This window comes from Arvicola amphibius, chromosome 4, assembly GCF_903992535.2.
Source record: "Arvicola amphibius chromosome 4, mArvAmp1.2, whole genome shotgun sequence".
In the NCBI taxonomy this organism is placed as follows: domain Eukaryota; kingdom Metazoa; phylum Chordata; class Mammalia; order Rodentia; family Cricetidae; genus Arvicola; species Arvicola amphibius.
The window spans coordinates 4,982,501-5,122,240 of NC_052050.1; the positions used below are offsets into that span (position 1 = coordinate 4,982,501).

At 49.6% G+C, this 139,740-nt stretch overlaps 6 protein-coding genes and 1 non-coding gene across 28 annotated transcripts; 5 read left to right on the forward strand and 2 right to left on the reverse strand.

Moving 5' to 3' along the window:
* Window positions 1-9,559: 9,559 nt before the first annotated feature.
* LOC119811070 (ubiquitin-conjugating enzyme E2 K-like) lies at window positions 9,560-10,614 on the forward strand. The gene is made up of 3 exons (XM_042054851.1): window positions 9,560-9,707; window positions 10,065-10,453; window positions 10,513-10,614. Exons 1-3 carry the CDS (start codon window positions 9,560-9,562, stop codon window positions 10,612-10,614), a joined length of 639 nt encoding a protein of 212 aa, XP_041910785.1.
* Window positions 9,972-10,078, forward strand: LOC119813763. The gene has a single exon (XR_005285224.1). It is a non-coding gene; the product is annotated as a U6 spliceosomal RNA (small nuclear RNA).
* A 25,718-nt stretch (window positions 10,615-36,332) lies between the features above and the next one.
* Window positions 36,333-57,821, reverse strand: Mfsd11 (major facilitator superfamily domain containing 11). Of its 11 annotated transcripts, XM_038327173.2 has the most exons (15): window positions 57,335-57,476; window positions 57,208-57,239; window positions 57,062-57,114; window positions 56,587-56,642; window positions 52,818-52,925; window positions 52,024-52,103; window positions 51,818-51,914; window positions 50,245-50,303; window positions 49,596-49,740; window positions 46,680-46,720; window positions 44,107-44,172; window positions 42,858-42,983; window positions 39,314-39,488; window positions 38,068-38,203; window positions 36,333-37,525 (listed from the first exon to the last, which is right to left on the reverse strand). In XM_038327173.2, exons 3-15 carry the CDS (start codon window positions 57,101-57,103, stop codon window positions 37,361-37,363), a joined length of 1,296 nt encoding a protein of 431 aa, XP_038183101.1. In that variant the 5' UTR covers window positions 57,104-57,114; window positions 57,208-57,239; window positions 57,335-57,476; the 3' UTR covers window positions 36,333-37,360. The 11 variants fall into 11 exon arrangements, with proteins under 11 accessions (XP_038183101.1, XP_038183099.1, XP_038183098.1 ...); XM_038327171.2 differs by lacking the exon at window positions 57,335-57,476 and adding an exon at window positions 57,484-57,821 and having other exon boundaries at window positions 57,062-57,239; XM_038327170.2 differs by having other exon boundaries at window positions 57,062-57,239.
* Window positions 57,822-58,102: 281 nt separating this feature from the next.
* Srsf2 (serine and arginine rich splicing factor 2) lies at window positions 58,103-61,220 on the forward strand. 8 transcript variants are annotated; one of them, XR_005285132.2, is made up of 4 exons: window positions 58,103-58,630; window positions 58,890-59,200; window positions 59,465-59,568; window positions 60,198-61,220. XR_005285132.2 is itself a non-coding variant. In XM_038327952.2 (3 exons), exons 1-2 carry the CDS (start codon window positions 58,269-58,271, stop codon window positions 59,191-59,193), a joined length of 666 nt encoding a protein of 221 aa, XP_038183880.1. In that variant the 5' UTR covers window positions 58,103-58,268; the 3' UTR covers window positions 59,194-59,200; window positions 59,465-61,220. The 8 variants fall into 8 exon arrangements, 3 of the variants coding, with proteins under 3 accessions (XP_038183880.1, XP_038183881.1, XP_038183879.1); XR_005285133.2 differs by having other exon boundaries at window positions 58,107-58,630; window positions 58,890-59,568; window positions 60,198-60,303; window positions 60,801-61,220; XR_005285134.2 differs by lacking the exon at window positions 59,465-59,568 and having other exon boundaries at window positions 58,107-58,630; window positions 60,198-60,303; window positions 60,801-61,220.
* Window positions 61,221-61,434: 214 nt separating this feature from the next.
* Mettl23 (methyltransferase like 23) lies at window positions 61,435-67,918 on the reverse strand. 3 transcript variants are annotated; one of them, XM_038327954.1, is made up of 6 exons: window positions 67,638-67,690; window positions 67,208-67,304; window positions 63,125-63,229; window positions 61,998-62,234; window positions 61,841-61,926; window positions 61,435-61,737 (listed from the first exon to the last, which is right to left on the reverse strand). In XM_038327954.1, exons 2-6 carry the CDS (start codon window positions 67,235-67,237, stop codon window positions 61,572-61,574), a joined length of 624 nt encoding a protein of 207 aa, XP_038183882.1. In that variant the 5' UTR covers window positions 67,238-67,304; window positions 67,638-67,690; the 3' UTR covers window positions 61,435-61,571. The 3 variants fall into 3 exon arrangements, with proteins under 3 accessions (XP_038183882.1, XP_038183885.1, XP_038183883.1); XM_038327957.1 differs by lacking the exon at window positions 67,208-67,304 and having other exon boundaries at window positions 67,638-67,918; XM_038327955.1 differs by lacking the exons at window positions 63,125-63,229; window positions 67,208-67,304 and having other exon boundaries at window positions 67,638-67,871.
* Window positions 67,919-68,060: 142 nt separating this feature from the next.
* On the forward strand, window positions 68,061-74,577 carry Jmjd6 (jumonji domain containing 6, arginine demethylase and lysine hydroxylase). Of its 3 annotated transcripts, none has more exons than XM_038326681.2 (7): window positions 68,061-68,399; window positions 68,781-69,169; window positions 70,419-70,705; window positions 71,304-71,401; window positions 71,894-71,982; window positions 72,711-72,849; window positions 74,196-74,577. In XM_038326681.2, exons 1-7 carry the CDS (start codon window positions 68,271-68,273, stop codon window positions 74,325-74,327), a joined length of 1,263 nt encoding a protein of 420 aa, XP_038182609.1. In that variant the 5' UTR covers window positions 68,061-68,270; the 3' UTR covers window positions 74,328-74,577. The 3 variants fall into 3 exon arrangements, 2 of the variants coding, with proteins under 2 accessions (XP_038182609.1, XP_038182608.1); XR_005285054.1 differs by having other exon boundaries at window positions 68,068-68,399; window positions 71,304-71,439; window positions 71,889-71,982; window positions 74,196-74,331; XM_038326680.2 differs by lacking the exon at window positions 71,894-71,982 and having other exon boundaries at window positions 68,081-68,399; window positions 71,304-71,439.
* A 7,287-nt stretch (window positions 74,578-81,864) lies between these two features.
* Window positions 81,865-106,970, forward strand: Mxra7 (matrix remodeling associated 7). The gene is made up of 4 exons (XM_038327274.1): window positions 81,865-82,140; window positions 92,163-92,226; window positions 96,407-96,500; window positions 105,783-106,970. Exons 1-4 carry the CDS (start codon window positions 81,865-81,867, stop codon window positions 105,895-105,897), a joined length of 549 nt encoding a protein of 182 aa, XP_038183202.1. The 3' UTR covers window positions 105,898-106,970.
* The last annotated feature ends 32,770 nt before the right edge of the window (window positions 106,971-139,740 follow it).

Consider the following 139,740-nt stretch of genomic DNA (forward strand, 5'->3'; position numbering starts at 1 on the left):
GTGTGTGTGTGCACTTACATGAATGCATCCATGAGTGTGTGTGTGTGTGTGTGTGTGTGTGTGAGTGATGGGGAGGGGAAGAAGCAGCTCTCTCTCTCTCTCTCTCTCTCTCTCTCTCTGTGTGTGTGTGTGTGTGTGTGTGTGTGTGTGTGTGTGTGTGTGTGTGTGTGTGTGATGGAGGAGGGGAGACCAGGAAGCTAGGGGACCAACCAGACAGACAGCCCTTCCCAGCTGAACCCCAGCTGGACACTGCAAACATAAACAGGCACTTCATTTACTGTAATCTGAGGTCGCATTTATTTCCTACCTGCTACATGCCAGGAAATGACCAGGGACTCTAAATGTGTGTAGACACACTTTTACTGTGGTAGTTACATACACATCACCACGATGACTCTGAAAAAAACCAGACCTTTACTTCTGAGCAGTCCCCCAGTTGCCTCATAGGACACCCCCAGAGGGAGGGAAGGGGGTACTGTCAGCAGTGGGAGGGTTAGGCACCAATCTCCAGCTCCTGTGAGTGTGTTATCACACATGACAAGATCAGAGCAAGGTTGCCCATGGGATTTCAGTTGCTAATCAACTTTACTTAAAATACAGAGGCCTTGAGATAGTTCAGCAGTTAAGAGCATCCATCAGCTGCTCTTCCAGAGGACCCAGGTTCAATTCCCAGCACCTCCATAGTAGCTTACAAGCATCTGTAACCCTAGTTCCAGGGGATCTGACACCCTCTTCTGGCCTCCGTAGGCACCATGCACACAAGTGGTACACAGACATACATGCAAGCAAACACCCATAAACAAATTTTTTTTTAATTTTTTCAAATATTTATTTATTTATTTATTTATTTATTTATTATGCATACAATATTCTGTCTGTGTGTATGCCTGCAGGCCAGAAGAGGGCATCAGACCTCATTACAGATGGTTGTGAGCCACCATGTGGTTGCTGGGAATTGAACTCAGGACCTTTGGAAGAGCAGGCAATGCTCTTAACCTCTGAGCCATCTCTCCAGCCCTTTTTTAAAATTTTAATAGAGTATACTGAAGATGGCTCAACAGATAAACGCGTCAAGAAGCCTGATGACCTGAGTCTAATCCCTAAACCCACAAGTGGAAGAAATCTGACTCCAGAAAGTTGTCTTCTGACCTCCACACATGTATTGTGACACACACATATACATGTGGCGTGTGAACACACACAAATAAATGTAAAAGACAGAGGTAAAAGCAAAAGGATCAACCCTATCCTAACTCCAAGAATAAAAATAAAGAAATAAAAATAGGGCATGGTATTATAATCCAGCATTTGGGAGGCGAGGCAGAGGGGCCACTGAATGCCCAGACGAGCCTATACAGTCAGTTCTATGAAAATCAGGGCTACAAAGTAAGATCCCATCTCAAAAACAAACAATGAACACATAGATGATCGTGGACTATCGGGGTTCTGACATGGATTATCGGGGTTCTGATGGGACCTCAGGGTCCTCAAATGGAGAGAGGGAGCAGAAGAATGAAAGGCAGGGAAGGGGAGCAGAGAAAGACCCTGTCGGCCGTCGTGGGCTTTGCTGATGGAGATACCCAAAGCCCAGGAGAGCAGGTGACCTCTGAACTCTGGAAAATTCGGGGGACAGAGGACAGATGCTCCTGGAATCTTCCTGAAGGTCTCAGTCCTAGGGTTCCCTGCTGCAACCCCTGGCCACCTTCGGACCGCTAGAGAGCACACTCCCAAGCTTCAAGCTTCAGTGTCCACACAGCGTCCTGGGAGAGTGAGCATTGCCAGGCACCCCGTGTTGACTCATATTCACACTTGCAGACGAGGAAACTGAGGTTCTCAGGAGCGCAGGAGCACAGTGTTAAGCAGAAAGGCTCATACACACCAGGACTCTAAACTTGGGCCCCGCAGATCTCAGAGCCCATCTGCTCCACCACTGAGCTCAAACTCTGCTCAGGGGTCCTAGCACCAAACATAGGTAGGCATGGCCCTGCATGCCCATGGAGCTCAGGCCCCAGGATAAAGATTCTTTGTCTCCCACAGCTGCTGGAGAAGTTGATACCTCAGGCCACCAGGACAGGGACAGCCAATGAGTGGATACCCAGGATGTCAGGAGGCTCTGCTGTGGCCTAAGCCTTAGAAAAAAAGGAATTTCTGCTGGGCGTGTCATACATGCCTATGACCCAGCACTGAGGCAAGGCCCTGAGTGCCATCTCCAGCATAGCAGGGGCGGTAAGTGTGTGTGTGTGTGTGTGTGTGTGTGTGTGTGTGCACATGCATGTGTGCATGCATGCATGCTTATGCTCAAGTGCACACAAGGCTGGTGTGTATACAAGGGTAGGGCATGTGTAAGGGTGGTTACTGTGTGCAAGGATGGTGAGTGAGTGTGTGTGTGTGCATGCACGGGCATGCGTGCATATGCTCAAGTGCACACAAGGATGGTGTGTATGCAAGGGTAGGGTATGTGCAAGGGTAGTGAGTGTGTGCAAGTGTGGGATATATGTGTAAGGGTGGTTAGTGTGTGCAAGGATGGTGAGTGTGTGTGTGTGTGTGTGCGCGTGCACGTGCACGTGCACACAAGGGTGATGTGTATGTTTGGTGATGGAGGAGCTGCCCAGAGAAGGCACATGCCCAAAATCAGAAAGTGGACTGATGGATGGCTGCCAGGGGCTGGGGGAGGGGATTACTAAAGACCTTTGGGTTTCTTTAGTTTGTTGAGACCATTCTAAAACTATAAGGGATGTGACCTGCACATAATCAGAAATGAATTAAAAATGAGAGCATCCTAGAAATGATAGGCTCAAAGGCTGAGTGCTATCTCTCTGTTTTGTTCTGAGAGACGGCTCTCATGTAGCCCATGGTTCAGGCTGGCCTCCAGCTCAGTAAGGAGCCAAGCCTGACCTTCAGCTCTGGACCGTGCAGCTTCCATCTTCCGAGGGCTGCACCCCACATCTGGTTTATGTGGTGCTGGGGACGGAACTCAGGGCCTCAGCTTGAGCTCCCTCTTTCTTCCCCACCCCCTTAAATGTAGTAACTTGTCCCCAATTGCACAATGAGAAAGGTCACATTACCTCCAAGCCCAGGCTATTGGGACCCCAGGCCCCTAGCCCTCAGGCTCCCAGATTCCCGTGTTCCCAGGGCCCCTGGCCCCTAGGCACCCTGGGGTCCCAGGAACTTCTCTGCACACGTGTATTTGCACACGTGTGCAGAGGGATCCTTGAGGCACTAAAATTTGATAAAATCTCTGACAGTTCACAGGAAAGAAACAGCCACCTGCCCCACACCGGGCTCCTTCATCCTGCAGTGGCTTCACACCTACCTGAGCCCCAGGCTCCTTCATCCTGCAGTGGCTTCACACCCACCTGAGCCCCCAGGTGCCCTCATACTGCAGTGGCTTCTTCACACCAGCCTGAGCTCCTGGGGTGCCCTTTGAGGGACTAAGCACTTTCTCCCTGGAGGTGAGGCAGGAGCCCTTTCTTTCCCTTTCTTCTCATCTCTGGCTGATGAAGAAGAATCTTAATTAAGTGCTCCTCAGCTGCAGGTTTAATTTGATAAGTAAAAAACTGAAGCATGCTAATACAGCCATCCATCATCTGGAATCTCAACGGTTCTTTCAGCTCAGACTTTACTTTTTTTTTTCTAAATCAATTTTTAGGCTGATAATGAATTGGGTCTTGTTCCGGAATAGCAGAGAAGGTGACAGCCTTGCGAGATGACAATGAGATAGGGCTTTTGGGGATCTAAGGAAAGGGTATCAGTGGGACACATATCCCGGACCTCACTTACAGAACTCCAGGGTGCCCATCTTCCTTCCTTTGTTCCAACCTCCACTGAGAACCCTCCCTCACATCCAAACAACCCACTCCTTCCTGCTTCCTCCAGGCTCTGGTCTCTCCTTCCTCCTGGCAAAGACCCTAGACCCGGCCCACTGTCAGTTCATAGGGCAGAAGGGATTTTGCATAACTTGCCACTTTAAGAAGTCCTCCATTTGGGCCCCCCAGGTGGCACTTGACTCTCAGATGTGTCTACTCCGCCATGGGCAGCCCTCAATGGCCACGGATACCTTGGTTTTTCTACTATGTCTTGGCAGCTGCTGACCTGAAGGAGAGTTAAGTCTGTGTAGGTTGGGGCTACCGAGACACTTGGGGGCTACCCACACATGTGGGAGCTACCCACACACGTGGGGGCTACCCGGACACGTGGGGGCTACCCAGACACATGGGGGCTATCCCAGACACGTGGGGGCTACCTAGACACGTGGGGGCGATTCCCTAAGCTGCTCTTGTACTTTGTTCACGCTTCTGTCTGTCTCTTGCTGACAACTCCCCATGTGACTGGAAACCACACAGAAGGCCTGTCTGAAGGGGGTGAGAGATTGTTCAGAATTTAGGTCAGCTGCAGCCGCTCTGACAGACCACCAAAGGCCTGGAGGCTTCAGCGGTAGAAATGTGCTCCTCACCGCTGTAGAGGTCGAAACCAAAGACCAAGAGAGCATGCACACACACTCACGCATGCACGCACGCATGCACACACATGCACGCACACATACATACACACTAAACAAACAGCTAAAGTGATAAGCTGGACGCTGGCGCCCTGGGGGACCTGGTTCTCCCCTCAACACCATCCACCTGAAAAGCCTCACACCTTGAGACACCAATGCCAGAGGTTAATAGCAGGCCTCGCTGCTGGCTTCATGTTCTGAGAACACAGTTATTTGTCAGGCATTGTCTGGAGTTTGCCCCAAGTGCTCTTTTGGATGATTGCCGGGTAGGTGTGTGCCATCACATTTAATTTGCACAGTGGCACTGTGTGCTGTTGACGGTCCCCCTCCCAAGTCTCTGGAGTCCGGGAAGCCTAGGGGCTGGTGGGATAGAAGGGAGGCAGAGGTTCACGTGGGTGGCCAGGACAACCAGAGTCCTGTCCCTCTAGAGGAACACACTGAACCTGTGTGCTTTCTGCTGAGCTGAGACCCCTGGCAGACACTCTTCTCATTTCATTCTCTTCTATGGGATTTTGAACACTGACTTTGCCATGCATCTACCCCAACCCCTGTTTTCAAGTCAGTGCTGGGGATCAAACCCAGGGCTTTGTGCACAGTTAGGTAAGCACACCACAAACTCAGCGCATTCCCGACCCAAAATGCTTTTTTTCTGGGAGAGTTCTCCTGGACCGCTGCTTGGAATCCTGGGAAGCCAAGTCTCCGGTGAGTGGTTCTGGGCAGTCATACTGCACACAGTCCTGCATGCCATCTCTGGTGGCCCAAGAACACTGTTCCCACTCACAGAAGGAAGGGACAGCAAGAACCAATCAATTCATCCAGACCACATTAGTGAGCCACCAAAAAAGTGCAGGCTACATTAGAGCCCCCCTAAACCAGGGAAAGGTGAGGGCAATGACTGACGCGGGTTTGAGAGGTATGTGTGCTGCGTTCATGTATGAGCTGCTTTGAGTAGGAACAGTCCCAAAACTTGGGTCACCTCTGGGCCCAGAAGAACAGCCTGGAAGACTAGAAGGTGCTGGCCCAGGAGTATTGCCAAGGGACAGTGCACAGGTGGCCCAGAGGGGCACTGCTGGGGTCACAGAGACAGTGACAGGTGGCCCAGGGGGGTACTGCTGACCACATCTTCATCAATCTGTCCAACACACCAGATAGTGAGAGCCAGGCTTGGTGATGCCACCTGCAGGCAGGCGAGTGTGGGACACAGGGGGTCACCTAGCACTTCACCATCAGACTGAGAGTGGGACCTAACCAAGCCCCTCTCCAGACCCCTGTGGCTTGGTGACCCGACCTGTTTCCAAGCACATATCCCATCCTGCCCACCAGGCCTTTCTGGTGAGATATCTGCAGGCCACCTCACTGGCTCTCCGAAGAGCCAGGCCTTTGCTGTGCACTGTCAATGGGGTGTCCCCAGCTGGGACCCAGGAGCACTCAGGACATCACAATCTGACAGTGACCTCTGGGAGAATCCCTCTCCTGAGGACATGCAAACAACATCTACCCCACCCTCCTAAGGTCCCAAGCCAAAGTAGAATTCCACCGAAGTTCAACCTGGGAATGAATGGGTTCATTGGGCTCACGTCCAGTGCATGGGTGAGGGGTTGCTTACAGGACACGTGTTGGGGACCGCAGACCACCAGACCTTGAATTTCCTGTAAACAACTTGTTTTCCTCTGCTCTGAGCAGCCTCAGCTGCTCTGAGCGTGAGACCCTGATGGCAGGGCAGTGGTTTTTGGTGGGCCAGCTGCTGAAAGATCCTGAGAGCTGGGGCGTGTTCAGAGCACTATATAAGCTGCCCCTGAACACAATAAAGGGGCGTTCTTGGGGAATTCAAGGATGACCCGTGTCTCTGTCTCTGTGTGTTTAAATCCCCGGGCCCTTGCCCAGGGCTCGTGAACCGTCCTGTAGTGCAGGCGCCTCACCACAGGCGTAGTGCTGTAGTATGCATGGTAGTGTTAGCCCAAATTCGCGAAACCCCAAAATACCAACAAGGAGACCGAGTCCCGTATGTAAACGCAAAGAGCCTTTATTTTATGTAAGTTTGCAAACTCAGTCTCTCCATGTGTCCAACGTATTGGAATAAATGGAGAGCCCTGAACTCAGAGTTGGGTTTTTATAGTAGTAAAGGTAGGGGTGAGGGGTTTCTGAGGTTCAGGACCCCTGATTGGCTGACGTTTGTCTAGGGGTGTCCTGGTGAATGTGTGCTGGAAGGTGATCCTATCTACAACGGTTAGAACATTAGGCATTTCCTTTGGATCATCTGTTGGGTGGTAACTGGGTAGTCTCAGTTTGTGGTCCTTCCTGCAACCAGGTATTTCTTCAGGGTAAACTACTGAGACGCAGGCCTCTATTAAAATTATCGATGGCTGAGTCCTACACTGGCAGGTGATAATTGTTGGAAGTAAAGAACTTTATTTGGGTGGTCTGTTTATATTTAGCTTATCATGGCTGGCTTCTACAGTAGCACAGACGGTACAGACACGGGTGACCCCTAAGTGGCTGTTGCAATGGGAAAATCTTACTCAGCATGGATGATGGCTTCCCCATAGCTGCATGGTGGGGTTCCCCTTAGTTAACTATCCCTAGCCTATATCATGCCCTGAGAACCAAGGCTACCTGTAATTAGTACAGAATTAGATAGAAATGGCTCTGAGGAATGGCTGGAATCTAATGACCCTCTCTACCCCCTCCTTCTCTGAGGCAACAGTTAATAGGTCCAGTCTGCAAGCAGCCCGATGCAAGCAGGCCACTGCAAGCAGCCCAATGCAAGCAGGCCACTGCAAGCAGGCCACAGCAAGCAGGCCACGGCAAGCTGACCAGATGATGGTGGCCTCTGTTTTGCTTAGAGAATTACATCCTATGACAGGGCCCTTCAGAAGTTCTCCCATAGAGAGTGGCACAGGAGGATGGCAGCCCTGTAGTTCAGAGTCCTTCAGGCCTGGCCGGCTGGGGCTGAGTGTCCTGTGTAAGTTCCACTTCTCTTTCTCTGGCCACAGAGCAGATCATGTGGGTCAGTCACACTCAAGGAACACAAGCTGACTCCAACCAGTTTTCTGACACACTTACGGAGTGGGCACACTGTGCACTCCATGGAGTGGAGGTGGAGTCTGAGCTGGTTCCCGTTTGAACACACAGGGACACACGGATGCGTGCATGAACATACTCTCCTATACACCTTGAGCTGCTCATGAGCACATGCCAAAACGTGTACCGGGATCCAGCTGTGGTATACCAGAAAGTTCCACTTGCTCCAGCACCGTGCCAGCACAGAAGCCCTTCTCATGGGACAGGACTAACGCCCATTGGCTGGAGCTGAAGCAGAATCCTCTGGGAGGCTTCCTCCTGGCGCAGGTGTGCATGTGTGCAGGCCTCCTGCTGAGCTCCTGCGGCAGGTGTGCATGTGTGCAGGCCTCCTACTGTGCTCCTGCGGCAGGTGTGCATGTGTGCAGGCCTCCTCTGAGCTCCTGCGGCAGGTGTGCATGTGTGCAGGCCTCCTCTGAGCTCCTGCAGCAGGCGTGCATGTGTGCAGGCCTCCTCTGAGCTCCTGCAGCAGGTATGCACGGTACAGACCTCCTGCTGAGCTCCTGCACCATGTGTGCATGTGTGCAGGCCTCTGCTGAGCTCCTGCGGCAGGTGTGCATGTGTGCAGACCTCCTCTGAGCTCCTGTGGCAGGTGTGCATGTGTGCAGGCCTCCTCTGAGTTCCTGCGGCAGGTGTGCATGTGTGCAGGCCTCCTGCTGAGCTCCTGCGGCAGGTGTGCATGTGTGCAGGCCTCCTGTTGAGCTTCTGTGGCAGGTGTGCACAGTGCAGGCCTCCTGCTGAGCTCCTGCGGCAGGTGTTCAGGGTGCAGGCCTCCTGCTGAGTCGCAGGCTTTTCTCCCAAAGACATCGGTTGCCATCTCAGTTCCTGGCAGTGACATATCACAGGACTGTATACCGAGAGTCTTGAAGGACAGAAATTAATTTTTTTTCACAATTGCCAACACTGGGCTTCTGAGGTCATGCTGTGAGCAGAATCATTTTCTCTGAGGACATCCACATTAGCTTGTCTTTCCAAGACCTCTTGGGTCCTCTTTGCTTTCCCGTCCCCTTTTCTTTAAGATGAGGTCTCCTTCTGTGGTCCATAATGGCCTCAAACTTACAATCCTCCTTTCTCACCCTGCAGAGTGCTGGGGTTTAAAGCATGAACCACCACGCCCAGCCTCTCTACCCCTTCTTTTTATTTTGTAGTCTGTGGAGAGGAGAGTGTGCACATGCCATGGCACACATGCAGAGACCAGAGAACCATGTGGGTTCCGGGAATAGAACTCAGGTCATCGGGCTTGTTGACAGCCACCTGCAACCACCTCGCTGCTCTCCTTATTTTAAGGTCACAGTCACACAGGGGTGTCCTGCCTTAAAGACCTGGGGTTAACTTAATCACTTCTTTAAAGACCTTGTCTCCAAATAGGGTCACACTCGGGTCCTGGGAGGTAAGGCTTCAATGAACGCTATGAAAGGGGCCTATCAATCAAAGCAGGTACCCACACAGAAGCCCACGCCCCCGGCAGCAGGAGGGTGGGCAGGGCTGGACTGGGGGAGTGTCTGAATTAGGTAGATTATGGGGAAGTGCTGCTCCGGGCCTCAGCTATAATCAGTGGAATTAGACTCAGACTGAAAAGAGCAGCCGCTCCCCTGCCTCGCAATTAGAGAGGGACCCCGCTGATTCTCGCTACGCAGGGAGGTCTGGGTGCACACTACCAGGATCTATGTAGAGGGGCGGGGCAGCAGAAGTGGGGACTCTGGCCCAGGTGCTCAGTGGTTGACTAAGAATAGACCCGATGGGGGCCTGTGGGCACTCCTGGTGGGGGTGGGTCAGGCAGGTAAGGGATCTAGGTGGGAGCCCCTGCCAGGCTACAGCAGGAGCAGCCAGCCAGCTGGGGGACATGCCCGCATCATGCCATGATGCCAACCTCCTGCCTTCAGGAATTCTGCCTTTCACCTTCCTCTGCCCTTCCCCCACTCTCTGCAAAAGAAAAACCAGAAGATTAAAAAAAACAAGGGAGCTGTGAGAGTAGAGGAAAAGATGGAGGAGTCATGTCCTTCTCAGAAGAGCAGTAGGGAAGGGAAGGTAGGAACTGGAAGAAGGAAGAAGGACGGACCCAGAGAGAGGATGGGGAGGCACTTGACTCTGGGCCACCAGCAGATATTTTCTGGGAACACAGTGGTGATGTGTAAGACAAGGCCTGGAGTCAAGTGTGGGAACTCACACCTGTGATCCCTGCATACTGGAAGCTGAGGTAGGGTTGCTGTGAGTTTGGGGCCAGCCTGTGCTCCATGGTGAGGTCTAGGTCATCCTGGGCTATCGAATAAGACCCTGTCTCAAAAGACAGAATCAAATGAGAAAGACAGGATCCTGTCCTGGAGGGGCTCATCTTCCACATGGAGAGGGGGATTCTCCATCTTGGGGACTGCATGGCCCCCTAAAGAAAACTCTAGTGCTCACTTCGGCAGCACATATACTAAAATTGGAATGATACAGAGAAGATCAGCATGGCCCCTGCGCAAGGATGACACGCAAATTCATGAAGCGTTCCATATTTTTGAATTAAGAGTAGAAATAGCAGGACCTCCAGACTCACCATATGAAGGTGGACGATATCAACTAGAGATAAAAATACCAGAAACATATCCATTTAAACCTACTAAGGTCCGGTTTATCACTAAAATATGGCATCCTAATATTAGTTCCGTCACAGGGGCTATTTGTTTGGATATCCTGAAAGATCAATGGGCGGCAGCAATGACTCTCTGCACGGTATTATTGTCATTGCAAGCACTGTTGGCAGCTGCAGAACCAGATGACCCCCAGGATGCAGTAGTAGCAAATCAGTACAAACAAAATCCTGAAATGTTCAAGCAGGCAGCTCGACTTTGGGCACATGTGTATGCTGGAGCACCAGTTTCTAGTCCAGAATACATAAAAAGAAAGAAAGAAAGAAAGAAAGAAAGAAAGAAAGAAAGAAAGAAAGAAAGAAAGAAAGAAAGAAAGAAAACCTGTGTGCTATGGGCTTTGATAGGAATGCAGTAATAGTGGCCTTGTCTTCAAAATCATGGGCTGTAGAGACTGCTTCTGAGTAACTGAGGCACGGGAGCCGCTGCCAGCCAAGCTCACCTCTTCTTGAGGAGCACCAACATCTGTTATTTTTAGGATCCTGCATAAATTTCTTTTAAACTGGCATTCTTGCCTAATGGTGTTATCTAGGCACCATTGGAGACTGCAAAAAAGGAAAAAAAATCTCTGCTCTGTAAATAAAGCTAATTAAATGTCTGCGTAAATTTAAAAAGGGGAAATACTTTAATTTTTTTCTTAACAGTGTAAAAAATCTTTGAGCTAAGCTAAAACCATGGGAAAACATGCTATATTAGTGTTTAGCCATGTAACAAGAAAAAAAGAAAGAAAGAAAGAAAGAAAACTCTAGAGCCAGGTGCCGTGGTGTACACTTAACACAATTTTAGTGCTTGGGCAGTGGAGGCAAGAGGATCGGGAGGTTTAGATCACCATCACTAACAGAGAGTTGGAGGCTAACCTGAGCACAGGACACCCGTATTGGGTCAGGAGAGAAGATTGCTATGGGCTTGGGGATCGGTGGGAGAAAATCACCATGCAGGAGGGAGGAGGAGACCCCATGTAAAGATGGGGAGGGACCCACAGGAGCGGCCTAGGTAACTTGGAAATCTGCACTGGAGGGGTCAGAGTATGGGGAGCTCAGTGAACAAGAAGCAGGAGCAGAGGCTGGTGAGATGGCTCAGTTAGGGTTCTAGTTAGGAGCTAGTACTGCTCTTACAGAGGAACTGATTCTGGGTCCCAGAAGCCACATCCAGCAGCTTGGAACTATGAGTAATTCCAGCTCCAGGGAGATCCCATGCCTCTGTGGGCATCTACTCTCACAGACGAACACACATAATTAAAAATAAAATAAATCTTGGAGGTTTTCTTGCTTGAGTTGTTTGAGACAAGGGCTTGCTGTGTAGCCCTGAGCTGCCAAAACCCACAGCGATCCTCCTGCCTTTGCCTCCTGAGTGCTGGGATTAAAGGAGCGTACTGCCACACCTCACCAAAATAAATCTGTAAATTCAGGGCCAACCTGGTCTACTTAGCAAGCTTGAAATGAATGTCTGGGAGCTCCTGACTCCTCCCAAATTCTGGGATGATAAGCATGCACCACCATGCCTGGTTTATGTGGTGCTGGGGATCAAACCCAGGGCTTCTTAGATGCTAGGCAAGTGCTTAACCAACTGAGTCACACCCCAGCTCCTTGTACCTAAATTGCTTCTCCTGAGATAGACATGAGACAGCGCACCTATAGTCCTAGCTACTAGGAAGAATAGCCAGAGTGATGGGGGAGTTTAAGGCCCTCATCAACTCATTAAGACCCTGTCTTAAATATCAAAATTGTGGCCGGACGGTGGTGGCGCACGCCTTTAATCCCAGCACTCGGGAGGCAGAGGCAGGCGGATCTCTGTGAGTTCGAGACCAGCCTGGTCTACAAGAGCTAGCTCCAGGACAGGTTCTAAAGCTGCAGAGAAACCCTGTCTCGAAAAAAAAAAATCGAAATTGTGTTTCAAGAGCTGGGAATGCAGCTCAATGGTAGAATGCTTGTCTAACATCAAGTGTAGAATAAAAAGGACCAGCAAAAGAAAGAATACCCTGGCCCTGAGACCAGAGCCAAGGAAACAAACCCTGCCCCTAGCCAATTCAGAAATTGAAATCCAACCAATCTCTGAGCATAAAACCCAGCCAATCCCAGCAAAAAGACCCAACCAGTCCCTGGACATGAAACCAACCAATCCCAGAGCATGAAATCCAACGTTTGTCCCAAACTCAGGAACTGAAATCTTACCAATCCCTACCCTGAAAATCTCCACCTTGGAAAGCTCCACCCCTAAGAAACCTTATATAAGCCCTTCACCTGTTCAGTTTGGGGCTGCCCCATTTCCACACTAGCAGAAGCAGTCATTCTTCTTGGTTTCGCCCTCCCAATAACTCTCTTGAGGGAAGTTTGTTGCAATAACTGTCTTTTGCCAGAGCAGAAGGGAGGAGCAGAGATGTAACAACTTTCACCAGAGCAGAGCAGGACCTGAGCAGAACTCTAACACCCTGGCTGCAGAAACTTTCCCTTGCTGGGGTGGAGCTCTTACTCTAAGCAGACTGTCACAGCCTTGCTGAGGAAGCCCTCCCCCACTGGAGCAGAGTCATTACACTGGCATTAGGGAAACCTTTCCTGGAGCAAGGATGGTAACAGGGTAAAACAGTGTAAAACAGTATGCTGGGAAAACTGTCCCCAACCAGGACAGAGCTGTGGCACTTCTGAGCTGCAGGGATCCTTGGCTTCTGAATGCCAGGATACCTTTCTCTTCAGGGCTTTAACACTTACCTCAGGGAAACCCTGGGTTGCATTCCCCACACTCCAAATAAATTCCTCAGCCTCAGTAAGAACTGGACTGGAGCACACTTTCTCTTTAACGCTCTCGTAAAGGCTCGCCTCTGTATTCATTATAGATCTCTAGGGAATGAATCCAGTGTGGTGAATACCACGGACTAGGGTGGGTGCCACCCCCCAAGCCCTCATCGTCTCGGGTCCCTCCCTGACCTGGGTATGACAATAGGCTGTGGTGGTCCTGGTGATAACTCGGCAGCCCAGGGCAGGACTCCTCTCCAAAGCCAGAGACAAAGGCTTCAAGATCTGAGTGGCCATAGAAGACAGACTTGACCCAGAAAAACAAACGATGATCTGCCAAAAATAACCCCCAAGTTAGGGAAGGCTCTCCCAGCAGTGCCCCGCCCCCACTCAAATCCATGAAGAGCCAGATGTAGGGCGCCAAGCCAGGGCTGAGACCAGACAATTAGGCCATTTAAGACGTACTCTAAAGCTCAGAAAGAAAATGTGCACTTTATAGATATGAGATGAAAACATCCCCCAACCCCATCTCTCCTCTCCACCCCTGCTTTACAACAGGGAATAGAGGTAAGTAAACCTAATTCTGTGCACAGACAAGAGAAAAATTAATTCAACAAAAGGAAGTCTTGTGGCCACACGCCCCAGAGCGCAGCCTGTGGGTGTGCCTTGCCCGTGGATCCACAGGGCTCCTGGCTGGCAAGGACAAGGGCGCCACAGACCCTAGTCTGGGATACAGAGGGAGACTTGGAGGCAGTCTATTGGAATCAGAGGTCCAGCTCTGCAGGAGGCCTTGCCAGAGCTGCAGGGACCAGGGACAAGGACAGCAGCATCCCTTCTTCCATCAGAGAGAGGTGGCTGTTCTCCCAACAGACGATGGGCAGCAGGTGCTGCCAAGAAGACAGAAGCCTTAGCGGGGAAAGCTGTCCCAGTAAGTCGGCTCCAGCTGCTGTCACAAAATGCCACAGCTTGGGGCTCGAACAGCAGACTCATAGTTCAGGAAGCTGGCAGGCCCAATATTCGGGTTCATAGTGAGGCTTCTCGGTTTGTAGATGGCCACCTGGCTACTCATGTGGTAGAAAGAGTGGCAATAAAGTCACCAATCCCAGAATGTGGCCCAGCCTCAAGACTTCTAATCCTAACTGCCCCCCAAACGCCTGTTTCCTGAGACAGAGACAGTGTGTGTGTGTGTGTGTGTGTGTGTGTGTACATGCCATGATGCATGTGTGTAGGTGCCTTTCTCCTGACACTATCATATTGGTATGTGTGTGTGTGTGTACATGTCATGATGCATGTGTGAAGATCAGTAGACAACCAGTAGACATTGCTTCTCTCCAGCTACCATGTGGGTCCTGGCAATGAAGCCCATGTCATCAGCCTTGGCAGAAAGTACCTTTACACACTGAGCCATTTCATGGGTCCTTCTAACCTGGAGCTCACCAACTGGCAAGACCTGTCAGTGAGTCCCTGGAATCTGTCTGTATCTGCCTCCCAGCGTTGGGATTACAGGCGCACACCACCAGGCTTGGCTTAGTACCTGGCTGCTTGGATGTAAACTCGGGTCTTCAGATTTGCCCAGCATGCCGTTTACAGACTGAGCTCTCTCCCCTATCCCTGGAGTTGGATTTCTACTTATGAATTTGAAAAGGACGTGGTCTATGGCAGTCTCCAAGGCTCCTTCCCTATTATACACACACACATGCATGCACACACACACACACACACACACACACACACACACATACATACACGAAGCTGCTGGGCAGAGAAGCTCCCTGCAGAGGAATGGCTCAGAGCTGTTACTGGGGAAGGGTTGGATCAATGGGCAGCTGCTCCGCTGCAGCAGAATGCCCAGGCAGTCCATAGCACCATTGTTGCTGTTCCCAGAATGAGAAGTCAAGCAGATGACTTCCACAGGACCTTCTGCTCTCCTCTGAGCCTGCATCTCAGTCCTTGGCTTATATGCTCTTCCCTCTTCACACGCTTGGACAAGAACACCCATCTGCAAGGCCCACACGAAAAGACTGTCTTCACAAGAAAGGAAAGTTAGGTTCAGGCCTGAGGTGGGAAGGAGAGAGGGAGATACCATGCATTGTCTGCTACAATGCTAGGCTCTACAGGAGTTAGCCATCCTCACACAACCTCACAAGCAGGCAGCACAATCCCCGGTTGATAGAGGGAAACTGAGGGCTCAGGGCAGGGAAGAATACCTAACCTGCAATCCAACAGCCATGTTCTTTCAACCACAACACAGTCTCAGAAGTGCTGGAGTCTTTTCCCAGACTGAGTGGGGTTTCCCCAAGAGGGAGACTTATAGGTGGAAGAGGTAAAGACAAGAGGCAGAAACTTGTGGGGGGAAGAGGTAAAGACAGACGTACTAGCAGGCCAACGACAGACCTGACCAAAAGTGATCATTGTGAAGATGTTCGCAGGCAGATGGAGTAACAGGTCAAGGCACGCACTGGGGATCCTGGGGACCCTGGAGCTCAGAACCCCGGGATCAAAGTGTCATTTTTATTCATGTGTTTCCTTTTTTTTTTTTTTTTAACCTGGTTGAGACAGGGCTTCATGTAGCTCAGGCTAGCCTCAATCTCACTATGTGACTTGAACTTCTGGTCTCTTCCCTCCAGGCTCCCGGGTGCTGGATTGCAGGTTTGCACAACCACGGTCTCTGAAGAGCACAGAGCCTCATGAGCGTGAGTCCACGGTCTCTGCAGAGCACAGAGCCTCGTGAGCGTGAGTCCAGCACTCTGCCACCTGGGCTACAACCTCAACCCTGACCCCACTTAAAAAAAAAAAAATGACAGCAAAACAGGATCTTACTCTGTAGCCCAAGCTGGCCTTGACCTCATGGCAACCTTCCTGCATCAGCCTCCCCAGTGTGGGGAGTGCAGAGGTTAGCCACCATACACAATACAACGCATGATCTTGTTCAGGAAAGGACAGTGACCTGACCCCCGCTGACCCTCCACTTGTGCTCTGCCCCACGGGTTGTTGCTCTAGCCAGAACATCAGTTTGCTGTGTCATTCTCACACAGAGGTGCGCCCCCCACCTAAGGACATGGGTGTCTGCAGGGTGAGCAGGAAGGCGCACGTTCCTTAGTACACATCTGGCCCAGCTGTCGGGATGACAGCCTCACTCACCTTGAAGGCGGTGTCCCCGTAATTCAAACTTACAACCGCTGGCAAAACATCTTTGCATGCTGGCATTTTATAGCGGGCGTTTTCACATGTAGGCCGCCGCCTGCTGCTAAAGGAACCTATAATTTGCGGATTTCAACAGGATGCTCCATCAGACGAAGAAGCAAGTGTTTGCAAAATGTACAAGTCATGAAAATTAATGGACCACTAAAGGGGCCTCTCCCTTCCAGATAGCCAAAAGAACGTGCCTTGATGTACAAACCTATGTGTTCACAGCCCCACAAAACCCAGAATACATGCTCGCATAGACAGAAGATGGCAGCAGGCAGCTTCTGAGATGACCCAGAGTGCCTCACTCGCCTCCTGGTGCCCACACCCTTGCAGAATGCCCTTCCCTCCCTTCGTGTGGCTGGACTTAGAGATTTGCTTCTGACCGCAGACTACAGGAGTGGAGTGCTATTGCCCACAGGATTAAGCTTCTTAAAAACTGTGTGGAAGCTAGGCTTGTTGGCTCATACCGTAGTCTCAGAGATTGAGAGGCTGGGACCAGCCTGGTGCCCATAAAGAGGCACTGAAAAGAGGGTGTGAGTAATAGTGGGGAAACTGAGTCTTTGCCTATGAAACACCCTCTTTTCCATAAAAATACTTGTCTGGAAGACATTAGGTGACAACTGGGGGACAGTTCCATTCTGTTTCTTGTGGGGCACAAATGTCTCTACCTAAGGTGCTGGTTGGGTTGAATTGGGCAGCATGCAGCCCCAGTTGGCTTTATTTTTATTTTTACATTTTTTTTTAGTGTGCACATGCATCTACGCCACCACATGAGTGTGGAAGCCAGAGGACAACCTGTGGAAGCCCGTTCATTCTTCCTGTCATGTGGGTCCCCAGAAATCGAATTTGGGTCTTGGCTTAGTCAGGGTTTCTATTGCTGTGTAGAAACCACCATGACCGAAAAGCAAGTTGGGGAGGAAAGAGTTAATTTGGCTTACACTTATACATTGCTGTTTATCTCAAAGGAAGTCAAGACAGAAACTCAAGCAGGGCAGGAACCTGGAGGCAGGAGCGGATGCAGAGGCTGTGGAGGGGCCCTGCTTACTGGTTTGTTTCCCGTGGCTTGTTCAACCTGTTTTCTTACAGAACCCAGAACCACCAGCAGGGGGATGGCACCACCCACAATAGGCTGGGCCCTCTCCCATCAATCACTAAGAAAATGCCTACAGCAGGATCTTACGGAGACATCTTCTGAATTGAGGTTCCCTCCTCACAGATGACTCTAGCTTGTGTGTCAAGTTGACAAGAGACCAGTCAGCACAGGTCTTGGCAGCAAGAAACTTTACCCACTAAGCCATCCTGCTGGGCAACCAGCTCATTCCAAAAAGCTGGCTTGAACTCTGTAGCTGAGCATGACCTTGGACTCTCCCTTCCTCTAGCTCCCAAGTTCCGGGGTACAGGTGTGTGCAATCATGCCTCAGTCTATCTTTACTCAGTTGAGCTTTTAAGAATCTTGGTTTCAGAGGCAGGCAGATCTCTGTGAGTTCGAGACCAGCCTGGTCTACAAGAGCTAGCTCCAGGACAGGCTCTAAAGCTGCAGAGAAACCCTGTCGCGAAAAAAAAAAAAAAAAAGAAAAAAAAAAGAATCTTGGTTTGTCTTCTTTCTTTCCTTTTTCTTTTTTTTCTTTTCTTTCTTTTCTTTTTTGTTTGTTTTTGTTGTTGCTGCTGTTTTTGCTTTGTTTTTCAAGACAGGGTTTCTCTGTATAGCCCTAGCTGTCCTGGAACGCGCTCTGTAGACCAGGCTGGCCTCGAACTCACAGAAATTGGTTTGGTTTTTTTTTTTTTTAAAACAGGGGCGACTATCCCCCACCCGGTTCTTTTTTTTTTTTTTTAAATATTTATTTATTTATTTATTATGTATACAATATTCTGTCTGTGTCTATGCCTGCAGGCCAGAAGAGGGTACCAGACCCCATTACAGATGGTTGTGAGCCACCATGTGGTTGCTGGGAATTGAACTCAGGACCTTTGGTAGAGCAGGCAATGCTCTTAACCACTGAGCCATCTCTCCAGCCCTTGGTTTTTTTTTTTGTTTTTGTTTTTTGAGACAGGTTCTCAAAATTTCTGATCCTCCTGCCTTGGAGTGCTGGGATTATATGCATGCATCAACACACCTTATTTATTCAGGACTGGGGATAGAGTAAATCTTTATACGTGCTAGGCAGGCACTCTCACAACTAAACTACATCCAAGCCCCCTTAACAGGGTATGGGGGCACACACTTTTAATTCCAGCACTTGAGAGGCAGAGGCAGGTGGATCTCTGTGAGTTCCAAGCCAGCCAGGGCTCTATAGTGAGACCCTGTCAAAAATAAACAAAATATAGCATTAATCATTTCATTTGAATGTCTTAAATACATGTGAAGAATCTACCCACAGAAGGGATTGCCACAAACGTGTTTCATTAAAGTCAGCTCCCAGCCACATTACCCAGCATGGTGCCTACTTTCTCAGTTTCAGGGCACAAATGTCAGCAGGGAGACCTGGTAACATTTGCTCTTCCCCAGGTGGGAAGTGATTACTGCCGGCCCTAAGAACCAACCCCTCCCCGGGGTGAGACCTGCTGGCTGGTCTTCTCTCTGCAGGAAACAAATGAATATGTATTACCCTGAAAAAACGCTTTTTAAAAAGGAAGGCATGATCTCTGACTCGGCCTTGCAACTTGACTAAATGCACCACGAAGGTTTGGGATGTCGGCAAATTCAGGAAATGAAGAAAGTCAGCCAGCATACTTAAGTATACTGAGTCCCTCTTGGGCCAACCTAGATGAAAAGATGCGCTACTGCCCAAAATCAGGGGCTGGTGAACCCTGGACCGGCGACACCACTCACTCCCTTGCCACAGGCAGCTAAAGGGACTTGCCTGTAGACAAGGCTGGCCTTGAACTTGCAGAGGTCCTCCTGCCTCGGCTTCCTGAGTGCTGACAGTAAAGACACACCCAAACCCAGCTTACTACTGCCATTTCACAGATCCTTAGATTATAAAGAAGGGGTTAATTTATTTCCTAAGACTGGGGGAGGCGCGGGCAGACCATGGCCACACTCTGCCTTGGGAAGGGCACCGGCTCTGTAGGGAGAGCCTGCTGGTTACATTGTCACTTCGGCTGGGCCTGAAACTCAGGGGCAACTTGGAAGTTGTCTGGACTTGAGATAGATAAAAAAAAAAAAAAAAAAGGCATCCACGAGGACGTGGCTGAAGTAGCAGAATGTTTACCTACCATGTACACAAAGCCCTAAGTGTCCCCAGCACCGCAAAAACAGGGAGTGGTGTCACACACCTGTTATTCCAGTCCTCGGAAGTTCAAGGTCATCCTTGGCTTCATCAAGTTCAAGGGTAGCCTGGGCTACAATCATTGAAAAGAGGAATAAAGAGGGTGTGATACAGACACGTGAGGCTTTGGATTTTATGCCCAGAAATAGGGGACAGCAGGCTTTGAGAGGAAAAACTTGGGGTCTTTGTCCAAATGAAGGTGACACAAGAGCATGGGCCCAGGATGGATCTCCCTATACTGGAGGAAGAGCCCCTTGTCTAGGGAACCGGTAGGGAGGCTACAGGCTATCCTGACAATTCCGACCAGCATTCTTGCCCATTGCATTCATTATGGCACGAGGCTCCAGAAGACCTTGTCAAACCCCGTCTTCGTAGAAAACCACCGCAGAGACCAGCCTGCGTCCCAGATCTGCCACAGCAGGGCCCAGACAGGCCGCGGCCTGGAGCAAGGCTGGAATGGGAAGCAAGTCTCTCCTGGGGCCTTCTCTGCGATGGATCGGGAAGAAAAATTAAAGATGTGGTTCTGGCTTCTCTGTGGGTAGAACTTTCTAAAGTGTTCTTTAGAAAGTCATGCTGGCTTTCCGCATGACGGGCATCGCCGACTCCTGTGGCTTCCTGAAATGAAGTCATTCAAAACCCTGGAAGGAAGGCTCCCCTCCCTTCCCCAGCCCTAGCCTGGGAGCCTGCCTCACCCCCCACCCACACCAAGGAGAGGTACGTGCATTTGTAACTAGACTCCGTGGTAGTTGCTTGGTCTCCTCGAAGCTGTAAATAATTCAGGAAAAATGCTCTCCGCTGTTTTAATTAATCCACATAGAATTTTCGGCGGCAGAGATGTACAGCCTCTCCAGTCAGGCCTCAGCAGGTACGAGCACCTCGTTAACCAGTATCTCACGGCCCGGTGCGAACTGCCTGCTAATAGAGAGTTCAGAGGAAGCAGCCAGAATCCTAAAAAGATGAGGCCTGAGCTGAGCAAGCTAGACTAGGGCTGTGAAAGGCTCAAACCTCTGGCCCTGCTCAATGTCCCCTCCTCAGAGCAGGGCACAGAGAGAAGGAATGTCCCGCTCGCCTGCGAGATGAAAGATAGCGCAGCTCACCATATGCCTGAAAGGCCACAGGTTCAACTCCCAGCACTCACATGGTGGCTCACAACTGTCTGGAACTCAAAACTCAGGGGATCTGATGCCCTCTTCTGGCTTCTGTGAGCACCAGACACACATGCTGGCCTGTATTCATAGTAAAATTAAAAACAAACAAACAAAACCAGTCACACAAGCAGGTACCTGAGGCCTGGGGTAAGGAAGAAGAAATGGCCAACTGCAACTAAGTCCCAGGGGAGGCTCTGTGCTCACAGTCTTCCCTGCTCATAGGATGCCCTCAAAGTGGAGCAAAGGACCCAGAGAAGGAAAACCTGGCTCAGTCAGAGACACCTCCCTAGAGCTGTGCCTGTGTGCTCAGGCGGACATCTGTTCTGGGGCAGAAGTGGGGGACAGTTACTGATGACCAGAGTAAGGCTCCACAGCACCCAATGGCCAGGCCATCCTCAGGAAGACATGCTCAGTCTCCAGTGGCCCAGAGCGTGGGGGAGCCTCAGGGTGAATCAAGGGACAGCCTTGCTCTACCAGGCAGTCCTGGAGCATGGGGAGGGCCTGAGTCAGGCAGGAACAAGAAGCAGGTGAGCTGACCACGCCTTCTCAAGACTTGTCTCGGGACACTCACAGTTCAGTGGCAGTTACACATCCATAATGGGATTTTGTTGCAGGTAAATTTTGAAAATTGACTGTACTTTCTTTACATCTATAAAACTAGTATCTGTGAACAGTAAGAATCCGCTAAAGCCAACAACGTAGTGGTTTGGACCTGGAATTGACAGCAGTCCTGGGTCCCCTCAGAGAAGCCTGACCTCTCACCACTCCCCACGCACTCTGTGCAAATTCACTTTTCTTTGCCCTGGATGCCGCTGGGGAAAGTGGGGGTTGAGATCATGAGACCAGAAATGCTCCTGTCCTCCTAGGAAGGTCTTGCAGAGAGATTCAGCATGTCTGACCTGGTGGCTGGCTCCATCACGACTGCCCCAGAGAGGAGAGGCATGGCAACTGTCTGAGCCATTTACCTCACTTCCTTTTTCCTGTTCTGTCTACTCTATCCCCCTAAGGGATGGCCTATTAAATGGGCCAAGGCAGTTTCTTTATTAATGAATGAAATCAACACAAACAGAAGACTCTCTCACATCACCAGGGAAGCAAGACTGTGGTTCCATCCTCTTCTCCTTACCTCAGAGAGCCATCTATAGTCCCTGCAAGAGCTTGTACCCAGCACTTTCCTGTGGAATCAGAAGATAAAGCTGATGATTTCATCATGTTGCTTGGTCGGGTCCTGCAGAAATGCTTGAAGGAGGGCTGGAGAGATGGCTCAGCGGTTAAGAGCATTGCCTGTTCTTCCAAAGGTCCTGAGTTCAATTCCCAGCAACCACATGGTGGCTCACAACCATCTATAATGAGGTCTGGTGCCCTCTTCTGGCCTGCAGGCACACATGGGGACAGAATATTGTATACATAATAAATAAATAAATATTTTAAAAAAGAAATGCTTGAAGGATCAGGCATGCTGATGCAGAGGTTTGGAGCAGATGCCATAGGCCAGCTGATACCCCTCCCTCCGTTCCTGCATTGACCTCTAGCCCCTCCCAACACTCTCCTGGGACCCACTGCTGAGGAGAGACAGACCAAGGGCACTTCCATCAAGGTGAGTATTGGCCAACATTCTCCACCGAGGACAGTTTCCTCTCTGCCCATCTCTTTGGGGCCCCATGAAAAGATGATTTGAGCGCCCTGGATGAGGGACACGAGGACCCTATCACCAAGCCATTTCTCCCATGCTCTAGCTGGATGGAAGTGAGCCCCAGGGCAGTGGGAACTGTCATCCAGGATGACATCTGAGGAGTGGCAGGCTATAACGTGAAGCTGAGTTTGTTTGTCCTCAAGGACGGGAAGAACATCATCGTCTCTGTAGTTCTGAGTGTGTGCTGCCACCTTTGCTTCTGAATCAGAGACCAAAACCTCAGCTCCCAACAGCAACCGACGCCCAGGAGTGGTGAGTGGCTGCTCAGAGCACCTTAGGGTGAAGAACGAATGGTTTCAAACCGCTCTAGAACAGGCTTCAGACGGAAAATGAGAGACCACTGACCCAGGGCACCATCTCCCTCCTGTTTGGCTCCTAATGGATCTGCAGAAGAGGACCTAAGAGCCGGTGGCTGGGCAGGAGCGCTATAAGATGCTGTCTACTGGACAGGATGTGGCTGCATTCACGAGCTCAGGAGCAGCTCTGCTGACCTGTGCATGGCAAATTGTCCATGTTCCATTATGGGTGGAGAAGCTCACAGGCCCCACCCTCCTCAGGAGTTAATGGTTGTGGAGAATGGGGAGGGTCAGGGAGGAGGAGCTCGTTTCTTCAACGGAAAGTTGCGCCGGCTCCAGTAAATGACTCATAACTCATGCTCACACAGGCAACTCTAAACTCGGGTTTCTCTCTCTCTCTCTCTCTCTCTCTCTCTCTCTCTCTCCCTCCTCTCTCTCTCTCTCCCTCTCATACAGACACACATTCAGATGCTCACATACACACAGTCACACATGCACACATCCACACACACCCGTGCATGCGTGCACACACACACACACACAGATACACAAGCACACGGAGGACGTGAAGGGGGGGCTTTGTTGGGAAGAGGCAGCTCAGCAAGCAGGAGAAGATGAGAGTGTAATGGAGGAGGGGGACCAGAACACATTAGACAGCACATTACATACACGTATGAAACTCTCAAAGAATTGGTTTTTTTGAGGAAGGGTCTCACTATGCATTCCTGGCTAACTTGAAATTTGAAATTTGCTTTTCAGACCAGACCAACCTTGAACTCAGAGATCTGCCACACTCTGACTCCTAAGTGCTGGAATTAAAGGTGTGTGCCACCATGCCCAACAATCCCAAACAGAAGAAGAAGAATGGAAGGAGGAGTAGGAGGAGAAAAGAAGGTGATGACCGGGGAGTGTGGCTCAGCGGCAGCATGCCCATTTAGCACGTACAAAGCTCTGGATTCAACTCCCAGCACCACCACTACTCCACAAACCCAAATCCCAGCCCCCACACAGAGGCTGGGCAGAGCCTCTCACAGGGAGAAAGAATCTTGGAGTTTGGGAGAACTGGGCTGACCCTCGCCAGCCTGGAGCAGGTGCTCAGTGTGTTATAGAGGCAGGTGAGTCTGGGTACCCACCCCTAACTTGCACTTCCCACCGTGTGCTCCAAGGGGAACAGAAACTGTAAAGCCAGACAGCTGGCAAGGGATCCCACTCACCTGCAAAGCACCCCTGAGGCCTCCTGTTCCTTAGCAACAAGCACCACCTGCTGAGGCTAGCCAAGATCTTGGTGCACCCTTTCCAGAGGACCCATCACCTGCCTCCCCTCACCTATCCCCCTGCCAGCCCGCCCCTGAGCTTCCGGGAATGGAAAGGCATTGGGAGCAGTAGGATCAGGGTCCCTGGAGAGCGCCACCCTGGTCAGGGTGAAGGGGTCTAGGTCTCTTTTCAAACTGGGTCTCACCAGAGCCAAGGACATCAGGGATGCCCCCCTACACACACACACACACACACACACACACACACTACATTTTCCCTCTCACGCAGGGGTTTCAGGACAGACTCCACTGAGCCATCACACAGGCCCCTTTTCCCTAAGAACAACCTATAAACTCAGGGATTCACATCAGGACATCAGAACACAAGCCACGGGACAAGTGACATCCTGAAGACCTAAGACTGGGAGTTGGAAGTCCATGAGTAGCTTCCTTTGTGTCAAGTTGAGGTTTGGTTTACTATGCAGGTTCCATCCCAGGTCTTGAGTTTATTTTCATCCTGGGGCAAACCAACAAAAACGGATCGCAAGAGTCGGTTGCCCTCTGCAGGGCATGAAAGGATATGCACGCAACCTCTGCAGCAAGAACTGGTTTCTGTACATAGTGAGCCTGGAAAGAGCCTGAGCCACGCGGGACTCCAGAGCTGGAGAGCCAGGGCTGAGACTTCCCCCCCCAGGCATTTGGAATAAATTTGGTTCGGTTCGGTTTGGTTTGGTTTGCAGGCTGGCTTCAGATCCTGCCTGACTCCTGAAGGCTGGAACTACAATCTTGCGCCACCATGCTCAGTTTATGCAGCCACCGAGCGCGTACTCAGGATTCATAAGACCCTGAGTCAATATGGCCCCCGGAAGGGGGTGAGTGCATGTGTGTGAGTTCAGGACACATGAGGACACAGAGTGGCTCTGTGATTGCTGTGCCAGCTCACTACAAAACTCTCCAGTAGCTTAAAACAACACAAAACACCCAGGGTGGGGGTGCTTCTCTGTAAACCCAGCGCTCCCAAGGCTGAGCCAGGAATACTGCTGAGAGTCAAGACTACATCAGACTACACGGAGCTCCAGGCCAGGCAGGGCCACAGAGCAACAACTTGTCTAAAGATTACATACATTCTTTCATTTCCGTGGTCCAGGTATCAGGGTAGGCCTCACAAAGCTAAAACCAAGGAGCAGGCTTAGGCCTGGTGGCTCAGGGAAGCTCTGTATGTCTTGGTTTGTGGTTCCTTCATCTTCAAAGCCAGAGGTACTCGCTTTTAGTCCTCTGTCTTTGCTCTACCGCTCTCTGATCTTTGCAATTGACATCGAATTTTATCTGATTCTGACCTACTTTCTCCTTTTTGTAAAGACCTTAGGAGGGCTGGGGCTGGCCTAGGGCTGGGCTAGGGCTGGGCTGGGGCTGGGGTAGGGGCAGGCTGGGACTGGGTTGGGTTGGGCTGAGCTGAGCTGTGCTGTGCTGGGGCTGGGCTGGGGATAGGACTGGGTTGGGCTGGACTGGGCTGGGGCAGACTTGAGATTGTGCTGGGCTGGGCTGGGACTGGGCTGGACAGGGACTGGGCTGGGGCTGGGTTGGGCTCAGTAGGTAGCATCCTAGCATGCTTGAAGCACTACATTCAACCCCAGCAATGCATAAACCAGGCCTGGCCTGCTGGAACATGCCTGTTCCAGCACTTGGGAAATAGAGGCAGGAGGATCAGAAGTTCAGTGTCCTCTGAAGGCTATAAAGAGAATTCAAGGCCAGCCTGGGATACCTGAGACCCTGTCTCAAAAAAAAATTCAAATGTGGTAGTGTATACCTTTATTCTAAGAACTCAGGAGGAGTTTTGTGTGATGTTTTCTTCAGTGACTTTTTTGGGGGACCACCATCCAGCTCCCAAATAAATCAGACACAGAGGCTTATTCTTAGTTACGAATGCCAGGCCCTAGCTTGGCTTGTTTCTTGCCAGCTTTTCTTAAATTAACTGATCTACCTTTTGCCTCTGGGATTTTACCTTTCTCTTACTTCTGTATATTTTATTTTCACTCCTACTCCATGGCTGGCTGGCTGGCTGAGTGGCGGATGTCTGTGTAGCTGGGTGCTGGGTGCTGAGTGGCTGAGTGGCTGTGTAGCAGGGTGCTGGGTGCTGAGTGGCTGGGTGGCTGGGCCCTAACATCTTCTTCTCCTTGTTCTCTCCTTGCTCCACCTTCCTCATTTCTCCTATTTATCCTCTCTGCCTGCCAACCCCACCTCTTCTTGCTCCTGCCTCGCTATTGACCATCCGGCTCTTTATTAGGACCATCAGGTGTTATAGACGGGCAAAGAATCACAGCTTCACAGGGTTAAACAGATGCAGCATAAACACAAGTCACACACATTAAAATAATATTCCACAACCTTAAGATAATATTCTACAAGAGGAGAATAAAAGGCCAGCCTGGTCTACAAAGCAAATTCCAGGTCAAACAGGGATGTATAGTAAGAACCTATCCTTTAAAAAGGGGGGGGGAGTCGTGAGTGATGGTCAGCAGTTAAGAGCACTTGTTGATCTTGCAGAGGACTGGGGTTCTGTCCAAAATACCCACATGGTGGCTCACAACTCCTGGTCCAGGGGATCTTCTTACCTCTGCAGGCAATGAACACATGTGGTGCACCTACATACTCACACACATAAACTAAATGCATCTGACAACACTAAAATTTCAAGCAAGGTGGTGGCGGCACACGCCTTTACTACTAGGGAGGCAGAGGCAGGCGGATCTCTGAGTTCCAGGCCAGCCTGGTCTACAGAGCGAGTTCTGGGACAGCCAGGGCTACGCAGAGAAACCCTGAGAACAAAACAAACAAAAACAACAAGGTGGACAATAACACCCAAGGTTAACCTTTGACCTCCACATGCACATGCGCACATCCACACATACATGCACATCCACACACATACCCATACACATACCCACACAATACACACACACACACACACACACACACACAGAGAGAGAGAGAGAGAGAGAGAGAGAGAGAGAGATAGAGAGAGAGAGAGAGAGAGAGATCCAATTCCGAATGTCAAGCATACTTTAGAGTTCTAGATTGATCCTTGACAAAGAAGCAGGGGCTGGGCCACAGGGTCTGGACCAGGAGTTGTGCTGTGCTCCCGAGTCCTCAGGCCACAGGCCCACTGGAAACACGGGACAGACGACAGCCACTGCCCACGAGACACTCTGGTCTCTCTGATTCCCACCTCCCCATCTCCTACAAGTGGCCCAGACAAAAAGCCCCTCACTGCACTCCCCACACCCTCCCATCGCTACCTCCCCAACACCTGTGACGGTGGCCTTTTCTGCTCAGTGTAAGTGTTAAGGGTTCGTCACTGCCCTGAAATATTTTTAACCTCGTTTTTCTTCTAATGCAATGAAAGCCACTCGGTGGCACAGGTCATTTTTTATCTCTTCAGCCCGGTAGACATGGCGAGATGCAAGGAGACCCTTCTGAGGCGGGCTCTGTCATCTCGTCTCCAGGCAGGCGTGTCCGGCTTTAAACTGGTTTCCCTGGGATAACTCGCCGTTTCCAATATGCAGCAGTGGGGACGTTGAATGCAAAGGCACAGGTCTGGGTGAGGTCATCAACCAGCACCAGACCTGGAGGCCGTCAGCCATTTAGCCTCATGGCCTGGACCATGGGCTTCAGGGGCTTCTGGGAAATTCAAACGGCCGCTGGCCCTGTGTGCTGCTGCTGACTTCATCCTCAGTGGGTAATATCAGCCCCAAGTCTACTGAATCTGCACTGCAGCACAGCTGAAGGCCGGTCTGGGCAAGCTGGGCAACGTGGTGAGATCCTGCCCCAGACAAGAGCCAGGTGTGGGGTGCACTCACTCCTGTAATACAGCACCTCGCTGTTGGAGGCAAGAAGATCAGGAGCTCAGGGTCATCCTCTGCTATGTAGCAAGTTCAAGACCAGCCTGGGCTACATGAGACCATCCTAAAAAAGAAAGAAAGGAGAAGGGGAGGGAGAAAAAAAAATAAAATAAAAAGTAGTCTGGGGAGCCTGCTCACTTGAGCGCTTGACCTGAAAACATGAAGACCTGACTTCCGGCCTCAGAGCCCAGGTGAAAAAGCCGAGCACAGGAGCTGGAGAGTTGGAAGCGCTGGCTGTTCTTCCAGAGGGCTTTGAGTTCAGTTTCCAGTACCCACATAGCTGTTCACAACTGTCTGTAACTCCATTTCCACAGGATTCAAATCCTTCTTCTGGCCTGAGGGCACCAGACATGCACAGGCAATATATACATGCGCGCGCGCACACACACACACACACACATCATACAAAAATAAATCAAAGCCAGGCCTGGTGGTGCCCACTTGCCATCTGGGAAGGCAGAGAGAGAGAGACAGACCCTGGCTCACTGGTCAGCAAGCATTAACTGTCAATCTTCAGGCCTATAGGATATCCTATCCCAAAAAACACAAAACAACAACAACAACCAGTCAACTGACTAACCAACCAATGAAGCTAAAACACAAGACACTTAATCCTATAAGATTATGGGATGGGCCCAAATGCCCCCTAAGTAAAGGCTTAGGCAGAGCCCAAAGGATGTCCTTCAAGCTAAATGTGACCTGATTGCAAATGAACTGTCTCTTGTAAACTTGTACATGTATGTGCCCTGCAGAAGTAAGCCCTGGTACAGTTCACTTCAAGAGCAGGGCCAGTCCCTACAATAACAGAGGTCCTGTGGCTTAGTCATGGTTCCTACTGCTCTGAAGAGACACCAAGACCACGGTAACTCTTAAAAAGGAAAATATTTCATTGAGGTGGCAGCTTCCAGTTTAGAGGTTCAATCCGTTATCATCATGGCAGAAAGCATGGCGGTATGTAGGCAGACATGGTGCTGGCTACATCTTGATCAGAAGGCAACAGGAAGTGGAATGTGACACTGGGCGGCATCTTGAGCATAGGAAACCTCAAAGTCCACCCCCAGGGTGACACACTTCCTCCAACAAAGCCACACCTCCTAATAGTGACACTCCCTATAAGCTTATGAGGGCCAATTACATTCAACCTACTGTAGAAGGAGGGGCCGCTTGCTCTTCCTGGCCACCCAGAACCAAAATAACCACACAGAAGCTATATTATTTTTTAATATTTATTTATTTATTTATTAATTATGTATACAATATTCTGTCTGTGTGTATGCGTGCAGGCCAGAAGAGGGCACCAGACCTCATTACAGATGGTTGTGAGCCACCATGTGGTTGCTGGAAATTGAACTCAGGACCTTTGGAAGAGCAGGCAATGCTCTTAACCTCTGAGCCATCTCTCCAGCTCAGAAGCTATATTATTTAAATCACTGCTTGTTCCATTAGCTCTAGCTTCTTATTTGCTAACTCTTACATCGTAATTTAACCCATCTCCACTAATCTGTGCATCACCACAAGGTTGTGGCCTACCAGCAAAGTTTCAGCACCTCTGTCTCCTGCAACGGCTCCATGGCTTCTCTCTAACTCCTCCTTCTTTCTTCCAGAATTCACTTTAGTTCCCCTCCATACCCTTCTACCTCTATTCCTCTGGCCCAAGACAGTTTCTTTATTAATCAATGGTAATCACAGCATAGAGAGGGGAATCCCACATCAACCTACCACACCTGGGGAACCTCTCCTGACACCCCACGTTTTGACAGTTAAATTTTATTTATTTTTTGTTTTGTTTTTTGTTTTTTGACAGTTAAATTTTCAACCTGAGTGAATTAATAAACACTCCGGGCATTTTTTTCTTCAGTGAGACACCACGCTGGGTGTGTCAGTGAAGACACTTGGGAAGACGAGCTGAGTGTGGCAGCCCAGTCCCATGGGCAGGGGACTGGACTAGATGGGGAAAGAGGAAAAGCCAGCAGAGCGTGTGGGTTTTCATCGCCTTCTGAGCCACCTGGATGTGAGCAAGCAGCTTGACACTCCTGTCATCATACCAGGAGCCCCTCCCAACTACATGATAAGCTGTCCCCTAACACTCACTGTGAGTGCCAAAACGAACCCTCACTCCCTTGAGGTATTTGGTCACAGCAACGAGAAACCAAGTGGAAACACTTGCTGCCTGTATTTCACACGCACACATCGGGGGGGCGTCCAGTTTTAACTCAATATGCTCCCACCCATCCACAGTGAGTCATGCAGACTTGGCTTTCAGCTGGTGTGTAACAACTGTCCCAGCAAAGCCCTTTCAAATGCAAAACCTGGAGAAACTAATCCAATAAAAAAAAAAAAAGAAAGAAAAAGGCAATCAGGCTCAGAATGTAAACAAAAAAGACTGAAGGATGAGGCGGGAGCTGATGCGTGTTTTCTGGAGGCAAGCGGACCTTTGAATGTAATGAAGACTAAACAGATGAGCCTCGTCAGCTTTAGCCTTCCAGACTGCAATCAGCTCTCTAAATTCCCTGGCCCGGTTCACACAGAACTGGGCAGAACTACTTCTGACAAGGGCATCAGGCTTTCCAGACTGCAACCAGCTCAGGAAAGAACAGGAAGCCTGGCGGGCACCACCAGATGCAAGGGGAGGTGTGTAGCCCCTCTTCACACTATCTGTGGGGGAAACTGAGGAGGATGGAGGGGGCCAGCCGCGGAGCACGGCTTCGCCACACACTTCCCAGTTAAAAGAGCCGGTGGGGAGGGAGGGAGGCTGGAGAGATGACTCTAGCTCAGAGACTCAGTGCCTAAGAGGCAAAGAGCACTTGCTGTTCTTCCAAAGTCCCCGAGTTCAATCCCCAGCACCCATGTGACTGGCTCACAAAGAGGACCTGATGCCACCTTCGGACCGCAGCAGGTTCTTGGACACACATTCACACACAAGTTAAAACGTGAAAGATAAGATTCAGGGGACAGTGAGACAGCTCAGTAGGTGCACAGCGCCTGCTGCCGATCTGGAGGACTTGAGTGGGACCCCGGGTCCCACAGAGTAGGAGCAAAGCAATTCCTGCAAGTTGTTCTAGGATCTGCAGCCATGCACTGTGGTGCATCTTCCACCACACACACAGTAAGCTAGTTTAATTTAACTTAGTACTCCCGCCTAGGGGTATTGTTCTGTGGTACATTAAAAAAGCTCATTTCATCCCTAGAATTAAGAACAACAATACTACAATTAACTAACATATATATATGGTGTGTGTGTGTGTGTGTGTCTGTGTGTCTGTGTGTGTCTGTGTGTGTTGAAGCATGGTTTCTCTGTAGCTTTGGAGCCTGTCCTTGAACTAGCTCTTGTAGACCAGGCTGGCCTCAAACTCACAGAGATCCACCTGCCTCTCTGCCACCTGAGTGCTGGGATTAAAGATATTTCTAAGAGATGTGTTTCAATATTTCTTTTCTGCTTTGTTTTGTAGACAGGCTTTCTCTGTGTAGCTCTGGCTGACCTGGAACTTTCTCTGTAGACCAGGCTGGCCTTGAACTTGAACTCAGAAATCTCTCTCTCTCTCTCTCTCTCTCTCTCTCTCTCTCTCTCTCTCTCTCTCTCTCTCTCTCTTCTCTCTCTTCTCTCTCTCTCATGCTTGGATTAAAGGTGTGTGCCACCAAGCCTGACTTTAATATTTATTTTTAAGGATTTAATTTTTATTTATTTTGTGTTACATGGGTATATGCAGATGTGGTGGTTTGAATAAGAATGGCCCTAATAAGCTTATAGATTTGAATACACTATGAAGAGGTGTGGCCTCGGCCTTGTTGGAGGAAGTGTAGGCTTTGAGGTTTCAAGGGCTCAAGCCAGGCCGGTGTCTCTTCCTGCTGCCTCCGGATCCAGATGTAGACCTCTCAAGCTCCCTCTCCCTCTCCAGCACCACTTCTGCCTGTGTGCCGCCATGTTTCCTGCCACGAAGATAATGGCCTGAACCTCTGAACTGTAAGCCAGCCCTAAGTAAATGTTTTCCTTTATGAGAGTTGCCATGGTCATGGTGTCTCTTCACAGCAACAGAGCACTGGCTGAGACAGAAAGCCAGAAGACAGCATGTCATCCTCTGGCACTGGAGTGGCGGGTCATTGCGAGATGGCCTGTGTGGGTGCTGAGAACTGAACTTGGGTCCTCTGCAAGAGCAGCAAGCACTCCTGCTGGAACATATCTCTGACCCCCGACTTTTTTGTTTGCCTAAAACAAAACAAACCCAGAATTGTCTACTTACTTTGCATGCCTCAATCAAGAAGCCACAGCAGTTAATGTTCCCAGGAGTCTCACTCTGTGGTCCAGACTAGCCTGGAATTCATTACTATAGTCCAATTCCCCTGCCTCAGCCTCCCGAGCACTGGGGTTTATAGGGATGAGACACCTTAGCTGGCTAATATTTCTTTCTTTCTTTCTTTCTTTCTTTCTTTCTTTCTTTCTTTCTTTCTTTCTTTCTTTCTTAATATTAGTCAGAATTTCAGTTCCCCCTTTAGTCCCACTTAGTTTTTTTTTTTAAATATAATTATTTATTTATTATGTATACAGTATTCTGTCTGTGTGTATGTCTGCAGGCCAGAAGAGGGCACCAGACCTCATTACAGATGGTTGTGAGCCACCATGTGGTTGCCAGGAATTGAACTCAGGACGTTTGGAAGAGCAGGCAATGCTCTTAACCACTGAGCCATCTCTCCACCCCCCTGGCTAATATTTCTTAATCAGGCTCCAGAATCCTCATTGATCATCACCTCATTATTGATTAACCAGCCCAGGCCCTCAGGAGGATATTCACCCCAAGGTCAGAGCTGTTCTTTCTCTAATCTGCCCAGTGCTTGTATATATCAGCTTGAACCCCAATAGCTGTCTCTGGGCTTCTATTATTCGTGCTACACTCGCATTTTCTTGGAGAAGCAAAAGAAAGTTCGTATTACTTATGTAAAACAACCCCCCAATTTAGGAAAGAGGCTAAATGCGCTTTTCTTTGGTTGAGACGGCCTCACGTAGCCCAGGTTAGCCTTGCACTCCTGATCCTCTCACCTCAACCTCCCAAGTGCTGGGCTTACACTTGTGTGTCACTACACGGGGCTCAAATGTTTGTCCTTACTTAAATCCTGGCTATCTGGTCTTGGACATCGAGTCCTAGGGGATGCAAAGTCTTTTTTTTTTTTTTTTTTTTTTTTCTGAGACAGGGTCTATGTTGCCCTGGCTATCCTGGAACTTGCTCTGTCGGCCAGGCTGGCCTCTGTCTCCTGAGAGCTGATGTTAAAGGTGTTCATCGCCATGCCCAGCTGCGGCAGTTTTTAAATACAATGGTGGGAACATGAGGTGGGTGGGGTAGAGTAAAACCAATCTCCATTACAGACTTCAGATGCTTCCAAACTTTTAGTTGATGGGAGACAGGTTTCTGTACATACCAAAGGATTTACTTAATGGTCATGGTCACAAAAATTGGCTCATATACAGAGGAGGGCAAAAAAATGGTTAAGAGGTGAAAGGTGGCCCAAGATAATTGGGCTCTGGACCTTCAATCCTCCCACTGTCCACAGCCACGACGGTTCTCATCAGCCCATCGGCCTTGTTCAGTCAAGCTGTCCTTTCCAGAAACTTTCTGTCCCCAGCAGATGAGAGCAGCTCTATGTGCTGGGCAAACACTGTAGTTTATGCTACACACACACACCTGCCTTCCTTCTGGGAGTCTGGCAGGTGGCCAGGAGCTAGGCTGTTGCTGCCCCTGGGATCAGACCCCAGCGAAACCCTTCTCTGCATTAGCCATTTGGTATGACTTAGTGGGCATTCCTGGTAGGCACACACCACACTGTATGTGGCCCTGAGGCAGGTGGATCTCTGTGAGTTCAAGGCCAGCCTGGTCTACAAAGCAAGTTCCAGGACAGACAGAGCTACACAGAGAAACCTTGTCTCTAAAACTGTTAAACTTTAGGAGACCATCTCTCCTTCCACCACGAGTTCCTGTGCCTTTACATGCTTGAGTCATGTTGCCAGCCTCCCGTGTTTCTATTTTACACACACACTCTCTCTCTCTCTTTCTCTCTCTCTCTCTCTCTCTCACACACACACACACACACACACACACACACACTGTGTGTATGTGCCTGGTGCCTTCAGAAGCCAGAAGAGGCTGTCAGATCCCCTGGAATTGGAGCTATAAATGAAAGAGGCCATGTGAGCGCAGGAAGTAGAATCTGGGTCCTGTGGAAAGACTGTCAGTGCTCTTAACTCCCCTTAGGAGAGGTGTCATGTGTTTTTTATGGCCTGCTGGCCTCTATGCCATCAGTCAGAGACCACACTAGATTCTAGGCCTTTTAGCTACAGAACCCACCCTCATGATCACATGTACTTTGTAAATGAGTTTCTATGTGGTCACGTGGTCGTCTCTTAAGTTTATTGTGCACCTGGAATTGGACTGATTGTTGCCTGGGAACCTGTCCCCAAATAGTACTGTGTTTTAAATATGCTGACACTGAACCACCTGACAGACTCCCCGGAGTCTGAGCCAGGTTGAAATCAATCTGCACCGGGTGTTCACCCTTATCTCATCCCTCAGTTGCTTCCCTGTATGACACCTGCAGGGCCCCCTCACAAGACATAATTTTTAACGATACTCATAAGCCTATTATCTTTTGTATCCACCGTGTTGTGTAATCCCCACCATCTATCTCCGTGCCCTTTACTTTGCAATGCTGAAGCTATACTATTAACAGTCTCCACGGCTCTACCTCCTGGAGCCCACCATTCTATGGTCTCTCTAAGCTCTGACTGCTAGGCACCTCATGTAAGCAGAGCCATCCAGCAATTAACTTTCTGCCAGCGGGCTTATTTCACTCAACACAGTACCCTCTAGGTTTATTCATGGTGTAGGATCACACCTGATTCCCTTTTAAAGGATGAATACTATTCAACTCTATGGCATAAATCACATTTTGTGTTTGTTTTCTGTTTTTTTTGGGGGGGGGGGAGTGGGGGAGACGACAGGGTCTCACCATATTGTTTCAGATGGCCCGGAATTCCCTGTGCTGGCTTTGAACTGCCACAGCTGTCAGGAAGCAGACCACAAGTTAGGTTCCCAACCTTCATGTCCTTTCCCTGTTGACAGCTGACATCACGAGGAACCCTACAAGCGGTGATAAGACATGGCTTCCTTCTATGAAGACACCAATGTTAGGGGCGGGCTGCTCGGCCACCTTCTGCCCACACAGCCGCATGGTCTGTCCTCAGCAATAGCCTGGGGAGATGCAAGCTCGGGAAGGCAGAACTGGTTTCTCTTCATACCAAAGCTTTGGGGTGACAGTCAACCATCAACCCTGGTATTCACGGCATGCGTGACCCTGTGTTCTCCTGCAAGCTGGAAACAGTGACCAGCATCTCAGAGAAGGCAGAAGTGACAAGATGACATTTTCATGAGAAAGGACCAAGACTTCTGTCTTGCCTTCATTGTCTGTGGCTTTGCTTGCTTGCTTTGGTGAACACAGACGCCCTGTTGTGAGTTGTCCCAGGACAGCCCCTTGTGACAAGGGACAGAGCATGGTTTTCAGCCAATTCTTGCCCACAAGGGGTGCTGGCTGAGAAAAGGCAAGGAATTCTGTAATTATGGGGCTGTAGAGATGGCTCAGGGTCAATAGAACTTGCTGCTTGTGGTGGTTTGAATGAGAATACCCCTCCCCCATAGGCTCGCATATTTGAATGTTTGGTATTCCCAGTTGGTGGAACTGTTTGGGAAGGATTAGCAGGAGTAGCCTTGTTGAAGATGTGTTACTGGGAATAGCTTTGTGGTTTCAAAAACCCAAGCCAGGGGCTGGAGAGGAAGCCCAGGGGTTAAGAGCACCAGCTGCTCTTCCAGAGGTTCTGAGTTCAATTCCTAGCACAACTGATGCCCTCTTCTGGTGTGTATATATGTAAACAAAAACATCTACATGCATAAAATACATAAATACATCTCTAAAGCCTGACCCATTCCCAGTCAGCTCTGCCTCCTGCTTGTGAATCAAATGTAAGTGCTCAGTCACTGCTCCATGCCTTCCCACCCCCCCCCCCCCCACGATGGCCAGGGACTCACCATCTGGAACTTTAAGCCCCAATAAATTCTTGAATACATTGCCTTGGTCAGGGTATCTCTTCACAGCAACAAAAAAAGCAACTAAGACACTGCACCCTTGTTAAGTTCTCAACTGCCTGTAACTGCAGTTCCCGGGGATCAATTGCCCGTGACTTCCATGAGCTCTGCAAGCACACGGTGCACACACGGACAAACAGGCAAGCACACGGTAAACACAGACAAGCAGGCGAGCACAGGGTGCACACGGACAAGCAGGCAAGCACACGGTGCACACACAGACAAGCACATGGTGCACAAAAAGACAAGCAGACAAACACATACACACATAAATAATAAAAAGAATTAAAAAGGTAAAATGTTGTCATTAGTTACAGTGATGGTTATTCAACCTAATGCATACCACACCCATACACACTAAGTTGGTGAGTTTGAGCCAGATGTTGAGGCTGGAAGGGCAAGAGTTGGAGGCCGACCTGGAGTATACAGTAAGACCACATCTGGAAGCCTATTTAATATCTTAGTTGTAAAAGCATCAGCTCTTATGAAAGGCAGTCAACAGTACTCAAACATTCTCTCAGACACACTAGGAGGATGGGGTTTTATTTATTGTAATTGTCAGGAAGACCATAGGAAAAGTCCCCCAGTAAATATTCTTCACTTCTCTTTACTGCTTTTGTAATTGACAAATGGCAGAGTCTTTACTTCATTTCATAACATGTAACTGGCCACTCCTTGCTAGGAATGGGAGGGTAAGAGGACCCGTTCAACAAAGCATTTCAAGAGAAGCTAAAGTCTTACGCCGAGTGTGCGGTGACATATTCTCACCACCCCAGCAATCTAGAGATGAAGGCAGGAGTATTGGCGGTGTACAAAGTCCAGGCCAGCAAGGGCTGAATTATCAAGATCCTATGTCAAGCTGGGCAGTGGTGGCATACACCTTCAATCCCAGCACTCAGGAGGCAGAGGCAGGCGGATCTCTAAGAGTTTGAGGCCAGCCTGGTCTACAAGAGCTAGTTCCAGGACAGACTCCAAAGCTACAGAGAAACCCTGTCTCAAAAAACCAAAAAAAGAAAAAAAAAGATCCTATGTCAAAAAGACTGGTGCATTTTAAATCATGTGCTGGGCACACTCTCTAATCCCAACACTGGAGGCAGGGGAGGGCTGCAAGCCCAAGGCCAGCCTGGGCTACAGTGAGACTCTATCCCAAAGCAGCTGTCTCAGCATCCTCACTCCCTATTTGGAAGTCAGTCCCAGATCCACACGTGGAGTGGCACCTGCTTCCTGTTCCTAGGCAGTGAAACACACTCCACAGCCACAAGAATCCTGAGCGACACGTGGCGACCAAGGCAGGATCCCCCAGGAGGAGGAGGACGAGGGAGACGTGGCTGTAAGGATCCAAGGACGGTAGGTGGACAAACACCTTGGGAGGGCTGAACTGAGATAGGAATCCATCAGCCCTCCGGCTTTAAACCGCTAGGATCCGCCAGACTAACAGTGTTGATGTTTTCCCTTTCCACACTCAGCATCACCCAACAGTTACGACACCGACAGGCAGCCACTTGAACCAGCTCTGCCATGTGACCAGCTGTGCTTCCTAGAGACATGGGCCTCATCAAATACTTCGGTAGTCAGAGCCTCGGGCCACAATGGCAGCAGCGTCCCACTCCACAGTGAAGAATGAGATGGCGCCACAAAACCCAAATATCACCATGACCAGGAGCTGCCAGTGCAGGAGGAGGTAGTTGCTGTAGAAGAAAGCCACAGCTGCGCAGATCGACTGGAACGAGAAAGATAAATCAGCACGTGGGCCCAGGGCCTCAGCAGCTCCAGTCAGCCTGCTGCTTCTGCCCCAAAGAACACCTGTGACGGGCAAGTGCCCATGGAGACGGACTTCACTGGTCACCGTTCACAGCTGTGGAGCTACAGTGACTCGATAAAGAGCACAGGAGGGTAGAGTCTGTGGTGAGAGAATGGAACCCGGTACCCAAGGAGGGACGTCTTTCACCTGCGTGCAGAGACCAGAATCAAAATCGCTTCCCCAGCTGGGTATAGTGGCGCAGGCCTTTAACACCAGCATTTGAGAGGCAGAGGCAGGTGGGTCTCTGTGAGTTTGAGGCCAGCCTGGTCTACAGGGCAGCCAGGGCAGCCAGGACTGTTACAGAGCAACCCTGTCTCGAAAAAACAAAACAAAACAACTCTTACCCAGCCAAGGCCCCTGCACCCTACAATCCTCTTTGTAATGGCCAACTTTCACTTAAACCCAGGGGAGAAGTGACCAACGAGTGAAGGGACAGGACTGCAGGGTGACCCAGAGGTTACCTGGACAAACTTAAAGACGGCGAAGGCTGGCGCACTGTCTTCTGAGTAGAGAAAACCCAAAATGCTAAGCAGTTGGGTGTTGAAGCAGCTGTCTCCCAGGCCCAGCAGAAAACTGCAGAGAATGGCAACTTCTTTGCTGAGGAGAAGACAGACTCACAGGTTAGGGCGTGCAGCTTCAACAAAGGACTGGAGTCTGCCTTCCAGAACCCACTTCCAGTGGCTTACCACCACTGGCCACTCCAGCACCGGGATCTGAGGCCCTCTTTTGAACTCCACAAGCATCTGAACTTAAACATGAACTGCCTCCCACATATACATAGAATTTAAATAAAAAATATGCCAAGCACATGCTTTTAATCCCAGAACTCAGGAGGCAGAGTCAGGCGGACCTCTGGGCGTCCAAGGCTATCCTGGTCTACACAGTGAGTTCCAGGACAGTCAGAATTATGCAGGGTCTCTACCCTGTCTCAGAAAACCAAATAAGATAAAAAAGATAAAATAAAAATGAATCTCTCTAAAATAAATTTAAGGTGTAGCACCAATATTTAGTTCACCAGAATATAGAAACACTGCTCCCAACAAAAGCAGTTTGTACTCGTCTCCTCCTCAGAGCTAAGGTCCCGAGTGTGTACATGTAACCCCAAAAAGAACAAATAAATACTAACTTTTCTAAGGGCTTTTCTATGGTATTGGGAATTAAACCTGGGGTCTTCCAAACTCCAGGCCAACATTTCACACTCAACAGTGTTACGAATCCAGCCCACCTACTAGACATTGTACAGTAGGAAATTATGCTTAACCGCACAGACCTTGCAATCCAGCAAACTCTGGTCTACTCTCTGCAAAACAAATACTGTCTTTGGGCTTGGCTCCCTTGGGTTGTGCCTTTCTCCACAGACACTGCATTGATAATGAATCACAAATCAAAGCAAAAGCAGGCCGCTCGGGTGGGCGTTGGGGTCTGAGTTCCTCTTTGCCCCTCCTCTAACACTGGACCAGCTCACTGCTCAAAGAGCAGAGAACAGAATTCTGATCAGACTCTTCTGCACTCCTGCACAGAGCAAGGGAGGCTCCAGTAGGTTAAAAGCAACCACTGCAAAACTCCCTTGGGACCCTCCATCCCCACTTGACCGATGACCTTAGAAAGTTGACAGACTCTGAGGAGAGCTAGCGCTCCACTTCCAAACCTCCAGCATTCACTCCTCCTGCCCACCCTGAGCCATTCAGAAAATGGCAGCCACTCTACCTGGGTGTGATGTACGCGCTGCTGTCAGTTCCTTCCACGGGGGCAATGGGCGCATCTGCCGGCATGTTGAGAAAGATCAAGTAAAAGGCTACAAAGTGCACCAGGGTGCCCAGCAGCACGACTGGATTTCTGCCAAAGCGATTATTCTTGCTCAGCAGGCCGAAGAGGCTTCCACCTGTAGATTAAGACACAAGAACGCTTCAAAGGTCTCCACCCATCACAGAACCAGTCACAGGTTAGACTGAGGGGCCAGGGAATGAACTCTCAGCTGTCCAATACCTGCCCCAAACAGTCTCCAAAGTCAAACGGCAGTTACAGTATCTAGAATAACTTCCTTTGCATTCTAACTAATCAGAGAATCAAAGGGCACAACTCATCAACTACACAGTTGTTTGAGACCATGTCTCAGGTAGCCTAGACCTAGGGCTGCTGCTTCTGCCTCCACCTCCCCAGTGGTGAGATTAGGGACGCAGGCCACAAAGCTCGTCCAGGAGCCATGACTGGCAGCAGTCACCAAGAAGCTGCAGAGTACCAGAAGCGCACGGAGGGGCAACGAAGGCTTTCAGGAGGGTGAGTGCTAAGGCTGCTGTCATGACCCTTCAGCCCAGTGACTGAGGAGACTAAGGGGGAAGAAGGAAACATTCAAGGCTTGCCTCAATTACAGTGAGTTCAAAGACAGCCTGGGCAACTTTGTCAGATTCTGTCTCAGAGTTTTAAAAACAAGTGGGGTAAGCAGCGAGCTCAGTGGTGGAGTGCTTGGTCTCATATGTGCAAGACTCCAGGTTTAATTCTGACCATAAAAAGAAATTTAAAAACTTGGCAGTTTTTAGGGGCTGGAGAGATGGCTCAGAGGTTAAGAGCATTGCCGGCTCTTCCAAAGGTCCTGGCTCTTCCAAAGGTCCTGAGTTCAATTCCCAGCAACCACATGGTGGCTCACAACCATCTGTAATGGGGTCTGGTGCCCTCTTCTAGCCTGCAGGCATATACACAGACAGAATATTGTATACACAATAAATAAATAAATAATAAATATTTAAAAAAAAAAAACTTGGCAGTTTTTAAATGTAAGCTGGGCAGTGGTGGCGCATGCCTTTAATCGAGGCTAGCCTATGCTACATGGTGAGTTCCAGATCAGCCAACAGCTACACAGCAGCAAGGTCATCTCAGAAAAAAAAAGAAAAAAAAAAAGGTAATATTCTGTAGCATAGTGGGGGGGTAACTATGGTTAATGACAATTATCTGTAGGTTGCAAAACCAGTAGTAGAAAGGATTTGGAAAGTTTCATAACACAAGCAATGATAAATACTTGAGGTGATGAAGTACACATTACCCTGATCTGGGATCTGGTTGTCACACAATGAGATGCCACACTGTACCCCAGCCCCTGGTGCCCTCATGGCTAACAGTCCCTCTGGAAAGCAGCTTGGGGTCCCTAGTGCCTGCTAACCTGCATTATTATTATTATTATTATTATTATTATTATTATTATTATTATTCCTTCTTCTCCTTCTTCTTTTTGGTTTTTCGAGACAGGGTTTCTCTGTGGCTTTGGAGCCTGTCCTGGAACTAGCTCTGTAGACCAGGCTGGCCTCGAACTCATAGAGATCCACCTGCCTCTGCCTCCCAAGTGCTGGGATTAAAGACGTGCACCACCACGGCCTGGCGCTGCATTCTTCTTAATGAATAGAGCACACAGCATTTCCCATATCTGTGAGCTGTCTCTAACCCTGAATTTGAAGCCAAATGAGGTAGGGTGGCTCAGGGACCACCAGGCTAGGCTAGTCTGAAGTGGGGGTAACCTGCGGGGCTGTCACAGGCACTTAGGAAGGGCTTCTGCCCACAGGAACTGAAGGCAGGGGAAAGCCTGGCCCCGCCTTTACTTTCTGGCGGTCTCTGCTGTCCTGCCCTCTGGGTCCTCTCTGACTTAGCTCTGCACACATGTTAACCACGAAGAGAGTCTGTGAGAATGGATGGTATCCAGGCTGTCTCACCCCACTTTGAGACTGAAAGCACAAAAGTACAAGTCCTGAGGTACCTCACTGTCAGTGTCCTAGTCCAGACTCCACAAAGGTGCCAGCAGGGTCTCCAGCCACCCACCTCACCACCTGTTCCCTGTGGTGACATCACCCTGAGCAGGAGTGATGAGCTTTCAGGGAGAGCCAGACTGTCCCTTCCAGCAACGAGGAGTTCTTTGAAGTACCTTGCAGAACCAGAACTGGAACAGCTGACCGTGCTGTAACCAAGGCTGCCTAACTGCACACCTCCTGCCCAGGCCCCATCACCACCCCAGCAACAAAGAGGGCAGGAAAGACTGTAAGGGGCAGGGATGTGAAAGGGGGGCACAACAGCTCCCAGCTACCCAAGAAATCGTGAGCGACCCTGTCTCAAAGAAACAGATGGGGAATGACAGAGGACTCTACCCTCTACTGGCCTGTGTGTGCACGCTGCATACACACAAATAAGTCAGTTAAACAGATGGGGAATGACAGAGGACTCTACCCTCTACTGGCCTGTGTGTGCACGCTGCATACACACACAAATAAGTCAGTCAAAAGAAAATAGTGATGACAGAAAAATAAAATATACATTTAGATAAAGTAAGTAGGAAAAAAACCCTCAAGGACAGAGATGTCTATCTTTATTATAAATTATAACAAAATAGTTTTCTTTTTCTTTCTTTCTTTTTGAGACAAGGTCTTAAGCAGCCCAAGCTGACCCCAAACTCACTATAGAGCCAAGGATGACCCTGAATTCCTCTATCATCTTACATGGCTCTTCTTCCTCTTTTTTTTCTTTTTCTTTTTTGGTTTTCCGAGACAGGGTTTCTCTGTAGCTTTGGGGCCTGTCCTGGAACTAGTTCTTGTAGACCAGGCTGGCCTCAAACTCATAGAGATCCGCCTGCCTCTGCTTCCCGAGTGCTGGGATTAAAGTGTTTAACTGACTTATTTGTGTGTATATGTGGTGTGCACACACAGGCCAGTAGAGGGTAGAGTCCTCTGTCATTCCCCATCTGTTTCTTTGAGACAGGGTCGCTCACGATTTCTTGGGTAGCTGGGAGCTGCTGTGCCCCCTTTCACATCCCTGCCCCTCACAGTCTTTCCTGCCCTCTTTGTTGCTGGGGTAGTGGTGGGGCCTGGGCAGGAGGTGTGCAGTTAGGCAGCCTTGGCCACAGCGCGGTCAGCTGTTCCAGTTCTGGTTCTGCGAGGTACTTCAAAGAAGGCCACCACTACCTGGCCTTCTTCCTCCTTTAAATTGAAATAGGGTCTCTTTTTACTGCCCAGACTAAGACTAATCTTGAACTCCTACAGAACCAGCTTTCCAGTCTAACTTTGAAAAAAGGCCTTTTTGTTTTTGTTTTTTATTTTTGAGACAGGGTTTTACAGCCTTGACTGTCCTGGAACTATTTCTGTAGACCAGGCTGGCCTCAAACTCACAGAGATCCACCTGCCTTTGCCTCTCAAGTGCTGGAATTAAAGGTGTATGCCACCACTACCCAGAGAATAAAAGGTTTTTAAAGTAAAAAGTAAAATGCAAACCAACCTACCTAAAATTTCTCCAATGCCGATGAAAATTCCAGAGAGTCCAATGAGGCTTTTCTCTTCTGTCCCAAATTTGTTTACAGCCCCAATACAGGTCCCGTACACCCCCGAGAAGAACGTCAGCTCCAGACCTCAGGGGAGAGAAAACCAGCTTTAACCAGTTCCACAGCTGCTGTCTCCTTTCCTGACTTCTGCCTGCACCCAGTAGCTGAGCTCGACACAGAAACCAAAACTCAGAGACTAAAATGCGTCCCAGGTGGGCAGCTTTATGCTGTGTAAATGAACAGACAGTGCTCTCCGAAAGCCTACCTGAAACTCAGCTCCCCACACGGTGGCTTTGTAGGCACAGCCTCAGGTGATGGGCGCAGAGGATGGGTCCCTCATGATGGGTGCTTGCTTCCTGCTCTCTGCCAGCCCCGTGACCACACAGCGGGAGGACAGCTAGAAGAACCCTCCCCAGAACCTGACAGTGCTGACACCTGCGCTGGTTTCCTAGGTGCCTAACTGCGTAAATCAGTGTGGTTTGCAGCTGCTGGGGTTTTGAGACAAGGTCTCACTATGTAGCTAAGGTTGGCCTGGAACTTGCATCTTTCTGCCAGTAGGTGCCATGTCCAGAGAGGCCAGAAGAGAGTGCAGGATCCACTAGACCTGGACTTACATATGGGTGCTGAGAACCAAACCTGATCCCTAGGAGAGCAACAAATGCTCCATACTGCCAACCCACCTTTCCAGCCTGTTTTGGGGTTGCCCTCCACTCCCACCCCAATGGTAGAGATCCAACCCACGGCCCTGAACTTGCTAGGCAAATGCTCTGCCACTTAATTACGCAATTACATCCCCAGTCAAACCTCAACTTCTTTTTTCTTTTTCTCTTTCTTTTCTGATCCTCTCACACTGAATTAGGGTTGGCCCTGTGATTGGCTGTCACCAACAGAGTGAAGCCGAAGTGATACAAGGGCCTTTAGCCACTATGCCGCTGGCTCTCCTGTCAATCACTCAGAGGGCTGTGCCGAGTCCCGACGCTACAGGAAGGGGAGACTGGTTGATAGAATATGATTCAGTCTTCCGTCAGACACCAGGAAGGTACCGGATATGTAAACAAAACTGTCTCAGAGGCTCTGGCCACCACTGCCCTCTGAGAGCCGCCTCAGGAGGTGTCGCAGGCTAGCACGGGGCAGTCAGAGCAGAGCAGAAGCAATACCGAGCTATTGTTTTAGTCAGAACACAGCGACAGAGTGGAAAGAGTGGCTGTACCTGTGTAGGCAGTCGTAATGCTCAGAAGGAGCATCTCCTTGGTGACACACAACTTCAGAGACTTTTCTGAAGGAGAAAAATTGGACAGACTTAGATTTTAAGTGGGAGCCAAAAGTTTTAAAAACCATTTCCTTCAGCCAGAACATTCTTCTCATCACTGAAGCCAGTAAACAAAGAACCTAAATTTTCAGATTAAAATGCATGAGGCATGAACTAAGTCTGCCCTGTAAATAGAATGTTTATTTCAAGGGCTTAAATATGTTCTGGAGACACACTGTCCTCAATGCGTTTTTAGCTCTTAATAACCAGAAGGGAGGGGAAAGAAACCAGAACAACACGAGACAATAAAACACTTGAGCAGACACTACAGACAGGCTACAACAGGGAGTCAGTAAGCAGAGTACTTGGGTCAGAACCACCTGGAGTGTCCTGACCCACAGAGACAGACTGCAGACCGGGGCTTCCCTGCCCTGGGGTTTGCAGACAACTTGATGTCTGCCTCTGCACAGAGCAGTTTGGATGAGATCTAAGGGGAGAATGCATTTCTAAAAATGCCTACCACCCAAGACAGGGGCTCATGCTGGCTTAGGCTATCGTGGAACTTCCTATGCAGTCTAAGGGGGTCCGCAACAAGTCAGTCCTCCTGTCGCTGTCTTGAGCGTCAGGCTTACAGACCTAGGTTGCCATGCCTGCCAAGTTTCATCTGAATTTTCCACTTATTTATTTTAGGCAGAATCTCAGGCTAGCCTTGAACTCCTCAGTAGCTGAGGATGACAGCTGATCCCCCTGTCCCTCAAGTATTGGAATTACAGAGCCAAAATGGAAGGATCCATAGGTTTCATGCAAGCCTGAGCTACATAGTGAAAATCAATGTTAAACAAAACAAAACAACCAGTTGCTAAATTGCTGCTTCTGTGAGTTTCACTTTAGTCCTCTGACCCCTGACCATAGTGGATCTTCTGGCAGACAAGTTCCAAGACTCCACACCGGAAAGCCCAAGTCTCAAAGGTGGCAACCTCACATTTTAGTCAGGGAACCTTGCTATAACCTATTTACTTATAGCCAAACCCCAATTTGTAATTATGAATGCATCTCCCCAACACAGGCGAAACAGCTCTAATGACAGAGCACCCATGTCCGAGGTCCTTCCTAAAAGCAGGCCCTGTGCCATCTGAGCCAGGCCACAGCTGATGAGATCAAGAATTTCCACTCTGACAAAAGGGACCTAACAACTCATAAATCCCCACGGGCCACAGGCACTGGGAAGTCCTGAGAGCTGATGGCATACAGCAGACTGCTCACGGGGAGTAACTGCCTTAGCAAGGGTCTCTCCTGGGAAGCAGAGAAGCTGAGAGGTTGTGGGGTAATGCTCTTGTACACTGTAAAGATTTGTCACTCACATAGGTTTAATAAAACGCTGACTGGCCAGTAGCCAGGCAGGAAGTATAGGCAGGGTAACCAGACTAGGAGAATTCTGGAAAGAAGAAAGGCTGAGAATCAGTCACCAGCCAGATGCAGAGAAAGCAAGATGAGAATGCCTCAGTGATAGGTACCAAGCCATATGGCTAAACATAGACAAGAATTATGGGTTAATTTAAGTTGTAAGAGCTAGTTAATAATATGCCTGAGCTAATAGGTCAAACAGTTTATAATTAATGTAAGCCTCTGTGTGTTTCTTTGGGACTGAAGGGCTGTGGGACTGGATGGGACAGAAACTTCTGTCTATACTGGGCAGAAGCTGGAGTGTCAGAAGTCTGCCTGAGTCTGAGGGAATACTCGACTCCGTGTGAATCACTGACTTTACCTGTTGAGTCTGTCCAGGTGCAAATCCACTCCAGCCACCTACTGACCATCTGGTTGACCTTCGGTGGAACTGTCCAGTCAGTAAGATGTCACTGGTTTGTAAAAGTTCCAGCCTGGACACCGATAATCACATGTTCCCAGTTGCTAACCACTAAGCTGCCCACTCCGAATCTCAGGAGCGAGGAGTGCTCCCATCTCCATCTTATGGCCATCAGATAAAACTTCCCCTGTGATCCACGAGCTGTTTGGTTACTTGTGAACAGCTCTGAGTGGACTCGTCCAGGTCCTTGGAAACCCCAGCTTTCTTCTCTGGAACAGAAGTGTCAACCACTGCCTACTACGGAACCCTCAGAACCACTGGTGAGCATGGCAGCAAGGTACCAAACAGAAAGTTTACCAGAGTCTGTGGCCCGAGGAAAAGGCTCAGTGAGCAAGTGTGGCTGCTCTTACCAGCCCCCAGTCCTTGGAGTCATGGCTCTGCTCCAAGGAGCAGCCTGTGGTTTGCTCTCAACTCCCAATGTCAACAGAGTCCCTACACCTGAGGCCTCTCCCCAGCACCCCCGCCCCCACCTCCTTAGGTGGGCAGCAGCGTCATTCACCCTCACAGCCCCATGTTACAGAGACACTGGTGGGAAGATGATATATTCTAGAAGTGTATACCTGGAAGACAGAAGACACTGGGGACGTCAGCCCAGAGTTACCCAGGAAAGGGGGAGGCAAATGCTGGAGGTGTTCCCAACAGCTCCGCATTTCAGACAGAGAATACTTACTAAATGCATCCACTGCCTTTGTCACGTTGTTCTGGGCAGACCTGGGAAGATAAAATAAGACTGTTTTCCCCCGGAAACCACAAAGAGAACAAAGCAGCACCCGCTCAGCGGCCACCCCATGCCCAGCGGCCACCCCGCTTTCGTCTAGACTGGTAAATCATGGCCTCAGCTGGGTTTGGTGGCACACACACTCGCACACTCCCTTAATTTCACTGCTTCAGAGTCACAGGCAGGGGGATCTTGGGGAGTTCCAGGCCAGTAACAGTTATACAGTAAAACTGAGACCCTGTCTCAAACCAAACCACACCTCTGCTCTATGTGGTGACCAGTGACCGTCAGTGTTCTCTGCTATGAGGGCCCCGTCTCGGCCCTGGTCTTCAGGCTGCTCATCACGATTCCCGGAACCTCCTCATTCTGAACAACAGGACAGGATTGTCTCCTAACGAACTTACACACACTCACTCGTCTGCCTCCTTTTGGAAAATGACACTCGGGTAACACAGAAAAGCTTTGCTGCTTTTTATACACAAGTATTGTTCACCCTTGAAAGGTCTTGCTAACAACTAGGGTCAAATCCAGGCTTTGTGCACACACGCCAACCTCTACCCCAGCCCAGAAACAAATTCTTAATCTTGCTGTTTCCAAACTTTCGGAGAGAATCTGAGAAATCCATTTCCCATTACTCTTCTCATGTAGACAGGAAGCCTTCCATCATTCAAATTCTTTAAAATCATGACTATCTGGGGCTGGCAAGATGGCTCAGTGGGCAAGAGCACTCGACACCAAGTCTAACGACTGGACTCTGTGGGACCGACAATGGCGGAAAGAACTGACTCCTGAAAGTGTCCTCTGACACGTATGTCCTATGTCATGATACACAACTGCTTACATAGACACACATGTATTAAAAATTAAAGCAAGGGGCTAAATAGATGACTTGGTGGCTAAAACCAGCGGCTGCTCTCCCAGAGGACCCGGGCTCTAGTCCCTGTATCCACACGGTGACTCACAGCCATGTATAACTCCAATTCCAGAAGAACCAATGCCCTCTCTGGCCTCTAAGGGCACTGGGCACAAAGGTAGTTAAGATACACATATAGGCAAGACATCCATACACATGAAATATAACATTTTTTTTTAAATTTAAAAATAAAATTAGTAAAGTCTCCCCGACATAAAGATAAAAACATGACTGCCCCGGGTCCCGCGGTTAGAACTGTCTGGGGATCCCTTACAGGTGTATGACTTCTACCACCTCTGAAACTAAGCCCAGTAAGAGCAGAGGCTTGCCCTCTGCTAGGGCTGGCACACGGTCAGCACTTTTTGCCAAACAAAGGCGCAGAAGTTCAGGATGAGAGAACGCTGATCAGGCCGAGCAGCCCTCCTGAGAACTATGCTTTACCGCAGGTGCAGTGCGCCCCTCGCCAATCTGCTGACTAACACTATGACACAGCGCTGAGAACCCGATCCCAGGGCGTGCTCACAGTACGTCAGCCTCGTTCGGAGACAGCGTCTTACGGCTCATGGTCATACAGCAGCCCGTCACTAACAGACCCATCAAGAGGAGCGTGACTGTGTGTATGTAACACATCCTCAGCCCAAGGACTCCTCTCCATCACTTTAAATACTCTCAGTAAGTTTTCTTTTTCTTTTATGTGCAATGGAGTTTTGCCATGGATGTGGGGTTCCTTGGAACTGGAGCTACAGTTGTGAGCTGCCATGTGGGTGCTGGGAATTGAACTTGGATCCTGTGGAAGACCAGTGAACGCTCTTAATCACTGAGCTATCTCTCCACTCCCTCAGTGCAAGCTTTCAACTGCAGTTTTATGCGTTGCTTGTTTATTAGAAAGGTAATGCAGAAGCAGGGCATAGTGGCACACACCTTTAATTTAATCCCAGCACTAGGGAGGCAAAGGCAGTTCAGTCTCTGAGTTAGAGGCCAGCCTGGTCTACACAGTGAGTTCCAGGACAGCTAGGACTACATAGTGAGACCCTGTCTCAAAAAAAAAAAAAAAACCAAAAACAAAAACAAAAAAGATGACAGACAGACAGATAGAAAGATATATAAATAAGGCAACATAGAATGCTCAGTGCAAAAGTTTTAACAATGGATAAAAAGATGTAAGAAAAATCTCCATATTTTGTCAAGTCTTTAATTCCCACCCCCTCGAATCTAAATGACACTACAGACAAATCACCTATGATTTTTGGTTTGTATGGCTTTTGAAACAAGTGTTATATAGCCCAGGATGGCTTTGAACTTGATGCGCAGTAGAGAGTAACCTTCAATTCCTAATCCTCCTGCCTCCAGCCCCCAAGTGCCGGGATTACAGCCACGTGCCACGATGCTTGGTGACCTTCCATACCTGAAATAATGTCACTACTGAGATTCGCTGAGGTGACTGGGTTGCTGGCCCTCACTTGTGATCCCAACAGCAGAAGGCTGATGCAGGAGGATCTCGAGCTCAGGCTAGCCTAAGCTATGTAGTGAGAGCCCATCTCAAAATCAGAAAGAACTGTACTCAGGTAATTACAGTACTGGAAATCTCCAAGCACAGCCCTGGGGAGCTGGGGAGCTGGACCACTGCACAGGACTGAAGGTGTCTGCCTGGCCTTGCATGGAGAGACTTCTGACCAGAGTGGGAAACCGTGGCCTAAAAACAGGACATGACTTTTGCTTCTGTGAGGGTCCCCGCAGCTGTGGAAGGACTTAAATCTCTGGGGAACCTTTCGTGGCCTCTCTTCCAGTCTTTCCCTTCTCTGTCCTCCATGGCTCTCCTTCATCTCTGCTTGAAACCCCCATGTCTGTCTGTCAGGGAGCACCATGTGTTAGTTGTGGTAAACAGTCTAACGTCCCTAGACCCCAGGTGCTCACAATCTACTCTAACACGAAGAAGAACATCCCAGGTGTCTTACTCAGGGGCTTCCATGTCCTGGTCATCGCAAGACTCTTCTTCTCCAAAGACATTCTCAGGGTCTGGTTTCCGAATGAGAAAGAAGAGAACTGTCCCCACGAGGCTTATCACTGTCAGGGCAATGAACACCGTCCTCCGGTCGTTCTCTAGGGACAAGAGGAGAGAGTGGACAGCAATGCCAGTTAGCACCACACCCACCAGTTGTTGCCAAGCAGCCCAACATTCCCTCACGACATTTTTAAGGCGCCAGTAGAAATTTAGGAAGAAATAGCCACGCCCACCTTCATCTTTCAGCTAGTGAAATACTAACAAGCCGAAGAAGCAACAGCACAAGAACAGAGCCGGCTCACTGAAGGAGGGCACAGACCCAACCACGGAACACTCACAAACCCTCGGGAGCCTGGCAAGCCTGCTCACGCTCAGCACAACCTTCCCACTGACTTGGAGGCGCCCCACAAAGCACAGCCTTACACTCTGACCTTCACTTAATAAATGTGAGGCAAAAGCTTTTGAAAAATCAAGATTATCTGGAGGAACCTCAGGGTGCTAAAGTTCACTGGAATGACAGAGCGGTGACGGGCATTTCTGTAGGACTGCTTGCTGCTCCTCTTTCAAAACCATGCCAATAAAGCAACGTGAATAAGACCAACCTGAAATCTGAGTCTTCCCTTGCCAGGCAAAATATATGTAGAGATTTCCAAAGAACAAGCTGTGGGGAAGAAAAGGAGAAGATGGAGGGGAATCACTGGAATTCTTGGAGGGGGTTAAGATTTCTTTTTTATTTACTTGAAACAGGGTCTCTGGCTGGCCTGGAACCCAGAGGTCTACCTGCCTCTGCCTCCCAGTGCTGCCATTAAAGACGTGGGCAACTGTGCCCAGCTCAAACTTAGGGCTTGTCAAACATCACCCGCGTTATTTCAAGAGGGGAAAGAGGATAGTGTCGGGTGGGGGGGATGATTTTGTAAAGAACCTACCTGCCCTACCTCACTTAACAGTGTCAATGCCACCTGACTTCTGAGCCATCAGCTGACCCAGACGCAGGCGACAGCAAGCTGACTCTGCACCGCCCTAAAGGATTGACTCACTCTGACACTTGTGACTTACTGGGACTTTTGGAGAAAACTGGAAACAAACTTATGCTACTTTTAAAACCCTAAAATTGAAGGACTTTGTGACTAAACCTGTGACTGAAATACCCACCTCCAGCTGTTTGTTTGACAGACTTTCCTGAGGATGGCCACTCACTAGTTCTCCTGTTTCTTAATCTCTAGCTCCCTAAGACTAAACTTCTGCACCAGGTGTGGTGGGTGCACCCACAGTCTCAGCTACTTGGGAGGCTTGAAGCAAAATAATCACACTGAGAGTAGAGCTGCTCAAGGCCAGCCTTGTGAGACTCACACACACCGATCACCACCATCAACTAAACAGTCAAGCTTAAGTCTTATGAAAAACCAAAATTCTGTTCTAAGAATTGTATTCTGCTGAGTTGTTTGTATATGGAGGAGGTATGACAGGGCTACAGTGCACAAGCCGGGCACCCTGCCAGAGGAGTTGTTCTCTCCTCCTGCCATGTGGGCCTAGGATGGAACTCAAGTCAGCAGGTCTGGTAGAAAGAGATTTTATCCACAGCCACCCAGGAGCTCCAGGCTGGCCTTGAACTTGCTGCAGTCTTCCTGCCTCTACTCCTGAGTGATGGAATCACAGGTCTATGCCACTATTCCAAGCTCTCCCGGGTATACTCGTGAGACCCAAAGGTCCTAGGCAGAACGACGATTGGTGCTGCCTTTTCCTTAGGAAGAGCCACCATGCTGTATCGTTCAGAAGCAGGACCACTCTTCTCCCTTCTGAACTTGGTGGATTTATTAATAGCTATCTGGGCGGAGCAGCTTGGCAGGAAGGACGTGGCTAACGGGCTCCAGATAACCATATTTACACGGGTTAACTTTCAGGCTCTATTTTCTCATCTGTAGCAAACAGATAATACCTCCTAAATTTCTGTGAAGATAACATGAAATTAAACTAATAATCCAAAAGGCCTAAAGTACAGAGGATGCAAAATATATGGAGGCTAATATTTTGTTTGCTAATTTTAAATTTTAGTAAAATAGTTCCATGCATCTGATGTAATTAACAAACTATGAATCTGTACCCCACATAAAAAGTGCTAGATAATGATGTCATGAAGAAACCCAAGGACAGACTGAGCTCCAACAAGATTATTACCTAGACTGTAAGAGTGCCCAGAAAATCCCGCTGTTTCTCCCGATTGTGTGCTCATCGGAATTTATTGTCAGGCAATTTCCTTGTGCTGTCCAAAGCACTAAAATTCAAACCAAGAGTTCATCAGAGCAGTGAAGTCAGGCAGTTTCCCGTGCTAGCGTGTGAACAGCACCCGTGCCCCAGGAAAGCAGGCAAAGGGCGATGCTCACCAGCAGCCGCGATTCCAATGAAAACAGACGCCGTGTAGAAGGACCATGGGAAAGGCTGGATAAAAACGGCAATGTACATGCTAAAATACAACAGGTCAGTGCATTACAGTCAAACAGTACATGAAGCAGAACGCTAAGCATGCCGCCCAGGGGCCAGCTCGGAGGTTCTCAACCTTAACTTCAAACTGGAAAGCACTTTCTTGATTTAGGCTTTTGGAAAGAGATGAACGTGAACTGATTTCGGGATTTTTTTTCTCCCCAGAAAAGCAGTCAAGCCCAGACCTCCGCGTGTGCTCTGCCACTGAGCCTTCTGCAACCCAGGCCACTGACGGCTATTTACCATCTCAAGCCTGGAAGTGCACACTTCCCAGGTTTGCCTCAGTTTCTGCCATGAGCTCAACACACGACGAGCTCAAGCTAGAACATTCCTTGATTTCACATAAATCTGCTCACCAACTTAACAGAAAGGAAACTTACTTCACGGAAGGCTCTTTTCAACCCTAACAGAAAGAGACTTTTGCATTCTAATTACTAACAGTCAGACAACAGCTGCTATCCACCAGATATGGAGGAACTTGGTAATACCAAACTCTGAAGGCCGAGTCAGGAGGAGCGCCAGGTCTGGACTACAGAGAGAAACTGTCTCATAAGCGTACTTCTTATCTGTGAGAAGTCCGGTGTTCCTGAGCACGGAGCAGAGCGCCGAATCCCGGAAGGACCACTCCCCACTGGATTTCCCAGATGGGCTAAAGTGCTCTAAATTAAACAACCACAGGGCAATCGGGACCACTCACCTGTAAAACAGGCCGCTGACAAACATAGAGATCTGAGGTCCTACGATGGCGACCACGGATGGAGTGATCAAATTGGACGCAGAGAACACGCCGTAGATAATTGCCAAGCTGCTCACACAGAGGACAGGAGGGGAAAAGAACAAAAACCTTAAGTAACGTCTCAAAAATTCACTTTTAGAATTTGACTTAGGGCCAGCCAGGTGGCTCATCAGGAAAAGGTACCTGGGGTCAAGTCTGATGACCTGAGTTTGATCCCAGAACCCATACTGTGGAAGGGGAGAACCAACTCCTGAAGGTGTCCTTTGACCTCCATGCTCACACCCATGTACTCATGCACAAAATAAGATGATGTAAAATTCTACTCAAAACATGTAGATTTTATAACTTTGCAAAAAATTCCATAGGCTTTATCCAGAATATATATTTATATCTTTAAAGATCACATTAAAGTTCTCAGTTATGTAACATAAATACATATTTACTTTATAAATATATTAGTTATTGATAGATGGATAGAGTTTTTGTTGAGACAAGGTCCTACTATGTAGCCCTGGCTGGCTTGAAACTCACTGCATAGCGCAGCCCAGGCTGAATTTGAACTCATGGCAATCCTGCCACAGTCTCCCAAGAGCTAGTATTACAGGCATGCAATGGGACACTGGCTGGTTTTGGTTGTTATGACAGGGTCTCCAAATCTTTTTTTTTTTTTTTAATTTTTGAGACAGGGTTTCTCTGTAGCTTTGGAGCCTGTCCTGGAACTAGCTCTTGTAGACTAGGCTGGCCTCGAACTCACAGAGATCTGCCTGCCTCTGCCTCCCGAGTGCTGGGATTAAAGACCTGCGTCACTACTGCCCGGCCTTCAGGGTCTCCAAATCTTATCCCTAGCTTGTCTCAAACCTGCAGCAATACTCCTGCCTGTCTGTCCCACGACACTGTTGAGATTCCAGGCATGTGCCACCACATCTGTCTTATATTAAATATTTTATCACGTTTCTTTCCGCCAGCTTGCCTGTAACATGATTCCAGGTACTGGTTTTCACAGGGAATGCTAACATTAGCACTGTGCCAAGGACTTTACGGTCATTTCCTCTTGTAAGTCTAGATGCTGTGGAAAGAAGGTATCACTGCACAGCCTCACTTCATGGAAAGCAGAACTCCACGGAATAGGTTGCCTCAGTTCAACCATCGTTAGGGGAGATCTGCTCCAGGGGTCTAGGCCAAGAAGTCTGTTCCACTACGACTTCCGGTAGCCAAATGACATTCCTTCGCTATAAATGACAAGCGGAGTTAGACTCTGCTTACATTAGAATTTATTTCCCTCACCTGAACATTTTTTGGTTACTCCTTAGGCCTATTAATATATGCAATTTGGTTATATGTATACATTATATAAATATGTAATTACCTATATGGACAGTTGCCATCTCACTATATAGCCAGGCCCGGCCTTGAACCCACTATTTTCCTGCTTGAGCCTCCCAAGTACTGGGATTACAGATACATACAGCATGTCTAAGAACCCTATTACATATATCTTTTCTTCTCTACACAGCTCTGGCTGTACTGAAACTTACTATATAGTAGAGGCAGGCCTTGAACTCAGAGATTCCCCCCACCTCTGGCCTCCCAAGTGCTGGAATTAAAGGCTACATCACCTTACCCGGTTAACTACACACATCTTAAACAGAGTGGCTCTAAAGCCATCTTGAGGGTCCTGATTTCATTTATTAGACAGTGCTTGAATCTGTAAATTCAGAGTAAATATTTCCTTGGTTTCCATAAGCTGCTAGGATAATAAATGTATTATTTCACAGGACAGTGGTGCGCACACCTTTAATCGCAGCACTCGGGAGGCAAAGGCAGGAGGATCTCTGTGAGTTCAAGGATAGCCTGGTCTACAGAGTGAATTCCAGGACAGGCTCCAAAGCTACACAGAGAAACCGTCAAAAAAAAAAAAAAAAAACCCAAAACAACAACAACAACTACTTTCATTTGTTCTTTAAAATACACAGAAGACATAGCACTACAAAGCTCTGACAGTACTAACCACTTCCACTTATCCTCATACCAGAATTAGATAAAAATCTAAAATAAAGAGTTTGGGGCTGAGTGGTAGTGCCACACACCTTTAATCCCGGCACTCAGGAGGCAGAGGCCAGTCTGATCTACAGGTGAGTTCCAGGATGGTCCAGGCAACCCAGAGAAACACTATCTCAAAAAGCCCCCCCCCCCAAAAAATATAAAGTTTTTTTTGTTGTTGTTGTTTTGTTTTTTAAAGAGAACCCTGAGCTAAATGAGGTGGTGCATTTGGTTAATCCTAGGACTCAGGAAGCAGAAGAGGATCTCTGTAACTTTAAGAGCAGTTATTTTTGAGTCCAACCTGGTCTACAGAACAAGTTCAAGGACAGTCAGGGCTACATACAAAAGCTTTGTCTCAAAAAAATAAAATAGATAGATTAGTATATAAATAAGTAAGGCCAGCCAGAGTTACATAGTGAGAATGTCTCTCTGAAAAAGCAAAGAAAAAGAAACATGCCCTGCTTATACACACAGACGGAAGGAGCCAGCAGGACAGACTCAGAACACTTTTAGGGAGCAGACAGACAATGCTGAGGCCTCGCTCGGCCTCTGACCCAGCTAACCACAAGAACCCCCTGCCAGTGTCCAATCTGTCTAGTATCTCAGCAGTGGGTAAAGCCAGGGTGACAGAGGCCACTGTCACCTTTCTACCTACATGGGGTGAGAGGCAGAGAGGCTCCTCTAGCCCTGGGCTGAAAGATGCTGAATTCTTGGATGTAGGTTATTGGGGAAGGGGACACGCTAAAGCCACTGAAGCCGGGCCTGGTGCTACAGGTTTCTAATCGCATCATTAGCAAGAGGATCAGAAGTTCAAGGTTATCCTGCGACACTCTGTGAGCACAAAGCCAGGCAGCTGCTAAGGCTACCTGAGAAGAGGAAGAGAATTGCATGCCCATCTCCAGCTACAAACCCAGAGGACTACAGATTGTCAGGTTTTCATTCTTTGTGCCTATGAAATTGGGCCTCGACAGCATAAAAATCCAAACGCTTATGAAGAAACTACAAGTTGAGGTCAGGTGGTGGTGTCGCAAGCCTTTAATCCCAGCTCTCAGGAGGCAGATCTCCTGAGTTCGAGGCCAGCCTGGTTGGTCTATAGGATAAGTTTCAGGGCAGCCAGGTCTACAGAGAAACCCTGTCTTGAAAAACCAACAACAACAAAAAAGTTCCACATTAAGAATGAGATTACAAAGCCATGAGGACCCAATGTTTCAACAACTACCGCACTGTTTAGGATCAGAATGTGACTGACATTATTGCATGCTTATTGAATAGGGAGTACTACGCTGTCTTTATTTCCATGATCTTAGCAAAGAAACTGGACTCATTAAAAAAAAAATCTACCATCACATTTTGGGAATTGAGGTATGACCACCATCCCTGGTCTATAATTTTTCACTGTCACATTTTAAATTTTATGTGTAAGGGTGTAGTCCTATGTGGAAGTCACGTGACAACCTCCAAGAGTTGGTTCTCTCCTTCCACCAAGTAGATTCTGGGGACTAATTTGCTTGGAGGCAAGGGTGGCCCTATCGGGCTGGTCCTCAAGTCAGAAAAAAGACAGATTTGGCACAATCACTGCTTCTCAGAGATTTGGATAAAATCAGATGTTAGAGCTCTTCATTGCTGGCTTTCCTGAAGAGATGGACGTAACTACGACATGCACAGTCAAATCATGCACACGGTACAATACCTGGTATATCCACTGCCATGAAAATCTGTGCTATTTAAGCTCCTGATGACAGTTTGCTGTGTGGAAGATAAAATAATCAACGAAGAACGCCTTGCCACCTCCCTCCCCCTCGCAAAGCCTAACTTCTCAGAACACGTTAGGATCCACAGTGCTCTCTCCCCGACGGGGAAACGGCAACCAGACAGATGTACCTGCACTAGGTTTTGGTGCCCCAACCACCCAAGCACTAAACGCAGCGTTTAACGCGGACAAGAATTAGTAATTATGGCCAATATTCAAACTCCAAGCCGCGTCTGAGTCATAAACGCCAGTGTTTAACATGAAACCAAACCAAATCATAGAGAACAAGGAAGGGTAGGTTGAAAAACAGGAGGAGCAATCTTGGCGTGGTAGCGGACATCAACGTTTATTGTCACCAACTGGAGGGCATTCTGATATAGGTATTTCAAAGGAGCGAGGACAAGTTCCAACTCACCGCCACATTTCCACAAGTTTGAAAGGCGGTGAACATAAACATAAAGGCAACTCCTAAAATAACGATGTTGAAAAGCTTTTTAGATTCCGGGGACATTTTGGCTCCGCTTGGTCGGGGATCAGCAGCGACCCAGGGCAGTCAGTCACCTCTCTTCCTCCAGCCGAACCCCCTGACAGTCCTGAGGGAAGAAACGAGATGAGAGCCAGGCAACCCAGACAGCCGATTTTCCAGTCCTCGGGAGGGAATCGCGGGCTTAGAGGAAGCTCTCCCCACCCGCACGGTCAGGACATTCCAGGGACGTGACCGAGTGGAAAGGAGACCCGGGGCCCACAACGCAGCAACTCCAAGTTCCAAAGAGTGGGGATCAGGGGCAAGGACGGGCAGCACAAGCCGCTGGGGCCCGCCCTCCCTGCCTGACTCACAGCAGATCACGAGACCGGTCAGCTGACCGCAGGGTAAGAGCAGTGCCCGCCGGGAAATGTAGTCCCTGGTGGCGGAGGCGGGGTGGTGATACGTCTGCGCACGGCGGCGAGCGCGTGTCTCGGCCCGTGGGGGGAGTGGGCCCGAGTGCCCCGAACTAAAGACCGGAACGGCGGGAAGGGGGGGGTGGGGAATCTGAGGTGGTCGGGGACACAGAGGCAAACGGGAACAGGAGCACCCCTGTGACCGAGGAGGGCTGGGCAGAAAGGCGCGTGGAGCTTGGGCATTGGCGTGGGGAGGAAGGCGGGGTCCGCCGGGCTGCGCTTCCTCTTCCTTCCTCGGCAGCGGGGTAACTCAGTGCTTTCCCCCCTCGCCCCCAGCCTCGCCGGCGGAAAGAGCATTTGGCGGGCTTTCTAACTGCCTTCGCGGGCCGCTCCCCCCTCCCCGCCGCAGTGACTGCGCGCTTTCTGCCCGCCCGCCGCGCTCTGCGCAGGCGCGCGCGGGCGGGGCGGGGCGCGCGGCCGCGACGTTACGGAACGGGACGGGACGAGCCAATCAGGAGATTCATTTCCGGGTGGCGCGGGCGCCATTTTGTGAGGACGGCTATAAAGGCGGCCTGGCGGCGCCCCGCCCGTTCAGTTGCTGCTGGGAGCGTGTCGGGTTGGTCTGTTCTGCATCGGCCTCGCAGCGGCTCCCGGCTTCCCCACGCGGACTCACTGCCGCCGCCACGGCCAGAGGAGGCCGCGGATCCTGCTGAGGGCGAGGGCCCGCTCACCGCTTCGCAGCCATGAGCTACGGCCGCCCGCCTCCCGATGTGGAGGGCATGACCTCCCTCAAGGTGGACAACCTGACCTACCGCACCTCGCCCGACACGCTGAGGCGCGTCTTCGAGAAGTACGGCCGCGTCGGCGACGTGTACATCCCGCGGGACCGCTACACCAAGGAGTCGCGCGGCTTCGCCTTCGTCCGCTTCCACGACAAGCGCGACGCCGAAGACGCCATGGATGCCATGGATGGGGCGGTGCTGGACGGCCGCGAGCTGCGGGTGCAGATGGCGCGCTACGGCCGTCCGCCCGACTCGCACCACAGCCGCAGGGGCCCGCCACCGCGGAGGTATGGTGGCGGCGGCTACGGACGAAGGAGCCGCAGGTGAGCGGGGCGAGGGCCCGGCCGGGGGCGGGATGGGAGGCCGGCGGGCGCACAAAGGTGCGCGGAGCACGTGGAGCGGCCCCTCCCTCGTGGCCTAGGCGGCGACAGGGCCCGGCCGCACCGTGCGAGACCCCGCCTCGCGGCGAGGGAAATGGCGCCTGGCAGCCAGATAATGGCGGCGGGGCGGGTGGATCGGGCGGGGCTGGGCCGGCGGCCGGCAGCTCGCTCACCCTGTCGCTCGCTCGCGTCCCTCCCGCAGCCCGAGGCGCCGTCGCCGCAGCCGGTCTCGAAGCCGGAGCCGTTCCAGGTCCCGGAGCCGCTCTCGCTACAGCCGCTCCAAGTCTCGGTCCCGCACCCGGTCCCGCTCGCGGTCCACCTCTAAGTCCAGGTCTGCGCGAAGATCCAAGTCCAAGTCGTCCTCGGTGTCCAGATCCCGCTCGCGGTCCAGGTCCAGGTCGAGATCCAGAAGTCCTCCGCCCGTGTCCAAGAGGGAGTCCAAGTCTAGGTCGCGTTCCAAGAGCCCCCCCAAGTCTCCAGAGGAAGAAGGAGCGGTGTCCTCCTAAGAAAACGGTAATGTCTGTAGGAATCCGAGACGCAGCCTGAGTCCCGTGGGGTTGAAGTAGGTTTTTTGAGCCATGCTAGCGTAAGTGACTCCTGATGATAGAGTACTGTCTGAAGTTACTCGGCTTTGGGAGCAATGCTGAAGAGGGGTCTTCAGAGAGGATTGTGTAAAGCTTAAGTAATAATGGCTGTTTCATACTGTTTGAGACCTATTAATGAAAATGACTATTTCTTGCTGTTTTTATCCAACGTCTGCATTTTCCCCCTTTAAAGCTGCGGTCTCCTGTTTGATAAAAGAATATTGGCCAGTATTGCAGATTTTAACTGATTTGGCTGATCCTCCAGGGACCAGTTTCTGTGGGCGTGTATTGGAGCAGGTTTGTCTTTACACGTTAAAGATGCACTATCCTCATAGAGCCAAACAATCAGTTCAACTGTTGTTGTACTGACTGGGACTTCTTACTCTAATGGATGTGGCAAATGAATTGCAATTAAGAAGCAATGAACTTTTGGAATCTCAAAAGAAAGTTACAGGTATTGCACTGGGTGGGGAAAGGATAGTGTGTCTTTAACTCTCAAATTGTTTGGTCCTATTATTTTTTTAAAGGAAAGTGCCCTAAGTAGCTGATTAAGAACATCCTCAACTGCCAAACGTTTCATTTTCAAACATCTTAAAGGGTAGACTAATTTCTGATAGCAAGTTTTATTTGGATACAGCCCCACCCCGCCCTCCCACTTTTTATTTTTTTTTTTTCTTCCTCCCCTTGCCATTTTTTTTTGCCTTGGTTATCTGACCAAGAATCACATTCAGACTTGTGCTGGTGGTAGCCTTTGGGAGAATTCTCATTTGGGCCTTTAAAACACTGACAGTGGCCAGGTGGAACCTTGTGTAACCTCCTTGTTTCACCAGAGCCTTAGTAAGTACGTGTCTGAAACTGAAACCATGTGCACTGGGCACCTGTGTGGTAGGAGACAGTAAGCTGAACCTCTCTCTTTTCAAACCTAGATGGATCGGCAAGCAGCTTAACAGAGGACTTTGGGGAAAGGAACACAAATTCGGTTCATCGGGTCAGTGGAAGAGTCCTTGGAACAAGCAACTGGCTATTGAAAAGGTTATTTTGTAACATTTGTCTAACTTTTTACTTGTTTTAATCTGCCTCAGGTGGCAAACATCATTTTATGTGCCATTGTGTTGCTGTTATTCAAATTTCTTGTAATTTAGTGAGGTGAGCGACTTCAGATTTCATTATTGGATTGGATATTTGAGGTAAAATTTCATTTTTGTTTATAGTGCTGACTTTTTTTGTTTGAAATTAAACAGATTGGTAACCTAATTTGTGGCCTCCTGACTTAATAAGGAAACGTTTGCAGCCATTACACACAGCCTAAAGCTGTCAGCAGATTGACTCAGCATTGCCTTCACTCCTTAGAATTAAAACCCACGAAAGTTGGTGTCATTGTTTATATATGTTGTTTACCTTCAGGTCTAAATGATAATCTGAACCCAAATTTGTATAAAGACTTTTCAGGTGAAAAGACTTATTTTTTTTGAAGGATTGTTTACCAAATACAATTCTAATCTCTTCTCTTATGTATTTTTGTGCACTAGGCGCAGTTGTGTAGCAGTTGAGTAATGCTGGTTAGCTGTTAAGGTGGCGTGTTGCAGTGCAGAGTGCTTGGCTGTTTCCTGTTTTCTCCTGGTTGCTCCTGTGTAAAGATGCCTTGTCGTGCAGAAACAAATGGCTGTCCAGTTTATTAAAATGCCTGACAACTGCACTTCCAGTCACCCGGGCCTTGCATATAAATAATGGAGCATACAGTGAGCACATCTAGCTGATGATAAATACACCCCCTCCCTCAAAAAAATGGTAAATCTGATCCTCGTGTATGAACTTAATCAGAAAATGTTAAGGAAGCAAATGGTTTGTAACTTTGTAAGTACTTAAAAACATGGTGTATCTTTTGCTTATGAATATTCTGTACTATAACCATTGTTTCTGTAGTTTGATTAAAGTGTTTTCTGGTGTTAGCTTTTTTGAGAATATGTCTTGGTCTTTTTTCCTTGGTTTAATCTAAAAACCTATGCAATGCATAGTGTAAAAGGTAAAATGTTGAGGGAATACCATTTCCCTCGCTAGGAGAATGCTAGATGAACCTAAACCCACTTTCAGTAGCATCTTGAGGTCTTAAAATTGTGTTTCGACCTAGAGTGTGTCCTGGTTAATAATTGAGAGTAACCAAAGTCCTTTTCAAGTGTTTAATTTGTTAAAAAGTTGTTACCCGTGAATGTGTCTTGTGCATGATATCTCAGGCAGACGACTCAAGATAATGCCAGGTGTATTGAGTCTCGACACTGTCCCTGAACAGCTAGAGATACAACTCAGAAGCTGTTCTTCTGTAAGGAGACCACCAGCATTTCAACAGTATGTCTTCCTGGGAGGGCAGACTCTGCTATATCTTCCTTGTCTGCATCAAAAGACTCCAGAGGAACATGGACACATTTCATATCCCACTTGTAGAGCAAGTCCTCAAGTGACCAGTCAGCACTGAAAGGAAATAAATTTTTTTTTAGTGATTCATGCTTTTTCTGTTTAATGCATTTTGGTTATCATTAAGAATTAGTAGCAAATTGAAGCTATCCATACTCACCTCCTGACCTGATAGGTAGACCAAAATTGAGCTTTGGGGTTCCTCTGCATCAGAAAGTACACTGTGGCTAAAATGCTTTCAAAATCGGGGGGGGGGGGGAGAGCAATGAGTTTTATGCAACATGTGTGTGCTAGGTTTTTCGCAGATTAAGTTTACCTTCTGGTTCAAAGAACACATCAGATGCAAGAATGATGTCTTGTGGTGGCAGAGACAACAGGTCCTTGGTTATGTGGCCCCATGTCAGCCCTACAACCTGAATGTATGACAGGTCATTGAGTTGACAGCTTTGCCTGCAGATCTCCAGACAGTGGGGCAGCTCTGAGCTGTCAGACAGTATAACTTCAGCACCACACTTAGCTGCCAGAATCCCTGGAAGACTCACTCCAGCTCCAATCTAAATAATAGAAATAAAATTTGGGAATGATTTAGCAACTCAAGATGAGACAGCCTATGCTCCCTGACTGGCTTTGAACTCTGGTCTGCCTGCTCCCAGGGCTGGGACTAAAGGCTGGCAACAAGCAGTTTAAAGGTTGATTTGCTGCAAAGTGGCATATATGCGTGCTTAACCAAAGGATGTTGCTTCCATATTGAGAGTAATTTAATCGCAATACAGTTTTGTCCTGTCTTGGCAATGGGATCTGGAACAAAGGACAGACAGGTGGATTGAATAACCAGTTGTGCTGCTAACCGCTATTGCCTATATATAGGCAATATCATATATATATTTATATAGGCTAAATCAGTATCCAGATTTTTTTTTTTTTTTGAGAAACGATTTCTCTGTGTTTCTGCTTTCCAAGTGCTGGGATTAAAGGTGTGTGCCACACTGCCAGATAACTGTATAGTGTTCTGACTACATGCCAGAGGACATAGATCTCATAGATGGTTATGAGCCACTGTGTGGTTGAACCCCAGACCTTTTTGGTTTTTCGAGACAGGGTTTCTCTAGCCTTTTGGAGCCTGTCCTGGAACTAGCTCTTGTAGACCAGGCTGGTCTCAAACTCACAGAGATCCGCCTGCCTCTGCCTCCCGAGCGCTGGGATTAAAGGCGTGCGCCACCATCGCCCGGCTACCCCAGACTTCTTAATTGAAGCCAATGCTGTTAGTGGCTGAGCCACCTCTCCAACTCCAAATACTTGTTTTTAAAACAATTTGGAAATGTGAAGACTTTATTTGGAATTTCAAAGCCAGCCAAACTACCTGACATAAAAATACGTAATAAAAGACTAATAGCTCACATGTGAATACAGCCCAGCATTGTGGAAACTTACTGGGTCCTGTTACCTCTAAGACAGCTTTGCCTGGCAGAAATCTTCTGTGAAACCACAAGTATTGGGCCAGGACTACAGCACAGGGCCAAACATACATCCCATATTGGACATGGAGGACCTACAAAGAAAATTTCCATGTGAATACTTTATGCACTGACATACATGATGGTCCTGTTCACGATCTAGTTCTGAAACTATAGGCTGGCCTCAATCCTGAGTAACCAAGGGCACTGTGGATGATAGTGCTAGCTCCTCAACAAGCATTTTATGTGCACGAGTGTTTTGCATGCATGTATGTATATGCACCACTTGCACACCTGGTACGTCTAAAACCAGAAGAGGGTGTTTGAGCCGCTGGAACTGGAGTTAAGCATGGCTGAGCTTCCATGTGGGTGCTGGGAACCAAAACTAGGTCCTCTGTAAGAGCAGCAAGAGCTCTTTACCCGAGTCATCTCTTAAGCCCCTCCACAAGCATTTAAACTGAGGACTAGAGTGTACACTGTACATAACTATATACTGGACAATGATGGGCAAAGAATAGGTAATTTTGGTTGGTAATAAATGCTACTACAGCCAGGTGGTGGTGGTGCACGCCTTTAATCTAGCACAGGCAGGTGGATCTCTGAGTTCTAGGCCAGCCTGGTCTACAGAGCAAGTTCTAAGGTAGGCTCCATAGCTACTGAGAAATCCTGTGTGAAAAACCACTAAGTATTAAATGAATGAATAAATGCTACAATGGTGAAGTAAGGGTGTAACACATGGAGACAGGTAGGGGTTGCCCAGAAAAGTGCCTCTGGTCTGATCTAGGCACAGCTCTGAGGGGGAGATTGGAGGTTTACTGACCTGTGGCCACATCTGCTGGCCACAGAAATTCACAAATTCTAAGTACAAGATGATGTTGGACAAGCCCTATCCCTTGTCCCTATTTTTTGGGAGATTTTCAACTCAAGGATGACTTGGACGCTAAAGACAAGCCCTGCAGTTTTTAGGAAGATGTCTCACAAAAGGAGGTATATGTGGAGCTAAAGATAGTCTTTGGAAAGAACTAGAATCATTCAGGATGTGGTTCCCAGCTGTAATTCTATCACACAGGAGGAAGAAGGAACATTATAAGTTCAAGGCCAACCTTATCTACATAGCAAATCAAAAGCCATCAGGGCTAGACTTCTAGACTCTGTCTGGAAAAAAAAAATCAAAACTAAAGCAATCAAACAAACTAGAATCCGGGGAACAATTATCAAAAAGGGAAAGGGCCTCTGAATTGAGTCTCCCCACCACCATCCCGAAACACCCCACCCCAGGCTCAAACTCCAGATCCAGCTGTATGATTTTACATGACCTACTTGTCAGGGCTTCTGTCTCAACTGCACATATGATCTCCATGGGGTAATAATTTTCAATGCCACCCACAAAGCACTGCATATTAGCAACAGAAATCAAAGCTGGCCTGTCTTCTGGAGACGGGTGCCCCTGCCAGGGTGACAGAGAATGACAAAAACTACCAAAGCTGTACAGGAATCAGAGGTCCATTCAGAAACAGTGCATGGATGGTTGTGTTCACTCCAGCACTAGACAGGAAGGCCAAAATATCAAGACCTGATTTCAAAATAACAATAATAAATAGGGGTTGGGAAGATAGCTTTGCTTTTCCAGAAAACCAGGGTTCAGTTCCCAGCACCCACATGGTAGCTCACAACTGTCTGCAACTCCAAGGTTAGACACCAATGCACATAAAAAAAAAATACATATGTATATGCACATACATATATACATAACTTAAGTAAAGTTACAGGGTTAAAAAACAGGTGTTAGATGATTCAGCAGTTCAGAATGTGCTTCTCCTGCTCTTTGTTTTCTGAGACATAATCGGTATGTAGCCCTGGATGTCCTGGAATTGGCTATGCAGACTACACTGGCCTCAAACTCCCAGTGGTCCTCTTGCCTCTGCCTCTTGAATGCTGGGATTAAAGGAGGAATTAAGGACATGGGCTACTATGCCCAGCAAAAGCTAAATCTTTTTTTAAAAAAGGAAGCGGGGCATGGTGGCGCATGGCTTTAATCCACTTAAAAGGCATAAGTGGTAAGGTCGCTGGTAGTTCCAGGCCAGCCAGAGGTGCATAGAGAGCTACAAAAAAATATCAGCACCGAAGAAAAGCGTAAGACCCTGACTCAGTCACAATGAGGCCACAGGAATCAAGTTCTATCTTGGTTTGCCTCTTATGTCTTTCTTTCAAACACTGAACTACTGAGGCAGGACAGACAGGGAAAATCAAGAAGCCATGGGAAAGTAAAGATCTCATCCCAGAGTCTGGCTGAAGTCTCTCATCGGGTAAGGGTCAAATATCAGTACAACTAACAAAATTCACTGTGAAGTTTCAGAGGAACAATGTTCTTTATAGAGATATTTCAAACCCAAATGTTAAAACAGCAAACAAGAACCAGCAGGGTGTGGTGGTGGCACACACCTTTAATCCTAACACCTCAGGAATCAGAGGCAAGCGGATCTCTGTGAGTTCAATACCAGCCTGGTCAGTTCCAGGACAGCCACAGCCAGAATGAGACTACCTAAAAAAAATTAAAATAGAGGAACTCCTTGGGGTGAAAATAAATGTCTTGTTTTGTTTGTTTTGTTTTTTTTTTTTTTTTTTTTTCGAGACAGGGTTTCCCTGTGATTTCTAGAGCCTGTCCTGGAACTAGCTCTTGTAGACCAGGCTGGCCTCGAACTCTGCCTGCCTCTGCCTGGCATTAAAGGCGTGTGCCACCACCGCCCGGCTGTTTTGTTTTTTGAGACAGGGTTTCGCTGGAGCTTTTGGAGCATGTCCTAGAACTCGCTCTGTAGACCAGGCTAGCCCTGAACTCACAGAGATCCTCTTGCCTCTGCCTCCCGAGTGCTGGGATTAAAGGTGTGCTCTGCCACTGCCCAGCTAAGTCTGTCTTTTGAATATAACCTCACAGCTTTTCCAGCTGTAATCAGCAACTTTCTGAGAGTTTCACAAACAAGGTTATAAACATGTCAATACCCTTGGACCTAGCATAATTAAAGATTCCTTTGACCCTTGTAGCACATGGTTTTGACATCACTGTAATCCTTCCTGTCCAATGCACCTCACTAATTTCACCCTGGGACTTTTCTTTAAAAAAGGTTTATTTATTTATGAGTGTTCCATCTGCATGCACACCTTTATGCCAGAAGAGGGCATCAAATCCTACAAGGGATGGTTGGGAGCCACCATGTGGTTGCTGGGAATTGAACTCAGGACCTCTGTCTCTCCAGCCCCTTATCCTGTGATCTTATTTACTAAAAGAAAAGTTTCTTAGAAATCCCTTAAATTTAGCTTCAGAAGCTATAAAATGGTGCAAATGGCTGGGCAGTAATCCCAGTACTCCGGAGGCAGAGGCAGACTGATCTCTGTGAGTTCAAGGCCAGCCTGGTCTACAAGAGCTAGGTCCAGGACAGGCTTGATAGCCACAGCGGAACCTTGTCTAGAAAAACAAAAAATAAAAAGACAGTACATGCGGCTTTCTGCACTTACAAAGCCTGTACTTATGCATTGTGTCCTTTTCCTAAACGTCTATATACCCCCAAACTTAAATCCAGGTTATACTGTTAATAGCCGCCCACTCTGCTTCATACTGATTTGCCTTCAAATGTTTTTCTGTAGTACAGTCAAGTACACCTGCTTTGCTAGGTGGTGGTGCAGGAGGTGGCCCCCGAAGCTTTCATCCCGCCTTTAGTTCCAACAGGCAGCCTGTTCTACAGAGCGAGTTCCAGGACAACCAGGGCTACACATAGAAACTGTCTCAACAAACCAAAAACAAAAGAATCTTTACTTCACTTGGGCAGAAGCATCTGCCAAGAATTCAGGCTGCTACAGGTGACAGCATAGGATGGCACCTTCTGCTGCCACTGCTGCCGGGACCACCTACTGGGATAGCTGCTCACACTGCAGCCTGAAAAGCCTTTGTAAACCCGACTATCAGGGGACAGTCACTATTCGGAGCTAGGGTAGCTATAAGCTCGGAGGAACAAGCCACGGCAGATGCAGAAAATTTTATTGGGGTGATGGAGACAGGAACCCCTGGCCCCATAACTTACGAACTCAGTAGCACAACTTTCGCCTAGCATGTATGAGGTCTTGGGTTTGACAGCCAGAACAGAACAAAACAGAGTATGGTGGCGCACACCTGCAGTCCTAGGGAGGAGGAACGGGGGTTCAATGTCAAGTCTGCCTGAGCTCAAAAGAGGCTGGATTCAGTCAAGAGCAAGAGTACTCAGAGGCGTGGGGGTGGTGGGGTTAAGATATAGTAGTAAATGCTTTTCAAAAAAGCTCAAAGCTAGCATCACAGGCTAAGAAAGCCACTTTCCTGGAAGAAATACCCGGTCCTCCTTCCTGGCACGGCCCCTCAATGTCTCACTGGAGCACGTTTTAATCCCTCACCGGGCTCCATACCAGACCTGCTGCTAAATCCCTCACTCCCTACACCTCCATCAGGGAGCGCTTCCACGTGGGTGCCGCTGCACGCACCTGCGGGACGCAGACCTCCAGCACGGCCCCGTGGGCTCCAGGGCCTGACTCCTCCCGGAACCGAAAACGCTGAGCCCCGGCCATGAGGCCGCGCTCGCACGGAGGGGAATCGGGGGACCCCAGGTCAGGGGGCGGTGGAGGGCACTCAGCGCGCGGGAACGCCGGGCTGGTGGGGCCGTGCCACGTGGCCGCGAGACGAGACGAGCCTGCTGGACGCTCTCCAAACGAAACCCAGACAGCTACGGCGGCAGCGAGCCCGGCCGGAAGCGGACGGCGGGGGAAGCGACGCGCAGCCGGAAGTGGAGCGCAGGCCGCAGCGGGGCGGGGCAGGGCGTCAGCAAGGCGACCTTCCCAACATGGCGCCCAATCGGCGCGCGTGAAGGCGGATCTGGCAGGGCGGTGAGGCCAATGGTCGTCTCCCGGAGGCGGTGGGGCGGGGAGAACGGCCGCTGCTCGCCCAACCGGGAGCTCCGGAGGTGGCTGGGGAGTGAATTTTCTGGAAGGCGACTTTAAAGGCGCCTTGCCCGGAGCGAAGGGCGTTTCGGTGCCGCGCCGGCCGGAGAGGGCGCTTTTTGGTGGCAGGAAGCGAGCCGCGTCGCGGTCGTGGCGGAACCAGACGGTGACCTGCTTAGGATGAACCACAAGAGCAAGAAGCGCATCCGCGAGGCCAAGCGGAGTGCGCGGCCCGAGCTCAAGGACTCGCTCGACTGGACCCGGCACAACTACTACGAGAGCTTCCCGCTGAGCCCGGCGGCCGTGCCGGTGAGCGGGGCGCGGGGCGGCCGGTGTGCGGCTCCGGGAGGGGCTTCCCGGGCAGCGGCTGTCCGCTCCCCGAAGGCCGCTCGTCCCCAGACCCTTCCCTTCCCGCAGCCGGGCTGTCACAGCTCGCTCATTAATGGGAGCTTCGAGCCAGCCCCTCCTCCCTTTCTCCTTCCTTCCCTCGAAAGGGTGGCCCTGGGTGCGACGTGCTCACTCTCACGCACGTGGGCCTCCCTCCCCCTGGAGGAGCTAGAGGCGCGGTCATCGCTAAAGCACGTCGTTGCCGGTGTGTGCCGTTGCTAATTGGCCCTGGGGGGACACCTTGCCCCGTCACCGGACTAATTCTGTGTTTTAATGGGACAGGTCTTTTGTTGTTTCCCCCAGGATAACGTGGAGCGGGCTGATGCTGTGCAGCTGTCCGTGGAAGAATTTGTCGAGCGCTACGAGAGGCCTTACAAGCCCGTGGTTCTGCTGAATGCCCAAGAGGGCTGGTCCGCGCAGGAGAAATGGACTCTGGAGCGCCTCAAAAGGAAATACCGGAACCAGAAGTTCAAGTGCGGCGAGGATAACGACGGCTACTCGGTGAAGATGAAGATGAAATACTACATCGAGTACATGGAGAGCACCCGTGACGACAGTCCCCTTTACATCTTTGACAGCAGCTACGGCGAACACCCCAAGAGAAGGAAACTTCTGGAAGACTACAAGGTGCCCAAGTTTTTCACGGATGATCTTTTCCAGTACGCAGGCGAGAAGCGCAGGCCCCCGTACAGGTAAAGTGTGCCAAAGCCCGAGGCAGGGTGGGTAGCACAGCCCGTTCTAACCTGTGAAAGCAGTGCGTGGATCCTTTATGGTCTGCCCGGAGGACTAATTCCATTGGTCTGGGGTCCACCCAGACACCTGGCTGGATTCCTCTAAGTCTCCAGTCATCTAGCGCTTACCCCCTACGTGGAAGTATGTGCACCAGTGCTGAGGAGACCAGAAGGCAGCAGATCCTCTGGGGCTGGGTTGGTGGATGACTGAACCACCACCATGCCCCGTGTGGGTGCTGAGAGAATTAAACCTTGGTATTTAATTAAACCTAGGAGTCAGTGCTCCTAGCCTGAGCCATCTTTCCAGTCCAGCCCCAGGGCATTTAAATGTACAATTCAATGGTGACAACTGCCTTTTTATTTTTATTTACTTATTTTTTTTTTTCAAGACAAGGTTTCTCTGTATCTCTGACTGTCCTGGAACTCTGTAGACTAGGCCTTCCTTGAACTCACAGAGATCTGCCTGCTTCTGCCTCCTTGAGTGCTGGGATCAAAGGTGTGCACCACCACCGCCCAACTCAGGCAGTTGCTTAATAAAAAATTTTATTTATATTTTTGCAAGTGTGATTTACTGTAATTTATTATTTTTGGTTTTTGGGGGGTCTCACTGTATATTCCTGGCTATCCTGTGTAGACCAGGTTGACCTCAAACTCAGAGATCCTGCCTGCCTCTGTCTCCCTAGTGCTGGGATTAAATATGTTCAACACCACACCCAGCTATGTTTTGTTATTTATTGAGGGGCACATGTGCACAGCATGCATGTAGAGTTCAGAGGAGTCTGTTCTCTCCTACTGTAATGTGGGTTCAGAGATTTTTGTTTGTTTTCTTTGAGACATGGTCTCACTATGTAGCTCTGGTTGTCCTGGAACTCATTATGTAGACCAGGCTTGCCTCCAGCTTAGATCACCTGCCTCTGCCTCCGGAGTGCTGGGATTAAAGACACTGGGCCCAACAAACTAGGCATTGGTGGCACACGCCTTTAATCTCAGCACTCGGGAATGTCCAGCCGCAATAATGTCCATCAGTGATTTTTCTTTTTCCTGTTAGACATCAGTCCATATACGATTCATTTAATGTTGCACACCAGGATTTTGTAGTCTCTGAAGTTAAAACAGCATAATGTGTAATGGTGTGCCATAGAGACTTTACTTTCATGCCAGGTACGTTTCAGGGTCCCCTTCATGTCGTCTTCATGTTTCCATCCTGTAGGTGGTTTGTGATGGGGCCACCACGTTCTGGAACTGGGATTCACATTGACCCTCTGGGAACCAGCGCCTGGAATGCCTTAGTGCAGGGCCACAAGCGTTGGTGCCTGTTCCCAACAAGCACTCCCCGAGAACTCATCAAGGTGACCCGAGAAGAAGGGGGGAACCAACAAGATGAAGCCATTACCTGGTTCAATGTTATTTATCCACGGACTCAGCTTCCAACCTGGCCGCCAGAATTCAAACCCCTGGAGATATTACAGAAACCAGGAGAGACTGTCTTTGTACCAGGTATAGATGAGCTAGAAGAAGCTGTTCTTCCCAGCTCTGACTGTATTCTGTAATTGCACTGAGTTGTTATTTTGGGGTAGAATTATAGAATGAGACAAAAATCCTTTCCTATCATACACGCCCGCTGTGATGATAGGGTTAGGATTCTAAGTCAAAGGAAGTGCATCTATCTCCACATTCCATGGGCCTGGACCCTGTTACCTGCTCTCCCTAAGTTGAGTCCCAGGCTCTGCCTGCTTTTTGTGGCTTTTGCTAGAGTGCAGAATTGGCTGGGCTGATTTGGAAAATCCCCGCCAGACAGAGCTACATTTCGATGGATGAAGTTTCCAGAAATGAAAATATTTAGAGGCTAAGGGTTCTCCTAGAACTTCTGCCTTTACAGTGTTAGTCGCAGCTTTTGGTTACCAGGAGTCAACACATTTGAGGCAGACAGTCTGTCACCAGCACCCAACTGTGCTTTTTAACAGGAAAGCAGCCGTAAACAGTAGAAAAAATGAGGGCTTGGCTGTGCGGAGTTAGACACCAGGCGGCCTGCGGTCTCTTGGTCAGGAGCAGCAGGGCTGATCCCTACTGAATTATTTATTTGTTGGATTTCCAGGGGGCTGGTGGCATGTTGTTCTCAATCTCGACACCACCATTGCCATCACCCAGAACTTTGCCAGCAGTACCAACTTCCCTGTGGTGTGGCACAAGACGGTAAGAGGGAGGCCAAAGTTGTCAAGGAAGTGGTACAGGTGAGAAACCTTTCCTTTCTTCTGTTTTGTTCCAGTTCCTTCCCCAGAGATGGAAAGGGACACGTTGTCTGCTGCAGTACTGTGCTTGGGAGTAGCTGGGCCTTGCCAACCTGTGGGTAGAGAGGGCCCAAGGTCAGGGTAGGTGTCAGGGTGTCTGCTAGCCTCCAGGTGGCAGGGAGCAGCTCTGCATGTTTGGTCACAGTCACAGTAAAAATGGTCACAGTGGGGATTGTTCTCTTTTGTTTTCACTCTGTTTTCTTCCTTTTTCTTATTCTTATATTTTTTTTGGTTTGTTATTTTTTAAAAATAAAAACTAGCATTAGCACCCAAAAAAAGTCTTTGTTGAGGTTTTCTTTATCTTCCCCCAGAAACATATTTATTTGAACTTACTACCTTCAGTTCTTGTGAGGCAACTGCCCTGGAGACTTAGCTCCTCTGTTTATCCACAGAACAGATACAGCACGGGCAGCGGCAGTGCAAGCCACCCCCAGCCACCCCGTGCCACTGTGTCCCAACCCTGACCTGGAGGGACCAGCTCTCGGGGTAAGAGAGGGATTCTGGCTTGCTCAGTGATCTGCCTCCCTGCTGAGAGGCCAGCAAGGGTGGTGGCTTCTATTCCCCTGGACTCTCGGACATGAGGCCCTCTTGCTCTGCCCTGCAGGCCACTCCAAGGCCTCTGCATATTCAGGTCCTTTGTTGCTGGTCACAGTGGATGTCAGATTAGGTTGCTGCTGGGGAGGGCTGCTGCTCTTAGCATCAGCTCAGTCTCTCTTCCAAGTGATGGGGGTGGGCTCTCTTGTGTGATGTCTTATTTCTTATAAACCTAATTATTATTCCTGTTCTTTGTAGTGTAATATAACCAGCCCCACCCCCTTCACTAGCACCATGCTGTGGGAAGGAAAGACTTTAAGAGAAAGAAAAAAATTAGCTAGGAAAGACTTAGGGAGGAAAGTAGGAAAAGGAGCTGTTTCTCTCCAGGGAGGACACTAAGGACTTCCCCCTCTCCCAGGAAACTCAGCCTCCAGAGGTGTGTGTGTGTGGCTGGTGCTCATTCAGGCATGTGGCACTAGAATGTAGTTTTCCTTCAGCGAATGTGGGCAGCTCATGTGGTCTGTCCTAGCCCAGTTGTGTCTCCGGGATCCACTCCAGCTGATGCACTAGGGGTTTCCAGGTGCTGCAAGCAATGGAGTCCTCCACTTTGAGTCTGTCATTTTGAGTGGGTGTTGCCACCAACTGTCACAGCCCTGAGAACAGTACCTCTTGCCCTGCAGGATCTTGAAGCAGGAGCACCCTGAGCTGGCAGTCCTGGCCGATGCTGTTGACCTCCAAGAGTCCACAGGCATCGCTTCTGACAGCTCCAGCGACTCCTCCAGCTCTTCCAGTTCCAGCTCCTCCGACACAGACTCAGAGGTGAGGCGCTCAGCTGCCCGGTGCCCAGACCCCTCAGGCCCAGGGGAGTAGAGCACAGGATTCTCACACACAGCCATTCCTGCAGCTGCACCCTTTCCCAGCTTCCCACACCTGTGAACTACATCTGTGCAGAGGTGCTGGGGGTGCTGGGAGGTTTGTGAGACAGTGGCCTTGGGGCCACAGCTTGCACACAGTGGGGCTTCCGTCTTTGTTCTGACCACAGAGCCTTCATTAGACCCTATGGATGGTAACACCGAAGCCCAGAAGCAGGCAAACCTGCTTTAGTTAACACTGGTGCTGTGCCCTAACCGATGTCCCCGTCACCATCACTGATACTTGCCTAGCCTAGAAGGTTCTATCTTCAATGCCCAGTAATTCAGGAAAAAAGAGGGATTTTTACCCAGGGGTGAATTTTGGTTTTGTGGTTTAGTTTTTTGTTTTTAGGAACAGGGTTTCTCTGTGTAACTCTGTCGTGGGACTCACTCTGTAGAGCCATCTGCACTGCCTCTCAAGTGCTGGGATTAAAGGCATGCAACACCGCACCCAGCTTTTTTTTTTTTTTTTTTTTGAGACAGGGTCTCTACTCAGCCCCGGCTTTCTTAGAACTCACTATGCAGACCAAATGGCCTCAAATTCACAGACATCCACCTGTCTCTGCTTCCTGAGTGCTGGATTTGTTTTTAGAATTTGTTTTGTTTTGTTTCTATTTTTGACAGTCTCATTCTGGCTGTGGTTGTCCTAGAACTCGCTCTGTAAACCAAGCTAGTTTTGAACCACAGAGATCCCAGCTTCCTGAGTGATGGGATTAAAGGTGCATCACCACACCCTGCATTTTTATTTAAACAGATATATTTGCTATGTGAACATTGTTTCTCTGTATACAAACCTCACGTGAATTTTGTCTTTTAGAAGAGCAGGAAGTGGGGCTGGAGAGATGGCTCAGAGGTTAAGAGCATTGCCTGCTCTTCCAAAGGTCCTGAGTTCAATTCCCAGCAACCCTATGGTGGCTCACAACCATCTGTAATGGGGTCTGGTGCCCTCTTCTGGCCTGCAAACATACATGGAAGAAATGCTGTTTACATAATAAATAAATATTTTTTTTTAAAGAAAAAGAAGAGCAGGAAGTGCTCTTGGCCACTGAGCTATCTCTCTAGCTTCTAATATTATTATGGGTGTGCCTCTGCATAGAAGCATTTGCCATAGTACAGATGTGGAGGGCAGAAAATGACTTATAGTTGATTCTCTCCTTCCATGGGAGCCCCAGGGTCAAGAAGTTCAGCATCAAGAACCTTTGCCTGCAGAACCATCCCCCAGCCCTAAATTGATTTTTCCTTCCTTTTGTCCAGTGTGAGTCTGGATCTGAAGGTGATGGGACCACACACCGCAGGAAGAAGAGGAGGACGTGCAACATGGTGGGAAATGGGGACACTACCTCACAGGATGACTGTGTGAGCAAAGAACGCAGCTCCTCCAGGTGACCACATGTGGCCGCTGTCTATGCAAGGATGTGCCGGCTGCCACGGGCAAGGCCCGAGCCTGGGGAGGGCCGCCCACTGGAATCCGCAGAACCAGGGAGCTGACACCGGAGAATGAGGATGCTCAGAGTGGGAGTTTGTAGCGTTTGGTACAGTGGCTTTTTCTCCACGGTCATGTCTTATCCTAAGGGCAAAGGTGTGTGGATGGTGCCAAGGAAGCCCTTTATCTATTTAATAAAAACAATCCATTTTATATCTTGGACACCTTTCCTTAGGCATACTAGAGTCTCTCTGTGCCCCTTTCCTGTGGTGTGTGTGTGTGTGTGTGTGTGTGTGTGTGTGTGTGTTGGGGTGCACAGGAGCAGTAGGGGATACTGGAGCAGCTGTTGGCTTCCTGTATAACATCTTAATCATCCCTCCAGACTTGTTTAAAAAGAGCGAGAAACAGAAAAACAAGATTGGATCTAAGTCGCTAGGTATGGGTGGCGTTTGCTTTAATCCCAGCACTCAGGAGGCAGAGGCAGGCAGAGCTCAAGTACAAGGCCAGCCTGGTCTACAGATGGTGTTCTAGGACTGCCCAGGCTACCGTGAGTGGGGTGGACTTGAGTATTAACTGAGTGTTAAAAGTCTAGGATCCTAGCTGTTTTATTCTGTTCTGCTTTCTCTTTGGTTTGACTGGAATTCAATGAGGAGAATTGGGTTGTCTTTAGTTGAATCTATGGTGCTTGTGTGCATTTTCCACCCTGGTTGTCCCTTCCACGGCCAGGCTTAGATGTGCCCTCTGCCTGTGAGTCATTTCCTACTCTCCCGTCCGTGCTTGGGAGGTGACAGCTGTAACGTGAGGTCTGAGATTTCCCCATTTCGGGTAGGGACAGTTGAGACGGTATCATGCGGTATCATGCATGCAGTCATTGAAGTCAGGAGCCTCCTGCCTCAACCTCCTAAGTGCTAGATCATGCACCACCAGCCAAGCATGCTCACCCTTGGGTTCAGTTTTTATTTTTTTTGTTTTGTTTTGTTTGTTTGTTTTTTTTGTCGTTGTTTGTTATTTTGTTTCTCGAGACAGGGTTTTTCTGAGTAGCCCTGGCTGTCCTGGAATTCAGTTCGTAGACCAGGCTGGCCTCGAACTCACATAGATCTGCCTCCTCTGCCTCAAATGGTTGGGAGTGAAGGCGTGCACCACCATACGTGGTGGTGTTCTATTTTAGTGTTACCATTCAGCCTTGGCCCAGCTGTGCTGTCTACATGACAATTACAGGCAGTAAATGCTTTCCACGGCAGGATTACGGACCCTTGTGGGGTGCTGTGCTCATCCTTGAGCACACAGAATCCTGGGGTGGTTCCTGTGTAAGCTGTTAGTTGCCACCGGCTCAGTTCTCATCTTCTGCCCCTAACTTACCCTCTGTCTGACTGGGTTTCTTCCTTCTATGGCCCAGGCGCCTTTCTTTCGACAGATGCTGTAGAGTTTCCAGGAGTGTGCAGGCTCGGCTGGCACAGTGCCACACTGGCACCGATTCGATGGGGAAGAAGTCTCTGTGCTGTCATGTCTGAGTGTTCTGGTCAGCCCTGTGCCTGTGAGAACCTGGTCATTGTTCACTGTGTGTCACCTTCCGCTGTTGGTAAGGGCAGCTGTGTATCCGGGCAGAGCCGAGTGTGTGCCGCCTTCTGACCTGTGTGAGAAGTGTCCGAGTGTGTGCTGCCTTCTGGGCTCATTGTGGTTCAGAGTGACCCAGCTTCGTGACCTGCACCTTTGCCCACCACTTGGTACCATATTAGGATTATTCTGCACAGGGGAGTCTGAAGTCTCAGTGTGGTACATTTTGGGGGAATAGTAGAGGACATGACTGGGCCTCGGGGGAGGTGGTGCTGGAGTTTTTATCTCAGAGCTTGAGTTGTAAATAGGCCAGGTTTGATAGGCTAGTTCCCACACATGATGAATCAGTAAGGAATGCCATGTCTACAGGGGACATCGTGATTGGTGTCTTCATACTTCGATCCACGTGCATCAAGGGTCGCTTCTGTATGCAGAAAAGAAATCCTTGCATGGAGCTGGCAGTTTCAGGTGTCGGGTTCTTCAGTAGCTCTGGTGGAATTGACCAGCAAGCTCCTTGCTTGCCCCCTAGGCTCCCTGCTTGCCTTCACCTGTGTCTGTAACCCAGGACAGTAGTCAGAGAGAAGGTTGTCAAGGTCTTGTCCCAGGCCAGACTGCCTGGGATGTAGGGGTGTTTTGATGCTCTGGAGCTGTGGCTCTGCCTGTAGAATACCCCAAGATGTGGGTCTCGGGGGACTTCAGGGTCTCTGCCAAGTGATACCTGGCAGTTTTTGTTTGAAAAGCACTCTGCCACCTTCAGATAGTCTTTCCCCTGTGTTGCTGCTGGATACCTCTTACCCTTTACCACTGCTCCTGTCCCAACCTGTTTAAAAAGGAGGGCCAGGGAGAGGGCTTAGCAGGAAAGAGAAGGGGTCACCAAGACAACCTTAGTTCTACCCCAGAACCAACATGGTAGAGTGAGAGAACCAATTCCCTTAGGTTGTCTTCGGACATACACACACACACACACACACACACACACACATGCAAATGGGACAGGAGAGGCCGGGAGGTGCTGGCACACACCTTCAGTCCCAGTACTTGGGAGGCAGAGACAGGCAGATGTCTTGAGTTCGAGGCCAGCCTGGTCTACAGAGTGAGTTCCAGGATAGCCAGGGCTACACAGAGAAACCGTGTCTCAGAAAACCAAAAAAGGGGGTGGGGTGGAGACAGGAGAGATGGCTCAGCTGTTAAGAGCACTTGTTGCTCTCACAGAGGATCAGGGTTTGGTTCCTAGTTTCCACATGGTGCTCTCGTTCCAGGAGATCCTCCTCTTACCTCTGCAGGCACCATGCACACACATGGTACATACACATAAAAATAAATCTTAAAAATAAAATAGCTGGCGGGGCTGGAGAGATGGCTCAGAGGTTAAGAGCACCGGCTGCTCTTCCACAGATCTTGAGTTCAATTCTCAACAACGATATGGTGGCTCAGAACCATCTGTAATTTGATCAGGTTCCCTCTTCTGGCATGCAGACAGAATACTGCATACATAATAATTTTTTTTTTTTTTTTAAAAAGCTGGCATAGTGGCATATGGCTTTAACCTCAGCACTTGGGAGGCAGAGGCAGGCAGATCTCTGAGTTCCTAGTCTTTCATGGAACATAGCAGAGCTTGTCTGAAAACTAATAATAAATATTGTTTGTTTTTTTTTAAAAAAAAATCTAATAAAACAAGACGCCGAGTATGGTATGCCAGTAGTACAGCAGCCATGGGCAAGCAAGCTAAAGCGGGAGGATCAGCTGAGCTCTGGAATTCAAGATTAGCCTGAACCACAGAACAAGGGAGGGTAGGCAAATGGATCGGGAGTTCAAGGCCAGCCTCTGGGCTGCAGAGCAAGTTCAGGCCCAGCCTGGGCTGAATGAGATCCTATTTCAAAACAAGTTAAAAATTGAAATAAAACAAGCAACCAAAGAAGAGATCTCTTTGCCACCAGGGGGCGGGATGAGGCACAAAGCCAGTAGCCTGGGAGGTACAGAAATCTCAAATGGAAAAAGCAGCTCTCCTAGTTCTTCCCCTCCCCCCAGCTGCCAGAGGTGCCTCCTAGTCACTCAACATCATCAGAAACGGGGTGCCTGACCACCCTGCAAAGAAGTGTGTGGTTTATTCAAGCCAGGCCAGAGGTTCCGCACCCGTCTCTGCTTACTGTCCCTCTGGACACATCATCAAATACGCTCCCCTGTGGAAGCACAGCAAAGGCAAGACAGAGGGACTGAGTAGAGTTGTGGCCCAGTGCTCAAGATAAGGAGCCTGTGCCTCCCACCTGCTCCTAGAGGTGTGCTTGTGCACATCTGGAGAGCAGCCGAAAGGCTTGAGCTAAAGATGGGGGCAGTTGCTGTGCCAATGCTTTGCACAGCTGGAGACCTTAAGCTTTAGGCCAGGGGTTGGGATGGGAAAGCAGCAGATGTAAGGGTGCCGTGTAGGAGGCAGGTGTGAGGATGCCGCCGTGGGTCCCTTAGCTGTGTGTGGCATTCCCACAGAAATGTATTCTGATGAGTTCAGCCCGGGCTCTGGCTCCTTATCCCCGTGTCCTTGTCAAGATGATACGCGGATTCCAGTATATACTGTCTCCATCCCAAAAGTGGGGTCCCTTCCTTGTAGCGCTCAACTGTGTCTCATTGTTTAGTTCAAGAACTTGAAACACTTATCCCCCAGGAATCTCCCCAGGGGGAACCTGCCCAAACCTGCTGTCTCCATGGTAACTGGATGCCTCAGAGGAACCAGGCTTCCCTGAGCACCCTAGTCTCTTTCAGTTATCAGAGTACCAAACAATCTGGCCCTCCCACTCCGGGCTCTACCGCCAAATACTGTGGCTCTGCAATGTATAAACCTTGATCATCACTTCAAATAAAGCAAGTGCATCTGGGATTGTGTCTTTTGCAGTTTTCTCCTTTCTGACTCTTCATTCAAGGTCACTAGGATATACTCTGTTAGCAGAACTGACTTTCTGTTGTCTCTCTGTGTAACCCTGGCTGTCTTGAAACCTGCTATCTAGACCAGGCTGGCCTCCAACTCAGAGATCCGCCTGTCTCTGCCTCCCAAGTGCTGGGATTAAGGATGTCTGACACCACTCCTGGCTCCAGTACCTCATTAAAATGCATTTTATGGCCAGGCATAGTGGACAACCACGTGTAACAGGATTTTTTTTAAAGATTTATTTATTATGTATACAACATTCTGCCTCGATGTATGCCCACATACCAGAGGAGGGCGCCAGACCCCATTACAGATGGTTGTGAGCCACCATGTGGTTGCTGGGAATTGAACTCAGGACCTCTGGAAGAGCAGCCAGTGCTCTTCTTAACCTCTGAGCCATCTCTCCAGCCCGTGTAACAGGATTAATAACCCTGAGAGAAATTGGGGTTCAGCCCGAAGGTTATAAAAGCAAAACAGGCAGCCACTGACTCTTAGATCTTCGTCAATTCAGAATGGCAATCCTGCCTCCAGGAATCTCAGAATGAGATTGTGTGTGAGCTGTCTCCTTACACTCTTCTCTAGGGCTGGGATTAAAGGCGTGCACCACTACCATCCGGTTTCTATGGCAAACTAGTGTGGCTAATGGGATTAAAGGTGTGTGTCACCACTGTCTGGTCTGTTAGGACTGAAAAATGCAGATATATTACTCTGATCTTCAGGCAAGCTTTATTAAAATACAAATAAAATATCACTTCAGCCATGTCTCGGGAAAACATTTTAAGATACATTTTATATATTTTGTTTCTTTGTTTGTTTTTGAGACAGCCAGCCTTCAACTTTGGACCTTCCTCTCCTGGATGCTAGAATTACATCGGACTAAAAATAAGCAAGCCTAGGGAACTGGAGAGATGGCTCATTAGTTAAGAGCAGCTGCCCTTGCAGAGGCCCAGGCTTTGGTTCCCAGCACCCACATGGTTGCTGCCAGCCATCCTTAACTCCAGTTCCAGGAGATCCAGCACCCTCTCCTGGCCTTCATGGGCACTGGGATTGCATGTGGTGCACACACATACACAAAAGCAAAACACTCATAAAAGTAAATCTAAGAAACAACCTGTGTTTGGGAGCAGGGTGGAGTAGTTTACATCTGTAGTCCCAGCTCTGGAAGGGATCAATACAAATTCAAAGCCATCCTGGGCTATTGAGTGAAACCTTGTTACTAAAAACAGAAGAGGATGTGGTGGAGTGATGGACGCAGTGTGTGTGTGTGTGGGGGGGGGGTTGGGGGTGTCTTAGAGTAAAATAAGGCTCGTATACTTCAACTGCACATCCTGTAGGGGTCAAAAGCCGGGAGCCTAGACACAAACCCTTCTGCATTATATGGTTGAGCTTTTCCCATCAACTAAGAGGAGACATGCTTCTTAAAACCAGTGACTGTGCGGGGCGGTGGCGCAGGCCTTTAATCCCAGCACTCAGGAGGCAGAGGCAGGCGGATCTCTGTGAATTGAAGGTCAACCTGGTCCACAGAGCGAGTTCCAGGGTAGCCAGGATTGTTACATAGAGAATCCCTGTCTCAAAAAAACAAAACAAAAACCCACCCGTGACTTGCTATAGAATTGAGTTCTCCCTGTTGCTGGGGGAGCTTCCTGTCACAGCCAGAGCTCAAGCCGTGACAAAACTGTTTCTTCAGGTAAAATAACACTGTCCTGAGGAAGTAGCTCAGTGGGAACACACCTGCTCTCACACAAGTAGACTTGAGATTCCTTCCCAGTCTAGCATCTAGCCGAAGTTGGAACCCCATTTTGTTGCATAAGCTGAGACTGCTCAGATTGCCTTGAACTGGCCTCAAGACCTCCTCGGCTTTCCAAATAGCCTTGGATTTCCAAACAGGATTATAGGTGTGAACCGCTATCCAGGTTGGGGAGCCCACTTCCTTTCTGTTCTTCTGAGACGGGGTCTCAAGTAGCTCAGGCTGGACCCAAACTCGTGGCATAACCCAGGCTGGCTTTGAACTAATCCTCCTGCCTCTACTGAACGCTGGGGTTACAGGCTTGCATTAACAAGCCCAGTTGGGTTTGCTTGTTTTCCATTAGGTCCTTTTTTCCTGACACACTTCGTCTATCCTGTATTTATTCAAAGTAATGAAAAGGTGGGTGGGGAGTGTTAGGGAAACACACAGTTGGTTACAGTGCGTTTTACACTTTCATCAATAGAGCGCTAGGAAAGATAGGGAAAAACAAAAACACCCTTCTTTCCACCTCATTCCATCCACTGCCAAAGCCAGGATGAGAAGCCCTCAGCAAGAACTCATGAATGCCACAGCTGTGGGCCATGGCTGCCAGGAGTCATGAGAGATTTCCCTTGTCCCTTTGAGACAGGGTCTCATATGCAACCCTGGCTGACTTGGAACTTGCTGTGTAGATCAGACTGCATTTGAATCGCAGAGAACCGTCTGCCTCCGCCTCTGGAGTACTGGGCTGTGGGATCAAGGGCGAGAGCCACCACCTCCCGCTTTGATTTGTTTTCCTTTTGAGGGAATTAGTGTTCAATTTTCATAAGCCTTCTTGGACTTGCCCCCCACAAGTTGCCCCGTAGGGCCCAGATCACCGGTACCCCAAGATGAGTATTTTTGTGTGTAGTGTTTGCTGTTATGAGATGAAATCTTGTATGGCCCAGAACTCTGTACCCGAGAGGACCTTGAACTCCTGCACCCAACCCACTTCGAGTGCCGGGATCAGGGGTCTGCACCACCACCTCTAAGATGTACTTCTGCACAGGGCTGAAATGAAGCCAAATCTAAAGACGATGAACAATGAGCCTTTCACCCCATTCAGCAAGCATGAAGCAAAGCCGGTGCCCCAAAGCATCAACCAGCGAGAGGCGGACTGGACCAACGTCCGGACTCCAAGGCACCCTGAGAGCGCGAGGGGGCGTGGTTTGGACGGGACTCCGCCTCGGGGCGTGGCCTTGTGGGGGGGCGCGGCGGGCTCCCTCGGGGTCCCGGCGGGCGGGCACTCAGCGGCCGCGGCGCGATGGAGGCGCCGGCCGAATTGCTGGCCGCGCTGCCCGCGCTGGCCACGGCGTTGGCATTGCTGCTCGCTTGGCTGCTGCTGCGGCGTGGGGCGGCCCCAGCCTCGGCCGCGGCCCCGGAACGCGCGGCCCCGACCGAGGCCCCCGGGGCTCCGGCGCCGCCTGAGCCTCCCGAGCCCAGCGCCTCGGAGCCCGCACCCGCGGGGCCGCGTCAGCCCGAGCGCATGGCGGAGCCGGGAGAGCCCGTGGCGGAGGAGCCGGCGGACGAGGGGAGGCAGGTACGCACCGGGTTCACCTTGGGGTCCTCGATAGGACACCTACGAGCCTGCCGGCTGAACCTCCCCAGGAAGGGCCGAACCAGCGGCCGGCAGGAAAGGAGGGTTCCAGCAGCAGGGACGCTCCATCCTCCCCCAAAGTGGATCTGGCCTCTCTCCCTCCCTTCCTCCCCTCTCTGGCGTTCCCGGGCCACCCACGGACGTTGACACTCTGCTCTGCACCCTCCTCTCTCCCCGCCTTTGCCCACGCGTGCCCAAACCTACGGACACGTGCCCTTCTTCAAGATCTGCATTGGAGTTGGCTTACTCTCGACAACACACTACTTTGGGATGGGGTGTGCGAGAAGGGAAGTTGCCCGTCTTTTAGGTCAACTTGAAATCCAGATTCCAGAGGCAATGTGGGCGTTGTGTGAGGTCGGGCGGGCTGAACTGAAAGGAAGAGCACTTACTGGGACTATGTCATTTTCGTTTTTCAAACTGCTTGTAGGCTATGACATCCTCAATCCCACCCCCTGGTTGCAGATGAGTCCACCTGGTGTGGAACAAAAGGTACGAGAAGAAGCTCTAGCCCCCTTCTGCACTCCCACCCCACACCCCACCCCCGTCCCCAGCTCCCGGGAGCCGGCCCTCAGCTGACTAGGCCTCCTTCAGGGCACCCATCCCGCCCTTTGCTCATTCTCTGATGCTCTGTAGATTGGATCCTGGCTTGCCCGAGGTTACTGGGATTTCACAGCTCCAGGCCAGGCCACCCACTCTGGTCTCCAGTCAGATTTTAACACTTTGTTCTTCACCCTGAAGACAGGATGGCTCGTGGAAGCTGCGCTGGCGCTGGCGTGTATGGTCAGCATATCTGCCCGTGCTTCCTCTGTCCCTTGCTGGATACAATGGTTTACACGGAGTGAAGCCCTTGGGACAGAGGAGGCGGCAGTGAGACCGGGCCCAGGCCTTTCTCTTTGCTGAGTCTGCCAGACCCCCTACTATCAGGCTCTTTGCTTGACAAGTGGGTGACTAATTGTGTCATTAGAGTGGCTTCTAACTTGCCCAGAGCCGGCTGTGAGGAGACGCTATTGTGTTCAACCCAGGGAGAACAGGATGCTGCTGGAGGCTCGCAGACCCCGCAGACCCCGGGGTAAATGGCAGGTGGGGTTTGGGGTTCCTCTCAGGACGTTTCGGCTTCCTCCACCAGCTGTTTTAAACTGTTCCTCTAGATTCCGTCTAGACCAAGGTGTCTGTTATGGGCGCAGTCCTATCTTGGTCCTTTGGAGTAGAGCAATTTCTTAAGAAACGTTCTACAAGGTTTTTTGAGACTCATCCTGTAACAGGGTCAGTCACAGTATTGAAACAGGGGCCTTCATATAATTAACGCAAGTGGGCATTTTGGATTATTTTCTGGTGTTGGTTGGTTGGTGAGGCAGATTCTTGACATGTAGCCTGGGCTGGCCTGGAGCCCACTATGTACTCAAGGCTGACCTCAAACTCAAAATCCTCCTGCCTCGGCTTCCCGAAGCCTGATGACTCACACCTTTATTCTAAGCACTCAGGAATCGGAGGAGGACAAATCCCTGTGAGTTCAAATCAAGCCTGGTCTGCATAATGAGACTCCCCCATTCCAAAAGAAAAACAAGACAAAACAAAATCCTAGAATTACAGGCCTTGCCACCACACCCAGGTTAGTGGATACTTTGGAGGACGAGGTACCGTGCAGGGAGTTCAAAATGGCAGCCAAGTTGTCCTGAGGGAGTCCACCCAACAGTAAGGTAGTATTCTCCTTTGGAGGTCAGGCCCATCACCTGTGAGCCTGGTCTCTGACTCCTGCCAGAAGTGTCAAGTGGGCAGAGTCCCAGGTGAGGACCTGGGAGACAGAGGCTCCTTTGTGTGTCCCTTCCACGCCTTCCAGTCGCGGGTGTCAGTGTTAGAAGTAGTGACTTAGAAGTTGTCTTAAAATGGACTCGGGCATTTCTAAGTGTTTCCAGCTCTTTCTTCTGATGCTCACATTGTGTGTGTGTGTGTGTAGGGGGGGGAGATAGCCCTAGGGAAGAAAACCCGGGTTAGGATGAGAGGCTGCGATCGGATGATGCCCTCCATGGAGGCTCCCTTCATGGTCTCTAGGTGGATCAGGGCCCACCCCACTTCTGTTGGCCGGAGCCACTGTCCCTGAGAGGCTTAACTCGCCTCTCCCTACCTCATCCTCTTCCCTCCTAATCCAGTCTGCTCCTTTCCCAGCGAGGCCTGGCTCTCTGTGGCAGCTGCAGGCTCTGCCTCGCAAAGCTGATTACTGAGAAGGATCTGGAGTCCGGGAGGCAGCCTTCAGCTGCTGCATAGATCACTTGGGCAGCCGCCTCCTTGCAGGCTGGGTGCCCTCTAGGCCAGGGACCAGGTGGCCGGACGAGACAGTTATAGACTGAGGCCCGAGTGGGGATTCGGGGAGCAGGGTTGGGGGTGGGTGGGCGTGAGGCCAGCCAAGCTGAGGTCCCGTCCTTCGAGGGTCGGTCTGCCTCCCCACCCCCCAGCAGTTTACAGTCTTGGGCAGGGACTCCGAGAGGTAGGATCATATTATTAGAATGTGTTTCATCTCACTCATGGGGATTACTTTGGGTGGGCATGCGGGAAGCATGGTGGGCAGGCACACCTAGTTCCTGCCCAGAACTATGAGGCAGCTGTGTCCAGACAGAAGTTGGTCCTTCTTAGAGCTAGGGAGCAGAGCTTTCTTGACGCTGATGTGTATGCTGGGGTTTTAGGATGGCCAGGTCTCCTGCGATATCAGCATCCCGGCAAGGTCGTGTTCGTATGGGAAGAGTCCCTGAGAAGCCATGGCACAAGGGTTGGTCCAGTGACTCAACAAGACGCTTAGTCTGTGCCCCAGTCAGACCTCCTTGCATGTGGGTTCTGGTTCTACTTGGGAGTCCGAGATGGGAGCCTCACTTGAATCCAGGGGTCAGAGACCAGCTGAGGCAGCGTAGCACTCAAAACAAAAATAAACACACAGTAGGGGCTTATTAAAAAAGATCCATTTATTTTTATTTTATGCGTATGACTATTTGCCTGCATTCATGTGTGTGCACTACATGTGAAGGCCAGAAGAGGGCGTCTGGTCCCCTGGAACAGGAGTTAGGGATGGTTGTGAGCCACCACGTGGGTTCTAAGAACATAGCCCAGGTCCTCTGCAAGAGCATCAAGTGCTCTTGCCGGGCGGTGGTGGCGCACGCCTTTAATTCCAGCACTCGGGAGGCAGAGGCAGGCGGATCTCTGTGAGTTCGAGACCAGCCTGGTCTACAAGAGCTAGCTCCAGGACAGGCTCTAAAGCTGCAGAGAAACCCTGTCTCAAAAAACCAAAAAAAAAAAAAAAAAAAAAAAAAAAGAGCATCAAGTGCTCTTAACTGCTGAGCCATCTCTCCAGTCCAGAGTAGGGACTTTTGTGTATATGGTGTTTGGAGTGGAACCCAAGGCCTGCGTGCAGTACTGACATTATTAGGTTTATATGGAAAAATGACCTAGAAGGCTAGGGATGTTGCCCAGTGGTAAAGCCCTTGTCTGGTTTAGATGAGGTTGTGGGTTAGATTCCTAGCACTTAAAAAGGAGAGACCTATTGTTAACAAGATACATGCTTAAATTCTCTATTAATACACTTATTTATTTCACGTGAATGCTCGTTTCGGAGCCACGGTGCACATATGGAGGTCAGAGGATGACCTGTGGGGATCAAACTCAGGTCGTTGGGCTTGGCGGCAAGTGCTTTAATGACGAAGTCGTCCCAGCAGCCTGCAGGTGGAAATTCTCTGTCTAGATTTAAATAGTTACACAGTGTGACACACAGAGAGAAAAGGCAGAAGGGTGGGTCTAGGTGAGAAGCGTGCGGGTTTCACTGTATTGCTCCGAGCTCCACCTTGTGACCCTGCCATCCCCAAACCCTGTTGACATTGGAAGCTAACAGATCGGGCCCTCCCATAGTGATCGAGGGACAGTTGAGCCCTTCCCTGTGAACTCATCTGATTTAGCAGTCCCAAGATGGTCCCATTTTGTCCTCTTACCAAAACAGGTAGGAGAGGGCCAGATAGACGCGTAATAGTTCCTGTCCTGTGGGGCCAGTCCTGTCTTAATCACCTTAGCTGATATGATAAGACACTGTTAACGGGTGGCTTTCGTTGCACCTTTGACTCCTGGATTCCTAGACACTGGAATGCTCAGGTCTCGAAGCAGCAGGCTGGACTCTGGGGAGACCTCCTGCGCGTGTGACTTATCTCCAGCTGTGTCCTTACATGGCAGAGAAGAGGACTGCCGTGGTGTCTTGTATATTTATGAGGGTTCCAATCTCATCTCACCCAGTCACATGCCACATCTGTTGTACTGAGACAGGATTTTATATAGCTTCAGGGTGTCTTGAACCCACTGAGTAGACAAAGGTAGCCTTGCTTGTAGAGCAGGCTGGCCTCGAACTCACAAAAATCCACCAGCCTCTGACTCCCAGGTGCTGGGGTTAAATGCATGTGCCACCACTACCCAGAGACCTTGAACTCTTGGTTCCCCCCAATAATAATAATTAATTTTTTTTAAATTTAAAATTATTTGTTTTGGATGTATGAGTGTTTTGCCTGAATGTATTTTTTTGTGCTCCATGTGTGTACCTAGTGCCCTCAGAGGTCAGAGGAGGACATTGGATCCCTGGAACTGGAGTTAAGGATAGTTTATGAGCCACCGTGTAGATGCAGAAAACTGAACCGTGGTCCTCTGAAAAAGCAGCCAGTGCTCTTAACTTTTGAGCCACCTCTCTAGCCCCTAAAATTTTAATTGCACACACACACACACACACACACACGCACCTAGAGCAGAGACTGCAGAACCCCAACCTTGGAAAAGGGGAGTTCCTGAAATAGCCTTTCTCTTGGGTAGATTCGTATTTTTTGAGGACTCAGAGGCTGGAGATAAATTTCAAGTACCTCCTCCACTGGCAGTATCGGCTCGGCTGCTAGTCTGCAAGTCTCTCCAGGCCAAACCACCCACGACTCCCACGCCTAGGGAATCCAAAACTGGCTTCTCTGGCTAAAGCCTTAAAGAGATTTTAAAAGCTGTCTACCTACCCTGTGTGTATCTGTGTGTGTGCACATGCATGCGTGTGTGTGTGTATGTGTGTGGCTGTGTGTGGGCACAAGCCTACTGGTGATGGAACCTGGACCATAACCTGCAAGTGCCCGAAGCTACTGAGTGACAGCCCAGCCCGACCTTCTGTTATTTTCTGTTTACCAGTCCTCCCGCCTGGCTTTCCTGAATGAATGACTGCACTTCCAAGCCCTCTTCGTTCCGACTTCATCAATCCCTCCTTGATTTTCTTCTTTCTATTTTGAAATGTGGGGGACGGGCTTCAGCCCAACGTTTGCCCTGGGGTTGGGTACTGTGCAGACTTCTGCCCACGGGGCTTTTGTGCGTTTGTCTCGTTCTGGTGTTATGAAGTTCTTGGTGTCCTCTAAACCCGCTCATGGGAGCATTGCCCCAACTGTTAATCTGATGGGATTGAGTCTGCTGCGCCTGCTCATTTGAGTGAGTTTGCTTAAGGCTGGCAAATGTGTGTTTGACTGGGCAGTGCTGAGCCGGGGATGGTGTTTTTGGACTGGATGTCTGAACAGGATAAGGTCAGGGTGGGAGTGCTAGCTAAAGGAATAGTGTGTTGGTTTGTTTCTATCTCAGTCTGTGTCCCCCGTGTCCCCCGACTCCTTTCTCCGACTCCATCCCCCACCTCTCCTGTGCTGTAAGCTAGCCCCTTACCCGATGTGTGTTATTGGGATTTCTTCCTTCCCCCTGGCGTCCCCCTCACCCTATTGGAAAGGTTCTGGTGTAGACTATCAACCAAAGGTCTTCTGGACCTGCTCCACCATTGTTGCCCTCTAGACCACCCCAGCCACCATTGCCCTGATGGTAGTGAAGGACGCCCTCTCCTATCGCCTGCGGATGGACACCTCTTCCCCTCAGGTGTTTGTCACTGTCTGCCCTTTTCCCCAAACCTTTCCTCTCCCCATGTTGCCCACACTGCATAGACCCGAAGCCCAGGCCTGTCTTGCTCTCCTCTGTTTCTCTGCCCTCTTGCCTGTCTCCCAGAGCCTCCTCTCAAGGGAGCAGCTCCCCTGTAGTCTTGCTGGTTGCTATTCCGTGCTGTGTTCTTGCAGGCTATCTGCTGCCCCTGTTCCCTAGGCTGCCTAGCTCCACCAGCTCCGAGTTGGATTTTCATTAACCCAGAAGCCACATCCCAGCTTCCTTACTTGAAGCCCTCCACAGCTTCTGCTGCAGCAGGGTAATTTTAGCCTCCGAGGCTGATAGACCTTGATCACAAGGCTCACTGTCCCCACTGAGGCCTCTGGTGTATTCCTCATGCTCAGGCCCAGGTCTGGACACTCATGCTGACTGACTGCCTGGTACAACCAGCCTACGTCTTTATACAAGCCCTGTGCACATCCTGTCTCCGTGCCCTTGACCACGTCACCCTCCTCTCGGCTCTCTCTCCCTCCCATGCATCATCCTATTTGGCTCTCCTCGGAGCACTTAACCAGGATGAGGTCATCTTTTATTTTTGAGCACATTGTCTGTGCAGAGGAATGTCTGCACACAAGAACGAGACCAGGCCCCTGCCCACCACGTTCTCCACCCCTTCCCCACTCCTGCCACATGTCCACTGGACAGCAGACACCCATGAGGTCTTTTTCAATAAAGAGCATGCAAAACCCACAAACATCCAACAAAAACGTGCTGCTGGCTCTTTGCCAAAGGCAGGTTCAGTTTTCTTGTCTCTCCCCTCCCTGCTTACAGCCTACCTAGCATCCCCTGCTGCAGAACTTACTCCCCAGCCCTGTCTTATGCTCCCCAGAAGTAGACTGCTCCGTAAGGGAGTGAGCTCCCCAGTGCAAGAAGCGTTCAAGGGGAAACTGACGCATGTTCTATGTTGGGTTCTGGTATCTGCTGAAGTGCTAAGAACTCTCCTCCCTTTTGGACCTGACATGGAGCCCAGAGCACAGAGAAAAAGAGAGCTGTCCCACATGGGGAAACCTCGGCCCCTCTTACCCTTCTACAGATCCAGGCACCCAAACAGCTCTGAGCTGTCAGGCCCTGTAATCTGGGAGACTCTGGCCAGGCAGAGGGAGTCAAGGAACCTATGAGTGAATGACAGAGGGCTGATGGCAGGCCCTAAAGACTGGTACACCTAGCCGGTGCCCCGTCATGAAAACTGGAGGCTGTGACATCATACAGGCTTTACCTGCTTTACCTCTCCTTCAGGAGATCCCCCTGAAGAGCTGGAATTGACTGAGCTCCACCTGCCTAGCCCAGCTGCCGCGGTCAAAAGTCAGTCAACTCAGATGAGCAGCAGGTTTAGTACAGGCCATCACACCCTGGGTTAGCTTTGGTGGCTAGCCACAGGGTCCCTGCTGATCCTGTTGGAAGGATGCAGGGCAAAGGCATCTCCTGGGACAGCAGATGGGCGTGCGCGCGCACACACAAACACATTTGCCTTGCCCTAATCATTCAGAAGCCTGCCTAATCCTCCTCTGCAGTGGGTTCTTGGGAATGCTAGATGGAGACCTTCGGTCTCTTGCCACCTCTGGATGAAGCTAAAGTGGAAAATTAACTCAGAACAGTTGAAACAGAGTTATCCGCTCAGTTATACTGGGCCCACAATCACTGGGGTATTTTCAGCACACTGCAGAGAGCAGCAGGCAAGGTAGCGACAGCAGAGCTACCTGTGAGGCGATTGGCTTGGGGCCTCAGCCAGGCCTGCTGGGGGATGACATCAGCCTGTATGACATCAGCCTGTATGACATCAGCCTGTATGACGTCACAGCCCCCAGTTTTCATGAGGTTGGCTTGCTGTCCCTGGAAGCCGGCTCTGTGGGTGTGCCAGGACCACTGCAGTAAAATGCCATGAGCTGGGGGCTTAAACAACAGCAGTTTACTTTTCCTCTGAGGGCAGAAGCCCAAAGCCAGGGGGTTGGCAGGGTGCATTTCTTCTGGAGCGTCCCTCTATCTTCTGTGTGTGTGGTGTCTCTGCTTATGTCTGGATTCTCTCTGATAAGGATAGGGACTGGGAAGGTGGCACTTGCTGCACATACATGAGGACTTGAGTTCGAATCCCGAGCATCCATGTAAAAACAACATGTGTTCATACACCTATGACTCCAGCACTGAGGGGTCAGAGACAGGAGGATCATTGGGGTGTCATGGCTGCCAGCCTAGCTCCAGGTTCAGTGAGAGATCCCGTCTGACGGGAACAGATGGAATGTTAGAACAGGCCACCTGGCATCCTTCTCTGACGCACACACTCGCACACAAACACGCACGCACACAAGTGTGTGTGCGCGTGCATGGCCCTATTCCGAAGGCCTTATTTTATCTTTGAGACAGAGTCTCGCTATGTAGCTTTGGCTGGCCTGGAACTCACCATGTAGATCAGGCTGGCCAAGAACTCACAGAGGCCTCCTGACTGCTGGGGATTAAAAGTGTGTGACACCACCTCCAGTTTATCTTTTGAGACAGGATCTCCCGCTAGATCCAGAGTTCACCAGTTGCGCAGGCTGTCTCCCTGGTAAGCGCTAAAGATCTGCCTGTCTCCCCCACACATCCCGGCGCTAGAGTTATGGACACGCACAACCATGCGCTCCTTTTCCATGGTTTCTGGGGATCCAAACTCAGTTTCTTGGACGAGCACTCTGCCTGCTTCCCCAAGCCCCCTCATAAATTCTTTTGACCCTCATAGCCAGGGTGTGCTGACACCTCCTCTGTGCCCTGTGTGGTATACATGCCTGGTGACTTTGGACTGGTTGACATTTTGGAGATCGTGTTAGCCAAGTGTGCTTAGTGAAGCACTGCTGTAGAAAAGTCCTAGATAGATGTTTCTAGACTAGACAACAGATCCTTCGCAGTGAGTCCCCTGCATTAAACGGGGCGTTTCCTTTCCCGACATGCTCACCTCCCTTAGCTACAAAGATACTTTGCTTTGCAAAACTGAGACGTCTGACCCACCAGGACACATCCTTGCCTGTGCTAAGGCATGGCTTCCACATAACCAGCACCGAGTCTACGAGCTCTGCTTAGTGGTAGACACTGGCCCTAGATCCTGAGGAACTCAAGGCCCAAGAGTTTGCCTCTTGTGACCTCCCGTCACGGGCCTTGTGAAAGCTGTATTTCCAGGCTCAGCTTGCTGTTCTGTTGGGGAGCCTCCTCCTACGGAGGCTGACTGCTTCTTGGGGTAACTGGGGCACCCCAGACCTACATCAGTGTTTGTCTCCATTGCAGGCAGCTCACTTCTACCCATGCCCTCCCCCTCAAACCTGAAGTTTCCACCCTGGCCTGCCAGGCTTCCAAGCCACAGTTCCTCGGGCCTCTGATGCCGTCCCCACACCCTCCAGTTCCACATAGTTCGCCGATCACATGGCTCTCTCATCCTCAAACATTCCTGAAGTTGAAGTCACTCCTGCCTTCCACCAAGGCCATCCCGGGACGGGATGGGATGTCTCTCACAGCCATCTGTTTATTGAATCCATGTGTGGGAGAGACCAGGCTAAGGGGGTGGAGTTCCAATTTTGGGTAAATGGTCACTGCACTGAGTAGAGACAGAAAATAACACTGGAAGGAGCCAGAAGGCCACTCTCTCGGAATAGCTGGGCTGTTGAGCTGGCTTTGGCCCTAGGTAGTGCAGCCAGATTTTTCGGTGTCTCTCTTTACTTATTAAGGTGAGGGTGGGAGTTCCAGGACACTTAGCAAAATGCACTACCTGGGAATGGCCTAAGTTGAGGGCTTGTGGTACCCAGGGTCCTCTATCTACTCCGCCTCACCTTGACTCTGCCCTGATACCACAGGTTCCACCACAGCTGCTGGACACACTCACACTGACCTTGGAGATGCCTTCCCCACTCCCTCCCCACTCATCTTCCCCAATTTAGGAGGTAGTCTCTAGAGAGCCACCTCCCCCAGCCCACATCTCACCCTCTCCTGAGAGAGAAAAGGGTTCAGCTACATAAGCGGCACTGACCCCTGCCATTGTCTTGCAGGATGAAGAGCAGGACTCAGACAGTGAGACGGGGCCGCCCACTGAGGAACCCGAGGAAGAGGATGGTGAGCGTGAGCGGCACCTACTCCCATGAGGCTGCAGTCTTTGGCTCTCACTGGACCACTCTGGGGGCTGTGGGATGGGAGAACTGGGGGACCACAGGGACTTGAGGGTGGATGGAGGGAGAGGGGCTACAGGATGATCCCATCAAGGCTCCGCTCATCCCTTGCCTCCCTGCGTACCCTCCTTTGCACTTTTGGTCCAGGCTTTTCCATCTGTAAAACAAGTCCTTGGGTGCAGGAGGCCTTCCCTTAGAGGCAGAAGCTCTCTGGCTTTCCCTCCCTCCCTGCCGGGTCTCTTCTCCCCTCTCCCAACCATGCCTGTCTTTCTGTTGGTTCTCTCCGGTGTATTTTGTCGGGAAGTCTCCCAGGGGCTGTTTCTCCTGAGCTCTGGGTGGCTCAGATGGGAGAGAGAGCCACGGAAACATATGAAACCAAGAGGCTCCCATGTGTCATAGACAGACAGACTGGTTGCTCTGTCACATTTTATTTCCTTCACATAGAAGCTGGAGAAAAACAAAACAAAACAGTTAATTTTATCAGACCAGTACAGTGAGTGCACAGAGATAATTTCTTTTTCTTTTTTTTTTTTAAAAGCAGTTTTAACGGGAGTGTCGGGGAGCAGGGGTTCAGGAATGTTGTAACTGAGGCTCCTGTGGGTGTCAGTGGCAATGAGGCTCCGAGAGTGAGCAGAGCTGTGGGTTTCTGTGGGCACAGCCTCCTAAGGTGCTCAGGCACAGGCGGTGGTAGGTGAGGATGCCAACCCCTGGCCAGCCAGGCCCATGCTCTCCACTCCTAGGTCATCGAGTTAGAAGCTAGCAGTAACTATAGCCCAAGAGTCTGTCCCTGCTGGCACAGGTTCTAAGGTCCTGTTAGTGACTTGAACATGGGAAGGGAGGTTGAAACAAGTCTGGGGGCCCCTGGGTACAAACAGAGAGACCCACCAGCTGCCATTCCTAACTCTGCTGACGTCCACCATCCACAAACCCTGTACTCAGCCCCCTTTCTGCTGCTGAGTTCTTACCTTTTCATCTGAGCTGCTGTCCTGGACAGCCCCCATCCTAATGTCCTGCATAACCAGGCTGAGGGAGAAAGGCCAGTGGGCTCAGCTGTCAGAGGAAGCAAGGCTGTTCCCCCTCTGACCCTCCCCCCCAGCACACCATCCCCCACGCACCCCCTCTGCAGTAAGCAGCTCAGCCTCCCAGGCTAATTGATTAGTGTCGCTAAAATGACTTCCCCAAGTGACTCATAGATTGACGAGGCCTGGAAGAGGAAGCCCCCACCCATACGCACTCCCCGGGGGCTCTCACACCCAGCCCTCCTGCTCTAATGAAATTGGATTCGGCCCACCGCGTATGATTAAGTTAAAGCCTGCGTCAGCGGGCCGTCCTGGTGGGCTGGAAGAGCATCAAGCTAATAAGACTTGTCCCATAAACCAGAGCCCAGCCGTGCACCAAGCTGGCAGGACTTTTGATGTTTGTTTTTCTAAAGCTGCACTGCGGCACCCGAAAGCCGAGGTTCTTTGGGCCCATCGTGGAGGTTGTCTGCAAACTCAGGCGACAGCTGCCTCTTTGGCATGCAGGATATTCAGGGCTTTGGGATAGACAAAGACACCACTCCTTAGCTCCTCCGTCTGAATGCTGCAGCTCTCTGCTGCAGATTGGCGTTGCTCAGGCAAGCTTCCTGATCTCCAGCCTCATCTGTCCACATCCTGGACTGGATTGAAAAGCTCTTGGTTCCGATGACCCAGATGGAGGGGGAGGTTGCAGAGAAGAGGGAGGCTTTCTGAGAAGGACGGTTCAGCTCTGCCTCAGACCGCCAGAGCCACCACCTCACCCCAGCAAGAGCCCAGGCAACCACAACAACCCCGTTGACTCACCCACAGTCACCTTGCTGTCCTGTACCCTCTGTAGAGTTGGCCCAAAGCTTAATGTGGACCAGGCTGGCCTAGAACCTCACAGCATTCTGCCTCCCAAGTGCTGGGAGTAAAGATGTATGCCACCACACCCGCCCCCTCCCATCTCAGCCACACTTGCCTAGGGCCAACTGTTGTTGATTTGAGGTTTCTTTGTGTGAGTTTGTCTCCTGTTTCTGCGGGATCACCAGCACCTGAAATTACGCTCTCTAAATGCTTGTGGAATGATTTGAGACACAAGTCAGGCCTTGTGAAAGGTAGAGATTGCCTCCTGAGGAAGGCTCCTGCCCTGGGCAGCTAGATAGTGAGTACCCCAATCCTCCTAAGTGAGGATTGATGTAGGGGACAACATGGCCCCTGCAGGATGTTTGGGCTCTGAGATAATTTCCAGATCCTTCTTCCTCTGAGCCAGGAGAGAATGCTAATCCCAGAGGCCTTTCTTCCAGGTAGCATCCGTGTTTCTCATGATGTGAGTGGGGAGTTCACCTCCTGTGAGAGGATGTGGAGGTGTCTCAGAGACACTAGGAAGTTCTAGAACAGCAGCTGGAAGAGGAGATAGCAGTGTCAAGGGCTGTCACCATCTCCGGCTTTTCTACCCTCCTAGGCATTAGATAGAAGCCAGCCAGCCCGCTATTCCTACCCCAGCCTTTCTACCTCCCTAAGTAGAAACGAGCCAGCCCGTCAGTCTCAGTCTCCCAGACGCTGGCTGGATTAAGGGACGCTGAGGGCATTGCTTCCAAGCAGACTTTCTCATCAGGACACCCCACTTTCCCACGCTAACCTGCAGTCCTTGCCTCCCTCTGCTGGGGTACCCCAGCATCTGTGCTGGTGCTCTGTCACATGCCCTGGCCCTTCTCTGCTGACAAACCCCTTCCCCCCACCCCCACCCCCGACACACACACACTTCGAACCTACAGATCTGCCCTTTCTAACAGTCTGCAGGCACTGGAGGCTGCTGGTAGACGCTGGCAGTCCGCCAAGCCTGTTCATTTCTGCATCCCATCTCAGGGCTGATGTATGCCTTCAATTGCTGATAACTCAGGGGGAGGGACAGAGAGACTGGGCCTGGCTGTCCCAAGCTTAGGAGAAGAAAAGGAAGATCTGAGTCCCTGGGGCCCAGTGTGGGGACCCATGTGCTCTCTGGGAAGTGAATGGCATTTGCTATAGGTATGATCAGCATAAACTGGGGTTGAGGGAGGCCAGTGTGGCGGGAGTTGGGGTGGGGGTGGGGCAGCCTTGCAGGCAAACAGCTGAAGTGTTGGCTCAGAGAAGGGCAGATAGCTCTGGGCTGGCTTAAACCATACTGGGGGAGGGAATAACATTTGGAGGATAGAGCAGCACAGGGGATGGTTTCTGTTTGCCCCTTTCCGTTCCCTCTGACCCCATTAAAGACCAAGGTGGGGACTGGAGAGATGGCTCAGAGGTTAAGAGCACTGGTTGCTCTTCCAAAAGACCTGAGTTCAATTCCCAGCAACCACATGTTGGCTCACAACCATCTGTAATGAGGTCTGGTGCCCTCTTCTGTCATGCAGAGGACTGTTACACAGAGAAACCCTGTCTCGAGAAAACCAAAACCAACCAACCAACCAAACAAATAAACAAAAAAAGAGCAGGAAGAGTAGGAAGCTATAGGAATTCATAAAAAGTATAGGATGAACCTGGGGTCAGGTGCTGGGGTGAGAAGATGATGTCACTGAGTGTGTGGTCCCTCTGAAGCTGGGCTGCACTCAGGCTGCTCTAAGGGCTGTGCGTGTGGCTTGTTGGCCTGACAATAGGTTTTCTCTGTGTAGCCCTGGCTGTCCTGGAACTTGCTCTGGAGATCAGGCTGGCCTTGAACTCAGAGAGCCACCTGCCTCTGGCTCTTGATTGCTGGGATTAAGAGCGTGAATGGCCACCACCAATTTTTTTTGTTTGTTTTTTGTTTGTTTTCATCGACCCATGATGAATCATCTTGATGACCATGAGCTATGTTGCTGGACTGTTTCTTTGAAAAGGAACAAAGGGAGAGCTGGGGATGGAGTTCAGGGAAAAATGCTTGCCTGGCCTAGCATGTGCAAGGCCCTGAGTTTAACCCCCAGCTACACACACGTGCACATGCGCGTGTGCACACACACACACACACATACACACATGTGCACACATGCACGCACACGCACAGGCAGAGGTAGGGAGAATAAACTAAAACTAACTGTGGAAGGAGATTTTACTGAATACCGATCGGGACAGCCTAGCTCCCAGAGTTGGCACTAAACTTGCCCGCTGTCCCCACAGGAGCGGCCTTCTCCTTTAAGTACAGCCCTGGGCAGCTGAGGGGAAGCCAGTACAAGAGCATGATGTCCAAAGAAGAGCTGGAGGAGGAGCAGAGGTAGGCGGCTTCTGGAACATGGTTGGAGGGACCGAGCAGGGGGAGCCAGCCCACCATGCCCTCTTCCCTTCGTGTAGGGGTGAGCCTGGGCATCCTTTCTTGTCCTGGTAATCTTCAGCCAGCCTCAGTCAAGGGACGATGTTCCCCTGGGGCAGGCAGCACAGAGGGGCGAGCATGAGATGCCAGGGAAGGGCCTGGAGCAGCCTCACTAGTCCCTTATGCGTGGAGCCTCTGACAGATCCAATTTGTCACTTGAGGACAGAGCGGGATTCTTGGTGCTCATCCATCTGGCATCCTCCCTCCTCCTGGCCCCCACCCGCGGTGTCATTCTCTATCTGTTCCGCTTCACACAGCTCCGCTCTGCACTGCTCGAGGCAGCTGTGTGACTTCTAGGTTCTGGAATCAGGCCGCTCTCCCCTCACCCACCAGAGCCCCCACTGTGTCCATCGGGCTCCCCTCAACATTTTATCTGGACTGCATGGGTGACTGAGGGGGGCTGTGAAGCAATAGCGTGGCCAAGGTGGCCACAGGAAGAGCAGGGTTTGCATTAGCCCAGCTGCGCCCCCCCCCCCCCCCCGCCATGTGCACCTGCTGTCCCACCCCCAGCGGTGTGAGTGGAGCTGCTGCGCTATAGTCAAGTCTCATTGAGAGCAGCACCATTTCCTAGTCCTGGCACCCAGAGGCGCTGGTGGGGGACTAGCCCCGACTCATGAGCGCAAGCAAGGAGTAGAAGGCCGAAGTGCTTACCTCTGGGCTTATCTCTGGGCTGCTCCAGGGCTCCCAGCTTCCCTCAAGTGTCACAGCCACACTGCTTGCAAGATCCTGTCTCCCTGCCAAGATGCTGACTTCACAGGAAGCCTCCTCACCCCGGGTGCACAGGGATGTCAGGGTAGGCGGGGGCAGGAAGAAGCCCTTACCATGCGAGTCCCTAACTCCATGGATGAGGACGCTGCCTCTTGTTGTGACCCCATTTGCTACCTTTGTATTTCAGGATTGAGCTGACCTCTGACCTCACCTCCCTGTAGCGAGTCCTTTAGTCCTGGGCCACAAATGTCCTTGCAAACCCTTGTGGTAAGGAGGTTGGTTTCGTAGACTAGCCGTGTTTCCTCTCACGTTGTCTGCTAATGTGTCCCCAACGCCACTGACGTGGTCTAAATCCTCCTCCTCCACCGTCTCCATAACCAGTTAATGCATTTCGTCCCATCTGGACCTGCCTTGTTCTTCCGTACACGAGGAATCCCAGACACAAAAAGAGCCTTTTCTGGGGACCAGTTCAAGTCCCTGGTGGACCTAAGGGGTCCAGCTAGTTTGGGTGCTAGTATACTTAAGGGGGGACCGTCATCTCTGAGACCCAGGGTGCTATGGGAATGTACATACTTCTTGTGAGGTGGCCAATGTGGCTTCGTCTCACCCAGAGGAGAGGTAGCTGGTTGTGTAGTACATGGCGGAACCCCTGAGAGGGCTTGCAATCCCTCCTGTGTTGCAGGGCAGGCAGGAGTGGGGCCTGTAGACCAAGGCCTGGGCCACTTGTCGCTCAATCCCTGCTGAAGACAGACATGGTCGCATTTGCTTATTTGTCCAAGGCTGTTTTGAAACTCTAGTGGCAGAGCTGAGGTGTTGCCACCAATCCTGTGAGGGTTCAGCCCCGGCTGGAGAGGTGAGAGGGCCTGAACCCCATTCTGCCCAGGCATTTCTGAGGATGGGGCTTTGGCAACACTGTAGCCTCATCCAGTCCTCTCAGGTCGATGCACTGTGGGCCCTGAGGGGCTGTCAGGGTAGCAGAACAGTCAGGCCTCAAGTTTGAGACCTACCACCGTCCCTTGTGTTCACAGTTACTGGGTGGCAGCTAGGCCTCAGTTTGGAGTCTGCCACTGCCCCTGTGTTCAGAGCTGAGGCCAGGAAATGAAAAGGCAAGGCCACTTCTGTGTCATTTCAAAGACAGCAGATTCCCCACTGCCTGAGGGCCTTAGCTTCCAAGTCTCCAGGGGACTCCAGACCACCCACTGATGTTTGGCTCTTCTGTGGGCTAGAGACCTAGGAGCTGCCCAGGAGCTGCTCTTGGGGTGAGGAAGGAGTCCCCGACTCCTCCTCTGCACAGGGAAGTCCTCACTGTGTGCAGGAGGGGCTGGTGGAGGTCCCAGCAGGGCCTGAGTTCATGTTCATTCCACTCCCTACCCAGCATGCTCCGCTTCCCGTGGCTCTCACATGCCTGCCCCATCTGACATTTGCTTGCTTCCCGCCGACCCCTGCACGTGGCCCCAGCTGAAGTTCCCCACCCCCGACCACACCTCTGCCTCGTGATGCTTGGGGTTACAGAGGCTGTTCAGTTTGGCTTCGACTTTCTGTCTCTGCGTTCTGGAGGGATGGCAGTTACAACACAGACCTGGACCCAGCTGAGTTTGGGGAATGGCCCTAGAAGGGTCCCCTGAAATAGCACAACTGTAGAACTGGCGAGATGGCTTAGGGAGTACAGGTGTCTGCTGCCAAGCCTGACGTCCTGAGTTCGATCCCTGGGACTAACGTGAAGAACGGAGAGAAGTGACTCCCGTGATTTGTCCCCGGCCTCCACAACAGACACACACATCCACACAAAACAAGTAAAGATATAATAATTATTATTAATAATAACAATAACCCATTCATGTTACTATCAAATGAATGAAGCCATCCTCAAGCTGGCAGGGTGCCTGCCAGCTCCGTCCCTACCAGACAGCCTCTGTCTGCTCCTAGGCTGATGCAGGGAGCCTGGTTAACGGGTGAACGCCGCACTGCCTCCGTGTCTTGAATGATCAGCCAGATCACCAACACAGCTGCACCTAGAACCCAGCTCTGCAGTGACTCCTGGCTCTGCTCTCCCCAGGCTTGCTCACGGGTCCTTGGGGGAGTGGCAGTTAGGAAGCTAGAGGTCCCAGCAGGTTCTCCGATCTCAGCTGAGAATTCCTGCCCTCGGATTTGCTCCAGACAGAACTCCTGTCCAGCGCCCGGAAGTGGCCAGGCAGCAAGTGGTGTAGTCCTGGCTGCTGTGCACGCTAACCTTGTTCTAGTTCCCTCACAATGGACATGCACACGCCTCCCCTACTCCCCACATTGGCTCTATCCCTGCCTCCCCCCAAGCTTCTCTTGGGGGCGCCACCTCCCTCTGTGTGACTGGGATCCCTGGCTTTCAGGCTTTTGACAGCTCCCCCTAGGGAAGAGGCTTTTCACTCCACAGCTTGGCAGGCTATCCCACCTGGCTGTTCCAGAGGGAAAGTGGAACCCAGCTTGTATGCTAGGCTGTGTTGGCAGGTCCCACACTGCTGAGGCTGGCAGTCTGAAGGACTGTCAAGCTTTGACTCGTGGAAATAGACAGGACCTCAGAGGAGGTTTTCGAACTGCATATTGGGCTAGTAAGGGAGGTGGGAACTCAGCCAGCCCTACCTACGGCTCTGGCTCTTCCTGAATCAAACCAGTGGCTGAAAGTATGCATTGACTTCAGCTTCCAGGAGAGGGCGCAAAAGGCACAAAATTAAGATCACTCGCCTTCAGAGAGGTATCCAGGCTTTTGATCCTCCTGGGCAACCTCACAGGAGACAAAGACCCAGGCAGCAGGAAGCAAAAATTACCCACATAGGAATGTCATTAGTGTAATCAGCCACATAGCGAAGGATCAGCAAGCTCACTGCCCAGCTACTCTATACCCAGAAGCTGGACGTGGCTGGTGGCCGCCTGGCCGGGGGTTGCTAGGAGGCGGGAGAGAGACAGATGGAACCTGTGTCACTGCAAAGTATGTGGAGCAAACTGCTGGTCTGTCATGGCCTCTGCGATTCCAACCATCCCCCTCCAGCCCCTGTGCCCACTCTTCCTGTCCTGTGCTCCTTCTGAAGTAAACCGAGCAAGATACATGATCTTTTTCTCCCTATTTCTCTTTACAGAACTGAAGAATAACGAAGGTGTCCTTAGCCTCCTCCTGAAGGCTTTCTTGCCTTTTTTTTTTTACATCTTAAAAGCTTGATTAAAAAAAAAAAAACAAAAAACAAAAAAACAAAACAAGGAAATCCCCAGGGAGGAGTCCATGCAGGCTTGGGGTGGGGGAGAGTTTGCCTGCAAATTTGCTGACATACTGATACCCCCACCCATCTTGGGCTCCCTTGGGCTAGCAAGATCTTTGGGAGCCCTGCTCAGAGGTGTTTATGGGGTAGGGGGGGACAACTTGCCAAGAATGGGCTCGGGTCTTGGGTTTTTCTTACCAGCCATGTTTGCTCCCCACACCCCGTTCACAAACCTGTGCTTCTGTTCTCACTGAAACCAAACCCCCAGATTTTAGAAGTGACAGGCAAGCGAGGAGAAGCCCCACTGGTGCTCACTCGCTGTTAGAGATGGTCACACACACCCCTGGGGCGGGGTGGGGGAGCTTTCCTCTTTCTCTCTGGCAGGAATGATTCATGCCAGGTACTGGCTTTAACGTGGCCTCCCTTTTTGCCCCCACTCTCATCCCGGGAGTCTTGGGTCTAACCCTCTTGGTACTAAGGCCTTTTTACTAGTGTTCTTACCAGCTCAGCTTAGTCTCCACTTTGCTCGCAATAGCCGTCTTAGCTTCGAGTAGACTTTTGGGTTGCGCCTTTTCTAGGTTATTCCTGGATGACTTTGAACCTCACCAGATAATCAACCAGCGGTCCCAGATTAGTTAGTTTTTCAGAATTTTATATTTGACAGTATTTATACTATATATCAAACGACTCTGAAGTCTTAGACTTGTTGACGAAAACATTTTTTTTAAAGCACTGAGTTTTTAGAAGACTTTCCATTTATTTAATAGAAAACTGGAAAAATGTCCAGCATCAACTCCTAAGCCGTGTGTTCCTGGCAGCCTTCTCCTGAGCCTGATAACTTGGGTTCAGAGCTTAGGGTTGAGCAGGCAACAAAGCAGCAGACACAGCTCAATGCCTTTGACACAGAGCCACGTGACCAACGGTCACACTCGTTCCTAAATAGCAATAGTGAAGTCCCTGTCTAGGCCGGATTTCCTCCACACAGAGGAGTGACTTCTGGATATCGTTAGTTAGGCTCGCGTGGACACCTGAGCATGGCTTGTGGGCCACAAGCCCCTCACACTCCTGGCGGCTGGGCTCGCTGTGTACAGCCCGTGTTCTGGCCAATAAAACGTTAAGCAGAGGACCTTGGTTACTGTGTGTTTCTTCAGTTTGCTTTGTTTAAGAAAGACCTCTTTAGAAACAAACTTTAAACCTCTCCTTTTGATGCCTTTGATGCTCCAGCAGCGCACAAGGCTGTATGCATGCCTGATTCCACGTACACAGCCCAGGCTGGAGACATGGGTGTTGGGCTAAGAACGTTGGCTCTTGTAGAGGGTACGAGTCTCTTCCCAGCACCCCAATGATGGTTTACAACCATCCATAACTCTAGTTCCTGGGAATCCAGTTCCCTCTTCTGACCTCTGAGGGCATCAGGCAAACATGTGGTACACACACATCACACATACATGTAGATAAACTCCTGAACAAATGAAAACAAAGACAAATAAGTAAATACCACAGCCCTGTGGGTAAGGGGTGGTGGTGGTGTACAACCGTGATCCCAGTACCTAGAGGTGCAGTTTACATAGTGAATTCCAGGCTAGCAAAGACTACACAGTGAGACCGTCTCAACACCCCACCTAGAATCTGAAAACTAATAATAGTAATAATAATTATAATGACAATTATGATAAATACACAATTATCATGGCCACCAAAACATTATGGACAGCTCATTAAGAGACAGTACTGTAATAAGGAAGGCTCCTTGTTTGTTCCCAGCTGCTCAGCCCCCCAAAATAATCACACAGAAACTATATTATTTAAATCACTGCTTGGCTCATTAGCTCTAGCTTCTTATTGGCTAACTCTTACATCTTAATTTAACCCATTTCCACTAATCTGTGCATCACCACAAGGTCTGGCAGACTGTTTCATGAAGCAGGAACCCTGAAGGATGGTGTCATCTTTAGGCAAGTTCAGCAGTCATTTCTCTGTTTGTCCTGCATGTCCAGTTCATAAAGCAGTCCAGGCAAGAGCAGTTTCTTGCCCAAATGGCTAATAGACTCCGTGAGGAGCCTCTTTGATGCCCATCTTCCTCTTGAAGTAGCTTGGTGCTGCCAGGAGCAGGTGTATTTCACTGTCATGGAAAGTCCTAAGTTCTTAGAACATTTTAAATGCCATATTCTAAAGGTCTTTGAAAGGTTTGAAGAATGCCTGTCTAACTGAAATATATTTCTATATATCTAGGAAACCTAACATGACTAGAAGCTTGACTATTAAAGATGACTATCTATTAACTTGTATTTCTTAATTATACATTACATTTGTAAATGAGCTGGACAAACACAATACCTTAAAACAAGAGCAGAAATACATATACACAGTATAACAAAATCGACCTTAAATTTGTATCAATAAACCAAGATCCATACCAATGCAAATCTCTATAGCATATCCCCCTTTAAATATAAAGAAATATTTATAAACAGTATTTGGGAATTTAAGCGTAGTTCTCTAGACTTCTTCCTGCTGACTGGGGGCACTGTTAATCAGGTCTTTCATGGTATATCCTGTGTGCTAGGTTCATCTCAGTCAGCAGTTGGGCAAAGTAATTTTTGAGGGGGGTGTTCACAGCAACCTTTCAGGGGGTCTTGGTGCATCAAACCACATTAGCCTGGAATGAACCCATAGGTTCTCATCCTCCGTGGAAACACAAGAAGAACGTCTTTTCCAAAGCAATATATCCTTAGATCCATATTTTGAAACCAAGACACCTTTAAAGTATATATGTTGGTTTAGCTTAGCAATTCCCAGAATCAAATGTCTCTCTGCAGTCAAAAAAATTCAAAGAAAAGACAATAATATATATAATCTAGACTCTCTGTGAATTTTCTATTTTTACATGGCTTATTTTTCTTTATTCCTTTTAATCTATATTTGTACTCTGTCTCTTTAAAAACTACTTTAAAAAATCATTTATTTCATTTTATAACTGTCTATACTCTTTTCTTCTCTCTTCTAAGCCTACATACATTAATCCAACACTGTGAACCATTTATAGGTTTTTTTCCCACCCGAACTTATCTTTATTGTGTATCTGTAATTCTTTACTGTCCAGGAGCACTTCTTAAAATGCTAAGCCCTTCTTATGAACTTAAGTGGCGCCATTGCCTGCTTGCCCACTGTCTGCTTGCCCAGCCCAGCATGGTGGAGCTTCTTGCTGCCTGGAGAGCCATGCATACTGCCCCTTCTCTAGGCACGAAGCCAGTCCATGTTGCCACCAAGAAAGCCATAGCACGTTGCTCACAAACCCCATTCAAATGCTTGGTCTCCTGAAAGAATCAGAGGTTGTGCTGGCAACATGGCCCAGAAAGTCCCATTTCAAAACCGTGGCTTTTTTTTCCTGCTACCACTGAATCAGGAAAACCTCTCTTAAAGGAGCTGTGCCAAACCACCAGCAAACAGCAAGAGGCTGTTAAAACTCTGTATTTTTGTGTCTAGAATTCCTTTTCAAGCCCTCTCAGGTTTTAAGTAGATTTTAGCCAACCACATCGCTGCCAATTTGTTGTGTGAAGGAAGGCCGCTTGTTTGTTCCCAGCTGCTCAGCCCCAAAATAATCACGCAGAAAGTATATTATTTAAATCACTGCTTGGCACATTAGCTCTATATTCTTATTTGCTAACTCTTACATCTTAATTTATCCCATCTCCACTAATCTGTGCATCATCACGAGGTCTCAGCCTACCAGCAAAGTTTCAGCATGTCTATCCCCAGCAGCAGCTCCTTGGCTTCTCTCTGACTCTGCCTCCTTCCTCCCAGCATTCAGTTTAGTTTTCCCCGCCTACCTCTATTCCCTGTGCAGGCCTAAGACAGTTTCTTTATTAACCAGTGGCATTCACAGCATACAAAGGGGAATCCCACATCACGGTACTCTCTGAATCTGACAGTGATTTTATCCATGGTTCTCAGTAACCCCCTCTGCTCCCCACACCTTCACACAGTGGGGTACAAAGTCCACCCTGCATGTCCCCTCTTCCCCTTACAGTGGAATTGACTATAGACCTAGCTTATGCTGACAAAGGAGGATTAGGAATTGGGACATCAAGACTCCAACTTCTAGATGCTGGGGTAGGCAGAAAATGGATTGTTGAGTGGAGGATCTTGGTAGGGTGGGAATTAGAACTTACAGTAGAAGGAATTCCATTAAAAACACAAGGCCTAGACTGGCAAACTGGCACACATCTTCAATCCCAGTACTCCAGAGGCAGAAGCAGGAAGATCTCTGTGAGTTCGAGGCCAGCCTGGTCTACAAAGTGGGGACTGTATCAAAGACAAAAGAAAAGAGGAAAACCCTAAGTCCTAACACATCATGACTGCCTATGGCGCAGTCCAGTGGCTGACAGCTTTGTTGAAGCCTGCTTGGTTATGATGGACCCACAGCGTAGCTGCAGCACCCACAGCCCTGGGGAAGACTGAGGTCTTAGCTTGCAAGTGTGGCTCAAGTTTTCTTCAGGCCCCAAGGCAATCGAGTGTCATGGACTCAAGAAATCAGGATAGCAAAATAGAGCCGGGATGCAGTGGCCAGTCAAGCTGAGGAGCACAGGGCAGGCCATGCAGTGGAACAAGCAGGACCACACACTTCCTGGCTTCAGCTGTTCAGCCCATCCTTGATATTTGCTATGGGTGTCACTCTGTGCTCGTCAGAGGTATGGTGAATGTCATAAACCACAAGGCGGCCACAGAGGTCAACACTGAGGTCCATCTGCATCCACACCCACTCTGTGTACATAGGAAAAGTGCCTCTTTCTCTAGGCAGCAGAACCCCAGAGGGTAAATTTTAACCTACCCTCTCCACCACCCAGAACGCTTGCCTACACATCTGTATGCTCACATCTGTATGCCCCCATTTCCCTCGCTGCTCGGTCGCTTCTCGCTCATCTGTCTAAAAGCCTGCTCCTAACCCATTTTTTCTCAGCACCTCAAGCCACTTAATAAGACAGGGGTCTCTTCGTCCTTACCTCACTGTGAGATGCAAATCAACTGTAGGCCCCACGAGGAAACTGAGGCACAGTGAACCTGAGACCCAGGATTTTAGGGCTGAGTCTTAACGCAAACCATCTCCTGCATTTTAAGCGGGTCTTCCACTGAAAAGCAAAAGTAGTGAGTCTCCACCTGGCGCAGGTCCCACGCCACCCTCCACCCTCACACCCCACTCCACCCCCGCCCTCCGTCGGGAGTGCCTTTTCCTCTCATCCTCTCTTCTCAACAGAGTGCAGAAAGAACAGCTGGCTGCCATCTTCAAGCTCATGAAAGACAACAAGGAGACGTTTGGTGAGATGTCTGACGGCGACGTGCGGGAGCAGCTCCGGCTCTATGACATGTAGGCCTGTGGCCCAGCAAGTCGTGACCCGGGACATCCTGACAACCCGGAGGGACTTGGTCCTGGCAGTTGCGATCCCCAGACTTTCGAAGGACTGTCTCGTAAACACAGATAGCGTGGTGTGTTGTGTAAGGATTCGCCCGGCCCCTGTAATTTTGATGTCCTATTTGAGGAAATCGGCATTGTTTTCTTCAGAGGAGGAAACCTCTGGCTTCAGCTCACTGGTGAGGCTCCAGCTATATCATGTTCTACAGACCTAGGGCAGGTGGTCCGGGGGAACTGACGAGGGCTTGGTGCTCGGACCCTGAGCACACTGTGTAGACAGAATATGGGGTGCTCTAGGGGTGATGGGTGTTACCTAGTAACCCTACACTTTTCATTCTGCCCTAGGGGTATTTCTGGAGGTATCTGGGGTGGCAGCAGATGGTCTGATTGAAAGGCTCAGCTGTTCCCCTGGGACGGAACAGTGGGGTCAGCAGTAGCTGCCACTGCCAATGCTCACCTCCAGGACAGCCATGCCTTGAGCGAGTTTGGCACAAGCTGGGCACTGTAGGCAGAAAGAATAAAACACACAACAGGACCTGGGGTAGAACACGTTCCATCCCCTCCTCCCCCTACCTGCTACCCCAGGATGATAGCGTGATCCGTACCTTTGGTGAGACTACAAGGCCTTTAGAAAATGAGAAAGGACCAGAAAGCATCCAGGGAAATGCTCCAGTGTCCCCTAGAATAATGCTTGCGTGGCAGAGTAGACTGCTCCGTGATGATGGGAATGAGCTACAGTAGCTCCATCATGCCCAGCAGTCCTACTTCCTGTCACCCCGCTGTGCCAGAAAGTTCATAGCCTGAGCAAACCGAATCAAGGGTGTGTTGAGGACAGGAAGCGGGAGAGCGCTTAAGACCGACTTTTATTTGCTAAAACAAAACTAAATCAATATAAAGATATAGTTCAAACTATGAGGAGCAGAATTAATATTTTAAAGATTTATTTTATTTTAGCCAGTTATGGTGGTACACACTTTTAATCCCAGTCTCAGGATGCAGAAGAAGGCAAACCTCTATGAGTTCAAGGCCAGCCTGGTCTACAGAGCAAATTCTAGGACAGCCAGGGCTACACAGAGAAACCCTGTCTCAAATAAACAATATAGAAAAAGATCTTATTTTGTTATTGGTCTTTTTTGTTTGTTTGTTTTCTTTTTTGAGACAGGGTTTCTCTGTAGCTTTGGAGCCTGTCCTAGAACTCACTCTGTAGAACAGGCTGGCCTCGAACTCACAGAGATCTGCCTGCCTCTGCCTCCCGAGTGCTGGAATTAAAGGCGTGCGCCACCACTGCCCGTTTTTTGTTTTTTTGTTTTGTTTTGTTTTGTTTTGTTTTTCAAGACAGGGTTTCTTTGTGAAACAGCTCCAGCTGTCATGAAACTCATTTTGTAGACCAGGCTGGCCTCGAACTCGGCAGAAATCCACCTGCCCTAGCCTTCCAAGTTCACTACCTGGCAAGTTTAATGGGTTTTGTTTTGTGATGGCCTCTCTATGTAACCCTTGCTGTCCTGGAACTCACAGAGATCCACCCACTTCTGTTTGCCTCCTGAGTGCTGGGATTAAAGGTGTGCACTACCACACCCAACCAAGATTTTATTTTTTTTCGTGTGTCTGTGTGTGTGCTCATGTACATGTATGTGAGTGCAGACACCTGCTTGCTGCTCTTCCAGAGGACTTCGGTTCCAACAGCCCATGTCCGGCTGCTCTCACCCTCCTGTAACTCCAGCTGCAAGGGTAGAAGCCTCATCTTCTTGTCTCCATGAGCACCACACTCATATGGGGCATGTATACACACACACACACACACACACACACACACACACACACACACAAATAAAAATGTCCGCAGACTCAGGAGCTATTCTTTTTTTTTAATTTGTTTATTATATATACACTTTCCAAGAGATAGTGCCAGATCTCATTACAGATGGTTCTGAGTCACCATGTGGTTGCTGTGAATTGAACTCAAGACCTCTGGCAGAGCAGTCAGTGCTCTTAACCTCTGAGCCATCTCTCCAGCTCTCAGGAGCCATTCTTAAACATTCCTGGTGCCATTGGTTAGACAACACAAAACATTCATTCCACCCTGTGACCTGAAACCAAGAGGAAAATCCTATTAACTCAAACGTCAAGACAAGAAAGAGTATTACCGTTAGAGCCGCTGAGAAGCATAAGGCTGGTGGGAAACGGCCAACTACCCCAGGACATCGCCAGCACCCCAGCTTTCTCAGGTCCCCCAAAGATGGTCAACGCCCTCTAAGTCAGCCAGAAGCAGTCTTGAGAACTTGGCGCCTTATCCCTGTCCCACCTGGTATCCCGTTTAATTTCCCCACCTTTTTATAATAAGCAAAAGGTGGGAATGTTAACATTCAGGCATCGTGCTGGCCCGCCCCCTTCACCTGGCAAGATATGCTTGTTAGTATTCAGGCAGAGGCCTAGCCAACCCCAGCGTCCCATGGCCGGACATGCGCTTGTCAGTATTCAGGCAGAGGCCTAGCTCTGTGTGGGTACTGTGGGGTTCTGTACACATGCGCCAAGGCCCCTTTAAAAGCGAGCTCCACCAGAGCTTTCTCTTCTGCCTCTTTCCTTTCCATGTCTGGGAGGGCGTTTTCAGAGAGGTTTAACTGGGAGAAGCTGACTATGGGCAGCATGGTTCTGTGGTCTGGGCTCCTAAATGACGAAGGGAAAGTGGGCTGACCACAGGCATTCATCCTTCCCTGCTTCCCTAGTGGGCCCAGGGTGGCCAGCAGCACCCCACTCCCGCTGCCGTGACCCCCTCACTGTAGTCGACTCTATCACCAAACCGGGCAGAGTAAACCCTTCCTCTCTTAATTTGCCCGGTCACAGCGGTGAGACGCAGGGTGTTGAGTGGGAGACAGAGCAACTTGCTCCACAATCACGAGGATGCAAGTTTGTATCACAAAGCTGGGTGTCCCCACAAACACCTGTAACCGAGTGCTGATGGGGGTGGAGACAGGAGCATTGCTGGGGCTTGCTGTCTTCCCCCTTAGCTGAGAAGGTGCAAGCTCTTGGTTCAGAGAGAGACCCTGCCTCAGAGGAATAAGGGAGAAAAACCCTGTCTCAAAAAACCAATAAAAAATATTTTTAAAGGAGTAAGAGAAAACGATAGTGGATTCTCTCTTTCTGTGTGCACATGTAGGCATGAGTAGACACGCTCACGCATGCACTTGAATGTGCACACATACAGAAAAACACATAAAATAATATTTTGGGTTTTTGTTTGAGACAGGGTTTCACTGTGTAGCCCTGACTGTCCTGGAACTCACCCTTGACCAGGGTGGTTCTGAACTCATAGAGATCCGCCTGCCTCTGCCTCCTGAGTGCTGGGATTTAAGGTGTGCGTCAACATCATCCAGTTAAAATAATCTTTAAAAAAAAAGAGGGAGAGAGATTGTCCATGGTGGCATACACCTTTAGCCCCAGCAAGTAGGAGGCAATAGTGGAAGATCTCTGAGTCTGAGGCCAGAGTGGTTTACATAGTGAGTTCCAGGACAGTCAGGACTACAAAGACCCTGTGATGATGATGATGATGATGATAATAATAATAATAATAATAATAATAATAAGAAGAAGAAGAAGAAGAAGAAGAAGAGGAAGAAAAGGGGCAGGAGAGATGTCCTAGTCAAGTAAAGATGCTGCCACCAAGCCTGATGAGCTGAGTTCAGTCCGTGTGGGCCACTGGATGGAAAAGAACTGATTCCCATTAGGTCCTCGGATCCCCCACATGATGCCTGAGTGTGCCCTCCCCGTGTGTGCGCGCGCACACACACACACATACACACACACACACCACACACACACACACACACACACACACACACACACCATTAAAAAGAAATGTAAAGGCAATTTTTTAAAAATGGCACAGGAAGGGTGACTTAACAGTTAAGAGCATGTACTGCTTGAGCAGGGGTCCCAAACTGGCTTGCCAGTACCCATGCTGGATGGCTCAAAACTGCCTGTAACTCCATGTCCGTGGGGTCTGCCGCCTTCTGTCGTTCCTTCCAGCACCGGCTCACACAAACTGAAGGGGTTAAAGTCTCCCAGTCTCACAGCTGAGTTTAGGTTTCAGTTCTCTGAGAAGGATAAAGCAGGTGTCTCCCCAGCAAGGGGCCATTTATCCACAATGCCCTTGCATTCAGGGTGGAGACCTGAACTAGCCTCACAATGGCTCAGGACAAATCCAGCAGCCCCTTCTGAGTTCAAGTTTGCCCAAGCTTGTGCAAGTCTGTCCAAAAATGATAAGGCTAAACCTCAGCCAATCAAAGTATACTAGCGTAACTGCTGCTTGAACCAGTCATTTTGAGATGACCTAACTGTCCCTAAAACTCCCCTTAGCTATGCCTAATAGGAACCTGCACGCTCCTCTTGGGGTCGTCACCATTTTGTACAGGCAAACAGCCCTGCGTACGCTGGTACGATAAATGCTCTTGGCTCTTGCACACTATTTGAGTCTGGGGTCTCCTTCAGCGTTTCCTCGGACCCTTACACAATATAAAATAAATATTTAAAAAAGCAAGCAAGAAAAAGAAACTCAGGACAGGATAGAAAACCAGAGAGAACACACATGTGGCAGGCCACAGCAGAACATTCATCGGGAATTCTAGCTCCTGGGTCCAGAGCCACACAGTTGAAGAAAGATACTGCTGGGATTCCGAGCTTCTGTCCACTGTGGGAACTAGCCTCCAGGCCTCCGGCCTCTCCCACTGCAGTGGTCCAGCACACTGCTCTGGAACCCTGCCCCCACCAGGCAGCCTTTACAACACAGTCTCGGCTTGTGACACACGCGTACAGGTTCAAACTTACATCTGAGACGTTCGTATCTAGTTAGCAAGCCCTCGTTTGCTAGATCAGTTTCAGGATCTTCTTTCCATAAAGTCATCATGTACCTTCGTCTCTGTACAGAACTAGCTGGTGTCAGGCTTCCTGCACTGAAAGTACTTGCCGTTTTCAGGTGGCCATACTGAAGAAACAAGGTCTCTCTGTTAGGTAGTGCTGGCTGTCCTGGAACTTACAGGCTGGTCTCCAGCTCACAGAGATCCACCTGCCTCTGCCTCCAGAGAGCTCAGGCTAAAGGTGTGCACCACACGTGGCCTCATAATGTTTTGTTTTGTCTTGTTTTGCTTTTGAGACAGGGTTTCTCTGTGTAGCTCTGGCTGTCCTGGAATTCACTATGTAGACCAGGCTGGCCTCAAACTCAGAGATCCACCTGCCTCTGACTCCCGAGTGCTGGGATTAAGGGCGTGAGCTACCACTGCCCAGCGATGGCCTCAAAATTTTTTTAAAGGATGGATTGCTTTGGTTTTTATTCCCAAATGTGATCATAAATATTATTTAATTTTAATTATGTATGTGCATGTGAGTGCTGACGGTCATGGAGGCCAGAAGGCTTCAGACGCCCCGGAGTTGAAGTGACAGGCAACTGTGTGACATCCAATGTGATACTGAGGACACTTGGGTCCTCTGAAAGAGCAGGGAGAGATCCTAACTGCTAAGACACCTCTCGAGCACCCCAGTGTGAGCTTTTGAAAAGAAAAAAAAAAAAGCTTTTGCTTGAATTTTCCTGTGCATGCGTGCTTTGCCTGCATGTATGCCTGTGTGCCATGTGTATCCACAGAGGCCAGACGAGGGCATCAGAGCCCCGGAACTGGAGTTACAGTTACAGATAGTCGTGAGCTGCCCTGTGGGTGCTGGGAACCAAACTCGGGTCCTCTGCAAGAGCAGCCCAAACTGTGAGCTGCTGAGCCTTCTCTCTCCAGCCCCAGCATACTGCTCCTAGCACACCTTCCCCTAGGCTCGCTAGCTGCCCCGTTCTGAGTCCTTTCTCTCTCTTTATAAACTGTATTTTTAACCACCCGCCCCTGCCCCATCCAATTCCCTGCCAGAACGCGAACACTGTAACAGGTGGTGGCCCGTACTCAGCTCACCTCCTTTCTGTTAACCATGTACTCAATGTAGCTTTAGTTTATCAAAGGGCACACATTTAAGATGATCTTACCCCAGGCCCCTGACAAGGCTCAACCGGTAAAGGTGTTTGCTACCACGCCTGCTGGATGGAGTTCGATCCCCACCACCCACTTAGTAAAGACAGAGAACTGACTGCCTGCAAGTTGACCTCTGACCTTCACATACTAAATTAATGAAGGTTAAAAGTATTTTTTTTAGCCGGGCAGTGGTGGCACACGCCTTTAATCCCAGCACTCAGAGGCAGAGACAGGCGGATCTCTGTGAGTTCGAGCCAGTCTGATCTACAGAGTGAGTTCCAGGACTGGCTCCAAAGCTACAGAGAAACCCTGTGTAGGAAAAAAAAAATCAAAAACAAAACAAGTATTTTTAAAATAATATTTTAACCCATATCTGTGATCCCAGCACCCAAAAGGCAGAAGAAGGTGGGTCTTTGTGAGTTTTAGAGTTCTAGGCCAGCCTGGTCTACATAGATAGCTAGTTCCAGGCTAGCCAGAGCAACATAGTATCCCACCACCACCAAAAAGCACGGCATCCAACCTTCCACCCCTCCATCTCTCTCCATCCTCTTCTGCTAGGGAGAGTGGAGTCCCTGGTGCACCACACTCAAGGTCTAGGGTCTGCAGTGATTGGCCATATCCCCAATGAAGGGCAAGGCCTGACCCATCCTCCCACAGGAGGCCAAAGCACTGAAGGTTGTTGCAGGGACTCCCAGTGGCTCTGGGGTGAACGGAGCCAGGTCCTTCACCCTGCATCCCGCTAAGGTTCCTAAACTCATCGAACTATACTGCCTCAACACATGCCAATGCCAGTAGTATTGGAGCCTTCCTCTGCCCAGCCTCTCATCTGCATTCTCCCCTAAGCAGACTAGAGTTTGGGGCACAGACCTCAACCTAATCCAACACACAGTCCCATCACCCCCAATCTGTGAAGCCCAGCTCGTTCTGCACACAGCCACGTCCTCACTGCGTGCGGGGTCAGATAAATGCCGCACCATTTCATCCGCCCCTGCGCCCGCCCTTCGGCGCTATGCCCTGGTTTCTTCAGCCCTGGTTTATCAAAGCAGCACTAAGTGTCAAATCAAATCATCCATTGAGCCTCCAGGGCCAGTTTCCATCCCTGTACTCACCAGCACCCCTGGGAGCCCTGGGGGCCGGTGCCACTCTCCCAGAGCAGATCGGAATCTGGAATCAGGTGGCAGCTTGGGTACTTTCCAAACCATATCCTTCAGGCTAGGTTCACTGAATTATGTTGAAGCTCGTCTGCAATCAAGGATTTTTGAAAAGTCTTTTTCTCACCCCTTTTAAGTTCTTTCATCCCTTTGTGACGAGCGCTCCAAAACCGTACCTCGTGGAGACAGGCAGTCAGACATCTAGCCCCTTTAGCAATTGATCGAATTCACCTGCAAGACGGCGGCGCCTGGCTCTCTCTCAGCTCCGCCTCGGGAGAGGAAGCAGCTGGCAAGGGGGCAAAATTAAGGAAATTGTTCTAGGAAGAAAAGATGCGAGAAGAGAAACCGAAGCGAGCTGGGGGGGGGGGGGGGGGGGAATCAACTTTGAATACTCAGGAGTGCAAATCGCTCTTTCAGACGTTAATTGATACTGTCTGCTTACACACTGAGCGAGGCGGTGGAACACGGAACCACGAGACTGGGTTTGGACCTTCTGGGCAAGCTGAATCAAGGGTCCGAAAGTTTGGAATCTGTGCTAAAATAAACTCAGAGCCCAGGTTAGTGTCCTCAGAGGGCAGAAGAGGCTGTGGGATTTCCTGAAGCTGAAGTTTCAGGTAGTTGTGAGTTGCTCTGTGGTTGCTGGGAATCAGCCCTGGGCCTCTGTAAGAACTGCCAGTGCGTTTAACTGCTGAGCCAAGAAACTAGTTCCAGCTGTGACAGCTTTTCTTTCTTTCTCTTCTTTGCTCTATATTTTCTGCACACTTAGAAAAAAAGACTGGATTTACCCAAATGTGCTTTTGGCCAGAATTCTTTTTGTTTGTTTTGTTTTGAAACAGTTTGGCTGCGAGCCTGGCTGGCTTGGAATGCATGGACCACGTTATCCTTAAACTCACAGAAATCCACCTGCTTCTGCCTCCCAAGTACTAGATAAATTTGTTTTTTCAAGCCAAGGTTTCTCTTTGTAGCTCTGGCTATCCAGAAACTTGCACTGTAGACCAGGTTGGCCTTGAAAACACAGAGATCCTCCTGCCTCTGCTCCCTGAGTGTTGGGATCCAAAGGTGTGCACCACCACCACCCAGCTATTTTTTTAAAAATATTTATTTATTCTGTATGCAATATTCTGTCTGTGTGTATGCCCGCAGGCCAGAAGAGGGCACCAGACCCCATTACAGATGGTTGTGAGCCACCATGTGGTTGCTGGGAATTGAACTCAGGACCTTTGGAAGAGCAGGCAATGCTCTTAACCTCTGAGCCACCTCTCCAGCCCCCACCCAGCTATTTTTAAGTCTGGAAAAAGACAGGGTTTCATCAAGTCCAGGATAACCTTGAACTCACTATATAGCTGATGACGACTTTGAACTTCTGATCCTTCTTCTCCACCTCCCAAGTGCTATAGTACAGGCAAGTGCCACCATGCTAGAGTTGCATGGTGCAAGGGAACGGGCCTCAAACGCATGCTAGGCAAGCACTCTGCTGCCTGAGCTGCATCCTCTGTCCAGCACCTAAGTTTCCCAGACAGTGAGGTTCACTGCAGGGCTGTCTGAGGCCAAGGCGACACAACAGAGCCAGCGTCAGAGAGGAAGATGACTGGGGGGCAACGACCGGAAGCAGCGGAATTGAGTCAAAAAAGAAGCTAAGTGCTTTGATTTTGTTGTTTCTGATGATTTTGTGTGATTGATTGTGAGTTCTTTTGGTGCTGCTGCTGCTATTGTTTTTGTTAATTTTATTATTTATTTGTGGTGTGTGTATGTGTGTGTGTGTGTGTGTGTGTGTGTAAAAACTTGTAGGAGTTGGTTCTCTCCTTCTACCATGAAGGTCCTGGGAATCAGATTCAAGTCTTCAAGCTTGGCAGGTGTCTTTACCCAATGAGACATCTTCCCAGGCCTTCAGAGTTTTGTGCTGAGCCGGCTCAGCTCACCCATGAAAGGCTCTCTAGCAAGCCCCAGCATGGCTAACATGGCACCAGCAGGTTTTACCCTTTCCCCTTTCCTTCCCCTTGCTGAACCATTAGATTACATTCCTAAAGCTAGCTCCCAAAGTCTATCCGCTTATTTGCCCACTTCGTTATGCCTTACTAAAATTCCAGGGTCCAGCTATCAATACACCAAAGTCCGGCAATCAAAATTCATACATTGACTGTGCTGGCTACCAGGTCCAATCAGGACTTCTTGGCTCATCCTAACACAGCCTTCCCCTTTTCTCTCCTTAAAAGCTCACTCCTGCGAAAAAGACCTGTTGTCTGTCTTTGTCCAATCTGGAGCAGGTCCCCAATGCTTGTCCCTCCCAGGTAATAAACCTCCTTTGTGCTGAGAATTTGAGGTGGGATGTTCTGTGTTTCAGGAGTGGATCGAAGACACGGGGTCACTCCCAGATGAATTTTAGGCTCCCTAGAAGCAGGGAAGAACAGTTTCTATGAACTGAACCCCGAACAGCATGCACAGGTGTGTTTATTGATGGCTACATAAAAGGTGTTTTTTGGCTGAAACAATTCCCGATGCCAAAGGCCCTGATCTAATCCGTATGTCCTTCTGAAGGGGAGCATCAAGCCCCTGCCACGTTAGTCCTTACTGTGCACTGTTTGCAATGCCCAATAATCTAAGACCTCCAGGTGCGTCCGGATGGTCCTGTGACCAAAGCCGTGCAAAGGCCGTGCAGCTACTTCAGAACAGCTCTGCAGCTAGCAGAGCAATCACTGTTTCTCAGTGGTTTCTTCTAGAAAACAACTATCACTCAAGTTCACCTTAGATACGGTGTTAAACCAGCTACTTCCATCTAATGCTTTTCCCTAGACACCATGATTTTATTAACTTCTCCTCTACGACCTGGTGTCTGGGTGTGCGCTGTGTCGACTCCTGGCTCCACCCCCACTCCCAGCTGGGAGATTAATGCTGAGCCAGCTCCTATTCCCTAGTCTGGGATTGACATCACTCAATAGCAATTCCCTCAGCCCCTTGACAACGTCTTAGGCAAACTCCTTACTCTAGGCTGGGAAATGTCAGATCCACCTGGTTTCAGACACACTACCGTATCTGAGCCATCTTTACTCCTGCCACTGTTCAAACTGGCACTCACCCTGGCTGCCGAGTAAAGGGGAGGGCTGGGCTGGCATGGTCTAGGTCTAAGGTGCTTTGTTCTTTCTCTTGGTACGGCCACCTCCTCACTGAGCTGGGCACTGGGGAATGGAAACAGTCGATATGGTGAGAAGGGACAGGTCCCAGGTGGAGGGCGCGGATCAGACTGGGTTAAGCTCTAAGGTTAAGCTCTGGATTAAGCAATAGCTGTTGGTCTCAGTTACGCAGCTTTGCCGGGAGAGATGAGAGCAAACGCACGTTCATCAGTGACAGACCTAAGAAATGATCACATCTGAGGGAGCTTGGTAGATCAGTGAACGGATGGGGGTTTCGTACAGGAGTTTGGGGGAGTTGTTACTCCAGGGGCGTGGGTGAGTGGTTAGTCCAGGGGTGCATGTGAAGGGTAACTCACATGAGCGAGCATGAGTATGACATCTATACCCCAGCCATTGCTCCCTCCTTCTGGAACTTGAGGAAGGGCCTGGTCAATCTTTTAAGTTTCCTGGCCACAGGACAGCCGCTACCCAAGATAGATGGTGTCCCCTTGTTTTGAAATCTCCTCAGACAGGACAACCTTGTCCTCCCCAATCCCATTGACAGTCCCCTCCCAGTCTCCAGAGGAAAGACCCTGCCACCAGGGTCCAGAGCCTTCTGACTAGCTGGGGGCGGGGGGGCCCTACTCTTCCTCTACTTCTTCCTATGCAATCTCAGAAGATTTTCAGACTTGCCCCTCCCCCACCCCAGATCCATGGAAGACTGGCCAGAGCAGCGGCCACTCCTTGCTGGATTCCCACAGTTTTCAGAGCCCATTTTCCTCCACTGCTCCAGCCGTAACAATTGCTGTCTGTGCCACAAACATTTACGGTTCTAAAAGGAACTGTATGCTCACTTTATTTTTCTTTTCTAGACCTGTTTACCAGAATGGCGCTTTCTACAGTGGCAAAAAAGAAAGAATATGCTAACTGACAACTTGACACAACCCAGACAGCCTGGGATGAGAGACTCAGGGAGAGAGGGGATTGTCTGCAATAGTTGGCTTGTGGGTGTTTCTGTAGTAGGTGGTCTGGATTGCCTTGATTAAAATGGGGGATACACACCCACTGTAGGCAGCACCATTCTCTAGGCCACTACGGGCAGCGCCATTCCCTAGGCCACTGTGGGCAGCACCATTCCCTAGGCCACTGCGGGCAGCACCATTCCCTAGGCCACTGCGGGCAGCACCATTCCCTAGGCCACTGTAGGCAGCACCATTCCCTAGGCCACTGTGGGCAGCACCATTCTCTAGGCAGAGGGCTGTGGACTTATCACAAGAAAGCATGTATTTGTTTCCCCTTTGCTCTGTGGAATATTCCTTTATACTGTGTGAGTATATGTCGCTGTGATTGGCTTAATAAAGATGCTGACTGGCCAATAGCTGGACAGGTAGAGGTTAGGCAGGACAGGAAGACAAAAAGTATGGAGAAGGAGAGAAGGAGAATCTCAGAATCGTGAGGAGACACGGAGAGAAGGAGATGAACTTGCTGTACTGGGAAAAGGTACTGAGACACGTGGCAGAGTGTAGATAAGAGATATAGGGGTTAATTAAGTTATGAGCTAATTAGTGACAAATTCAGCTGTTGACCAAGCATTTAAAATTAATAATAAGTCTCTGTGTGGTTATTTGGGAACTGTCTGGTGGGACAGAAAAGTCCCCCTACATATGGTACCCACCATCAGGCAACATAGATTCACATAAGACCCGAGAAAGCTTAAAAAAAGAAGAAGAAGAAGAAGAAGAGGTTCCAAACGCATAAAAAACAGTGTCAAAGGCATCTTCTTGATAACTACGTTTTCTCGATGCTAGCAGTGAACAGAGACTCAGCTCCTTTAAGAGGTGGCTTCCTGGCTTGGTGCTAGTGGCTAACACGAGTGTGGCTCTTTTAAGAGGCCCTGCTACTGAACCCTTAAATGGGGTTTATGAACAGTGGGTGACAGTGTGGGCCCAATAACTCCCCAGAGCTGAAGTGGTAAACATGGCTCCTGCCGATACCTCTGCCATGAAGCTAGGCTCTCAGGGAACCAAGGAGAGAGGAGCCAGCTGCCAATGCCATTTGCCAACACATTTGCTGGAGACTAAAACAGAAATTTAAGATTCATCTCATGCCAGGTGGTGGTGGCAGCACACACTTTTAATCCCAGCACTTGGGAGGCAGAGACAGGCACTCTGTGAACTGGAGGCTAGCCTGGTCTACAGAGTGAGTTCCAGGATATCCAGGACTGTTATATAGAGAAACCTTGTCTCAGAAAACCAAAAACAGCCCCACAAAGATTTGTTTCATGCCACCGAAGGGCAAAACAGATGCTCAGTAAAGACAGATGCAGAGGAAAGAAGCCTCTAAACAGGTTACAGTGTGTTTAAAAATATACATAGGCTTGGACGTGGAAGAGAAAGGATATAGACAGTCATAGATTAAAAAATAGTTTAAAAACAATAACATAAAGTCCTTAAAAAGAGATAAAGTAATAAAAAAATAAGCCACATAAAGATGGGAAATACATCGAGTCTGGATCCTGTATGCTTTCTTGTATGTTTAGATTTTCTGATTCTAATGAAGGAACGATAGCTGCTAACAGACATTGGATTTTGAAAACTGTTGGATTCAACCAACGTATATATTTTTAAAATGTCTTGACTTCAAAATGCAAGTCAAAAGATGTGTTGCTTTGGGGGAGATATTATACTTTTATTTCCACAGGAAAATTTGGTATAAAAAAAACTTTGCTTGTAGGTCACGACCTCGTGGTGATGCACAGATAAGTGGAGGTGGGTTAAATTAAGATGTTAGAGTTAGCAATTAAGAAACTAGAGCTAGCTGGGTGGTGGTGGTACACTCGGCACTCGGAAGGCAGAGGCAGGTGGCTTTCTGTGAGTTCGAGGCCAGCCTGGTCTGCAAGAGCTAGCTCCAGGACAGGTCCCAAAGCTACAGAGAAACCCTGTCTCAAAAACAGAACAAAACAAGGCAATAAAAAAAAAAAAACAAAAACAACAACAAAAAAAGAAGCTAGAGTGAATGGGCCAAGTAGTGATTTCATTAATATAGTTTCTGTGTGATTGTTTCGGTTCTGCAGCCAGGACCAACAAGCGGGCCCTCCTGCTACACTGCTGAAAAACGAAAACAGTGAAAACCAAACCAAAACAAAGCAGAGCAATCCCCCCCCCCTTTTTTTTTTTTTACAAAAACTATTTATTATGCGTACAATGTTCTGCCTGCATGTACACCTGCAGGCCAGAAGAGGGCACCAGATCTCATTATGGATGGTTGTGAGCCACCTTGTGGTTGCTGGGAACTGCACTGGGGTCCTCTGGAAGAGCAAGCAGTGTGCTTAACCTCTGAGCCATCTCTCTAGCCCAACAAAAACTTTGTTGCTGATGTTGCTGTTCTGATTTGGGTAAACATAATCCCATTGCTCCAGGTGGTAATGGCACACACAGTATTTGTCCTGGTGTGGCTCAGAGGGCACTCACTTAACATTCTGGTGAGAAGATTGGGCATATGCAAAGCACTGCAGAAGTTCAGAGTGAGCCACCCACAGTGCTGTAAACTCGTAACCTCTCTCTCTCTCTCTCTCTCTCTCTCTCTCTCTCTCTCTCTCTCTCTTTCACTTTTTCAGCTTTTCAAGACAGGCTTTCTCACAGAGATCCACCTACCTCTGCCTCCTGAGTGTTGGGATTAAAGACATTTGATACCACCACCTTGTTACCTGTAATCTCTTTTGTGTGTGTGGTGTGTGTGTGTGTGTGTGTGTGTGTGTGTGTGTGTGTGTATTCAGGAGTTCAAGGCCAGTCTTACCTACATAGCAAGTTCAAGATCAGCCTGAGTTACAGGCAATCCTGTCTCAAAGCAAAAGACTTCATAGAGCAGAACTTGGGGCTAGTACAGAGAAGATGATGGGGTACCATGAACCACCACTGAGCCATAGGGTCTGCCTTTGAAGGGGTTAAAGTCTCCCAGTCTCACAGCCGAGTTTAGGTTTCAGTTCCCTGAGAAGGACAAAGCAGGTGTCTCTTCCACAAAGGGTCATTTATCCACAATGCCCTTGCATTCAGGGAGGAGACCTGAGCTAGCCTCAGGATGGCTCAAGGACAAATCTGGCAGCCTCTTCTGAGTCCAAGCTTGCCCAAGCTTGTGCAAGTCTGTCCAAAAATGATTTAAGACTAAACCTCAGCCAATCAAAGTATACTAGTATAACTGCTGCTTGAACCAGTCATTTTGAGATGGCCTAACTGTCCCTAAAATTCCTCTTAGCTGTGCTTAAAAGGAGTCTGCATGCTCCTCTTGGGGCCATGGCCATTTTGTACAGGTAAACGGCCCTGCGTATGCTGGTATAATAAACACTCTTGGCTCTTACATACTGTTTGAGTCTGGGGTCTCCTTCAGCGTTTCCTCGGACCCTTCTGCCCTCTGCTTGCCTTGGCCCATGCATGGCAAGAGCCCATGAGACCTCCATACTCCTTGGCTTTACAACACTGTCTTTTTCAAAATCCTTCCCAATCATGACTATTTTTTGGAGACAGTCTTGCTATGCAGCCCTGGCTGATGGAGTCTACTTGCTGTGTAGACCAGTCTGCCTTTGAAATAATAAATAGAAATCTAGACAATTTTGTGTATGAGTTATTTTTTCCTGTCTGCATGTTTGTGTCCTGTGCTTACAGATGCCACAGGGTTTAGAAGAGGTTGTTGGAGCCCCTGACACTGGAGTTGCCGATGGCTTTGGGCTCAGGTCTTTCCTGAGAGCAGCAAGTGCTCTCACCAGCTCAGCTAATCCTCCAGACCCCTTATTTGACAATCTCCTGTCTCTTTTTTTATTTGTTTGTTTGTTTTTCGAGACAGGGTTTCTCTGTATCTTTGGAGCCTGTCCTGGAACTAGCTCTGGTAGACTAGGCTGGTCTCGAACTCACAGAGATCCGCCTGCCTCTGCCTCCCGAGTGCTGGGATTAAAGGCATGCGCCACCATCGCCCAGCTCTCCTGTCTCTTTTTAAATCTACCGAACTAGAGTAAAGACCATCACCCAAAATTCTTTGGTCAAATTAAGTAAGCTTTATCTTCCATTAGACAAGGCTAGCTCCCTAGAGTGGGGTCTGAGAAAATGGTGTTGAACATAGAAAAAAAATGGGGCTTATATAGTCCCCCCCAAATTGCAAGGCTAGGGGATTTCCAAGAGGTTTTGGTTATGTAGGAACTTGGCAGAATATTGCTCATAACTGGCCATGACTCCAGTTCCAGGGGACATTCTCTTCTGACCTTTAAGGGTACCAAGTATGCCTGGTGGTGCCCAGACAGACATGCAACAAAACATTCATACATAAAATAAATGAATCTTTGCATCTTTTTGCTTGATGTTGTTTCTTTTTCTTTTTACATTTTTTCTTTTTGCAATGATAATAAATTTACGTCCTTGAAGTAACCGAGTTGAGAAGACCCACCCTGAATGTGGGTTCCACTATTCTGTGGGTTGGGCTCAGGACTGAATGAAGAGTTAGCGGAGCACTGCCATGCATCAACTCGGCCATCCATCTCTGCTCTTGGCTGTGACAGTAACACGACCAGTTGCTTCAAGGTCCTGCCTCCTTGGCCCTGCTGGAATGACACCCTTCCTCACTTTACCGGCTTTGGTTGAGGTGTTCTGTTACAGAAACAGAAAAGCAACTAAGACAGTCTCAAAGGTAGAGTAAACAGTGTACCCTTGACACGTGGAGGAGAGCCCTGTCTCAGGATGCCTAACCCCACAAGACCTTAGATCCCTTAAAGCTGGAGCTACTGGTTGTGAAGAGATACAAGGGGCCCAGACATTTAAGTCTCTGTCTTAAAATGGTTGGACTTAGAATTTTTCTACTTTATTCTAATGGAAATATAATATGCATCACACCGAAATGGTAGGTTAAATCTCTGAGTCAGGATCTCATGGGTCTCAGGCAGCCCAGCCTGGCAGCCTCAAACTCACTCTGCAGACTGTGAACTTTTTTAATCATTCTGCTTCTACCTTGCCAGTGCAGAGCTACAGGTGTGGCCCCCACACTCAGTTAATTTGGGCGGAGGCTGGGTGGCTTTGTGAGATCTCACTAAGCACTTCACTGACCGAGCCCCAGCCCCGGCCCCTCAAATGCTTTCGGATCTGGTATTTTCAGCTTGCTCTGTGGCAGAGTACTTAGCAAGCATGCTCAAGGTCCTGCCTGATATCACGTGCTCAATATCAAGCATTGCATAAAAGAAGAGGAGGAAGGTTGGGCATGGTGGCGCATGCAGCCACCAATGAGGCTGTGCCCTGTCTGTCATCAGCCTGGACACTGGAGATCAGAATGACCCCGTGTGGACTCGTTCTCTATGCCACGCCATGGAGGCCCAGCCTTACCAACGTTGCCATCTGAGACTCTTTCAGCCTTTGAACTATTCAGCCTGGTGGAAGAGTGATGTGACCCAGACTTGGTGACTCCCTTTGCCCTCTCTGACCCTATGGTCACTCTGCAGGTAGCATTGGTGGCTGAGGCTTAGGGCAATATTGTGATCAATGGCCCTCCTAGATACATTTGAAGCAGGCTCCTGGTGGAGTTGATTTGGGCTGAGCTCCGACAGGATGGAGCCTCATGGTTGACTTCCCTTGTGCCTCTTCTGGGAGTTCCAGTGACCTCAGAGCAGCTGTTAGGGCTTGGGCTTAGAGTGTAGCTCTCTATTGCAGCCTTGTCTGTTGGGAGGATTCAGCTGCCTCTTCACAGGCATTAAAAACTGTTAAAGTCATTTTTACTAATTCCTGCATGGGAGTTTAGAGACCCTCTTCAGCCTTTTTAAATTTCATTCGATTACCTGGCACTCTGACAGAAATGAAATGGGTAGCAAGGGCCATGGCTCCTGCTGAGGAGGCTGGGTCAAGTTGAGTATACCGAACAACGGTCTCTTGTAATTGATTTAGAAAAATGGCCAGGTTTTCATCAGCTAGCTGTGTAATCTCTAGGAGATTATCAAAGTTAACAACTTTGGCCAAGACCATTGCTGTATCTTGAAGGAGGCAGCGGACCATGAGGTCCCGCCTCTGCTGCCTATTCTGACCTGGTTGATAGTCCCAGTATGGTTCTGTAGCTGGAAACGCCACATCATCCACAAGGACCATATTGCCCACTAGGGTCTGGTCTGTGTAAGGTCTAGCTGCTGCCTGAATTCAACTTTGCTCCTCAGGAGTAAGAGTGGAGGCCTGAATGACACAGAGGTCATGCCAGGTCAAATCGTAGGCCTGGGGCAGATAACGAAGCACCTTGATACACAAACAGAAGGATTAGCAGAGAAGGAACCCAATAGCTTTTCCATTCGTGAGAGGTCCTGAAGAGAGAAGGGAGCATTGGCTCCAGCTACTGGTGTGGGATTTCCCTCTCTATGCTGGGAATACCATTGGTTAATGAAGGAACTACTTTGGGCCTATAGCAAAGCTATAGGGGAACAGAGCTAGTTGGGGAAAACTAAACTGACTGCTGGGAGAAAGGAGGCGGAGTCAGAGAGAAGCCATGTAACCCCGCCAGAGCCAGATGGAATTTTACCCAGTAAGCCACTGCCATGTGGCAATACACAGATTAATAGAAATGGGTTAAATTAATATGTAAGAGTTAGCCAATAAGAAGCTAAGAGCTAATGGGCCAAGCAGTGTTTTAGTTAATACAGTTTCTGTGTGGTTATTTCAGGGCTGAGAGGCCAGGAACCAACAAGCGGCCTTCATACTACAAGCTACCTCTTGGAGAGGACAGAGGAGGGCAGGAGTTTGACCAGGTATGAGAAGAGACCAGGGGGCATTAGGAGGGGTTAGGCCACTCCCACAGGCAACTTAAACAGCCCCCCCCAGAGAATAAACACGTGGTCTCCCCTCTTCCTCTCTGGTGGTTGTGTTAGCTCTCCCCCCACCCTCCACCACCGTGTTTTCCTGGGACCACCCAAGAGTGCAGGCATCCAATTAAACCTGAATATCTTTTAATTAGGTTTGATTTGGTCTGATTGGGATTATTTGCGTTGGTGGAGAGGCTTGTTGGTAAGAAAATACTTACATTTGGAGCTTCCGCGGGGGGGGGGGGAAGGGGACGGGACTGTTTTTCCCATGGGCTCAGGGCCACGTGTTGGAAAGGCCCTTCTCACAAGTGCTCTCTGCCAGGCTAAGATCCACTTTGTCTTGGGAGTTCCCCTTTTCAGTATGTGCCACTAGGGCCCGGGGGCCCATTTGCAGTTATTTTTGTCGATTTTCGAGCTTTCCTGTGGGATTCAAGCGGCGAAGCAGGTCTTGCTGAGGTGAGACTAAGTGAACAGAGATGTCTGCCACTCATTTCTCACGCCCCCCCTCTGCCCCCCGTTTCTGACTCAAGAGCCCTGTCCGGGTGGACACACTGTGACAGACTTGAGTTCCAAGATTTGGCATAGACTTCTAAATAGGCTCTTGCATAGATAGAGCTGAATCCTCTATCGCCCTTGGGCTGCCTTTTACAAAATCTTTATAAATTGGGGCTGCCCTATATAATCTGTCCTGAACGAGTAATTTCTCTATTCACTAAGATCTGACCCCAATATGACCTTGATATGACCTCAATATGATCTTGACAATGGGACATGATGACCACCAGAGGGAACTCTTGAATTTTCCATCTCTGGAACCTCGAAAAATTTTGCCGCCGTGGGGATAAATGGACAGAACGCTCATGTGTCCATGGTTTCTGGGCACTGTGCTCTTGCCTCTCCCTGCCCCCCCAATGCCACAACTCACCTCTTGTATCCCTTCTACACACTGGTCTAACCCCTCCCAATCCTCCTGTCTCCTCTCACCATAACCCTGCCCTTCTCTACCCTCTCCGGGAGGTAGTGGGAGCGGATAGCATTATTAAAGTCCATGTCCCCACCTCTCTTCTGGATCTCTCTCAGATAGAAAAGTGATTGGGTTCTTTCTCGGCTAATCCTTCTGTTTATATTAAGGAGTTTCGCTATCTGTCCCAAGCCTACAGGTTTTTTTTTAATATTTTATTTATTTATTTATTTATTTATTTATTTATTTATTTATTTATTTATTATGTATACAATGTTCTGTCTGTGTGTATGCCTGAAGGCCAGAAGAGGGCACCAGACCCCATTACAGATGGTTGTAAGCCACCATGTGGTTGCTGGGAATTGAACTCAGGACCTTTGGAAGAGCAGGCAATGCTCTTAACCACTGAGCCATCTCTCCAGCCCCCCCAAGCCTACAGTTTAACCTGGAAGGATTGCTACGTCATCCAGGCCTCTCTTCTCATTCCTGAAGAGCGAAGTGGAATCCAGGCAGCAGCAGACAGTACGCAGACCAGACCCACCTAGTAGGCGATTCGGTCCCTGTGGGGGAAGTGGCTGTGCCAGCCACAGAACCGTACTGGGATTATCAACCTGGCCAAAAACGGCCAACAGGCAGGACATCATGGTCTGCTGCCTCCTTCAGGGTGTGGAGATGGTCTCAGAAAAAGTAGTTAATTTTGACAAACTTCAAGAGACCACACAGCTAGCTGACAAAAACCTGGCCATTTTTTTTAAAACCGATTACAAGAGACCGTGGTTCAATATACTACTAGACTGGATGCAGCTTCCCCAGTGGGAGCCACGGTCCTGGCTGCCCATTTCACTTCTCAGTCACCACCAGATATTAGAAAAAAGTTTTAAAAGGCTGAGGAAGGTCCCAAACCCCCATACAGAAATTGGTGAAAATGCCCTTTAAAGTTTTTAATGCCCCCTGCAAGAAACAGCCAAGTCTTCCCGACAGACAAAGCTGCAGCAGGCGGTAATGCTCTAAGCCCAAGCCTTAGCAGCTGGCCTAAGGCCACCAAAATCCCCAGAAGCGGGACAAGGGAAGTCAACTACGAGGCTCTAGCCCGCTGGAGCTCAGCCTAAGTCAGCCTCGCTGGGAGCCTGTACAAATGTGGTCTAAATGGCCATTTGGCACAATATTGCCCTGGGCCTCTGCCGCCTACGAGGCCATGCCCTATCCGCCAGCAGCCTGGGCCCTGGAAATCACAATGCCCCCATGCGGGCTCATCCTCTATGCTATACCACGGAGGTCCAGCCTCACCAACATTGGCAAGTGAGACTGTGCCAGCTTTCGAACTACTCGGCCTTGTGGAGGATTGACACCAGACTTGATGACTCCCATACCCCTCTCTGAGCCTAGGGTAGTGCTATAGGTAGCAGGTAAGTCCATTGCTTTTCTTTCGGGAGCTACCTACTCTGTTTTAACATCTTACTCGGGACCTACGTTTCCCTCACCAATTTCAGTCATGGGGGTTTCATTCCCAAACTTTTCCATTACAGCCAAGCCTCTGTACCAGGCAGCCAGAGAGACCCCCATGGGGTCTACTCACCCACCCGTCCATAGACTGCCGCCACTTCTGTCTACTGTGAGATGCCCTTCCAAGAGCCCCTGCTCTCGCTCCTCCAGACCCCCCCCCCCGAGACCTCACCACCTTTATACAGATGAGAGGTCAGGAGTGGCCACTGGAGTTCTGATCCAACAGGCTGGGTCTGCGAATCAGGCTGTCGCCTTTTTATCCAAACAGTTGGACCCCAGCGTCTATAGATGGCAGACATGCTTAAGAGCCCTGGCAGCAGCAGCTGAATTTACTCCGGAGGCTCTGGAGATCACCCTGTCCAGGCCAATCACAGTATATTCCACCCACTGCCTCTCAGATCATCTGAGACACTCCTCTCTCTCTCTCTCTCTCTCTCTCTTTCTTTCTCTGCCTCCATGAGATGAGTCCAGGTTTTTTCACATATGGTTTCTAGAAAACCCCAAACTACTTCAGCCTCCAGTCCTGCCCTAACCCCACCCCCCACAACTTTCCTTCCTATTCCCTCTCGCTCTGGTATCTCCTCTCGCTCTTGCCCAGAGGCTGTAGAGGCCCTCAGCTCACCTTGGCAGGGTCTTCTAGACCCTTACAAATCCCCAACTCACTCTGTTTGTTGATTTTGGAAAATTGCCTTATAGATAACTCAGGAAGCTGCCAGGGAGCGTATGCAGTGGTCACTTCCACTAACACAGTTGAAGCGACCCTCCTGCCAATGGGAACCTCCTCACAAAAGGCCAAATTAATTGCCTTGACTAGGGCACTCCAAATAGCCGAGGGCCAATGGGCTAATATCTGTACTGACTCTAAATATGCCTTCTTAATAGCCCATACTCATCCTGCACTCTAGAAGGAAGGGGGCTTCCTTACTACCAAGGACACTCCCATAGTTAACAGACCCCTTATAATAAGCCTACCCCAGCTCCCCGCAGAAATAGCCATCATTCACTATCGGGAACACCAATCCTCCAAGGACCCAGTGGCCAAGGCTAACTCAGTACTCCAGGGGCTGGTCTCCAGCTCCTTTGATTCCACAGAACATATCTTGTTCTTGACTCCCCACTACAGCTCTGTTACCAACAGGGAGGGACGAGCTCATAAAAAGGGAGGGGCACAGAAACAAAGGATGGATGGTTCTACTTAAATAACCGTCTCACCCTTCCTCAAGACCAGGCATTGCTGATCAGTTCAGACATCCACCAGACCTTACACATAGGCTCCAAAGCTTTGTTCCGCTTCTTAGAGACCCTCTTTGACCCCACCCATCTCCAAGATCTTATTTCACAGGTTCACTCCTCCTGCCAGACATGTGCCCAGGCCAATCCACAGGGGGCTCTCCATACACGTCAGTCTCTGTATCAGCTTCATGGACATCAACTGGGCAAAGATTAGCAGGTTGATTTTACCCATAAGTCTACTCATAAAAAACTCCGTTAACTCTCTTAACAGTTGTGGACATTTATACAGGGTGGATAGAAGCATTTCCGGCCTCCAGGGAAACGGCAGATGTGGTGGCTCAGGTACTCCTGGACCACATCATTCCTTGGTTTGGCATTCCACGGACCATCCAATGGACAATGGGCCAGCCTTCGCTTCCAGGGTCATGGAGCTTGTATCAGAAGCTCTCAACATCTCCTGGAAATTCCACATCCACAATCCTCGGGAAAGGTGGAGAGGGCCAATGGGCTCATCAAACAACAGCTAATCAAGCTCTCCATTGAACTCAGGTTATCTTGGCCCTCCCTTCTCCCCAGTGCCCTTACCTGCCTCCGGGCCACCCCACATTCCCTTACTGCCTGAGCCCTTTTGAGCTGCTTTATGGCAGGCCCTTTCTCCTTAACCATCACATCCAGACTTAACTCCTCAACTGGCGGGGTACCTACCCTACCTCTCCCTTCTGAGGTCCCTTTCTCCATTCACATGCTGATAGCTGTCTCCCTGCCCCCACACCAGTGGTGGACCCTAGTGTTCCTGAACCTGCCCCACTCTCCCCAGGGGACAGAGTACTTCTCAAACAGCTAGTTCCTAGGTCTCTTGAGCCTCAATGGATAGGACCTCACCCGGTAATCCTTACCACCCCATCGGCTGCCAAGTTCCTGGGACATCCATGCTGGTACCATCTCACCAGGCTCAAGCGGGAGCCTACTCAGGACACTTGGTCAGTCCAGCAGTCTGTCCAGCAGTTAGGACCTTCCACTCTCTGGTTTTCCAAGATGCCACAGTGAAGGGCCTATGAGCTCCTCGTCCCCACACACTCATCTTTGTCGGTACAAACAAGACGGGTAATAACAATATTTATTTATTTATCCTAGCCACCTGCCTTCTTATCTCCCTCAAGGAACAGATGCCTGGCGTCTCCAGGATGACAGTAAACAGGATGCTTCTCTAGCCACACCTCTCCCTGAGCGTCAGCTCACCAACTCCCAGCTCTCCCCTCTCCCATGTTGCCCCCATGCCAGCAGGAAGCAGCCAGATTTGAGCTGATGCCCCTTTATCCAAAGAGAGTCTGAAATGTTTGGTCGGAAGCATCACCTCAGCTCCCCAGCACCTGTTTATATAAAGAGCCTGGTGTATTTGGTCAGGGGCCTCATCCCAGCCCCCTGGCATCCATCTTTGGAAGGCTGGGCAGAAAACTCCGTTCCAAGCTCCCTCTCCTGGGAGTTGCCTCAGTCCAAACTCCACCTCCAAGAAAGCCCACCAAAGGGTGACACCTCCCCAGGGAGGGTCAAGACCACTCCCACAGGCTACTTAAACTGCGCCCCCCCAGAGAATAAACACATGATCTCCCCTCTTCCTCTCTGGTGGTTGTGTTGGCTCTCCCCCCACCCTCTTACCCCCGTGTTTTCCTGGGACCACCTGAGAGCGCAGGCGTCCAATTAAACCTGGATATCTTTTAATTCAGTTTGATTTGGTCTGATTAGGATTATTTGTGTCGGTGGAGAGGCTTGTTGGTAAGAAAATACCTAAGATGTCCAAAGGGAAGGCTAGGCTGTTCAGAGAGGCCAGAGAGTCGGCTGTTACGGTGGTCAGAGAGGTACATGGCCAGGGGCAAGAGTAGGGATATATATCTCACGAACGGGGTCGCAAGAGTTTGCGTCAGATCTAAGAAACAGGATCTTATTTTTTTTAATTGCTATTTATTGAGCTGTACATTTTTCTCTGATCACCTTCCTGTCTCTCCCCTCCCTACTTCAACCCTCCCCCAAGGTCCCCATGCTCCCAATTTACTCAGGAGATCTTGTCTTTTTATACTTTCTACTTCCCATGTAGATTAGAACTATAAGTCTCTTTTAGTGTCCTCATTGTTGTCTAAACTCTCTGGAATTGTGGTTTGTAGGCTGGCTTTCTTTGCTTTATGTTTAAAAACCTCCTATGAGTGACTACATGCGATAATTGTCTTTCCGTGTCTGGGTTACCTCACTCAAAATAATGTTTTCTAGCTCCATCCATTTTCCTGAAAAATTCAAGCTATCATTTTTTTTCTGCTGTGTAGTACTCCATTGTGTAAATGTACCACATTTTCCTTATCCATTCTTCAGTCAAGGGGCATCTAGGTTGTCTCCAGGTTCTGGCTATGACTGACAAAGCTGCTATGAACATAGTTGAGCACATGTCCTTGTGACATGATTGAGCATCCTTTGGATATATACCCAAAAGTGGTATTACTGGGTCTTGAGGATTTCTGAGAAATCGCCACACTGACATCCAGAGGGGCTGTACCAGCTTGCACTCCCACCAGCAATGCAGAAGTGTTCCCTCTTCCCCACAACCTCTCCAGCATAAGTTGTCACCAGTATTTTTGATGTTGGCCATTCTTACATGTGTAAGGTGGAATCTCAGAGTTTTTTTGATTTGCATTTCTCTGATGACTAAGGATGTTGAACATTTCCTTAAGTGTCTTTTAGTCATTTTAGATTCCTCTGTTGAGAGTTCTCTGTTTAGATCTGTACTCCATTTTTTTTTATTGGATTATGTGTTCTTTTGATGACCAATATCTTGAGTTCTTTGTATATTTTGGAGATCAGCCCTCTGTCTGATGTGGGATTAGTGAAGATCTTTTCCCATTTGTAGGCTGTCGTTTTGTCTTGTTGACCGTGCAGGAACTTATTTTTTAATTACAAGTAGAAACCTTACCTGGCAAGGGCTTAACACAGGCTAAACAAGGGCTTATTCTTTGTTTGTTTATTTGTTTATGGTTTAACACAGGACAGATGGGAACTTCTCAATGACAAATAGAAACCTTAAATTGCAAGGGCTTACCACAGGATAAACTGGAACTTGTTCTTAACTGTCTTAGCTGTAAACTAAAGCCTTAACCTGCAAGGTCTATTTTTCCTGGTTTGGTCTTCCATTAACTTGTCAGGTATATCATTCCCATTTTGGTCTCATGCCACCGAGTAGCCCATACTGGCCAGTGAACCCAGAGATCTGGCAGTCTCTGACCCATTGCTAGAATTATAAGCATGTACTATCATGCCCTGTTTTTTCATTTTACATCATCATCATCATTATTATTATTATTAATTATTTTATTATTATTGGAGGTGGGTGCTCATGTCAGAGGACAACTTTATTGGGTTGCACCTTTCCGTGGATTCTGGGGTTCAAAGTCAGGCCATGAGGGTTGAACAGCAAGCACCTGCTGAACCATCTCTCCACACCTGACTCCCCACCACCACACACACCTTTTTTTCTTTCACGTGGCTATTGAGGATTGGACTAATTAGGGTAAAGACCCTTGAAAAATAACCACTTTACCAACTGGGCCATCACCCCAGCCCCAAGAAGAAGGACTTGACATGAGCCTATTCAGAAAGAGAGAGACAGACAAACAGAAAAAGACAGTGAGGTAGAGACAGAACACAAGAATTCCCTGAAAGGGAGGGGCGCCCCTGTTCTGGTGCCAAGAGTTGCAGTGTGCACTGTGGGAGTTAAACCCATTAGCTGTCTTACAATCCCCGGCTTCCCCTGCTAGCACGCTCTTGTCCCTAGGAGGGTGGGTGAGGCAATCACTGGCACATGATGTGGGTGAGGGCCAAGGGCTTTGGGGCAGAAACAGAAGCATTGAGGTATGAGCTATGAACCCAAGCCCTAAACCTGCAGAACCGCACCTTCCAAGTGACCTTGGGCCTGCTGAGTACTTTCACAGCTCAGCATCCTAGAAGCAAGAATCCTCAATACCTGTATGTTTTCTGGAAATCTGACCTGAGAGTATGTCTGTGCACAAGTATGCAGGAGCCCATGGAGGCCAGAAGGGGGCAGCAGATCCCCTGGAGCCGAAGTTATAGACGGTTGTGAGTTGCCTTGTGGGGGCTGGGTTAAAACAGCTGTGTTCTCCACCACCGAGCCTTCTCCCCAGTCCTGGATGCTTCTCTGTGAAGCCTTCCACGGTCCCTGGATGCAAGCAAGTCTCAGAAACGTTGCTGGCTGGTGCTGCTCCCGTCACAGTTTCCGAGAAACTAAGGAAGTCAACCCTCGATGGTGACTGTGCGGAGTCCCTACCGTGGGCACCTGAGCGTGGACGCCACCGCTTCTCTCGCTTGTGGATGAGGCTGGGAGAGGAAGTGACCAGATAAGAGCGAGGCTGTTTGTGACGGATACATGGTCTCATATAATTATCCAGAATTTGGCTTCAGAGACTAAAAAGGAAAAAAAAAACCACCTTGTTTGAACAGAAGGAGTTTCTCTTCCTTCAATCCATGCCAGCTCAAAGCATACTCCACCCTTCCTTTCTGTCCTCTGCTCTCCAAAGTGGCTAGACAGAAGGTGACAGACCAGAGCTCCCTGGCCCAAATACCTGCACACGGAGGCCACGTGACTTCTCTACCAGTGACTTGCTCTCCTACAGGCTTCTGGGATCCAGCCAGGCACCATGAAGACCTGGTGTGAGAGATTGCACCCCTGCGCTCAGGGTGTCCTGTTGTTGGCTGTGCTCACCTCGCTCTTTATTCTGCCCTCCTTCATTAAGGAGCCCAGGACAAAGCCTTCCAGGTAAGAAGGGGCCAATCCTGTGATTCCCGGAAAGACCTGGGGAGGCCTGGGGACCTCCGAGCTTCCTATGGGTCCACATGGTGTGTTAAGGTCGGGAAGGAAGGCCAGTGTCAGAACTTGGAAGAGATGGAAATAGAGGTGGCGGTGGTGACCAAAGGTGCTCAGCATACCAGGAGGGTTGTAGGAGAAGGCAGGCAGGAGCTGAGGACTCAGGGACTGCATCTGCAGAGGGCACCCCCAGGGCTGGTGAGTAACAGGGCAGCTGGAGAAGGGCCTGCTCTCAACGCTGTTCTCCTTGACCCGAAGCAAAGACTTAGTCTGTGTATTTCCCGTGTCTCAGAGGCGTTCTCATCCTGAAAAGGGAGTCAGTAGAATTCAAGACCTCCTATTGGTTGGGATGAGGGGGAACTGTCAAATCTGCGCCCCAAGTGAAGAACTCTCATTGGCGGGGGTGAGGGGGAACCGTCAAATCTGCACCCCAAATGAAGACTTCCCATTGGTAGTGGTGATGGGAGGAACCGTCAAATCTGTGCCCCAAGTGGAGACCTCCTATTGGTGGGGTGAGGGGGAACCATCAAGCCTGAACGCCAAGGGGGTCCTCCACAAGAACTTCTAGAACATTTAGCACATCTCCTCAAGTGAGATCCTCTTGCCAGGCTCAGTGAAAAAACTCTTTTGGTTTTACTACTCAGCACTTGCAAACAATACTTTCATTCTCTCACAGAGACAGGGGAAAAGTACACACAAGTTGGGAGGTGACTCGGTGGGTGGAGTGCTCGCCCAGCATGAACAAAGCCCCTGTCTGATTCCCTGTATCAACCCAGGACAGTGGCACATCCTAGCACTCGGGAGGTAGAGGCAGGAGGATCGGGAGTTCAAGCTCAGCTACACAGCAAGTGCAAGGCCAGCCTGAGCTACAGAGGACCCGAAAAGAAAGTACAGAGAAGTGATCAGGAAGCAAGGGTCTCCCTGACTCTATCACTGCTTAATATCTGGGTGTGTCCAGAGCTCACAACATCGCAGTGACCCCTCTGCAGTGTGTATGTGCACCAGGCTGTTCTACACCCCTCCGGTTTCTCACTCCTCGGGATGAGGACAACAGACAGCTAATGTGAGTCACTGGATAGTACAATGCCCTGCCGGTCACAGAGCTGGGCTAAACCCAGGCATTTACATCCTCTGACCTGGGCTTGATCCCTGCTGGTAGTGTAGCTGAGGATGGTTTTGAACTTCTGATCCTCCTGCCTCTGCCTCCCAAGTCTTGGGATTACATGTGTGAGTCACCATGTTGTCTTAGGAACACCTTTTACCTGGATGAGATTTGTCTCTTTCCTTCATGGTCATTAGATTGTGATTTGGGGGAAGGTTGGTTAAACACCCCCTCCCCCGCAAAAAAAAATGCAAAACATTTTCTAAGTCTCCTGAAAAATGTCTCCATACTCTTGTTTACTTCAAGGGTTCATTAAGAAGATATTTATTTTTGCTTGTGGTATGAAAATATGTTTGTATTATTTATTTATTTATTATTATTACTTGACTGCTCAGTTATGAAGTATGTATTTTGTCAATGGCAAAAGCTGTCACGGTGTCAAAGATCATCCCTAGAAGAGCATGGGAAGGGGAGGGGTGGAGGACTCCAAGGCTGTTAGTGAGAAGCGTCTGGTAGGAGTGGGCTGCAGGAGAATCCCTCCAGCCCCGTACCCTGCCAACACCACCGGCTTCCGAGTTCACCGGTATGGTGAATAGGCTGGTGAACATTTCTGGTGTGGAGATTTTTGAAGGCTGAATCTCAGTGCAGTTGTTCCTTGTGGAGCACACTGAGGAGACAACAGAACGACTCTATCCTGCCCTGGGTCTCCATGGCCCAGGCAGCTGTGCAGCAGGAGCTTAGCACTTCCTGTGTCAGGGGTCTAGGAGTGGAACACCCACTCCCAGAAAGGTGTCTGTGCACAATGATGTTGCTGGGAGCTGTGGGAGACGGGAGCCTGGAAAAGACCCTCTGAGGGGTTCCCCGAGCAGAGTGGCTTTCCCCAGGGAAACCTCAGCTACTGACTGTTGAGCCCATGTCAGTGAGAGCTGGGCAGCCACCAAGCTGACTGCACCTCAGGACAAGCAGGGACAGCTCTTCCCAAGCCAGGTTGTGGAGTATAATACCCGAAGAGGCTCTGAAAAGGAGAAAGGGCTGAGGGAGGGGTGTGGCTCCATGGTAGAACAGTTGCCTAGCATCTCTGAGGTCCTGGGTTTGATTCTCACCTCTGAAAACAGGAGGAAGGGAGGGGATAGATAGCGATAGACAGACAGAGATACAGATAGACAGACAGACAGATAGACAGACAGACAGATATATCTAACACAGACAAGCACACAGTTTCTCACTATTTAACCCAAGTTAGCCTCAAACTCATTGATCCTCCTGCCTCAGCCTCCCAAGTGCTGCAATTATAGGCATGTACTATCACTCAAAATTAGAATGAGCTGGGCATTGGTGGTTCTTGGCTTTAAACCCAGCACTAGGGAGGTAGAGGCAGGCAGATCTCTGTGAGCTTGTGACCAGTCTGGTCTATAAAGAGAGTTCCAGGACAGCCAGGGTTGTTACGTGGAGAAACCCTGTCTCAAAAACAAACAAACAAACAAACAAACAAACAAACAAATCCAACTAGAATGAGTCTTAAAATCCCCTGAAGTGACTGTAACATGAAGTATGTTCAATAAACTGTATGTAACCAAGTCCCAAATGATTGACAGAGGGAACAGTTGCCATGGAGAGAAGTCTCTGGAAGAGAGAGAGTCTAGAAGGTCTCTGTTAAAGGCTTCAAAGACAGTGTGCAGTTTGGTTGAGTGACCAGCAAATGGTCTTTAGGTAAGGAGGAGTCTACCGAAAATGGGGCTAACCTAGAATAATCTACAGAGATTGGGGCTAACCTAGAATAATCTACAGAGATTGGGGCTAACCTAGAATAAACTACAGAGACTGGGGCTAACCTAGAATAATCTACAGAGAATGGGACTAACCTAGAACAACCCATCAGCCTTGCTGAATGGGGAAGTAGCATCCCTGACATAAAGGGCTTGCCTGGAAAGCAGGGGAGCCCTAGAGAAGGGTAGGGCCAGAGAACAGCGGCAAAGGGCCTTCAGAGCAGAAAGGCTGCCTCACGAGAGCAGGGGTTTGGACCCATCTAGCATGATGATCAAGGGCAGAGGAATTGCCTACGCAGTTAATTCTGTCAGGAATGCAAGGAGGCTTTAGTCACTGAAGCCCAAGGAGGGTCCTGGAAGAAAGAAGCGAACTTCAAGAGAGATTCTGAAAGAGTGGTGGGAGGAAGGTGGGGGTGCAAAAGTGACCCCAAGTCTTACAGCTTGGAGGAGCCACAGTGTTGCAGGGGCCGACGGATGGAAGCAGCAAAATCAGTAAAAGACAGCTAGCAATAGGCCAGCGGTGGGGAACATGCCTATGACCCCAAGCAATGGATAGGGGGGCACTGCAGCTGGAGGATCCTGAGTTGGAGGCCAGCCATCACCAAACACAACCCTGTATCAAAAAAGAAAAAGAAAAATCGAAGGGACTGGGGAGAACAGTCCGTGAAGTGTTTTTCACGGGAGTGAACTTCTGGGTTTGATTCCCAAAACTCACGTAAACTCCAGGTGTGGTGATGGCCACTGAGTCCCAGTGCCATGGGCATGGAGACTGGTGGACCCCTGGGGATGGACGGCCAGCCAGCCAAGCCTGCTTAGGAAGCTCCCAGTCAGAGACTCTGTCTCAAATAGCAAAGTAGAAGGTTTCTAAGGAAGACACCAGAGGCTGACCTCAGGTGTCCACGTCCACGCACATACATGTGCACATGCACCAACACACACAAAAGTAACTTAATGACGTTCACAAAGGTGACTGAGAGCCGTGGAAGCTTTCTTTACCTTGCTTTATGGGGGTCATTGTGAAGACGGTAACGCCCTCACTTATGACACATGGATTCAGACCTGGAGCTGCTCTATCACCTGTGTCCCAGGAGCCTTCTGTGTGTCTTTGATCTTTACAACTGTACGAGATCGTTGTTTGCACATCTTTTCAAAGAAGATTAATTTGAGATCCATAAAAGTCAAGGCTCGTCCCACCCATCCTGGAGACCGCAAAACATAAGGGATTTGGGCCCTGGGTGCCATTCTTACCCCGCCCCTTTCTGGTGAGCTCTGGAGAGATATAGAGTTTCATAGAAGCGAGTAAGACACGAACCTGGAAGTGTGAAATATTTGTGTGGTGTTGCTATTAGCGCTGAAGTCACTCTGGATGGTTGTTGCAGAGGAAAGTGGGCGAGTTCCAGCAATTGTGGGGAGTGGCAGAGCATTGTGGAGAGAATGGGGTTTGTGTGGTTCCCAGAGACCACTTCAGCAAGTGGGGACATCGCAACCCAAGGATGTGACAAAGGAGAACGGGAACGGGAGACTAATGGGAGACTGAGTGAACCTGAGCCCAAGACCTATGGAACTTTTTAGATGTTTTCTGTTTGAGTGTAGATATATGCATGGGGCTACAGAGATGGCTCAGTGGTTAAGAGCACCGGCTGCTCTTCCAGAGAGGACCCAGGTTCGATTCCCAGCACCCACATGGTGGCTCACAACCACCTGTAATTCCATGGGCTTCTAGAGCAATGCCCTCCCCTGGCTTTCTCAGACACCAGACACACACATGGTGCACATACATGCAGGAAAAACACCCATACACATAAAATAATAAAATTAAAAACAAAAGAAACATAAATATTTTCCTAAAGAATTATTTTCAACTACGTGTATGTTTGTGTCTCTCTGAGTGAAGGTGCCCACAGAGGAGTGGGATCCCCTGGAACTAAAGTTATAGGTGCTTGTGAGTCACCTAACATAGGTGTTGGGAAACTCAAACTTGGGTCCTCTCGAAGAGCGGTATGTGCCCCGAACTCCTGAGCAACTTATCTAGCCAAGAAATAGGCAGATTTTCTCTAATCCTCTGATTTCAGGGCTTGGATTTCTAATCCAGGAAGCTGCAGAATTTAATCCCTGAGGCCCTCACTTCTCAGCTCCATCCCAGACTCCGGGAACAGGCAGCCGATTTTTAATAACTTATGTATCTTTATTTTAAGTGCATTGGTGTTTTGCTTACATATGTGTTTGTGTGAGGGTGTCAGATTCTCTGGAACTGGAGTTACAGATGGTTGTGAGCTGCCATGTAGGTGCTGGGAATTGAACCCAGGCCCTCTGGAAAAGTAGTCAGTGCTCTTAACCACTGAGCCATCTCTCCAGTCCCAACAGGCAGCCAATTTTTGAGCCACTGGTTGGGATGCTGTGGAGACCACCATTGTCCCTGTCCCATGGCCTTTTCAGACCCACCTAGCTTAGGTGGGAGATCCTCTGACACTCTGTGGTCCTGTCTTGTACCTTGGATCAGCGTGTAGCCATTTCCCCTCGGGGTCTTCTTAGGCTTCAGATGGTTGTGACTTCCCTGGTCAGGGCCAGGTTGAAGCAAGCAGGGCAGGGCTGAGCCAGGCTCGGAAGGGCTTCTCTGCTTAGTGTGCACCACTGTCTGCTTACAAAGAGTTTTCTCAGATTCAAGATCAACCTGTTAAACAAGCTGAAAATGGCTACAGGTAGGAGACAATGTGGCTGGAGTTAGGGTCAGCGTCCGGTCCCGGCAGCCCTAACAAGCTACCACCCACCTATTCTCAATAGACTAATTAAAAAACTAAGTAACAATAAGCCGGGCATAGTGGCGCACGCCTTTAATCCCAGCACCTAAGAGGCAGAGGCAGGCGGATCTGTGAGTTCAAGGCCAGCCTAGTCTACAGAGTGAGTTCCAGGACAGCTAGAGCAACATAGTGAGACCTGATCAAAAAAACCAAACACACTGAAACAAAACAAAGAATAGTGAAAAGCAGAGAAAGATTCATTCAGTGTGGCCACCTTGGGACGGGACGCAAAGGTCCGGTGATTCCCACGCCCATCTTCACGGCAAGGTGTGGGTGGGTGCGGAGACTGGAGCGGGACATCGGATGTTTTCCTCAGTCTTTCCTTACTTGACTGTTTGAGACGGGGTCTCTGCTGAACCTACAGCTTGCCAGCTGGGTTCTCCCGGATGGAGCCCGTGAGCGTTTTCTCTCCAAGGCCAGTCAGTGTGTGTGTCCCGAGGAAGAAGGCCCGTGGTTAAGCAACGAGGGCACCTGTGCTACCTGGAGTCCTCTGGTCTCTGCCCCTTGGGACAAGCTCTGCAGAAGTGCTGAGACTTGAACCTGGGTCTTCATGCTTAAGCAGCAAGCACGTTCCTAACTGAGCCATCTCCCCTGCCCCAATACATTTATTTTGGAGTTCAATATCTTGTATCTTTACTCCCACATCGATCAGAATTACGTAACTAAATTGGTTTTTGCCTGGGGATTGTCTACAAGTCGTTTGCTCTGTCTCTCTAAGTTAGAGGCGTTGTAGAAAAACGCTCTCCTCAAGTCCACCCGGCCCATGTACCAGGTCAGGCCCCTGGAGTCTGAACCTACAGAGCTACCAGCATCTGAAGACTTCTAAAACCCTCGTTGAACTCTGTGCATGAGAATAATGGGACACCTATGTAATACCCACACAGACACGCCTCGTCATTACAGGCAGATTTAAGTCTAGAGAACTAATTGAAACCTGACTGCATAGTCTTGTCTCTACTTAGGCCATTGTTTCGACTTCCTGTAAAACTAAAACAAGTCATCAAGTAACTGGAGCATCTGCAGACAGAACATCCCTCAGAGTCACCGAGCCACGCTTGCCTCGAGATAGATCTCCATACAGCCGTCCGTGCTGTGCGCTGTGAGCTGCTTTATGCAGCAGGTCCACTGCCTTCAGCCAGGGACGTAGCTCAGTTGGTAGGGTGCTTGCCTAGCGTGCACGAAGCCATGAGTTTGTTCCCCAGCACTGCATAAACTGGTCATAGTGAGGCATTCCTGGAACCCCAGCATCTGGGAGGTGGAGACAGGAGGATAAGAAGTTCAAAGTCATCCTTGGCGACACAGTGATTTTGAGGCCAGCCTGGAACATATGACAACTGTCTTAATGTTTTAAAAAATACATGTGTGTATATGTATATATGTAAACACATGTATGTATCTGTCTAAATATGCATGCTAGAGAGACTCATGAGTTCAGAGTGAGAACCAGGGGGCTGAAGACCACTCATGGTTAAGAGCTGCTCTTTCAAGGCTGAGTTCAATTCCCAGCACCC

Coding starts and splice junctions, on each gene's coding strand:
- LOC119811070 (XM_042054851.1), top strand. CDS start 9,560: ATGGAGGAGTCATGTCCTTCTCAGAAGAGCAGTAGGGAAGGGAAGGTA. Junction 9,708..10,064: donor TGGGAACACAGTGGTGATGT/GTAAGACAAGGC, acceptor AAATTCATGAAG/CGTTCCATATTTTTGAATTA. Junction 10,454..10,512: donor CAGTTTCTAGTCCAGAATAC/ATAAAAAGAAAG, acceptor GAAAGAAAGAAA/GAAAGAAAGAAAGAAAACCT.
- Mfsd11 (XM_038327171.2), bottom strand. CDS start 57,157: ATGTCCCCGGAATCTAAAAAGCTTTTCAACATCGTTATTTTAGGAGTT. Junction 46,721..49,595: donor CAGGACATGGAAGCCCCTGA/GTAAGACACCTG, acceptor TTATCTTCCCAG/GTCTGCCCAGAACAACGTGA. Junction 42,984..44,106: donor CATTACGACTGCCTACACAG/GTACAGCCACTC, acceptor CTCTCCCCTGAG/GTCTGGAGCTGACGTTCTTC.
- Srsf2 (XM_038327952.2), top strand. CDS start 58,269: ATGAGCTACGGCCGCCCGCCTCCCGATGTGGAGGGCATGACCTCCCTC. Junction 58,631..58,889: donor TACGGACGAAGGAGCCGCAG/GTGAGCGGGGCG, acceptor TCCCTCCCGCAG/CCCGAGGCGCCGTCGCCGCA.
- Mettl23 (XM_038327957.1), bottom strand. CDS start 67,721: ATGGCCGGGGCTCAGCGTTTTCGGTTCCGGGAGGAGTCAGGCCCTGGA. Junction 62,235..63,124: donor CAGGCAAAGCTGTCTTAGAG/GTAACAGGACCC, acceptor TCTATTATTTAG/ATTGGAGCTGGAGTGAGTCT. Junction 61,927..61,997: donor ATGTGTTCTTTGAACCAGAA/GGTAAACTTAAT, acceptor CCCCCCCCCCCC/GATTTTGAAAGCATTTTAGC.
- Jmjd6 (XM_038326681.2), top strand. CDS start 68,271: ATGAACCACAAGAGCAAGAAGCGCATCCGCGAGGCCAAGCGGAGTGCG. Junction 69,170..70,418: donor AAGCGCAGGCCCCCGTACAG/GTAAAGTGTGCC, acceptor TCCATCCTGTAG/GTGGTTTGTGATGGGGCCAC. Junction 70,706..71,303: donor AGAGACTGTCTTTGTACCAG/GTATAGATGAGC, acceptor TTGGATTTCCAG/GGGGCTGGTGGCATGTTGTT.
- Mxra7 (XM_038327274.1), top strand. CDS start 81,865: ATGGAGGCGCCGGCCGAATTGCTGGCCGCGCTGCCCGCGCTGGCCACG. Junction 82,141..92,162: donor CGGCGGACGAGGGGAGGCAG/GTACGCACCGGG, acceptor ATTGTCTTGCAG/GATGAAGAGCAGGACTCAGA. Junction 92,227..96,406: donor GGAACCCGAGGAAGAGGATG/GTGAGCGTGAGC, acceptor CTGTCCCCACAG/GAGCGGCCTTCTCCTTTAAG.